The sequence below is a fragment of the Lepisma saccharinum genome, chromosome 3 (assembly GCF_977018435.1).
Source record: "Lepisma saccharinum chromosome 3, izLepSacc3.1, whole genome shotgun sequence".
Classification (NCBI taxonomy): domain Eukaryota; kingdom Metazoa; phylum Arthropoda; class Insecta; order Zygentoma; family Lepismatidae; genus Lepisma; species Lepisma saccharinum.
Window position 1 is genome coordinate 33170862 of NC_139231.1, and position 130647 is coordinate 33301508.

The 130647-nt window shown below is 37.3% G+C and overlaps 1 protein-coding gene across 2 annotated transcripts; it reads right to left on the bottom strand.

Annotated features, from left to right (window-relative positions):
- Positions 1 to 13263: 13263 nt before the first annotated feature.
- LOC145984962 (DNA mismatch repair protein Msh3-like) lies at positions 13264 to 120928 on the bottom strand. Of its 2 annotated transcripts, none has more exons than XM_083118406.1 (20): positions 120848 to 120928; positions 119378 to 119604; positions 115800 to 116167; positions 105722 to 105890; positions 104078 to 104186; positions 100311 to 100438; positions 97458 to 97583; positions 96819 to 96973; positions 92740 to 92952; positions 72441 to 72587; positions 70364 to 70538; positions 67119 to 67306; positions 61574 to 61807; positions 51073 to 51297; positions 45270 to 45384; positions 35348 to 35505; positions 33736 to 33922; positions 29582 to 29693; positions 15871 to 16045; positions 13264 to 13578 (listed from the first exon to the last, which is right to left on the bottom strand). In XM_083118406.1, the coding sequence occupies exons 2-20, from the start codon at positions 119534 to 119536 to the stop codon at positions 13497 to 13499; spliced, it is 3225 nt and encodes a 1074-aa protein (XP_082974532.1). In that variant the 5' UTR covers positions 119537 to 119604; positions 120848 to 120928; the 3' UTR covers positions 13264 to 13496. The 2 variants fall into 2 exon arrangements, with proteins under 2 accessions (XP_082974532.1, XP_082974531.1); XM_083118405.1 differs by having other exon boundaries at positions 13264 to 13602.
- Positions 120929 to 130647: the final 9719 nt, after the last annotated feature.

Consider the following 130647-nt stretch of genomic DNA (forward strand, 5'->3'; position numbering starts at 1 on the left):
AAGGACGAACCTTGAAGGTAATAGGAAAGAAATAATGAAAAGTTAAAAGCATTTTGTAACTGCAATGTTGTGGGCCAATATAGCAACTTAATTGTGAAACAAGCAGCCTGTTTTTATTATTAGTTTAGATGAAAATTTGTATCCCAAATATCATCAGACAATTCAAAATCATTGTCTCTTTTACAGAGATTCTTGATGTTTTCCATTATATTAAATTTTAAACATAGTGGCCTACCCCACTTGTGAAAAAGAAAACTCCATAGTGGGTCTATATTGCCATTCTCATTATTTAATTTCTTCCAGTGTTATTCTGCAAAGAACGAAGCTTCCCAGACATTCAAATCTATGTTTTCCATCACTTTTTTAATATGTTTCTCCTTGGATAATGTGAGCTGAGAAATCCGTTCCTTGGTTTAAATTTATAATGTCCAAATTGTGTTCGTGTCATCTTACTGCCATTTTTCTTGATGTTTGTCCTACATAATCCTTTGAACACGAACAACTTATATTATATATTCCTGTGATTTCCACATCTGGTATAGATTTTCTCATATTTGGGATTTATAACTTAAAAATGTGATACAAATTATCATCTAAGGTAATAATAAGAACAGACTGCTTGTTTCACAGTTAAGTTGCTATGTTACAATGTAACAATGGCAAGGTCCATTGTATAACTGATTTTTTTTTGTTAAAATTTTTTTAGCCATTGTTATAACTGTATCTTTTAATCAAACTAAAAATAAATATCTGATGAAGGGAGCATGTGTTCTGCTGAAACATCACAACAAAAAACTGTGTTTTTATGCTTGTAACAACTGTAGACTACAAGAAAAATAATTCTACAATGCAAGCAATGCGTACATACAAGAAAAAACTTTACATATAAGTTGAAACTACATTTTCCTGCATTGTGTTTATTAAACTTCAGGTTCCTGAAAAACATATCCTAATCAAGGATCCACTACATATTAACAAAAGACTCTGCTCTCTCAAATGTCTCCTATAAATTTTAACTTTATGTACATTGTAATTCTCTCTCTCAGATCAAAACTACAAAGTTAAACCTGGCGATACACAGAAAAAGTCTGCAAATGGTTAATGCTCTCACTTTTGGAATAGACAGATTCCTAAATTTCATTGTTAACCCAACACCAGTGGCGTGGCGTGGGATTTTTAAAACTGTTACCGGTTATCAGTAGGACATTTAAGGAAGGAGCCGTAAGACTTGGGCGCCTCCCCACCTCATGCCCCCCCCATCTCTTCCAAGTAGTTCGTAAAATATTATTCTGGTACGATTGCAATTCAATACTAGATTTTGATAAAGTTATTAATCAGGGGAAAAAAATGTTGGCATAAGCACTAAAGTGAAATCACAAACATTGGTTGTTGACACAATAAACATTAACCTAATAAAGAAATACGTAATTTGATACTTACAGAAACATCAAAGACTACTTATAGAGTAGATCAATCCGACGACTCTTCTTTGAAAATAGTTCTATGATGCTGTCATAAAATGAAGTTTTCTTCTTGAGATCTCGAAGCAGGTTTTTTTCTATTGCCATCCATGATAGACCCGGCAATCTATTCTGTCCTTGGGTGCTTCTCTGATAGGTGTGTATACGCCGCAAAGCGGAAAAGGATCGTTCTGCTGAATCACTTGTAGCAGGAATAGTTAAAATCAAACAACACAATTTGGTTACTTCAGGTAACGCCTCAGTGAGTCCAATGGTATGCAAGTGCATGTTTATGTCATGAACTGATTTGCTTCTAAATTCAGGAGAAGCATATATGTATGCAAGTTCATTCTTGAGGCGTATCATGTTAAAAAACTGTCCAAAGTTTCTCAAAAGCATGCGAAGCGCTTTTTCTGGGAAGTGTTTTGAATAAGTTATGAATCCATCACAATCAAGCAAGGCCAAGAATTCCAATTTATCAATATCTGCAAATTTTGTTATAAATTGACCTTTCAACGTATCGGTGATTTCGTAGAAGAGCCTCCGACAGATGTCTTTCTTACTGATAGAAACTCCACTAACTTTTAGTCTCTTTGACTGTTGCACACTCACACTTTCATTCAGATTTTCCATTTTCGACCACAAAACGTCAAAATTGTCACGCATTCTTGTAAGGCTGTCAACAAAATCACTGATTTTCTTTTTGCAATACCCAACATCATGTATTTTCTTTTGCAGAACACTGAACAAAATATCGGCTTTTGGAAATATAGCATGAAAAACTTTTAACATAAAGTTAAAATCAAAGTTTTGAAGGGTTCAAAAGTATCCTGCTGCACAAGCTCTAGTTTCGCCATCCCATTCATCCGTGTCTTCCATCATGGACTTAAACAAACTTGTCAATTCATTTTTACAATTGAAAACCACCTCAATTATTCTATTCCTGTAATTCCACCTTGTGTTAGAAACTGACGGCAATCGCCTTTTAACTTCACGGTCTAGAGCTTCTGTTCTTTTCGATGATTTTGAGAAAAAGAAGATAAACCTGAGATTGTTTCAAAGAACACCTTACATTCTTTTATGAATTTAACGGATTTTTTCCAAAACTAGATTAAGTCTATGTGCATAACAGTGCACGAATATTACCTATAAATATTTCTGCTTAACAAGAGTTTGTAGTCCGCCAATTTCACCGGCCATGACTAGAGCCCCATCATAAGTTTGTGCGACGAGTTTTGTACCACAATTGTAGTCATCCACATAGCGACACAGAACTTGAAATAACCGAGCAGATGTTCTGTCAGAGCTTACGTCTAAGAAACCTACAAATCTTTCTTGTACGTTTCCTTTCGAAGTGACATAACGGAAAATGGTCGAAAGCTGAGATTTGTTAGAAACATCCGTCGTTTCATCCATTATTACAGCAACAAACGCACTCTCCTTAACTTCTTTCTTTATTTCATTCATCATGCGAGACGAAATGCACTCAATAATATCATTTTGGATGTCGTTTGATGTTCCTGAGAAAACTGTAGAGGTTCGCAGGTGATGATTCAGTTTATCGTCAGTTTCGGCCATTAAATGAAGCAGTTCCACATAGTTTCCTCGATTCAAGGAATCGTTGGTTTCGTCGCTTCCTCTGAAGGGTAATTCTTGTGTAGCTAAGTAGCAAGTGGCACGAATTAGACATTCTAAAATATATCTATTTCTTTTAATGTTGTCATTGTACCACTTCGGATACTTACTGTGTTCATAACACCTTCCCCATGGATTGCAACAAGTCTCAATCAATGTCACTAGGTCTATTGAATCACAACGTGCACCTAATAGTTGGTGAGATTTGCAATCTGCATGTTCATTATTACAGTTTGTTACACTCACCATGTGAATAGGTTGGCAGCGCCAACTGCTCCAGGCAGTTACCTACACCACTCTGAACACAGCAAACAAATTGATTGATTTGCATTATTTTACTTCGCTTTTTATATATATATATATATATATATATATATATATATATATATATATATATATATATATATATATATATATATATATATATAATCTTCTGTAGTAGTAGTTGTGCGTTTGTGTTTTTTCTTGTGTGGTGGTTGTTATGTGTTTGTGTGTCTTGTGCAGTAGTTGTGCTGTGTAGTGTGTTTGGGTTTGTCTTGTGTAGTAGTTGTGGTGCCTAGTAGTCTAATGTGTTTCTGTTTGTCTTGTGTAGTATCGGTGGTGTGTATGTATGTGTCTTGTGTTGTAGTTGTGCTGTCTAGTATGTTTGTGTAGTAGTTGTGCTGTCTAGTATGTTTGTGTAGTAGTTGTGCTGTCTAGTATGTTTGTGTAGTAGTTGTGCTGTCTAGTATGTTTGTTTTGTCTTGCGTAATAGTTGTGCTGTCTAATTTGTTTGTGTTTGTCTTGTGTAGTAGTTGTGGTGTGTTTGTGTTTATATTTTGTTATAGTTGTGATGTGTTTGTGTGTGTCTTGTGTAGTAGTTGTGCTGTCTAATGTGTTTGTGTTCGTCTTGTGTAGTAATTGTGCTGTCTAATGTGTTTGTGTTTGTCTTGTGTAGTAGTTCCTCCATTCATATTGGGGGTTAGGCGTAGAGCTGACAACTCTGCACTGTAAAAATACATGTCAAGAAACAACAATATAAGGCCATGGATGTTCCCAAGGTAAAATATTCCGGAGGTAAAATAGTCCCCCGTTCGGATCTCCGGGTGGGGACTACTTTGGGAGGTCTCTGGACTAAGGATAAGATCTACATTAGGAATAAATATATTAAATTAGGCACCTGGAATGTTCTGAGCCTTTACCGGCCTGGGGCATTTCAGTGTACAGTTAATGAGATAGTTAAGTATAAATTAGATGTAGTAGCTGTCCAGGAAGTTAGGTGGCCAGGAGAAGGGAATTGTAAAACTAAAAATTATACCTTTTTCTATGGTGGTACTGAAAATCATAATTTTGGAACAGGCTTTTTTATAAATAATAGAATTATCTCGGCTCTTAAAACAGTAGAATTTATTAATGATAGGATATCATATGCAGTTTTACAGGGTAGGTGGTGTAAAATTATTTTAATAAACATACATGCACCAACGGAAGATAAAGATGATAATACTAAAGATGATTTTTATACAGAGTTAGAACAGGTCTTTGATAAATTTTCTCAGTATGATATGAAAATTCTGTTAGGTGACTGTAATGCACAGATTGGCAAAGAAGAGACATTTAAACCCACGATTGGTAAAGAAAGTCTTCATGAATTAAGTAATGATAATGGTATAAGATTGATTACTTTTGCAACCTCAAAGAATTTAATTGTGAAAAGTACCACTTTTAAACATAAAGATATCCATAAATATACCTGGTGTTCTCCAGATGGTAAAACTCATAATCAGATAGATCATATTCTCATTGATAAGAGAAGGCATACTAGTATAATTGACGTTCGTACACATAGAGGTCTGACTGTGCCAGTGACCATTATTTAGTAATTGCTAAATTAAGAGAAAGACTCTCAGTGATAAATCATAAGCAACAAAATCTAAAAGTTATAAAATTTGATACAGGAAAGTTTACTGATGAAAGAATTAAGAAAGATTACCAAATTAAATTGTCAAATAGATTTGATGTGTTGCAGGATTTAAATGATGATGAAAATATAAATGAAACAGACGTAAATAAGAATTGGGAGCACATACGTAATGCAATAGAATCAGCAGCTAAAGAAAGTATAGGATACCATAAACCGAGAAAAAGTAAGCCATGGTTTGATAATGAATGTCATAATCTAATAGAAATAAGAAATCAGGCTAGACTTAGGTGGTTAAATAACTCTGATGATACAAATCTAAACAATTATAATAGAATAAAGCGAGAAGTTAACTGCACGTTTAGAAGTAAAAAAAGAGATTACTTGAAAAGCAAAATTAACGAAATTGAAACAAACAGCAAAAATAAAAATATCAGAGATTTATATAAAGGTGTAAATGAGTTTAGAAAGGGGTGGCAACCTAAAGTAAACTTGATAAAAGATAAAGACGGTGATTTTCTAGCTGACCCAAGTGATATTCTAAATAGATGGAAGAACTACTTTAATGACCTTTTAAATGTCCATGTAGGAGATAAATCAGAAGTGAATGAAGTACACACAGCAGAACCTTTAGTTCCAGAACCTAACTTGACTGAAGTTAAAGATGCTATTAAAAGGCTAAAGAATAACAAAGCACCTGGCATTGATTTAATACCAGCTGAGTTAATTAAATATGGTGGAAATTCATTAATATGTCAAATTCATAAATTAATTTGTTTAATATGGAAAAAAGAAGAAATCCCTCAACAGTGGAAAGAATCCATAATTGTTCCTGTGTTTAAAAAAGGTGATAAAATGAACTGCAATAATTACCGTGGAATTTCTCTACTCTCAACAACATATAAAATATTATCTAACATTCTTTTAACAAGACTAACCCCATATGCTAATGAAATTATAGGTGATTATCAATGTGGATTTAAACGTAACAGATCAACTACAGATCAAATTTTTCACATCAGACAGACACTTGAAAAAAAGTGGGAATATAATCAAAATGTCCATCAGCTATTCATTGATTTCAAAAAAGCATATGATTCGGTCAAACGAGATAAACTATATAATATATTAGTAGAGTTTGGAATACCTAAGAAGCTTGTTAGTATGATAAAAGTATGCACCAGTGAAACAGAAAGTAAAATTTGTGTGGGTATTAATATGTCTGACAAATTTACAATTCATGATGGGTTAAAACAAGGAGATGCATTATCTCCATTGCTCTTTAATTTTGCCTTAGAATATGCTGTTAGGAAGGTAAAAGAAACTAAAGAAGGACTAAAATTAAATGGTGTGACTCAGTTGTTAGCATATGCAGATGATGTAGACTTACTGGGGGATGAAGTGAATACAATTAAGAATAATGCTAAAATATTTTTCAAAACTGCTAAAGAGATAGGTTTGGAAGTTAACAAAGAGAAAACTAAATATATGCTTACAGGCCGAAACCAAGTGTTAGGTAATAATCAAAATCTAATTATTGATAACAACTCGTTTGAAACAGTTTCCAAATTCAAATACTTAGGAGTAATATTAACAAATGAAAATTATATTAAAGAGGAAATAAAAAGTAGGCTTAATTCAGGAAATGCATGTTACTTCTCTCTTCATAAACTTTTGTTTTCTCGTTTAATATCTAAGAAACTAAAAGTTAAAATATACAAAACAGTAATTTTGCCTGTAGTATTATATGGATGTGAAGCTTGGTCCCTTACATTGAAAGAGGAACATAACTTGAGAGTATTTGAAAATAAGATCCTTAGGAAAATATTTGGACCTAAAAGGGATGAGGAGACAGGTGAGTGGAGAAGGTTACATAATTTAGAACTACATAATTTGTATTCAAGTCCAGATATTATTAGAATGATTAAATCAAGAAGACTTAGGTGGGCAGGCCATGTGGCACGAATGGGAGAGGAAAGAGGAGTTTACAGGATTCTTGTTGGGAAACCTGATGGTAAGAGACCTGTAGGAAGGCCAAGACGAAGATGGAGGGACAACGTTGAGATGGACCTAAGGGAAATCGGTAGGGATGGAAAAGAGTATATAGATCTTGCTCAAGATAGGGAAACATGGAAGGCCTGTGTTGCTGCAGCCATGAACCTTCGGGTTTAAGAAGGCTAGAGAGTTAGTTAGTTAGTTAGTTAGTTGTCATTGTACTTATCCACAGATCTCTTAAAAGCTTCGATCAAAGAAAAATCAATCCTTGTTTTACCAAATGAAGCTAGGGAACACATTGATGCAATATGTTGCTTCGAGATCTCGTGCCGTCCCCTGATGGTTCTGAAGTTTTCCATGTTATCCACACCTGAATTCCACACTTTTTTTCACCCGAAAATAGAGTACATGGCCAACAAAACAGTTTCGACAACTGCACACATCCACATAACCACGGATAGTCGTTATACCACGAAACATTGAAATGTCAGTCATATCCAGCAGACGACTTGGTTTTCAAATCGTTCAAAATCGGCGTTGGCCTTCCTTTCGTCACAATTTCGCTTTTTTCTGCAAAAGAATGCGAACCGAAAGATTTCTTCAAAATATCTTCTATCGCACAATTACACACACTGTTCAGATAGGACGAACCCGACACCTCGGAACTCGGAGCAAGCTCCATTTTGCTTGTTAATTAATTTATAATGCCCGAAAAGAACACAAAGACGAAAGACACCACTCACAAAAATCGCACTGCACAGTCCCTCCCGCCAACCATTGTTTACTTTTGTAACACGTGAAGCACCCTGTCTCCCTTGACCACCCTCTCCTCTCAGCATCGGCGCTTCCCCAATAGCCAATATTTCCTTCGGAACCTTACACTGCAATAAATCTATTTCTACTACTGTTGCCATCTTAGTTATTTTGAAACCAGATTTGCCTAAATCTTGAAACTTTTCATTTCAAATAAGACGTATGTAGAGTAGGTGTCTTCATTTGTTTCCTAACTACTCCCATTCCCATGTTTCGCTAAATCCACAGAAATCTTATCTCTGACACCACTACTATTTGGTATATTTTACGTTCCTTGCTACCTTTAAGGCTTTCGCTTTATAGGATAATTGTAATCGTGACGATGAGGATGCATGGTGAGTTATTGAATTAAAATTATTATTATTTTGTGTATGTAATTATTAATTTTTATAATTATGTAAGTAAAAGAATAACAACAAACATTGAAATACCCATTTCTTACTGAGGATTCGAACCTGCGACACCTGATACTTTAGAGCGTGCTAAGATAACAATCGGGAAATTATGCTTGTAAGTATTGTTTTCACCCAAAAACAGTTCTACCACCTCAAAAACATTGCTTCAATCCGAAATTATCGCATTCCTGCGTCAATCTCAATCGGCCCTTTCAAAAATTATCAAAAATTCCTGTAACCGAAATAATATTATATGTGTGAAATATAGAATTTTAGGTTGACATTTTTAGAAGGACAGCGGACCCCTTGACCATCCCCATCCCTCTTCTCTCCTCTCCTTCTCGCCCATGATTCGAAGGTGGACAAAGAGGACTTTCGTAATCGCTGATATTTAGTGTAAATACAAAAGATCACTTAGTAGTTTGCTTTTCACCAGTTTGTTCTTTATTTTGTTTTCATTTGTTTTTTATTTTGATTTAGCATTTTAAATTCCACTTTATGCATAGTAAGGATAATTGGGACTGGACCTACAGTTTAAAGTAGGATCCGAACCACTTGCGCTTCCGCCGGGTATCGAAACCGGGACCCCTTGATTACAAGGCAGCGACGCTACCACTGCACCATCGTTCCCCAGTGTGACTGGACACCTTCAGAGTACGATAGAGTCGATTAGGCAACTTAGCTCCTTTCTGTCAATTGAATATGGCAACAATGATCTGTATCCAGTAAGGATCACCGGCAACTGCGGCGGCTACACAGGCATGCCAAAAACCCACCTCCCCTTCTTGCGGTCAGTCTTTGCTGCTACGCGAAGTCTTCCTTGCGGTGGCTCAGGGCCCTTTCCTCATGTTGCCTGTGGAGGAAAGAAAATAATGTATACTGGATAAGATCCGACAAGGAAAACAAAATGGTAGTGATAGGCAAGAACGAATATGAAAGAAAAATGGAAGAATGTTTCTGTTGTAAGACTTTGAAATGGTTAAGGATAACCCAACTAATAAAATCAAAAGTGAAATTGAAAAAGGGGTCGAAACAAGCATAACCTTGGCCAGATCTGGAAAAAAATAAATTAATTGAAAGTAGCAAGATAGGTAGCATCCCAATTGTTTTTGGGATTCCAAAAACTCACAAGGAAAGAACTCCCTTAAGGCCCATCATACCAATGTATATGCCCCTGGGATTCATCTTAGCTAAAACTTTAGTTAAACGAATCAGGGAAGTGGGGGAAAAAACCGAACACACTTTGAATTCAAGGGAGGTGAAAAAAGAAATAGAAAAATTGGAAATAACATCCCATGATAGAATTATGAGTTTTGACATTGTAAACCTATATCCCAGTGTTCCTAGAGATAAGGCAGCCGATTGTCTACAAAGGTGGCTTATGGAAAAAGGGGTGGACGTACTAGTAGCGTGGGAATATGTAAGATGGTTCCAATTGGTTACAGGATATAACTATTTCCGCTTTAATAACAACATTTATCTACAGAAGGAAGGTTTAGCTATGGGAAACCCGCTTTCTGGAATTATCTCCAGCATTTTCTTGCACTACATTGAAAATGTAGCCTTAGAGCAAGTAAAAGGTGAGGTCAAATTTTTTGGAAAATATGTCGATAACATACTGATAATCTGGGAGGATAAAGGCCTAAATAGAGCATTTAACATTCTGGGAGAGCAAGAGGATCGCATCAGGTATACCAGGGAGGAAACGAAAAAATGGTGAAAGTAACTTTTTAGACCTCAGAATTGTTAGCAACAAAGGAAAAGTTAGGACGGGAGTATTTCATAAAGAACTAGCAGGAGACATATACATTAAGAAAGAATCAGAACGAAAAACAATGTATTTTTGAATTTTTATATTATGGCAAATAGACAGTACAATCAAAAGGAGGAACTGTTAAAAGAGGAGAAATGTATTATGAGAATATGAAGTAGGAATGGGTATAGGGAGAATGAAATGAGAAGGATAAGAAGAAGTGCTTATAAAATTTGTGAAAGGGAAAAAAGAGAAACCCATAGCAAAAAGGAGAGTGAAATGAGAACTAATAATGAAGATGAAGAAGAAAAAAGAAAATACAAGTTCAAGGGAATCCCATACTTTAAGAGTGTCTCAGAAAAAATTGAAAAAACATTAAGGCAAGGAGGGACAATTTCCGATAGGTCTTTCTCGCTGGGGCAGCTGCTGATCACTGTTGCCAACTTCACTCTTTTGGAGCCAGATCTGGCTCTTTCGTGCACTCATTTGACTGTGAACTGTGGCACCTGCCCTCTGCCCCACTATGATGCCACCACTGGCTCCGGTCCATAAATACCAACTTTTACCATGAGTATACATTTTGCGCGTGACGTGATATTCGTATAGCTATAGGCTGCGTCATCCACCTCCTCTTTCCTCCCCATGTATTTTTATATATAGCGCTGTGGCTAAGATGAAAATTTTGTTATCCGGGAACCCTTTATTTTCGATTTTATATTAACATCATTGGATTATTGAGATGGGTGATGCCGCCAAATCTACGCGGTGAACACTAAGAATAAATTGCCATCACTTTAAAGCTAACGGTAATAGCAGCACCCCCACCCCTTTGACAACTAAAATTACCCTAGTAGGCACTTTATGCAGCCTTCGTTAATCTAGCTCTTTGAAAGTCCTCTTTAGCTATATTAATGGTGAAATTTAGCTCTATTATGCACATCAGGTTTGGCAACACTGCCAGGATGGCCGTAGGAGGCAAGGAGAAATGCACTAGGCTTATGGGACCATTATTTTATTCGTTCTCTCGGGAATATCAAACATCTGATGACGTAGAAAAGTACATGGACGGAAAAAGGACACGTTGAACTATGTCATAGTAGTAGGAAAAGTTGAAACTCCCATTTGATGAGCCGTAACTTGAAGTTGAAGTTGATGTCCCATAAGGAATACATGGGCGGTAAATACTAATTCATCATATTTTTCAAAAATCGTATAAGGCTTAATAATCAACTTAGGAAACCGCTTCCACTTGCCACATGGGGAGAAATTCATACTCTTCATTTCTGGCGGAGATCTTTTTTAGTAGCATTGCTCATTCCGACGATATTGGAATAAATACATGCCTGGTGCGTAATTGTCCCCTCTTCGCCTTAAAAGAATATAATATTAAATGCGGGATGCAAGTCCCTCATAACATTGAGAAACACTTTACCGAGTATAAAAGGGCAGGAATAGAATGAGTTAAGGAAGAAGAAGAGAAAGGAGTGTATAACATTAGGTGTAGTTGCGATAAAGAATACATTGACTAAACGGGAAGAAGTATGAAAGTGAGGTGGAAGGAGCATGATAAAGACATTAGCGAAGCAAGACCTAGAACGGGCTTATCCGAGCACATCATAGAAAATTCACACAAAATTAAGAAAAGAGAGGTTATTAAAAGGGAAAATAAAGCCATTAATAGGAACGTATATGAGTCAGCCAACATTTGCAAAGATAGAAAAAGAAAACTAAATAGGGAGGATGGAAACCTCGATGAAATTTGGATTAATATGTTCAAAAGGTGGGAAAACGGCAAAAAGAGAAACAAAATAGGTTTCCAGGTTACTCCAGAGGTAGTCCGTGTGGCTCGGGAAATACGAGAGTTCGACCCGGAAGTGACGTAGGTGGAGAGGGGAAGCAGTTAGGTGGGAAGGAAATAGCCTGTGCCAGTTTCCTGCATTTCATAAGGAATCAAGAGCTGGTAACCACATGGAGGTCAGGGGAATTGGGATTTTATAGTTTTAACCATTTTTAATTTGTATACATGGATTTTAGTGAACAATGATAATGGGTATGGATTTTACTTTCAAACAGGGACAAGTTTTATCTACAGGGTGATTATAAAGTTTCGATCCATTTCTGTGAAAAACAGATATTAGAATCAAACCAATAATGAGAATGGAAAACCTAACACTTAGTAACACATAAACTATCAAAACTTCTACAGATAATGTAAACCCAACCTCAGAGTAACACATAATCCATCACAGGTTGCACTGAGCATTTATTCCAAATGACAAACTCCCAGGGAGTTTTGTGTGGACGTGCAGGGTGGTTATTTGGAATAATGCTCAGTGCAACCTGTGATGGATTATGTGTTACTCTGAGGTTGGGTTTACATTATCTGTAGAAGTTTTGATAGATTATGTGTTACTAAGTGTTAGGTTTTCCATTCTCATTATTGGTTTGATTCTACTACCGTTTTTTCACAGAAATGGATCAAAACTTTATAATCACACTGTAATTATCTTTCACCATTTCATACCCGAAACCATTTCCTTGACTGATAAACTTGACACGGCATGCCTAGAAGTGCCTGAAGAAGGGGGCAGTTGAACCCCCGAAATGTAGCATATATCGACGAAGGAGACTGAAGTTGGCGTAAGTAATTGACCTTTACCTTATATTTTTATTTATTTATATAATAAAAATATTTTTTTTTAATATTTGGTAGAGCAATCTGGATTTTGAGTCCTAGATGACCCTGCATTTTTCATGAAATTTTTTACAGAAATTCCAATTGTTTTCGATAAGACTGTAACAGCAGCAACTTTTTCCTGACTGTACAAAGTTTTCTCTAATACATTTTCTTTAGCAATACAATAACTAAGGATAATGCTAATATTGTTAATGAAACAAACTGTGCATAATACATTACTTTATTCCTACAAAAATGTGCCTATTGACTACAATAAGAAATTCATTATACAATCCTAAAGTATACTTTCCACAGTCTTCACAAAAAAAATCACAGCTATTATGCTACATGTAAAAGTGTCAGAATGTACATTAACATGTAAAATACAGTGCATCACAAACTGCAAGGAATATAAGCCCCGCGACAGGTTAAGTTTGCAGCAGGTTTTATGTATCAATCCACTCTAGAGCGGCACTCAGCATCCCCGTGCAAATCTTACCTTAACCGCTGAGCTGTTCATATCACAGACAGTGAGAAAATTCGCAGTATTGCAGCGGAACTATTTTCTCCGCGCACATTTGGGTCTATATATGCGAAAAGTTGCTGCAAGGTTAACCTGTCGCGGGGCTTAGTAACACCACATTTCATGGAAAAGGGTGTGCACACATATATGTAAAAACATATCAATCCGGTCTCACTATGTCCCATTTCTCTCCCAGCCTCTAAGTTGTTGTTTAAGTTCATATTTTTGCTGTACCTACAGCTTCCAAACATTCCATATGATATAGTTAATTATTTCATTCTGTTGCAGTTATCTTTTCTATACTTTCTCTCATTGACAATTCTTTCAGTGTTCCCTTTCCTCACATCAACAATCCAGTGTTTTCACACACTCCAGGAGTTCACTAGTTTGGCAATTCCAAACACGTTGGAAGTTGTTCTGCAAGGTTCTGGAAAACATGGAATGTTGTTTTCTTTAAAAAAAATGTTCTGTAGTTATCAAAATCAACATCTATTTACTTCATACTCTACTGAAACGGATTTCTATAACACAACCGGAGCATGCAAAAGTTTCCAAATTTTCAATTGTAAGCACACGTCCAAAGCAGCAGAAAGTTTCCAGGATATTTCAGGTATAAGGAAAGTTGCAGAGACATAACTTGCATTAAATGTGTTTAAAACAAGCACTGCTGTGAAAGTTTTTGGAAAACACGGTGGAAATTTTGGGGAAATTGTAAAGGATCTGTTGGGAAGGTTGAACATGCAATAAATATGGTGCTCTTCAACACATCTACAATATCTTATTCACTTATCACAGTAAGTACATGTTGTGTGTTAATATACAACAGCAAATGGTGAGTTAATATTATTACAAAAAACATGCAAAAAACACAATGTGGTGCAATGATACCAAGAAGGTGATTACTTTATTAAAACTACTTGTGCCATGCTAAAATATCACTAAGAAGAAAGAAAAATTGTGCTTATTATGTTTGTATACTGCATTTTTCTGAACATAGTATAAACATGCACTTTAAATATGGTAAATGATCTGTTTCTGGGACCTCAAGTAGCAGATTATAGCGAAAAGTTTGTGGAAAATCATTCAAGACTTGAGGTAAGAATGTCCCAAGAAATTAGATAAGACATTCTGGTGTTGTCAATTCAAGCAAATATAGATTCGTTGTTCAACATACATTTTGATCATCTAAAGGTCTCTGTTTCAAGGAATGAAAAATGCAGTAATGCATTAATATACTCAAAAGAAACATTACTTATTACCTTATCTGCAAAACTAATTATAAATGGTTCAATTCACTTCAGTGATCACTGCCTCTCTAAAACTTGTTTACTACTAGACATGCTTCCAGTTTGTGTTGTGTTGGCTGTGAGCAGCTAGTTGCAATGCCATAGTCTGTCTCTGGTGTTAGTCTTCAACCACTAGGTACTAGCTGTTGTGAGCAGCAATGGAACACAGTGGTTACAGACAACACAAACTGACACCAGTCAAGCAATAAAGCAACATGCTCCTGAGTGAACATGGCAGTGGCTACCAAAATTAATCACACCACCAACAGTTTCACAAATAAAGAAAGTACCTGTTTCAAGTTCAGTAAGGGCTTACAAAATTCCAATACTTTAACATTTACAACAACACAATCAAGTCGCATGTACAAACTTCATGTAAGAATTTTACACTAAATGGACATTGCACACAATTAGCTAAGCAGAATCCCACATAGGTGGAAATGTGAACAGGCAAAAATCCTGAATGTGAAATAAAGAATCTTCACATGACAAGTGAAGCAGGTATACGTAACATCAATGAGTGAAAGCATCATGCAATTTCCAGTGCATTCAATTACAAAGCATTCTCCTTATGTTTATAATTGCAAGTAATAAATATCAACTATTAGCATATGCAGATGATGTAAATACAATTAAGAATAATGTTAAAATATTTTTCAAATCAGCTAAAAAGATAGGTTTGGAAGTTAGCAAAGAGAAAACTAAATATATGCTTACAGGCCAAAACCAAGTGTTAGGTAATAATCAAAATCTAATTATTGATAACAACTCTTTGGACCAGTTTCCAAATTCAAGTAATTAGGAGTAATACTAACAAATGAAAATGATATTAAAGAGGAAATAAAAAGCAGGCTTAATTCAGGAAATGCATGTTACTTTTCTCTTCATAAACTTTTGTCTTCTCGTTTAATATCTAAGAAAGTAAAAGTTAAAATATACAACAGTAATTTTACCTGTAATATTATATGGATGTGAAACTTGGTCCCTTACATTGAAAGAGGAACATAAATTGAGAGTATTTGAAAATAAGATCCTTAGGAAAATATTTGGACCTAAAAGGGAAGAGGAGACAGGTGAGTGGAGGCTACATAATTTAGAAGTACGTATTTATATTTTTGTCCAGATATTATTAGAATGATTAAATCAAGAAGACTTAGGTGGGCAGGCCATGTGGCATGAATGGGAGAGGAAAGAAGAGTTTACAGGATTCTTGTTGGGAAACCTGATGGTAAGAGACCAGTAGGAAGACCAAGACGAAGATGGAGGGATAATGTTGAGATGGACCTAAAGGAAATTGGTAGGGATGGAAAAGAGTATATAGATCTTGCTCAGGATAGGGACAGATGGAAGCCCTGTGTTGCTGCAGCCATGAACCTTCGGGTTCGAGAAGGCTAGAATGTTAGTTAGTTAGTTAAATATGAACTACTACTTACCTTTTATGCACCATTTCCCTCTCTGCTACCTTGGACATCTCAGCACCAGCCTTCAATATGGATGCTGGCAGGTTTGCAAGGCGAGCAACATTTAGGCCATAGCTCCTGTCTGCCCCTCCTTCTTGTACTTCATAGAGAAAAGTCAGGCTTTCAGATGCCTCATCTGTTGTCTCATCTGCAATCAAGAATCATGGTATTAGGAAAACATGAAGCTGAAGTGAAAGAGTATTCTATGTAACATGGGTAAGAAAAGAAAGAAATTAAAACCAGTCAATATAATTTTTATCCATCATCAATGTTGATGCTTGTGCATTTTATCTAAATTTAATCTGCATAGTAGGGATGAACTGACAAGAAATTGTTGCCAATATCGAAAGAAAATTTACCAACATCTATAAATGACCTGATGTAAAACTATATAAACGTTTCATAAAGAAAAAGAATGTATCATTCACATTATAACATATAAGCAGATGAGTGCAATAGTTTTGCCTCTGAAAGAGAAAATGTGTATTTCGACATATACTTTACAAAACCAGAGCAATTGAATTACACTTTTGTATTAATTTAAAAATAACAAAATTGAAGAATTTCGAAGTAAATTTACACAATTATCTGTGAAGGCCAACCTAGAGAATAAAATATGGAAGAAAAATTGATTAGAAAATGTGCAGAAAATTCTTCATTTCAAAAAGAAGGTGTTGGTCTTCAAAATACCACATGCCCCTATCCCATTTTGGCAACTTAACATAGTTTTATGGAGGGAGTCCACCAAGGATCATGGTCCACCAAGCGACATAGTTTTCAGCATAAAATTCTTCCAGGAATGGAGAATTTTGGGGCCAATAGAATTAATCTCTTTAGAACAACCGGTCCAGCACCATGTCATACCATTTATCATCCCATATCGTTTATTCATTAATATGCATATGATTTTATGACATACTCCAATAACAAAACATATAAAAAATGCTTTTTATAAAAGCTTTATTTTAAACAAATGGTCTGCAATGTGTAATGATCGGATTGATCAATACTGGTATTTTGGTATTATGTTAATTAATTGCTGGCCAGCTACAAGGTAAAGAGTTAATTAATATGTTTCCATGTGTGTATTTTTATATGTTATTGCACAGAGTAACCTTCCACCAAACCACCTCTCATACAATTTAAAAAATACTGACTTTAACAAACTATACAACAAACTATCGGTCGTTAACTGGGATACACTAAAACTCTGTGATAACGTAAACGAAATGACAGATATTTTTTACAACATAATATACGAAGCATTTGACGCCTGCATCCCCTTAAGATGCATAACCCCTCCTAAATATCCATGCTGGTTTACCGCCAATATAATTAAAAAAAATAAAAGCAAAGGCTCGCCACCAAAAAAATTGAAAAAAAAAAACGTAGGTTCACCATGCCAACAAATTTAAAGAACTCAGAAAAACAATCAAAAAATAAATATCAGCCACCCATAATAATTACTTGTTCGACATCGAAAGCAATATTCAAAGTGACCCGTCACTTTTCTGGTCGTACATAAATCGCAACAGGCAAAATAAACAGTTTCCAGTTTCTTCAAAGAATGAACCCATACTAAACCTGAATACCGTTGTTGATGAATTTGTGAAATACTTTCAATCTGTGTACGCAAACAATACGGCAAAGTACAACATCGTGATCATGGCGGGGCACACAGTGCAAAACGTTAGATTCGCTCAACATTCAGATGATCAGCATATCTGAAATTGAAGCAGCTGTAAAAAAATTAAAGCCAAAGATGTAGGCGGGGCCAGACAAAATCCCACCCTACATCTTCAAAGGATGTGTAGACATTTTTAAAAATCCACTCTTTATTATCTACAATGCGATATTATCTTCTATGCAGTTTCCCGAATGGTGGAAAGTTAATGCTGTATGTCCAGTACCGAAATCTTTGGACAACAGAAACATACAAAACCATCGACCTATAGCTCTTTTATCTGCCCCTGCTAAAATATTTGAGCAAATCTTATATTGCCACATATATAACCATGTCAAAGAAACTTTTTCTGAATACCAGCATGACTTTCTGCCCAACTGCTCAATAGAAACAACCTTTGGCGAGAAACTCCATTATATAAGCACGGTGTTAGATGATGGGGGACAGGTGGATGTAATATACACGGATTTTTCCAAAGCCTTTGACACTGTAAATCATGATGTACTACTAAGTAAATTGGGCACTTTCAACTTTTCCCTTCCCCTCAGGAAACTTATGGTGTCATATTTAATGAATACAAAACAATATGTTTCGTATAAAGGTCACACATCCAGCAAATCTCTAGTACGTTCCGGAGTACCTCAAGGGTCCAACATAGGACCTCTTCTCTTTCTTCTATTAATCAACGACTTACCAGAACATTTGATTAGTTCTAGGAAACTGTTATTTGCAGAAGATCTGAAATTATTTCAAAGAATAAAAAATATTGAAGACTGTGTGTGTCTACAACAAGACATAAATAGGTTGACTGCGTGGTGCTTGTGCAACGGTCTTTCTCTTAATGCAGCAAAATGCTATTCCGTTCCTTATTCTAAACAAAGTATGATCTTAAATTTTCAATATAAACTTAATAATACCAATCTAAAAAAATCTGAAACAGCAAAGGACTTAGGAATATATTTTGACTCTAACAAGGGAGGTTATCTAAGTGTCCCCCTCCGATTTCCATGAAACTTGGCAGATGTATAGAGGGGCCCAAAGGAAGAAATGTGTTTTTTTGTTTCGGCTAAAAAACGGTTTTAGGGGGCAAAACCTCCCCTCTAATGTCAAGCTGAGGACAAATTGAAGTGGGGATCTGACCCCTGTGTCCCCCTCCGATTTCCATGAAATTTGGAAGGTGTATAGAGGGACCCAAAGGAAGAAATACATATTTTTTTGTTTCGGCAAAAGAACGGTTTTAGGGGACAAAACCCTCCCTCAAATGTCATGATTGAAGTGGGGATCTGACCCCGGTGTCCAACTCAGATTTCCATGAAACTTAGCAGATGTATAGAGGGGGCCCAGAGGAGGAAATATGTGTTTTTTTTGTTTCGGCTAAAAAGCGGTTTTAGGGGGCAAAACCCGCCCTCTAATGTCAAGATGAGGACAAAGTGAAGTGCGGATCTGACCCCAGTATCCCCCTCCGATTTCCATGAAACGTGGCACATGTATAGAGGGAGCCAAAGGAAGAAATACCTGTTTTTTTGTTTTGGCTAAAAAAAGGTTTGAGGGAGCAAAACCCCCCTCAAATGTCAAGATGAGGACAAATTGCAATGGAGATCTGACCCGTGTGTCCCCCTCAGATATCCATGACACTTGGAAGGTGTATAGAGGGGCCCAAAGCAAGAAATACCTGTTTTGTTTCGGCTAAAAAAATAATTTAGGGGTTAAAAACTGCCCTCAACTGTCAAGATGAAGACAGATTGTAGTGGGGATCTGACTCCGAAACCACGTAAATCTGGCATAGGAACAACATGCTCATATAATTATAATTGGAACACACACAGCACAGAACTGTAGGATTGTCGGTACCAAACGCAGTGCAATTGTAGAGATATGCTGAATTCATAGACACCGTTGTTCCCGGATAGCCATGGGCATAACAATAGACAGATTAAAGCAGGGCAACGGAGCATCAAAATAGCCACACACGGGAACCATAACCCTATCAAGCATGACCTAGATATCATATAGGTGATATCCATAGCCAAGGACACAAGAGGATAGTTCCATACATGAATACACAGCATGTATAAAACATTTATTACCACCAGGAAGTAACACGAAACAACGTTATGGTAACCGATCTGCCAACACAAAGTAAAGACAAGCACCCATGCATCACATTGAAAATCGCCCCTATTGTTGCTTCCACGGTGTCAATGTACATACTCGTCACAGTAATGGTACTCCTCAAAAAATTATTTAAACATAATGTTCGGTTACACCATGCACATCTGATTGCTGCCACTGCACCACAAACATCACATATCGGATTACTGTCACCACCAAAACAGAATGCCACCGGAATCTCAATTGGAGGTGGCCTTTCTGGAAGATGCCCACTCTTATACCATGCGTATTGGAAAACGTGTCGAAACCTGGGTGAGGACAACTGGTTATGTGTGAGTGATTGTAGTTTGATAATGTTATTGCGTAGGTGGAGATTAATGTCACTGTGTAGTAACAGGACAAGATCGGAAAACCGTCGCACAAAATTTTTCCAAATCCTACATCCATACAAATCTAATGGTTGGAGAGTGCCAGTCAATCCTTTAGGTAATGTCAACAGAGTAATGTTTTTGTCCCGTGGTCTCACCTCTCACATAACAATATCACTATGTCCACTCCACGAATCCAAAGCAGAGCATGGAAATCTGAGGGGGACACAGGGGTCAGATCCCCACATCAATTTGTTCTCATCAGAGGCCTGCACAAGACCTGGAGCAGACCCGTTCGCGAGACATCGCTCCTGAAATGCCATGCAACCTGTGCAACACCCTCGCTTGAGCAGCTTGTATGCCCACCTGCCCAGATCGTTCCTGGCAGGCATTGTAGACCCGCCGGGTACCCGCAGTCTTATAATACCTAGTAGGTCTCAGTTCGTTCTTTCCATCAACTGCAGACCCCTCCCTCTGCATGACGTAGTTGCTTCGAGTAGAAACTGCACCGGGCCCACACCGTTCTGCAGTGTTGCCAACTGCAATAGATTTGCACTACTTAAAAAGGGAACTCGAAGCTTCGTAAGCCACATCATCAATGAAATGAGATTTACGAATGTTGCTACCCCCCCCCCCCCACACACACACATTGAAATAGGTTTTCCGTGGCACAGGATCCATAAGTATATGTCGTAAATAACCAATATACGTATATATAGTGATATAGGGCAGGACTGAAACATGTCACGTTCGACGCTGAGGTCGCGAGTCGAACAACACACTGTTCTACTGCGAACACCAGGGCCATAGCCAGCCAGGGGCCAGGGGCATTGCCGTTACCCTCGTTTGGGGGGGGAAGGGCAAGTACTTGGATAAACGTAACAACAACAACAATCACAGTAATAAAGTAGCATGAAAGGCATTATTATCCTCATAAATCACGCAAAAAGGGGGTAGAAGTCGGTTCTCACGTATTTGTGTTGAAACAGAGGATTAGAAATATTTTTTTTCAACACGTCAATTTCACATTAGCTAATAATGGAAAACAAGCACACAAACTATTTTTGAAAGAAAGAAAGTGCATGATAAATGCATTCCGAATGTACATACATATGGCATGTAAAATTTCCATCTACAATATTTTCTTTTCACATGGAGCGACGTATTACATAATTAATTCATCCAACTCGTAACAAACCAACATTAATAGCAAATAATATCATGGGCCGCCATAGCATTCTCTGTTTTAAAACTTTTCTCACTTAGATCGTTCGGCGCTCAGGGCCGACTCCCGCTACCCCTTTGCTACGGCATTGAACTTGATGAGACTTGTACTTTAATGTTTGACCCCCACCCTGACCCCTCCGCTAGACAATTTCCGTCCAAGGTTGTGAGCAATGCACCCTGCCCCCTCTGGTTGCGCCACTGGGTGCCTGGTTAAGGCACCATGCAATGAAAAACAATTAGTTTTCAGTGAGGAGATTTTTGTTTGCTCGATCATTCATTTAGATAAATGAAACTGTAATATTGCGTGCATTTCCTGGCAATAAGATAAAAACTGCTTACGCTGAACTGAAATCGCTAAGTATATAAATTCTCCTTGGAGAAGAAGCTCCTCCTAGGACTTCGTAGGATTTAGTAGCTACGTAAGTAGGCAACACTGGCTGCAGCCGTCCACGTGGTGATGAAACACCTGGAGCGACACGCTGCCGGAGGGCTGTTTCCTTCCAGCAGGTTTTGCAGGCGCCCGGGTCTTGTTGAATGCCCAGGTACCTTGTAAGCGCAGAGCGCCTTGAAGAACAAGATCCCGGGTAGAGACGCAAGTCGACTCGTTGCCGTGGGCAGGCGAGCAGGTAAACCTGTTATCGCGTGCAAGCGGGCAGTGGGTAGGTAAAAGGCAGACTATGCTGGCCTCTAGTTCTCATCTTGACACTTGAGGGGAGGTTTTGCCCCCTAATACAGTTTTTAGCCGAAACAAAAAATATGCATTTCTTCCATTGGCCCCTTCTATACACCTGCCAAGTTTCATGGAAATCGGAGGGGGACACAGGGGTCAGATCCACACTGTAATTTGTCCTCATCTTGACATTTGAGGGGTTTTTGCACCTAAAACCGTTTTTTAGCCGAAACAAAAAAACACTTATTTCTTCCTTTGGGCCCCTCTATATAGATGCCAAATTTCATGGAAATTGGAGGGGGACACAGGGGTCAGATCCCCACTTCAATTTGTTCTCATCTTGACATTTGAGGGGAGGTTTTGCCCCCTAATACAGTTTTTAGCCGAAACAAAAAATATGCATTTCTTCCATTGGCCCCTTCTATACACCTGCCAAGTTTCATGGAAATCGGAGGGGGACACAGGGGTCAGATCCCCCACTGTAATTTGTCCTCATCTTGACATCTGAGGGGAGGTTTTGCCCCCTTAAACAGTTTTTTTTAGCCGAAACAAAAAAAAACAACATGTATTTCTTCCCTTGGGCCCCTCTATACACCTGCCAAGTTTCATGGAAATCGGAGGGGGACACTTAGATAACCTCCCTTGTAAGCTAACTTTCACTCACCATATTGTAGAGATATGGTGATTAAAAATACGAGAAAACCTCGTCAAGAGATTATTTTATGCTTGTTTATTCACTGGAATATGCTCCAGCGAGCAATCTCAAGAATGCGCAAACTCCGTAACTTCCTTGAAGCATTGACTGAGAGGCAAATACGTGGATCTAACATGATCCAGCATGTTCAAAAGTTGTAATAACCTTTCGAAGCAAAAGATTATTAAAGCAAGCTCAGCTTGGAGCTGGCTGTCATTACTCTTATATTACTAGTACACATTACAACAAACTAAACTACGACGACGGTGTACGAAGTTTACGGCTGCATAAGCATGCAGCCATTCGCGCGGGATTGCTCGGAATAGTGAGTCAAGGGTCACAGTATCGAACCTTGACATCAGTCACAATTTGGTTTGCAAGAAGCATATGGACAATAACATCATTCGCCTACCAGGTATGAACAAGTGTAAATAATCTTAAATTCAATCTTCCATATCTCATTCCTCTTAGTCGGAGCAGGTTCAACTCACAAGTATATTTAAGCTCTACCTAAATGTGTTATTGAAGCATCCCTGTGACCTCAGATCCCTGGTAAGACGGGATTACAACAATATTAACGAAGTAATAGGCAACGCTTACAACATTATTAGAATGGGCAGAGACTTTCGAGACACCCAAACACTTAAGAGTGGCCTGGAGGTTGGCATGAAGGTAGTTTCCTGGCCCGATGTGATACAGAGACACCTAGCGACATATCACAGGACTAGGAATTCTTTTCGGCTGTCCTAAACCAGAGGCCAGTGAACCTTCCTCCCTTCACCACCCCCTCCCCTCCTCCGTGACTCCCGCAGTGAGGTTTCCAGGAAAAGGGCACCCACCTGTTTCTTTTCATTCTGGTTTCGGAGGCTAAAACTTCTTCACTGGCAAAGCAATTCGCATTTCACTGCTTGCTGGCTGACTCTTGCATGGAACGAGAAGAGTTGCAGGCTCCCGAGACAGAACCTTCATCGCTGAAGTTTTGATTGAATAAATTTGGTTGATTACAGTGGCTACTGTAATTATGTTGAATTTTCTTGTTGAGGTTGGAATTATCAATTGAGAGTAAAGAAGGAGGTAGGGAATATCAGTTTAAAGAATGTAATTTTTTTGTAGTGGGTGTTTTTTTTATACAACATCGATATATAATAATAATAAGGCAAAAATTAGTAACAGTTATTATTTAAACTATTAACGAATGAAAAAAGGTAAAGGTAAAGTGCTCCCCTGTGCATAGCACCACGCCATGAAGGCGTATAGGGGGTGTGGGGGTAACGCCCCACACTTTCTTGATCCGGTCGTGAGTGGGGGTGATGTGATCAGCACCACGCCCCTGACCACCTTTACCCCCCAGGGTTTCCCCCAGGTACCCATGTTATTCGACGCTGGGTGGGCGCCGGGGCCGCTTCCAACGTTAGAAAAGTTCCCGGATTTGAACCGGCCGGGGATCGAACCCGGGAACTTGAGCATGGTAGTCAGACGCGTTACCGACTGAGCCACCGCGGCCACACTATTAACGAATGGAGTCCCTATAATAATTAGAGATGGGCAGGAGCGAAACTATCTGGAATTTAAAAAGAGGAAACGTGGACATGCGTAATAACATATGGAAAAACTGAAAAGGACAAAGACGGACAAAACAATGTAACAAAATGTACAGTAGTAACAAAGATGTCAGGAAACAATAGTTTAATATTGAACTTACACTTTGATGAAGTAGTTTTCCTTGTTATGATCTGAACTAAGTCCCTTTGCACAGTTCTCATCGTTGGAGTTCATAGCAGCTTTAATTGGCCAAGGTTGATTGATTTTTATTTATTTTACTTTGCCTTTCTGCCACTCTTGGTTAATGATGATATGATGAAACTGATGCAGAGATGCTCACAAAGGACAAGTATGCCCAGACCGGATTCGAACCCGGGACCACTGCCATCATTGCATCATTGAGATAACCACTCCACCACGTGGGCCGGCTAATCGGCCAAGGATGGGGACAAACTCTCAGTGGTGATGTGGATGTGGAAACATATGACCAGTTGCACTAAACAAGATCCTGCATCACATTAGTTGCTCTCTCCTATTGTGATTTTTCCCAAGTGAAATTTCAGTCCAACTAATTATAGTATGGTCTTCAAGATCAGCAGAATTTCGAGGCCCAGCCTCTGTAGACCCGTGGTACTACAGCCCCTGAGGGCCAGGGCCCACCTACCGACTGCCGGCCTCACTTCCAGTCCAACCAGTTACGTGCAGTCAGCACAACGAACCTCTAGTCTTTGTTGTAGGTTTCCGTGACTCATTCATAGCTTCCCAATCTCAATCCTGCGCGCATCCCGTAGACTGACCTCAAAGCATGATGCATCGGACCGTACAGTCACGATGCAGAACAGCAGGCCCGTAGCCAGAATTTTATTTCGGGGGGAAGGCTCATCCCTTATCAGCAGCTGCCATCTAAGAGCAAAAAAGTGGGGAATAGAACCCCTGAAGATGAATTTCTCAGTATATTACAAGTTATTGTACAAGATGTTTAATGTAAGTAAAATTAATCACCACTATACCCTATTTTAATTACAAATTTGTAGGATTTCGGAATGGTCTTCAGCCTCCCCCCGGCCACGTGCATGTGGAACAAAATATACGTAAGTGCTGATCCCTTATTCTGATTGGCGTTTTAAGAATAGAATTCCCTTCAGAGCATCTCTAAGACATGGTCTTTTAAAAATCAGTTCTAGAGAAGAAACCTTGTCCAATTCACGTTTACAACTTGTTTCCTTGTGTAGTTTTTAAAGAAGAGAAAAGTTATCACAATTGGTAATCTGGTGAACAAGATCGACGTCGAGTATGTAATTGAAACCAAAATTTTAATGTACGTACCACGATGTTTTTACTGACTGAAAAGTTTTTGTTTCCTAATTTTGATTGAGCAGAGGTGGCTCTCTCACTGCACCAGCCGCTGCCAACCCTATGCTAATCGTTTGAGTATCTTGAGTTTGAGTTTCTGTTACTTTATATACAGATAGACTAATCAGAACTGGATCTACATTTATAGTGGAGTTGAACTAACTATTAGGTGTCCACCGGATACCAAACTTGAGACATTTTGAATTACAAGGGTCACCTTTACCATTATGCTATAGGGGATGCAAAATATATCTGAAACTAAGACGAAATTTTGAATGGAATGTAGAACGTAAGAGGCACCATTCATACTGAAGGGGAAGAAGCCAGGAAATTCTCCCTCCCCTTTCCTAACCTGTAAATATCTAATTTGATTCTCAGCGAAGGCAAGAATTTTATCCAATATTTTATATCGCTTTTGTTATTGTTAATGAAGAATTCGAAGTAATAATTTGTCTTTAAATCTCAAGTTAGCAAGTCAGCCAAAATTATGTTTTTATACTAAATTTTACATTAATTGAAGATTTGCAAAGAAACAGTAAACCTTTTCGTTGGTTGGTTGATTTAGTGTTTTAAGTCCACTTTATGCACAGTAAGGCTAATCAGGACTTGACCTACAGTTTAAAGTTGAATCCGAGCCACTATGTGCCTCCACCGGGTATCGAACCCGGGATCCCTTGATTACAAGGCAATGACGTTACCACTGCACCATCGGGGAGGCCAGTGTAAACCTTTTCGTGATCGTTCCACTCCAAAAACAGATGTTTCTGTAAGAGCCACATCAAGTTTATGCTTAGAAGTAGTGATGTTCTATGACACACACACACACACACACATGTATATGTAAGCAACGACAATGTTATAACTTGGAGAGGATGTGATTTGCGAGCGGAACAAGCATACGAATTTAACGAAGTTTCCTTGCGAATCATCAAATATGTATGCATGTGTGTATATACATGTATTTCCTGACTACAGCGTTGACTCAAAAAATAATACATATCAGGTAAAAACTGTCGAAATGTAAAAAGAGGAAGTGCTACTCCCCCCCTCCTCGCCGCCTTTTCTACATTTTCTTCAAATCGAACGTGGTAGGCAGGCACGTATGTAGTATATATTTTGGAGGGAGGTCCTCAACTAATATCTGAAAATAATAATAATGTTAAATTAAAATAAGTACGGTTACATTAAATTAATTAAAGTAGTATTAATTGACATATTCAAATTAATTAATATATTTTTATTATATGAATAGGTAAAAAGGCGGTATAACAATGTTGATATAACATCATGTATTCATTATCTAGCTTACGTGTAATTAAGGTCTGCAAAATTTGTAATAAAAATAAATAAACGAACTGTCCTGGCAAGGAAATTAATGTGAAGTATATAAAGAATTGAATATTTATTGAATATCAAAAAAGGATGTTAGATTCAATTGACAAAAAGTAAAATTCCTGGTATATTTTATGCATATTATTATACGTAGTAATAAATCTTCTTTGGTACTATCATTCAAAGTCGTATGATCCCAATATAATCCTTGAATTACCTTCCAATAAGTTCTGCGGAAATAAGTAACCATCTATTAAATAAGTAAATTTTCATTATTTCATTGTAGTTATTATATTATTTAGTTATTTTCATTATTTTGAACTTACTAAATCTTTCAAAATACGTCCTCTGCGGTAGGGTTTGATATGAAGTGTCTCCGTTTCCAATTCACGGTAAATATGCTCTGCTTCTCTACACCTAAACATACACAAACGGATGGTCTTCCTGCTTTCTTGGTTTCTTGCCTGGGGAAGAGGCAATAATTCAAGCAGTGACAGCTAAGAGACCTTTGCCGACGAGGGGACGGAAACAGCTGTGCAGAGGATTCAAACACCCTCACGAACTAGCCCTCCTATTCAGCCTGGGGCAATTTTGAAACAGAGGCATCTAATGGCCAAGTGGTGAACCGCTTACGATTTCAGAACATGCTGGCGGCCGTATCTTTCACCGTTGATAATACATGACTTTTTTAAACAATCATTTTTGGCTGTGCAAGTATCTTTTGAAAGAAAAGCCCTTTCTAGATTGGTCATAAAAGAATTGAGCATTACATAAGTATGCATCATAATGGCCATTTTCGTTTGTGCTACCCGCAAATCGCAAAACCATTCTGTGCTTGTTTACATATTTTCTTATGGGAAATTGAAAAAAAATAATGCAATTTGTGCACATTTACCAAATTGAAATTGCATAAATGTGTCATGTCCTCGAAGTTTCATAAAGTAAGTTCACATCTACTTCGTGTTTTCTGGCAAATTTTTGCCTTAAAACATTATATGCAACAAAATGTAAAAAAGCCCATGTTAAATTTAAGCACTTTCCACGGTGACCTTCGCCAAACTCCACCACCCTCTTAAGGTACTATATTACTAATTAGTACGTTTAAAACTTGAATTCGGGTCTGTTGTATGGAACACTGACAGTATAGTACAGACTACAAAAATAGAGCGAGTACAATCGAAATGTTACGTTATATGAAGTATAAACTTGCAGGTACTTATCCCAGATTTGATTCGTACAGTAATCTAATAGAGGAGCTACGAATGCACAGGCTTGACAATCGAAGGACAGTCCGCCACCTGCTGCTGCTCTAGGAAATATATAATGGAAAACTTCGCTCTCCGCTTTGGATCTCCCAATTTAAATTACGCGTTCCTAACAATAAGACACGACCCAATCAACAAACCTTTTTTCTGAATAGAGCACGAACAAATATTGTCAAGAAATCCCCTATCTGGAGAATGAGTGTTCTCTACAATGCCTTAGAAAAGCGTAACAAAAATATTGATGTGTTCTCTATGCCATATATACAATTCAAAAACAGTGTAATGAAAACAATATCAAATAACGGTCACTGAAGCATGTATGAAAACCTGTATCTCTGAACTCTCTAACTGGGCACCAGCCTGTTGAGTTCATTAATGTAAATAAATAAATAAATAAATAAATAAATAAATAAATATATGTGCTTCTTTGAAAAACAGTTTCTTACCACTTTCACGATGACAAGGAACCTTTCCTCTAGAGTTTATTTCACTTATGGTGGGTAGACTGATGATGGATTACTAAATGTGGCACTTGACAAAGGAACCTTCTTCGAGAGTTTAGTCCAACTTATGGTGGCCAGATTGATGATGGATTACTAAATGTAACACTTGGAAAAGGAACCTTCTTTGAGAGTTTAGTCACTTATGGTGGCTAGACTGATGACAGAAATTAATGTAACGTTTGGCTAAGGAACCTTTTTTGAAACTTTAGTCCATATATGGTGCCTAGAGTGATGATGGAAATTATATGTAGCATTTTGTAAAGCCAACCCCTGTTTTAAATCCCCAAGTTTCCCAATTACTAAAGATTTGCATTTGTAAGATATTGCAGAGTCGCATTATAATGCCTAGCGGGTTGAAGAAGGATGCTGCGTAAGGAAACGCAAACCCGCCGGAATATCAATAAGTGGAGGTAGGCCACAGAGATAGTTAGGCTAACTCTGTGTTAGTGAAAGTACCAATGGTTAGGCCATAGGTATGCCTTTGTTGAATTAAGGAATTAGTTGATTTGGTCAATGCACATATGGAAACGCTATGTAAATTTGTATATAAAAACAGCATATAAGAAACCCATGTTAAACACGATCCGAATCACTTACAACAGTTGATCGAACAGTCATTCCAGAATTTAGATATGAATCATCAGTTATGTTCTGCCATCATGGTCTTCATCTCACTTTGTAAAGAAATGTACAATAAATGTTTAGGAGCCTGTTGTTCTTTGTTAATTTTTTTAGGGAAAGCTACCTTTATCGCACCCTATATAATTTTTCATTCATTCCAGCTTTCTGTGTTGGTCATCATGACCTTCCAAATATTTTTTTTCAGTCAGATAGTAAGGTAGTAAGAAGTACCTTGTTTATTTTTTGAAAATTTAACATTTAATGACACTAAATGACAAAAGACAGAAATATGAATGAAAATGTGAATACCTACCATTGTCATTAACGATGAAAGCCATGTGGTAGTTCTTTGCAAGTCCAGGATATTGTTGCTCTATTTCCATTACAACAGGATAATGAGTTACAAAGAGAGAGAGACACTTCACCTGTGAACAATAAAGCAAACACAATTACTCATTGACTGATTCGAAATTTTTGGGTGCTTCGGCATGTATGGTCATTTATACCCTTCTAAGTATAGGAGAAAAAAATCCCCTTGTCTAAAATCTTAGCTTAAAGTTTAAAAAGGGGTGCAAAGAGCTCTTGACAAAGGTTAAAAGTGCAAGTTGTAAAAATGATTTGCAAAAGACAAACACAACACTAAAAAAGGCAAGGATAGTCTAAAAACTTCCTCAGAAACAGTGTAAAAGGCCTGTACTTCTCAAAAAGCTAAAAGCATTTGCTAAAACGCTGTAATCATGTTAAAATACTGTCATCACCTCAAAACATGAATGAGAAAACTCTCTCTGGGGAAAGTAGAATATGCTAAACACTTAAAACAAAGTTGAATACATGACACATTGAAGAGCCCAACCCTTGCAGCAAATGACCATGGGTGAGACGGCTGTGTCCAAGTTAAAATGACCTTTTCTTGATGGGAGGAAGGGGAACACCATTACTGTATCACTTTGTAATTCAATATGAAACGTATATACAAGGCTCATTCAGTATATAACCGAAACTATGTTGCAAACAAATATTTATTACAAGCACCAAAAGAACTGCAGTGCTCTGTTTTAACATAGTCCCCCCATAGTTCAACGTACCTATGCCAGCACTTAATAAGGGCACCGATTTCACAGGAAAAAAAAAATCCTTTGGACGCTTGCGTAACCACTCGTGCACTGCTGACCGAATTTCGTCGTCATTCTAGAACCTCGATCCACTTAGTGCAAGGCCAAGGGTATGGAAATCGGAAGGTGCGAGATCAAGCAAATATGGAGGGTGGGGAAGAACTCAAACTTCAGGTCGTCGATGGTGACATTGGCACTGTGTGGTCTCGCATTGTCATGGAACAAGAGCACATTAGTGGACAACAGACCGCGTTGTCTCTGCAGAATGGCTGGTTTCAGTTTCTCGCGCAAAGGTTGATATGGTGAACTGATCCTACACTTATTTCCATCTGGGAAGCAATTTCACTGACAGTAATACACAGTCTCCCGTTTCAAGTCCTCCACTTGAGCAATGTTGCTTTCCGTGATTGCAGTGACACAGGAACCTGGACGCGGAGAATCTTCAACACTGGTTATGACCTGTTTGAACTCCTCAGCCCACTCGCACACTTGTGATCGACTCATACAGTTGTCACCATACTGAACTGTCATGTGCGATGAATTTCTATCGGTTTCACTCAATAAAAGTCTCATGATACTTCGCTGCTCCAGCTTGGAGCACTCCTGTAAGGGTGCCACCATCTTGTGTAACTGTTTCCCAGCATCCTGTGCACGAGACAGGCGTGCCAATCCCAGCTCTGAAAAGCTTACATACGCCTTCACAAATTAACAAACAAATAACAATCACGGTCGTATTTTAGATTTTATATACTACTTTTCCGGTTATTTATTGAATGCACCTTATATGTATGTTGATGCAGATTATTAAAAGGGTTATCTAGTGTTTCTAGTTTGAATTGATAATATGTACTATTATTGGATTAAAAATTATGGATACTCGAGATTGGACTCCAATTAAAAATTAACCAGAAGTTCTACATAAAAACAAGTTGCATCAAAATTTAGCTTATTCAATTCTGCATCATGCTGATCTGAGTTTTGCAAATGATCGCTCTCTTTGAAATTCTATAAATAAAAAATGGGTGATCCAATCGTGATGAAATTTTAATATGGTGCAGGCAGAAAGGTTTTAAATACTATTATTAATTTTCAGATTTTTAAAATTTGTCCATAAACCATTCTTATCAATTTTGTGAAACAACTTTTCCTTAGTATCGGTTAGTCCTATAAATAAAATATTGGTCTTGTTTTGAAGCACTTTACACATGTTTTTAAAATCCATTATCATTGTCAATTCACATTGCGAAACCGATTTTATACAGAATTTTATTGAATGGAGTAAAGATGCATGTGGAGCGTGGCAACACTGCACACAGCGATGTCTGTTGAACCGTGGAAACTGCAAGCTGTCATTGCGAGTCCATGCGAATTTATTTTACTTCACTTTTCTGCCACTTTTGGCTAATCATGAAGATGAAGTTGAATGGTGATAAGATGAAATGGATGAAAGAACAATCATAATCATCAACACACAGAAGTTCCACGGAAGATTACACTGGCTGAAAGTCCAGATGCCAGAGACTCCTTAATCTGCAAAATGCAGTCTAAGGTGAAAGAGAGGTTGACATTTGGGATGTACTATACTGAACAATGGGATCTGCAATAGCAGAATATTTATATAAACCTACCTAAAACTAAAGGTATTTAAGGTCAATGTACTTTGGCTAACATTAATTTTTTAAAAAAAATTACATTTTAGTAAGAGGTTATACGAGGGCTGCTGGAAAAGTTTCTGCAATCAATATGAAAATAGACATGTGAAATTCTGGAAATGGCTTTATTGTTTTTCAAAGTAATCACCCTTAAGGTCGATACACTTTTGCATACACTCAAACCCATTTTGAAAGCATTTTTTTCACTCCGAAGCTGATGCCTCAGAAACCGCTGTTCGGAATGCATCAACAGCTACTTCATGCGACACAAATCACTCACCACACATCATATTTTTCATGTGTGGGAACAAAAAAAAAGTCATTAGGTAATAAATCAGGTGAGTATGGACAATGAGTCATTACCTAGGTAATTCGACTGGTTAAAAAAATCAACAGTTTGGTGTGCTGAGTGGGAACTGGCGTTGTCGTGGTGAAGAATAATGTGATGATTTGGATTTGATTTACGCAATTTATTGATGACCTCTGGCAAACAAATTGTTGTATACCACTCAGCATTTACAGTCCTTGGATCTTCTAAAGCTATTGTTGCCACATGTCCGGTATATAACCAAAGAAACAAGCAATCATTTGCTTGGCAGCACTCCTCGAACGAACAACTTTTGTTGGTTTTGGCTCACTTTGAAACATCCAAACAGTGGATTGCTGTTTAGTTTCGGGTTCGTATGAATAGATCCAAGTTTCGTCCCCTGTAACGATGTAGTACACCAAATTTGACTTGCCTCAGTTGAATTTTTTGAGCATTTCCTTGCACCAATGTCTTTGAGCTTCGGTCAAGTTGTGTTGGATCCAACAGCTTGAAAGTTTCTGTATGTTCAGATAACCATGCAAAATCGTATGTATTGCTTTCATGTCAATGTTCAAGGATACCTGAATCTCATGGTATGTCACATGCTGATCTCTCTCAATCATTTCACGCACAACATCAACATTACTGGCAACAACAGACGTGGATGGATGACCTTCATGAAATTCATCACTGAGAAATGTGCAACCATGTTGGAATTCGGAAAACCAATTGTACACAGTCCTATTGGATGGTTCTTCATCCCCTAAAGCCAAATGAAGTCGCTCGATGCATTGTTTCGGTGTTAAACTACACTTGAAATCATAAAAAATCATTGCCTGTAAGTGTTCACGAGAAATTTCCATTTCTCACACGAAACTACTTCTTCAAACTGCTGTGAAAAATAAACGAATAGGCTTTAACAAACAATCAAAGATAATTTAAGCACAAAAAAAGGTATATTCTTCAGATTTTTATAATAGCTGAACACTAGCACCACTGTTCGTGGAAGTTTGCAGGAAATTTTCCAGCAGCCCTCATATAACATCATTTTTTTTTTAAATTCAACGCAACATATTTTACTCTATTTTCATGGTGAGGGTAAAATTTATCAAAACACATGAATATACAACACGTGTGTCATGGCTAGAAATATTTTAAAATAAATAACATTTCATGTGCAGGGTTATAGGAGGATCATAATGCATTTTTTTACCTTATATGTTTTCAAATTTTGCATAATAATAATAATTAACAGAAATAAATTGGACCCATTTTTGAATCTCACTAGCACTCAGCCACAAAGGTTACAAAACTGGACTTTAAAAATAACATTACATACGGATAACCAACAATTTGCTCTAACTTACGCTGAAGTACAATTCTTTTGCAAGTATACCTCTTTTAGAATGCTGACTAGTGTGGCAGTAGCAATTGCAGCCCCATCATAGGAGCCTGTACCTCTGCCCAGCTCATCCAGAACAGCTAATGATCGAGGGGTAGCTTGGTTTAAAATTGCTGAAGCTTCTTGTAGCTCTACCATGAGAGTGCTACGGCCTTGAAACAGCTCATCTCTTGCTCCCATTCTAAAAAAAAACATGACAATAAGTACAAGTATATTGAACTTCATATTCACAAAAATCTACTTTAATTTAAAATAATTGAAAAACTCAATATGCTGACCAAGGCAGAAATTTATTTTATTATAAAACATAAACTAAACGTAACATTTAAAATAATTTTTCATATTACGGAATAACTGCCATGCTTAGAACTCGATTCCTGAACTCACCTTCTGAGAAGTAACATTTTAAAGAATGTAATGTATTGAATATTAAGATGGCTATAAATAACTAGATGGAAATTAGGCTGATCTGATACCACTTTGAACCGACTCTTACAGATCCCAACCAATATCAATACTGATGCATAAAAACTGTAACAATTAATAAATCAAAAATATTGCTTAATAAAATTGTGTATTCCACTAATTATATGCATCAATTTACCAGTTTTGCTTTAAAATATTAAAGAATTATATCAGAGAAGTTAGTATACTACAAAATGTAGATACTTAATGGTACTTACGATAGTGAGTATTGATTTTAACGAAAACTACGTTTCAGGATTCCACTGATCCCTTCATCAGGTTACCAAACTAGGACAGAGTAACTACACCTTAGCCACATCAGATAAGACAAGGACTCAGGAATTTATGGTGAGGCTGGGTAGAAAGGAATAAAAAGGAACATTTGGTCATCTGACCCCACGTACGTAAAACTGCCATGTTCCAAATTTTAAAACACTGATCAAAAAGGCCGTGTGAACACGGGGCTTGACTCACAAACACGTTAAAGTCCGACTTAGACACGCACGTTGGTGCGTTGTGCAACAAACTCTAACCTGATGAAGGGATCAGTGGAATCCTGAAACGCAGTTTTCATTAAAATCAATACTCACTATCATAAGTACCATTAAGTATCTACATTTTATTGTATACTAACTTATTCAATGTGAGTAAGTCACATGAGCACTAAATATGAATTATATCAGGAATATTAAAATACCTCTTATGTAGGAATTGTAGCTTTACTGGCGACAAAATCCCCCCCCCCCACAATACTGGTGAAATATAATTTAATGTGAAATTGTGAACATTTTTAAGCAAATTTCTGGTAGATTGCTATGGTACAATTTCAATGAAAAACTTGAATATTAATATTCATAAATATTCTGAAATCTGAACAACTTTGAATTGTTTCAATTTACAGGTATTGGCATCAGTATCTGTGGGAATCTGTAAAGAGTATCAGGGCCAGTATTGGTATACAATAAGTTAAAACTGAAAAACAATAACAAAATGACAGAGTAATGCACTCCATTACGAGCTACTTATACAATTAGCACCAATTTTACTGATAAATTGATAAGCTTATACTGCTCAATTAATCTGTTCCAATACTTATAATAATTACAGAAAGTTTGAGTTTCTATCAACTTGGTGCACATACCTGGTATAGATTGCATCCAGCAAACTCAAAGTAGCACTCTCGGCAGGAACATATGACCCAATCTGAGCCATTATGGCAATCAGAGCTACCTGACGAATGTAGCAAGACTTGCCTCCCATGTTGGGCCCTGTTAGGATCATACAGCATTTGCCATTGCCCTATGGGAAGAAACAACTACATCAAGACAAAAACAGAGCATTTTTTTTCTTCTCTAAGATAAAGTAGTCAAACATTTTGAGACCATAACAATACTAACAGAAATTCAAATTACTAATTTCCTGAAAGTAGAGATCAGATATTACATTGAAAACACTCTGCTAAATATTAGGCTGGGTGGATGCAGAAACACGGTTTAGAAGGCTATGAAGTGGCTGTAGTGTGACCACAGTGGATGGTCAAAATATAGGCCCTTTCCCAGCACTTGCTTATAGAGGTATTGGTGGATAATCACTACCTGAAAGCAGTCATTGAAAGTGGTTTTACGGCTATTGGTATGGGCAGAAATATTTTTTTAAGATTGACGTTACCTTTTGTTAAACTTCTACAACTTTAACTAAATAAAAATACTTCCGCATATTTTAAATCTGGTAATAATTACAATTAGTTATATTTTTAGAGCTCAAAAATTTATCTTTGTCTGCAGACTTTTCAATTTTATTTGACGGTTATGCACAAATAGACTAATTTGAACTAAATCTACAGTGGTATCCAACCTAAAATGTACCTCCACTGGATATTGATTGATTGATTTGGTGTCTTAAGTCCATTTTATGCACAGTAAGGCTAATCGGGACTGGACCTACAATTTACAATGGGATCCAAACCACTAGGTGCCTCCACCAGGTATTGAACCCGGGGCCCCTTGATTACAAGGCAACGACACTACCACTGCACCATCGGGGAGGCCCACTGAATATTGAACTCGGCGACCTCTTGTTCAGAAGGCAACTACGTGGAAATATTGAAGTCTAGGTTTTCGGTGGAAGAGTGGTGGTTTTTGACTCTCAGGTGAAGGTTTCATCCAGCTAAAAACCACCCCGAATATTCCAGGTGAGGATATAGAAGGAGTTTTAAGATGCAACAGACCATTGTGGTGAAGGTAAAGTCTCCCAACAACTGTGCAAATCTGTAGATATGGATGAAATAAGTTTTAAACTCAATTCTGAAAATAATATTGTAACCTGTATATTGTTCAATGTTTTAACCAACATTGGTCTTCTTCAGAAAGCAGCAAAAAATTCTTCAGGTAAAAATCACATAGCATTAACAATGATTACTTACGTGAAATTTAAAAGATTTCGTAATTCCGCGTTGCACAATTTAATGGTTCAATCCTATTAATTTCGAAGATCCACTGTCTTCATTCACAAAAGGGTACCACCATGAATTAACAATGATGTTCTTAAAAAGGTAAAATAGAAAATATGTAATACTACACTGCAGATATGTGGATGATATTCTAATAGTTACTAAAAATTAAATAACCATGGAAGAAATTACTTACGTGAAATTTAGAAATTTCGTATTTCCGCGTTGCACAAATTAATAGTCAAATCCTATTAATTTCGAAGATCCTCTGTCTTCATTCACTAAGGCTATTGCATCTGGAGCAGAGATGGTACTGCGTCACTGCTCTGTTTGTTCCCGGGTGGCTGTGATGCGGTACCATCTCCGCTCCAGACGCCGTACACTTAGTGAATGAAGACAGAGGATCTTCGAAATTAATAGGATTTGACTATTAAATTGTGCAACGCGGAAATACTAAATTTCTAAATTTCACGTAAGTAATTTTAAACCGCGTTTACCGCATCCATCATGCATAGAAGAAATATTTGAAGAAATAAAAACTACCATGATAAATCATGTTATAGAACTTTACATGCAGTACGATATAAATATACTTACATAGCAGCGTAAGAGTTAGATTAATTTCAGGTGACCTCTGTTACCATTCTCATCAGAACTTATAGTTATCAGTTAAAATTAAATTCATTAAGAAAAATACTAAAGATGGTAGGAAAAAATATTTCGACCTTGACAAACATTGACAAGAGAAACATCACTATTAATGTGTAGAAAAAAATACATCTGGTGATAAATACATACAATAGATCAGATCACAGCCACAACAAAATGAGGGCCTGGCGAGCCTTCATTTGAAAGAGACCTAAACCTTTCATCCAAAACTAGCCTTGAAAGGGTAAAAAATTTAATTCAAAGTATTGTTATGATACATGGATACAGCTATAATAGATAAAATGTGGAACATAATCATGAACAAATGTAGAACAAAAACTGAAGGACACTGTAATAAAGAATTTCCGACAAAAGAAGTAAAAGCACTGTGTGTGTTTTGTTCCCACACAAAAAAGGAATATCTGAGAATAAATAGAGAAGGAAGTACAGGAGACTGGCATAATTACACCATTCAAGGTGGGGAATAAGATTGAAAAAAGACTTTAACCAACACAAAAAAAACAACATATAGGCACGAATATCTTGAAGTTGCAGCTGTATACCAGATCCAGTGCAAAATATATGATAAAGTGAATTAGATGAAACTGAAGGACTGAACACATTTTAAATGGAAAAAGGATAGTCGCGAAAAAGTTAAAGGCCTTAAAAAAAGTCACACAACCCAAGATATGTAAGACATGCCAGACATACGTATACTGAAAAATGACAAAATAAAGTCACCCATAACAGTGGAAACATTAGCTTGAGATGGCTAGATGTTTTAAAGAAATAACATGAACGGTACGTCAACAGTCAGATGACATTTCTGGCATAACTACATTCCGTTCACTCCAAATGATGCTGATGTACCATTTTATCCTTTGTAACAATTATTAACCTTTTAATACCATGTGATTTTGCATGAAGAATTTTCTACTGCTTCCCGAAGAAGACCAATGTATGCATATGTATATTTCAAATGTGGTAACATGGATGATTGTGAGGGATCCATGTTTTACACCTCACACAAGCACAGGAGAAGAATAGTAGTTGTAGAATGAATTATATTTTGGACCAAAATACTCCTGAGGTTCAGGGCAACGAAGGGATCATTTGATAATCTGGGTTGGTTTAGCAAGATGTTCCTGGGAGCCAGGATTACGTTGGAGAATGAGGACAAGAAAATGAGAAAATGCTCACAACAAAATATACCCTCCCCTAAACTTGGTGCAAAACCAACTTTAGAAATCCAAATTCTTCCAAATACATTTCCATATCATTCTATAATGTTTTAGCATACTTAACTCTGATTACAGTATAGGGTCATTCCACGTGAAATTACCCAATTGAAAGACAAAAATTGCATCATAATCATGGATTTGATTCCATTTTTTTTATAAAACATTAAAATACTGACCAAGGCAAAATTTTATAGTATAAAAAATAAAAAAAATATATAAACTTCACAATCGTCTGAAGAAGACCCTGTTAGAGGATGGAAACATTACGTTTTTAGTGTATATATCTTTTATACTATAAAATTTTGCCTTGGTCAGTATTTTAATGTTTTATTAACATGGAGACAAGGCTTAACGGTGTTTTTTTTTACTGGTAAGATACTTCGTCCAATATGACAAATATATAATATTAGACTTGTCCAACAAATATGTTGAAGCTACAAATTTTTGAAAATTTGAAGATTTTCAGAAAATGGGTGGACGAACGAATGTGCCAAGTGACACAAAATATGTCATATCTCAGAAATTATGTCGAGTATTGTGATGATTTCGGTATTGTTGGAGGAGAAGGACAGTCTAACAGAAAATAACTGTGTTACCACTGCCTTACACACATTTTCATTCATAATAGTTACTAATGGACTTACTATGCCATTTGCATGACGTAATTAATAAATACAAGAATTTTCATTCCATGGTAGTTCAGTAAAGGTAAATACTTGTTTGTAACAAATAACATAAATTTACCTTTTCTGCCCAAATTCCTCGTAATCAATGGAATATAAATCTCGAATTTTTTTCTACAAGTACTTCCCAAAGTACACTTTTTCGCTGGAAATATCAAATGTCTATTAGGTCTCCCGCCAGAGATACAGGGGCTCGAATTTTGAAAGAAATGAAAAACTAACATTTTCAAAAAGCTTTAACTGAAAGAGGAAACCAGTAGCAGAGCTAAATTATTTGCTGCCAAAACTTTCTGATATTATATTACTTCCCTACTAAAAAAATACTAAATGCTGATTTTTGTTTAAAATGAATATCAATTTTGGCTTTAAATTTCAGCTATTTTCATTAGAGATGGTGAAAAAGGCACAGAACATAAAATAATGCTTGAAATGTACTGAAAACAATGTTGTTTGCCACAGCTTTCTATTATTTTTCTTAGCTGAGTTATCATAATTATCGCAACTGTCTGCAAAGGTCAAAAATACCCGAAGTAATGAAACAAAAAATGGCCACCATTTTCAAAGTCAAATTTTAGAAAAATAATGCCTGCTTTGAACTAATCCTGCATAGGGGTTAGAACAACAAAAAATATTGAAAATTTTAAAAATAGTCAAGCAATAGTGGTTAACTGAAAGAGGAAACCAGTAGCAGAGCTAAATTATTTGCTGCCAAAACTTTCTGATATTATATTACTTCCCTACTAAAAAAATACTAAATGCTGATTTTTGTTTAAAATGAATATCAATTTTGGCTTTAAATTTCAGCTATTTTCATTAGAGATGGACCATTCAATATGGACTTACCCATATGCATTCTGGACAAAAATTCTGGTCTTAGTACAATCTCTGTGAACTAAAAGTGGATAAACATCACAGTAATGCTTCTCTCACTTATTCAGCATTTCTAACAATATTATGTGTACTCATATTAGTGGTATTTACCGATTTCAATAAGCACTCCACCATGAATCACGATAACAAATATATAATAATAATAATGACAAATTATTGGGTGAGCTCAAGCCCATATAATTTGGCACCCGTGGTCTATTACATTTCCATCCCTTCTTTTTCCAATCATTCCCCCTCTCGTTTTTCACTTCAATTTTTATTTTTTCTCTTTCAACTAATTTTCTTCCCTTCCCATTATTTTTTTTCTTTCTTCATAATCTTGTGTAGTAGTAGTTGTACGTTTGTTTTTTCCTTGTGTAGTGGTTGTTATGTGTTTGTGTGTCTTGTGCAGTAGTTGTGCTGTGTAATGTGTGTTTGTCTTGTGTAGTAGCTGTGGTGTCTAGTGTGTTTGTGTTTGTCTTGTGTAGTAGTTGTGGTGTGCTTGTATGTGCGTTTGTCTTGTGTAGTAGGTGTGCTGTCTAGTGTGGTTGGGATTGTCTTGTGTAGTAGTTGTGCTGTCTAGTGTGTTTGTGTTTATCTTATGTAGTAGTTATGCTGTCTAATGTATTTCTGTTTGTCTTGTGTAGTATCGGTGATGTGTATGTATGTGTCTTGTGTTGTAGTTGTGCTGTCTAGTATGTTTGTTTTGTCTTGTGTAGTAGTTGTGGTGTGTAGTTTGTTTATGTTTATATTGTGTAGTAGTTGTGGTGTGTTGGTGTTTATATTGTTATAGTTGTGATGTGTTTATGTGTGTCTTGTGTAGTAGTTGTGCTGTCTAATGTGTTTGTGTTCGTCTTGTGTAGTAATTGTGCTGTCTAATGTGTTTGTGTTTGTCTTGTGTAGTAGTTCCTCCATTCATATTGGGGGTTAGGCGTAGAGCTGACAACTCTGCACTGTAAAAATACATGTCAAGAAACAACAATATAAGGCCATGGATGTTCCCAAGGTAAAATATTCCGGAGGTAAAATAGTCCCCCGTTCGGATCTCCGGGTGGGGACTACTTTGGGAGGTCTCTGGACTAAGGATAAGATCTACATTAGGAATAAATATATTAAATTAGGCACCTGGAATGTTCTGAGCCTTTACCGGCCTGGGGCATTTCAGTGTACAGTTAATGAGATAGTTAAGTATAAATTAGATGTAGTAGCTGTCCAGGAAGTTAGGTGGCCAGGAGAAGGGAATTGTAAAACTAAAAATTATACTTTTTTCTATGGTGGTACTGAAAATCATAATTTTGGAACAGGCTTTTTCATAAATAATAAAATTATATCGGCTCTTAAAACAGTAGAATTTATTAATGATAGGATATCATATGCAGTTTTACAGGGTAGGTGGTGTAAAATTATTTTAATAAACATACATGCACCAACGGAAGATGAAGATGATAATACTAAAGATGATTTTTATACAGAGTTAGAACAGGTCTTTGATAAATTTTCTCAGTATGATATGAAAATTCTGTTAGGTGACTGTAATGCACAGATTGGCAAAGAAGAGACATTTAAACCCACGATTGGTAAAGAAAGTCTTCATGAATTAAGTAATGATAATGGTATAAGATTGATTACTTTTGCAACCTCAAAGAATTTAATTGTGAAAAGTACCACTTTTAAACATAAAGATATCCATAAATATACCTGGTCTTCTCCAGATGGTAAAACTCATAATCAGATAGATCATATTCTCATTGATAAGAGAAGGCATACTAGTATAATTGACGTTCGTACACATAGAGGTGCTGACTGTGCCAGTGACCATTATTTAGTCATTGCTAAATTAAGAGAAAGACTCTCAGTGATAAATCATAAGCAACAAAATCTAAAAGTTATAAAATTTGATACAGGAAAGTTTACTGATGAAAGAATTAAGAAAGATTACCAAATTAAACTGTCAAATAGATTTGATGTTTTGCAGGATTTAAATGATGATGAAAATATAAATGAAACAGACGTAAATAAGAATTGGGAGCACATACGTAATGCAATAGAATACCATAAACCGAGAAAAAGTAAGCCATGGTTTGATAATGAATGTCATAATCTAATAGAAATAAGAAATCAGGCTAGACTTAGGTGGTTAAATAACTCTGATGATACAAATCTAAACAATTATAATAGAATAAAGCGAGAAGTTAACCGCACGTTTAGAATTAAAAAAAGAAATTACTTGAAAAGCAAAATTAACGAAATTGAAACAAACAGCAAAAATAAAAATATCAGAGATTTATATAAAGGTGTAAATGAGTTTAGAAAGGGGTGGCAACCTAAAGTAAACTTGATAAAAGATAAAGATGGTGATTTTCTAGCTGACCCAAGCGATATTCTAAATAGATGGAAGAACTACTTTAATGACCTTTTAAATGTTCATGTAGGAGATAAATCAGAAGTAAATGAAGTCCACACAGCAGAACCTTTAGTTCCAGAACCTAACTTGACTGAAGTCAAAGATGCTATTAAAAGGCTAAAGAATAACAAAGCACCTGGCATTGATTTAATACCAGCTGAGTTAATTAAATATGGTGGAAATTCATTAATATGTCAAATTCATAAATTAATTTGTTTAATATGGAATAAAGAAGAAATCCCTCAACAGTGGAAAGAATCCATAATTGTTCCTGTGTTTAAAAAAGGTGATAAAATGAACTGCAATAATTACCGTGGAATTTCTCTACTCTCAACAACATATAAAATATTATCTAACATTCTTTTAACAAGACTAACCCCATATGCTAATGAAATTATAGGTGATTATCAATGTGGATTTAAACGTAACAGATCAACTACAGATCAAATTTTTCACATCAGACAGACACTTGAAAAAAAGTGGGAATATAATCAAAATGTCCATCAGCTATTCATTGATTTCAAAAAAGCATATGATTCGGTCAAAAGAGATAAATTATATAATATATTAGTACAGTTTGGAATACCTAAGAAGCTTGTTAGGATGATAAAAATATGCACCAGTGAAACAGAAAGTAAAATTCGTGTGGGTATTAATATGTCTGACAAATTTACAATTCATGATGGGTTAAAACAAGGAGATGCATTATCTCCATTGCTCTTTAATTTTGCCTTAGAATATGCTGTTAGGAAGGTAAAAGAAACTAAAGAAGGACTAAAATTAAATGGTATGACTCAGTTGTTAGCATATGCAGATGATGTAGACTTACTAGGGGATGATGTGAATACAATTAAGAATAATGCTAAAATATTTTTCAAAACTGCTAGAGAGATAGGTTTGGAAGTTAACAAAGAGAAAACTAAATATATTCTTACAGGCTGAAACCAAGTGTTACGTAATAATCAAAATCTAATTATTGATAACAACTCGTTTGAACCAGTTTCCAAATTCAAATACTTAGGAGTAATATTAACAAATGAAAATTATATTAAAGAGGAAATAAAAAGTAGGCTTAATTCAGGAAATGCATGTTACTTCTCTCTTCATAAACTTTTGTCTTCTCGTTTAATATCTAAGAAACTAAAAGTTAAAATATACAAAACAGTAATTTTGCCTGTAGTATTATATGGATGTGAAACTTGGTCCCTTACATTGAAAGAGGAACATAAATTGAGAGTATTTGAAAATAAGATCCTTAGGAAAATCTTTGGACCTAAAAGGGACGAGGAGACAGGTGAGTGGAGAAGGTTACATAATTTAGAACTACATAATTTGTATTCATGTCCAGATATTATTAGAATAATTAAATCAAGAAGACTTAGGTGGGCAGGCCATGTGGCACGAATGGGAGAGGAAAGAGGAGTTTACAGGATTCTTGTTGGGAAACCTGATGGTAAGAGACCTGTAGGAAGGCCAAGACGAAGATGGAGGGACAATGTTGAGATGGACCTAAGGGAAATCGGTAGGGATGGAAAAGAGTATATAGAACTTGCTCAAGATAGGGAAAGATGGAAGGCCTGTGTTGCTGCAGCCATGAACCTTCGGGTTTAAGAAGGCTAGGGAGTTAGTTAGTTAGTCATATTAGTGGTAATTTGTGAGTGTTTTAGGGTGATATGTCAAAATTATAGCTGTATGCCAGTGGAAACATTGGTTCATCCACCCAATACTGAAACCTGTGATACTTTTACTGTGAAAAATATTACCTTTCTGCTCTTTTAATATTATGTTTGACATGCAGTGATTATCCTGTGTAACAATTTTCATTGTGCTAAAACCTGGGATTCCCTATGAAACAATTACCCAAAGTTGAGCATATTTTTCATCACAACAAATTACTTTCTTTAAAGATTTTTCTACTTTATGAGCAGGTAAGAGTGGTAACAGTTATTTTCTGTTAGGACTGTCCTTCTCCTTTCCAACAATATCTAAATCATCACAATACTCCACAAAGTTTCTGAGATATGACATGATTTGTGATATATGGTGCGTTCGTTCATCCATCCAATTTTTGAAAATCTTCAAATTTTCAAAAATTTGTAACTTTCAACATATTTGTTGGACAAGTCTATTATGACACATTTGTCATATTGGGCCAAGTATCTACCAGTAAAAAAAAATTGGAAGCAAATCCATGACAATGAAGCAACCTGCTCTGGGTGAATTTCACGTGGAATGACCCTACATTATTTGAGTGGAAATGATGATGGTAACTTGTTTACTTGGAAGAAACATGTCATTTTATTGTATCATTTACAGTTTACAAATATTGTGAAAAATTAATACTCGCTACAGATACAACAACCACATTTAATATTCTCTTATTTTTCCAGGTTTTTGAAAGTTTTTATGAAATTCCTTGACTTTTCCAGGTTTTCCTAGACTTCCAATTTAATGGGAACACTCAGAAGAAAAACAAATTCTGCAGTAATTTTATGAAAGTAATCTTACATGATTGTTTTTTTTTTCAGTTGCATACATTTTTTGTCTATTTTAAGTTTTTAAGGTTAATTCATAAAATTAACATTAAATAATCAATTACTTGTTGTACTTCTCATTATCCTTTTTTTTTAGCATAAAGTTTTCTTCAGTTCAACTGTCATCAGTAATAACTTTTTAGTGATGGTTGACCTAATGAAAATTTAACATGTTTTACTTTGTAACAACAAAATATAAGTAAAATTAAAACTACATCCATTATAAATATTTACCTCTAACAATGTATCATTGGCAACAAATTGATCTTGAGAATTGAACAACAATGGAACCACAGGATGTCTTCCTTTCTTAATATCAATTACTGGTTCATCGTCAGTCAATATGGGTCTACAAAAATAAATATATGAAAGAAAAAAAAATTAGTGCAAGTATTGAAAAGTAATAAGTAGAAAATTGGGTCTTGACCATGGTTCGAACTCACAACATCAAACCAAGTAAACTACCAGCTTCAACACTGTTAACTATTCTATATTTCATCCACTGAGGATGCAAATATTTTACACCCGATTTGCTAGTTTTGAAAGGAGTGGCCTTTAATTTGAAATATAATATTTACAGCTGCCAAATTTTGGAGGTAAACTAAACATACCCTGAAAATATCAATATTGGTTGCATGCAGTGGTCGGAAGTAGCCTGCTACTTATAGCGTCGCTACTGTAGCTAGCTACAAAATTTGTAGAGGTAGCTGTAGTGAAGCTACAAAATTCCTGTAGTTGTAGGGAAAATTTCGCTGCAGTTACATTTCTTCTCTGCATTTTGAGGAACATTTTGAATATGACCACAGAGTCAAAGAAAAATTCGACAATAATACTTACTTTTGCAGGAGGTTTCATAACGACAAAGTCTATTACATGGAAATACGTATAATCTAGATTATAAATATCTTGATATCGCAGATTACAGATATATGCGTAATTTATTTCATTAGTATAGAATAAATCTAATATCCAGATAACTAAACTGAACTGGCATAAATGAATATATTCTGGCTAACAGCTACGTTTCTTGAGCTGCATTGCTATTTTGGGGAGAAGCATGCCTTGTTTGCTGCACCCCTGGGGCAAAAAACTCGTTTGCACAACCCCAGTAACAAATCCTCTGGATATCCAAGGTGTAAGAGAGAGGTAAATGTCATTAATTACTGTGTAAAACACATCTTGTAGAGCAAAAACGAGCGATCAATGGATGGACAATGACAAAGCAATAGCATTCAATGGCTCAGTACAACAGCATTGATCATTGTTAGTACATAGGATATCACTAGCAAGAAATAATTGTTACAAGAATAATAGACATACACTTTCTGGAATTACAATTATTTTCGTCATAATATTTGTTCACAAATGTAAAAATTGCAATATGTATAGAACACTCGGGTTTACACATCAGTTTCCTCAATATATTTTATGATATTGTTAAAAGTACAGTCAACTCTCGATTCTACGACCCTGGGTATAACGACCCTCTCAAAGTAACGACCCTTTTTCCGGGAACCGTGAAAAATTTAGGAAAAGGTTGAAAAATTGAAGGAAATCGGTCGAAAAATGCATTTTTTTTTCACTCATTCCCTTCACGAGCGCTCTACCACTCACAATTGTGTCTGAACTAAAAATAGACACCACCACACCATGCATGATAATATCCAATAGCACTTGACCTCTGGTCTCCCCTCCCTCAAGTGCACCAATGTTACCCTGCACCCGATGGATGCTACCCAACCCACCAGGCTTGTTTTGCCACGCTTGCTCTTGGATATGTGAGAAGAGAAGATCGAATGTGCTTGGATGTTATTTTAAATTGACCTTGACTTGTTTCCTTGTCCTAAGAGCTGCTGAAAATTCGCAGGAGAGGGGGGGGGGGAGCAGCCCGAAATGACTGCTGGACTTGCAGTCTTTGCCAATGTGTATGGCAGGTCAACCTCTTTCATCGATAAATACAACACCTTGAGAGATAATATCGCAGGAATGTTCCAAAATACAGATGAGTGGCACCTGGAAGTCTGGCCCATCTGTCCAGTTCCGACCTAGAGTTCAGCAGGTTCCCGTGAGTGAGCAACTCTCGGCCTTGTAGCCGACAACTTCCGGTAACCGCTTTAATTCAAAACATGTTCTTTGATCCCTGCAACACTTCATAAAAAAGCGAAGTTGTTAAGATAATCAAAACCACATAGACGAACTAAAGATCGTCAACCCACGTTGTCATCCAGGTTTACACAAAAGTTTACTTCGATCTTACGTGCAACATAACTCCCGTTTCCCACTTCATCCATTTTCCTAATTGTGTCGATGTCGTAATATCTGCCAAATAAGTGTTCCATTGGCTGACTGACTTCTCCCTCTTTTCTGTCAGCAAACGTGGGGGGGAGGGGCGAAGCCGATTGTTTCAGCCACAATTTTCTTGCTCCTGTGTGCACTCGGGCTGATTACAGGCGAAGGTGGAAGTGGACCCACCCCTCTTCCTTTCCTTTGACGTCTAAAATGGGATAACCAGTTCTGGATAAATTCTTGAAAACGAACAAATGACAAGGGTCATTTCTTTCTTCTTTACACTGCTGTTTAAAGTTCCGCCTTCAACAGTTGTATTATCTTTAAAATGCTGGGATTTTTCTCTTCCGCCACCTGTTGCTCGAACTTCCAGCCGGTGTCCTTGTTTTGCGATGCAGCTCGCGCCAGTGTTTTGTCTAGCATCTGCAAAGCTCTTGCTTGCCGATAACAGCAATGACTCATCCAGCATGAAGGAAAAAGTTATTGTTTTGAATCTCGCAAAGCTGTTTTGATTTGATGATAACGAAATTTGATCTCCAGAAAGGAAAACAAGAGTTAAAATAACTTCATGTTCTGCGCCTTCTGATAAGCAAATCTGCAAATTTAATTTGCATCCGCTTTTCTTCAGAACCATTCATTTGAAGAAAAAAAAAGTGTTCAATGTAGGAATGGTCGCTAGACCGATTAAAGAGACATTATTCAAGGGGAAAACTTTTGGAGGAGTGGTGTTTGACATCGAGAATACTCCTAAATCCAACATTAAATTGTCGATTAATGTGAGAGTAAATAACGATCTACCATTTTGATATGTGAAAATGCGCAGTTTCATAAAGCTTGTTTTCAGTTCATTTTATGCTGATGGACTAATCGGGACTAAATACGCAGTTTAAAGTGAAATTCAATTCCAAACCCGAATGATTATCGACTGCGACTGTTTAATGACGTGTCCTAGAATACGAATTGGGTGAAAACAGATCGCAAGTTGTGCGTTTCCTTTTTCACGCTGGATTACAATGCAAGTCAAAGAAGGAGTTTGGGGGGGAGCAGGGTGAATGAAGTTGGTTGAAGCAAAGAAAACATGACTTTTTTTACAATGTATTTTACACGGCCGAACCAGAATGAAAATTACAGCCCTGCATTTTTTTTCTGGTGCCTAGAAAGGTTGTGTTGTTTCTCCCGAGAGATCTAATCTTACCAGTTAATCTTGAAACAGACAATGCTCCAGTAGACGCATATAATTATCTCCCGACTTTTGCTGGCGCCAGTCTGACTGGTGTTAAGATTCTTCAAGTTTCGCTTGCAATAAGCGAGAGATTACTTTCCTTTCCATAAGTCTCAGTGCAAACGGGTTTTTCATGAACTACAATTGTAAGAATTTCCTGGAAAAGCAATGACTGTGCACAATTGAAAGAAAGTAACATTATTTTAAATTCTTTTTTGTGAAAACTTTTTCATGTTCTATTTTCCTTCTCACAACACGCATCCTGTGCATAACAGGTTGTATAACTACCAGGATAAATGGTGTTACCATCTCCTAGGCATCTTTGTGTCCACTTGAGCTCCGTTTAAGCTGAAAATTGGTGCAAATTCCAAATACAACCCCTTCGAAATAACGACCTTTTTCCCGGGAACTGTGAAAGGTCGTTGAATCGAGAGTTGACTGTATGTACGAGTTATTGACCTTTCTGCAGAAACGATAATTTTCTTTTGTTAATATACAGTTTCCAAATGTATATATTTCTTCTACTTTTACACCGTTTTTCTGTATTTTTTGCTAATCATGACAATGAGGATGGATGGTTTATTTTCTTATTCTGTTATCTAGAGTCCGCTTTGTGTGAATGAGGAAGAATGATGAATGATGATGATGAGTAGTGTGGGGAATGGAGGAACAGGAGGATCCCATCCTCCCAACTAGGCATCTTTCCTAGTTTTTGTTTTGAGTCCACTTTATGCACAGATAAACTAATCGAGATTGGATCCGAATCACTAGTGCCTCTGCCAAGTATCGAACCTGGGGCCTTTGATTACAAGGTGACAAAATTCCCACTGTGTCTTCAGGGAAGCATTCCCAACAGAAAACTTATGTAAAGCATCGCTCCACCTGATGCTCATTTAGCTATATGAAAGCTATCCACAATGTTAGAGCAAACATCTAATGAAATACAGGAATTATGATACTCCCTCTGTCCCATAATTATAGTCCGGTATGCCAAAATGGTGGCTTTTTATTTATGTTCTTTTGGATACTTGATCGGCAAATTTGTACTGATCCTTGAGTAATAACGTTGTATGGTTCAATCCCATGTTTAATTTTCTTCTTCTGTATACACCAATGTCACAGTTTGCCTATCGGACAATTATTATGGGACAACAAACAGAAGTGTACCGGACAATAATTATGGGACAGAGGGAGTAATAAATAACAAACTGTTTTCCAGTAAGTACAACTATCATACTAGAGGCTTCTTTTGAATATCCATGTGGTTGATTCAAGGTTTTCTTTTTTGCAGAAGTAGCGCAAAAGTAGCAAGTAGCATAGATGAGTAGTGTAGCGAGCTACTTTTTGGTGAATGTAAGCTATAGCGAAGCTACAATTCTGGATGAGTAGCGGCAGCTGTAGCAAAGCTACTTTTAAAATGTAGCATTCTGATCACTGTTTGCATGTAAGTATCAGATGATAGCATAGATATATGAAGATGCATAGTAAATGCAGCATAGAAAAAAAAATACAATTTGGAGATAGAACATTTGCATTCTCAGTGGACAACTTTCCCTACAAGTATATTGTAAGACTTGGTGCCATTCACATGGGTCTGCTTACACCAAAAGTAACAGCATTTACTTATGAGCAAACCATCCATCTATGTACCATGAGTGAAATATTTTTCATTTATTTTTTTACCCAATACTATACTTCATATCATGGCATATTACTTAATATCATCATACTCTCATTTAACAAAACCAAATTCTCTGATTTACATTTATAGCACAAACATGGCTGATTTCTCTTCTTAAAAAAATGTGACAAATCATTATATACATATTAAATATTCATTTTTGGAAAATAAATAAATGGTAGCAAATTGTTATACTGAAATAAAGTAATTTTCTGTGAAACTGGTTTTTAAGATCTATTAATTTTGGTGGTCACTGCTACTATTCTCTTGGGAATTATGACAGTAGCCACCAAAATTAATAGAACTTCTTACTTCATTTCAGTATAATAATATATTATACAAGGAATTTCTATGTACAGTGGAACCTCGATATTACGTTTTTCAGGGGACCAAGATGAAAAACTTAAAATGCAGGAAAACATAAAATTCTGGAGAGCTTAATAGCATTTTGTCTATTGGGACTACAAAGCTTGGATGTATAGAGTGGAAAAATGTAAAATCCAGGAACATAAAAATCATGGTTGCACTGTATTTGTGTAAGACAAATTCTCTTACTCATCCAGTTTTCTTTGTACTTCTAAGTAACTTTACAGACCATTCTATAATAATTTAACATACTAATAAATAAGTGCTGTGCCTTCAACTTAGCATGTTCATCAAATTAATCAAGTTTATACAACATTGCTGAAAATAAATAGAGTAAATAAAAAGAACATTTTTATATAAAATATACTCAAAAAACAAACCAGTCAGAAGGAAAAAGTAATATGTATTTTCAGTTTCTAATCTTGGCAAGCAAAAAGCATTTCATTTATTTGTTAAAATACCAAAATATGGTTACAACTTACCTACAATAACCTTCCTGTTTTGCAACCTTAGTGAGAGAAAACAGCACATCCAAGATGGCTATATTATGAACAGCTTTCTTGTGTCTGTAGTAATATTCTGAAAATTGTTGCAGAGTCTTTACCCATGCTTTCTGGCATTCCGCTTCAAGTCTTTCCCTCAGCTGGCATAATCTATTGGACAACTGTTCCACTTTTGGACTTCGAAATCTGCTACATTGTTTTGTCCTATAAAATAATCGCCATAGTCAGTTACAGCAATACTAGCAATAACAAATAAAATAAGAGAAATGAGTTTTAAAAATTAACTCTGTGGTTAATGTAACAATTCAGTTCAGATAGGAGTAGAAGGGGAAAAAATCCAACAATTCCATGCTGAATTCCACGCCGAATGTGCATAAATTATATATCGTCTGAATCTGTGATTCATTCTGCGTACAACGGTATATCGTTCATATCTCCAAGGCAAATAGTCTCTGAGCTAAATTCATTTCAAGGTACCGCTGCATTTTGAAGCTTGAATCAGTGACCATTCCTTTTGGGGGTACAACTCAAGTTACATTGGTCATATGATAATAATGCAAATATTTTTGTGTTCCTTACATGTCAGCGATCATTTCCATGTGCATGTCGACACTGTCATGTATTTTTTTCTTGAGGGGAGGGTGGGGGAACCAAATTTTTTTCCCGAAATTTTGGAATTTTGAGAGTTAGCCCCTCCCGCCGCCACATATACGACGGATTTGCTTAAATTTTATATAGTCAATCTCTGGTTCATTCCGTGTACAACGGTATATCACTCATCTCTCTAGGTCAATTAGCCTCCGATCTACACTCATTTAATTGAAACTCTGCATTTTGCTCAAAATCGGCTTGGGCATCAAGGGAGTTACATGTGAAAATGGCCTTGGGCACCAAAAGGTTAAGTGATACTTCTCAGAGAAGACATTTTTTATCAAAATTTCAGGTTTAGTCAAACTATATTTATTTTAGAGAGGACAGTCAAACTCTGAAATTATAGGGACCAGTACCAAACATTTTACAGACTTTATGAAGAAATAATTTCTCATGCGAGTCTGTTGTGTTGATTGTAATGAAAGAACTCTCTCAACATTTGAATTATGACCTGTAATGGCAAACAAATATTCAGCAATTACCATAATTTAAAATGGTTACAGAAGTTTCATCGTGGGTAGTTTTTAGTTCAATAACAGGGTGTCTACCAAAATAACACATCCAGAATTCTTGACTTTTCTAGACCTTTCTTTCCATTTTTCTTAACTTTTATTTATTCAACCCTACTTAGGTAAAGTTGGAAATTAGTAATTAAGATAATAAATATTTATTTAATGAAAACCCTTACCAAGGTCAGTTAATATAAAAGCTGATGCTGAATTTAAGAAGAGAATTAGATCTGCTTTCTCGTATTAATGTATCCTGAACTGTGTTTGGCAGAAAAACGAGGCTTTGGAGTATGGACTCGCAGCCAGTATAATCTTATATGGGGCTTGTGTCAGTTGTCCCTATATGTTTGTGATTATCCCTCTATCCATCTTATCGTAAAACCATTAATCCTCATCTTCACGATTAGCCAAAAGGACAGAAAAAAGTGAAGTACAATAAACTAAATCAACCAATCAGTCATTATGGTAGCAAGAATAATTTGTTGCCTTTTTATTGACTTTCTTGACCTACTTGTTGATTTCTTTACTTTTTCTTGACTTCCATGACTTTCTTGACTGGCAGACACCCTGAATAACTTTGTTCTCTATACCCCTGCTTTACAATCAAATTATATTGAATATTGAATAAGAATGGGCAACACCTTGTTACATCAGTATAAACTCTAATGCAAGAAATTCTGCTCAGGCATTGAACAGTGATGTTATCAGAAAGTGGTCCCAAAACTTTGTTCATTAATTGCTTCCATTTTCCTGTTTGTTTAATAGCAGGACAAACTTTTTCTTTCTTTTTGGGCAATGACTGAATCAAAATAAATTTCACTATTGAGTTTGGAAGTGCAGTCCACAGACTTGTACCTTGCATGATTTTTTTCTGTTACGTATTTTCCTAATTAATATTATGTGACGCTCAAAATGTAGGACATTTATGACATTTTTCAAATCCCTCCTGGATGCTGGATATAAGGCTAAAATGTAGGGCATGTCCGGGAAAAACCAGACGTCTGGTAACCCTACACCAACCCAACTCAAAATTTTAAGATGGGAAGGGGGTTGGTTAGTAATGTGATATACCGGGTGGTCCAAAAGACCCGGAACGGTCACATATCGTGAGAAATACACATCGAATCGGAAAACAAAAAAATACATGTTGTATAAGTGAAAGAAAGCTATTCAATGATATCACACATGATTCCCCAACCCTGCCCCCTCCGGGTGGGGTGGGGGGCAACTGTGAAATTTTAAATGGAAACCCCCATTTTGTATTATAGAATCGGAAAGAGGACTTCATTCAGAGTCCAACGAGCTATCAACCATCCTCCTAGCTCAATTATGTACGGGGATATGATGATTTTAGATTTTCGCAAGAAAAAAAAGGGGGGGGGGATTGAAAAGTTCATAAAAACCAAAAAATTTTCAAAGGGACATACATACGTATCTCTGCCCCTAATTGAGCTGGTGTGAAAGCGATTGCAGATTTGGAATCTGGTATTGACGTGCAGATTCCGAATCTGCAATTGCTTTCACTCTAGCTCAATTAGGGGCAGACATACTATACGTCCCTTTGATTATTTTTTTTTTTGGGGGGGGGGCGAAAATTTAAAATCGCCATATCTCCATTCCTAATTGAGCTAGGAGGATAGTTGATAGCTCGTTGGACTCTGAATGAAGTCCTCTTTCCGATTCTACAATACAAAATGGGTGTTTCCATTTAACATTTCAGTTGCCCCCACCCCACCCCCAGGGGGCAGGGGTGGGGAATCAAGTGTGATATCATTGAATAGCTTTCTTTTATTTATTCAACACATATTTTTTAGTTTTCCGATTTGATGTATTTCTCACGATAATTGACCGTTCCGGGACTTTTGGACCACCCAGTATATAGTACACTGTTTTCTCACACCTGGAAAAATATTAGGTACATTTGTTACAATCACGCAGTCGTAACTTTTCCTGATTAAAGATTGGTTGAAGGAACCTTTACCCTGGCATTTCTCGTGAAATTCTAGCCTGATTTGATTCTACCAGGTGTGCTGGTTAATAATTCTTAATTTCGTCACTGGATGGCACTGGAAGCAAGGGTTGGTGCACAGTCACAACTGTTACGTCAGTGTGTTGCCAGGACAGTACCTGTCAAAATGCTGTGGATGTGCAACCGAGTGATCATGATATTGGGTTTGTGTGGGGAACATGTTGACCTTCAAACCAAATAAGGAGCATGTGCTTCAACAGAAAAACTGAGTGAAAGCCATCGTATCCTTGTGGAAACGTGCGGTGACAATGTCCTAACTCAAGACGCGTGTGTGCATTGGTTTCGACAATTCAAAAGTGATGATTTCGACTTGAAAGACAAAGATCGCCGTGGCCAGCCGAAAAAATTCCAAGACACCGAATTGCAAGCACTGTTGGACGAAGACGATACGCAAACGCAACAACAACTGGCAGAGAAGTTAAATGTTGGTTGCCAAAACCATATCTGATCGTCTTCATGCCATGGGAAAGATCCAGAAGGCAGGAAAATGGGTACCACATCATCTGAACGACAAACAAATGGAAAAGCGAAAAATGGTGTGTGAAGTGTTGTTTTCTCAGCATGAAAGAAAGTCTTTCTTGCATCGGGTAGTGACTGGGGACGAAAAATGAATCTACTTTGAGAACCCAAAACACAAAAAGTCATGGGTTGACCCAGGACAATCTTCAAAATCTACCGCAAAATTGAATCACTTCGGAAGGAAGACAATGCTGTGCATTTGGTGGGATCAGAAGGGTGTGGTGCACCATGAGCTTCTGAAACCAGTTGAAATAGTGAATGCGGTTCGCTACCGTCAACAACTCATCAATTTGAACCATGCATTGATCGAAAAGCACCCAGAATGGGCGACAAGACATGCAGAAGTGATTTTGCAGCACAACAACGGCTCATCACACATAGCGAAAGGCGTCACACACACCATTTCTGCACTTGGCTGGGAATTCTTACCCCACCCGCCGTACTCACTAGACTTAGCCCCTTCGGACTACCACTTGTTTTCATCGATGTCTCACTCACTTTTCCAGCAACACTTCAGCAATTACGAAGATGTCGAACAATGGCTTGCTGACTGGATAACCTCAAAATATGAACGATTTTTCTGGAAAGGCATCCACAATTTGACGGACAGATGGGCACAATGTATAGCTAGCGATGGTGCATACTTTGAATAAAGCATTTGTTACCTTTCACCCCAGATACACTTGTTTTCTTTCGGATCAATTAAGAATTATTACCCAGCACACCTGGTAGTCTGACTGCCACGCTAGAAATCTGGGGTGGGTGATCTAAGGTCGGAATTTCTCTGGCTTTGTCCCTGCATAAAGCGGCTCTAAAGCTCACCCAGCCTCAAATAAAATGGTATCTGGGGGGGTAAAGGTGGTTGCAGCATGGTGCTGATCACATCAGCTCCAAGATGGCAGACATCAAAAATATGTGGGGCCCTACCCCAACCCCCCCCATTCCCTAAACGTGCCTTCATGGCAGGGTGCTATATGCATATATATGCTGTATATATTATATTCGCTTCTGTACCCGAGTAACGATGTTTATTTTTTTCTATGTCAATGGTTGAGGCCCCCCTAAAGGCTCACTTGTCTCTGGGCCCCCCGCACTGCGGGGTTTTGCGGCTTGTAGATCCGGCACTGGGGTCATTACAACACAGAAGTGTCTGTGACTGTACAATTAGTTGGTAATGATGGTAATTATTAAATAATGGTATAATTAATAAATAACTGCATATATATAATCAGCAAAGGAAACAGTGATTCAATAATAAAATGGTTTCTTGAATTTTAGTGATAAAAAAAGTGTGAGCCTGAGAGCCATCCCCCTGTATGTAAGTTTTTTGTACGGCATAGGTAAGCTTGAGGCGTGCAGTCCTGATGATCACATCTGATCATGAAATGGACTTAAAACAACCTTTTACATGTTTGTGTCTCAATTTAAATGTTGATGTCATAAAATATGAAACAAATGTTAATATCAAAATATTCGATGTTTCGGAACAATTATTAATCTTTCATAATTGGGAAAAGAGATGCGGTAAATACGAAGAAACTAGTACTCACTTCATCCGCAAAACTGTTTTTTCGTCTTTTTTTCTATTAATTTCAGTGGCCATTGCCACCATCCTCGTTGGATCTTGCTGTACTGTTGCTTGATGTGCGTGTTTTGTTTGTAGTTCTCCGGCTGCAGCTAGGTGCACCCTTGTTAACTGTATGTTGGTCGTCTGCTATTTCAAGGTGTTAACTGTTGCAGTAGGGGAATCCAAGTGTGGTGTGCCTGTCCGCTATTGATGTTTAGCTCGTGCAGGAAGTGCATTATGGCATGTGTTTCCTTGATTTTGGTGTCTACGAGTGTGTTGGCAGTGCATTTGACTTGTACCTTTTGAATTTTATGGCTATGGTATTTGATGTGTTTGGCAAGACCAATAGTGGGTTGGGATTTTTTTTGCATCTGTTAGGTGCTGTTGGATTCTTTTATTGACAGATCTGATGGATCTGCCAATGTAATGTGCCTTGTACCCGCACTCTGCATCGTATACACCTAGGTTATCAAGGGGGGGGGGAGAGGAAGTACCATTTGTGTTTGCTTAGTTTATCAGCTATTTTGGGATTGGGTTTGTGCGCTACTTTGACGCCATATGGGAGAAGGGCTTTGGATATGCTGTTGGATGGTAGGGGAAGGCAAACCATTTATATTGGTTGTTGGAGGTTGATTGTGGCTGGTTAGGGTACCTGACCTGTATTTCCGCTTTACAGCACCAAGTGGAAAGTTGTGCTTCTATGTAGCCATGTTTTAGGGCTATTTCAGTGATTGTAGCTATCTCATCTCGTAGATCCTCTTCTCTGCAACAGTAGAAGAAGGCTCTTCGATAAAAGTTCAGCCACATGTTAGCTTTTTGCTTGGGAGGATGGCTAGAGAGAGCGTGTATGTACTGGTTGCCTGCATTTGGTTTTCTGTGGACAGTGGTTATGAATTTGTTAAGTGCACAGCTGATTGTGATGTACAGGAAGTTGATCTTACCATGTTCCTCTTGTTCTACGGTGGAGTTGAGCCTGGGGTGGATGCTATTTAGCTTGTTCACTAGAAGGTCGAGTTCTTCTGCCTTTTTGTATATGACTATTGTGTTGTCCGCGTACCTTGTTAGTCATGCACATGGCTGAAAAAGAGATACTTCACACTCCAGAACTGCAATACATCCGATATGGAAGAAAAATCAGTTTCGCAGATAAAGTGAGTACTAGTTTCTCTGTATTTATAAATCTTTGATGTTCACAACACATATGCATAAGTATATGTGTTACATGAATGTAACTGAGCTTTCTGACGGAAGTGACATTAGAAGTAAATGCAACCTTTCGAACCGAAGAAACATAAGATGCAAGTGTTGCTTGTCACTTAGCCTGTACAGTTTTCTCCGGGAATTTCAGACCGAAGCAACAAGTGACATGTATAAGGAGATCCTCAGTAATCCATTCAACCTCTTCACCCGAAGTGCGACAGAGCTAAACATGTCACGTGCATGTTGCTCAGACTATACTGTTTTCTCAATATCGTGCCGCTTTGGTCTGATGTTCTCGTATGCATGGTGAATGTTTTGCTTTATACTGAATGAGACTATGTTGCTTGTCATCTGTGAGTTTAGTCTGAAAGCTCCTTCAATAGCGCACATAATGTCATCTCGGTCTTGTTTGTGCATGCATGGTGGATGCTTGCTTAGACTGAAGGAGCCCTTGTCACTTCATTATGACACCCCCCACTGTCATGTGTTGCTTCGGTCTGAATGTTGTCTATACTTAACAAGATTGTTAGCTACTTCATCAGAGATTAAGATTTAATTTAGTCTGTAAATCACAGAGAACAAATTGCAAGTACTGTTGTTGGAAAAAGGCTGGCTTTTTGATAGAAGGTTCCTTTCATAGTCATGAATGGTCCTCTGGAGTGGAATAAAGTAATCCTGTTGCCTTGTAATAAGAAGGAGTTTGAGGTTCAATCCTCAGTTGAGGCAAAGTGCTTCAGATCGCATTTCAAACTGTAGGTCCAGTCCAGATTTTTTAAATAGAATTTTTTGCCATTTGCGGCTCGTCTTATTTGCTTCTCCGACAGTTGTAGTGCCAGCATTTTTTAACCGCCAGGCTGCAAAAGGTCCGTTGCATCTAGGAGTTGACGAGTAATTTAAATCTAATTTTATATTTGACAGCAAGTCTATACACAATTGAACTATGATTGTGACATAGTTTATATACAGTATTAATATTAAATAAGGGTGTATATTAATTTCCATATAAACTTTAAAGATCAGAAATGTATTTATGAGTATTTATGGGTTCAGGGCATAGACTCGTAAAAAATAAATTTACTGGGTTGGGGTCTCACAAAGGTTAAGTAGCCAAAATACACCACTAGTTGCTCCGTGACCAGGTTTAGCGACTGTTTAACCAAATTAAACATGATATACTGGAAAGCCAGAATACAAATATACAGGGAGTGCATAAAGTCCTGCAAAAAACTAAAACTCTATAACTTTTTAACTGTTGCGTTTAACAATACACATTTTTTTGGGTGAGAAGGGTGGAAGTTTAAAGTTTTGTTCTGGCCACACTGCTCAGTGACGCTTGCACTGGTAATCACGTGATCATGTGACTTAAGATGGCGTCCATCCAGAAAAAGGCACAGTGTGTTCTGTGGTTTGCAGAGTTAAAAATCTTGTGTTTCAGTGCAGAGAAAGTTCCAGACAACATATGGGAAACCACTCCCAGCAAATTCAAGTATGAAGAGATAGTATGAAAAGTTCAAGGCAACGGGAAGTGTGTCAGATTTGCCACGCAGTGGAAGGCCAGGATCGAGTGACGATGTGATTCAGTCAGTGCAGGACAGCGTGCATCGGAGTCCAATGAAATCGCTGAAACAAAGATCACTGGAACTGGGAATACCGAAGTCAACATTACACAAGATCGTACGCAAGAAGGTGAAGGCCCGGCCCTACAAGTTAAAATTTGTACACGATCTGAAAGACGAAGACTGTGACATGAGAATGTTGTTTTGTGGGTTAATGCTTACACCTTTACAAGGTGATGGTGACCTTCTGTCTCGGATTCTGTTCTCAGATGAGGCCACATTTCACGTGTCGGGAAAAGTGAACAGGCACAATTGCCAAATTTGGGGGGTTGAAAATCCACACGAGTTTGAAGTGCAAACTCGGGGTAGTCCCAAAGTGAATGTGCGATGTGCGATTTCAATGGACCACATCATTGGTCCATTTTTCTTCGAGGAAGACACGGTAAATGGCAACAACTATCTGAACATGCTACAGACATTCCTTGTGCCAGAACTTAATAGGTTAGGCATGATCAATGACATCCACATGCAACAAGATGGGGCGCCGCCGCATTTTGCCCTTGAAATTCGGCAGTTTCTTAACGAACAATTTCAAGGTAGATGAATTGGCCGAAGAGGGCCCACACCTTGGCGTGCAAGATCACCAGACTTGACACCTTGCGATTATTGGTTGTGGGGACATGTAAAGACCGAGGTGTATTCACAGAAACCAGCTAATCTGGATGACCTAAAAGAAAAAATAAGAGATGTGATTCTGAATATCCCAGGAGAGCACAATCAGCACGCAATTCTCGGTTTCACAAAAAGACTGCAACAGTGTTTGGACGTGAATGGTGCACAATTGGAGGTTTGGCGATAAACCTAACAAGCAGGAAATAAACTTTGAACCTTGCTGTAAGTACACACAAAATATTTTGTTAATAAACTTAATAGTTTTCAAGTTATAGAGTTTTAGTTTTTTGCAGGACTTTATGGACTCCCTGTATTTTACTGAACACAAAATGTAATGTAGAGAGATTTGATACTAGATTTTCAAAAGGTAGAGCAGAGTTTTCTTTTTTGCTTCATGTGCAAGTTCGTATAACAAATTCAAACATTGAAAATCATATCATACAATTAGATTCTATTAAAAACACATACAAAACTACTCTACTGTAGATTAGGCAAGGCAAAGCTGCTCGGTAGCTCAGTGGTTAGAGCAATTGCACGGTATGCCAGAGACCCTGGTTCGAGTCCTGGTCGAGCCTGCATTTCTAGTTGAAAATTTATACATAAAACTACTTTAGTTATGTGAATATGTTTGTACTATATAGATATATTTAATAAGCCTACCGAAATATGAAGGTAACACTTGGAAAGAATAGCCCATTCACAAAAGCCACATTTTTATAAAACACTGCTTATATATAGCTACGAAATTAATATTGTAAATTGTATTTTATATTTAGAAATAAGTGTCTATTTTCCAGTAGGGAGATAAATGAAAACCAAGGAACAGCAAAGATACTGCCAACTCCTGTATTTTCATTGATTTGAGACACTTTTGTGAAAAAAGCCCCACAAAAAAAAGCCGTTAAAAAAACAGTTTCTTTCCCCCCAAAAAAAACATTTTTTTCTGACCACTTCCAACTCTACTCATAGATCAGTTATGCTTTTTGCCAAAATACTCATACATAGAAGCATGCATATTTCGTTTTTGCCAAAAAACAAAATAACACATTGTAATGTTATATTTTCATGTTTCTGCAAGGTGTGAGGTATATTTTCCTACCCTGTTTTGTCACGAAATAATGCAAAATGCGAAATTGACTCTCAAACCAGAAATTTAGAGTTTATTTACCGATGCGACACTATCTGAAGTCAGAATTATCTTGTGCATTATGCAATTCACGGAAAATTGATTAATTCTGCTGTAAATATTTGAGATGCAAATATGGACCCCTTTATACATGAATAAACTTAATATTCTGGTGCCGACTCCATGGCAAAGTGGTTAGCACATCGCGCTACAATGCCAGGGGTCCCGGGTTTGAATGCTGGCCTGTCATAGATGTTTCAGTGTCCATTCATCGATTTCATCATATAATCACTCATCCTCATCTTGGCAAATTAGCCAAAAAGTGGCACAAGAAGCAATGTACAATAAAGCAATTCAATCAATCAATTAATATTCTGGTAACGACATAAATGTGCTATTAGAAGGGATATGTTTATTTTGTGTAGTAAGTGCAGTTTTTTAATCAAATTTGAGATTTTTATTAACATTTTTTAACACCAAAATGTCATTTTATATACTGCTTTTTCACCGCTGTAACATCAAAATTTTATTTTATTTACCGCTTTTGTACCTGAAATTGTCTGTTTTTGTACCGAAATTTTGCTTTCTTATTTACCAAAAATATGTGCCTCTACTCATACATTATTTTTAAGTCCCAACTTATAAACTTACATGCTAATTTTTCTCCAATCAGAAGGGACTGCTTTAAGGCGATTATTCTTTACTTCAATCAAATACTCTTGTCCTGAAACAGTTACATAGCCGAATCCTGGCAAACCTAGTGTTCTGCAGATCTCTGGCCGTAAATCTTTCAGCTGCTGGGTAACACTATCTATCTCCTCCAGACATTCCATAACCTCTGAGAAACTTGAGAAATCATGCAATATTTTTGCTTTATCACCAGACCTACATAAAAAAAGGATAACTTACAAGATGCTTTCCTATATAGTGCAGACAGGGTGGCCCAAAAGTTCCTCAGACATGTATTGGTCTAAGGCAGTGGTTCTCAAGCTTTTTCAGTACGGGACCCACCTTGAAGAATATTAGACTTCATGGGGACCGGCAGAATTACTTGTAGGGGTGTGCACCCAGTTTTTTATCATATTTTTGCTAACATTGAGTACTTTAATAAGTCCTCTTTTATGTTTGCTTAAACAAATTACACATACTTCATTCTAGTAAAGTAAATATGTGATTTGAAAGACTAATTAACTCTAGTCCAACATCAAATTAAACACACTTGTAGAAATTGAAAAGAAAGAATGTTTTACTCACCGAACTTATGTGACTAATGTGCATAGAGCGTGAATAACAGAAATGTAGAGTTTAGACTATGCACCACATGGGTTGAATTTAAATTGTTAAAACAACATATATTAGTAATTTAAATGTAATAGGTTTTTAAGACAAAGAAAAAAAATTTTGAGCCCGACTTCGTGACCCACCAAACACCCCCTCGGGAACCAGCAGGTTGAGAAACGATGGTCCAAAGGGATCAGAGGAATGGGCCCGATCACCCGACTCAAAGCTACTGGAATTTGCAGAATACATGAAATTCAAAGTGTACATGGTGAAGATCAGCGACATGCATCATTTGTCTAAGGGAGAATTCACACCAAAGAGACAAGCAACACACTGCAAGGGACGCATGTCACTTGCAAGCAAACACTCAGTAATCAATTTAACCTTTTAAACCAAAGTGACACGGCAAGCTGCACATGTCTCATGTCGCTTGCGTGTCACTCTGACTGTGCAGTTTTCTCAATACCGTGCATTGTTTCGCCTGTTTGTTGTTTGCATATGCACAGTGAATGCTTCACTCCAACAAGCTATATTTAGACTCTAGAAGAGAGCCCTTACAACATGTTTGAAGCTCTAATTGGTTGATATAATAAAGTATCGATATGTACAATGTTTTAAGATTTAAACACAACTTTCTTCTTGCTTTATCAAGTTTTTTGTGTAGTTGTTGGCTGTAATTTGCCTTCAACATCGTGCAGTGTGTCTGCTTTTATTTTCAAAAGCCAGCACATGGAGGCACTTTAGTCCAAAATTGATCAGTCAACATGGTAAAGTAATTTAGTGCATTGTTTCTCAACCGCCGGGCCCTTGTATCAACTATACTGAGGTGTGAAAGGTTCTGCTGAAAATGGTTGACAAATAACACAATCCCAATATCACATTTGAGTTGTGAGTTTTCGTTTGTTAAGTTCATTTTATGCAGAAATAGACTAATCAGAACTGGACCTATCCACTGCCTCCACCAGGTATCGAACCCGGGATCACTAAATTACAAGGATACAACGTTGCCACTTTGTCATCCATATATTTATATTTGTCAACAATTCTACACATAATCAAACGATTATTACTCTTTATGATTATGCTAGAATTTAATTATCAATATTTAATTTCATGGGTATACCGGTATGTTAATTCATGCATAAAATTATAAATACTGGGAAGGTATTTACGAGGAAAATTCTTGGGCTAAGGGCATTGACTTAACAAAAAAAAAAAAAAAATACCGAGACATAGTTTCACAAAGGTTTAGAACCATTTCTCTAGTGTTTATCCAGGTTGGAAAGTCTATTATATACAATTTGAGGTCAGTGAATATGATTTATCCGTTTCTCATGCACAGCATGCTTCTCCCGAGTTTCAAAAACTTGCACAAATTTCACAACGCGATTTACATGTAACAATGTCGCTCATTACATTTTTTTCTTTTTTGGGTGACTAATAAACTGATTAATGCCATTATATTGGTAACATCAATGGGAACTTAGCAAAGAAATAAGTGTCGCTTGCCACATGTCGTGTGTGCATCTTGTCTCTTTGGTGTGAATTCTCCCTAAGCAAATTAATAAAGACTGTTGGACATGGTGTCCTGCATTCTGTGGAACATGGATACATGCCTGCAGTTATGATTTGACATTAGTGGAGCTCACACTGAAAATATATTGTAATAATATTGTAATTTCCCTATCAATACAGAACTTTTGGGTCACCTTGTATATTCAATACATCATAAAATTTCAAACAATACAATTAATGGAAAATATTGGAAATGGCCGAAATTTTTAAAAATCCAGTAAAGTACCAATATAAAATTTACCAACACTCATATCTGGAATTCTGGCAATTTAGTATTAAATTACAAGCAACAAATAAACATTCTGATTGGTTCATTCACATCCTATTAATGTATGCAATCAGGCGAGTGCAATGAATTTTGTCTTAGAAAACAGAAACTGTCTATTTACACACTTCTTCCCATATTCCATATTCATAAAAACAATAACAACATTGAGAATTTTGCGCTGAATTATGGTCTATTTGTGGAAATAATGAATCTGTACAATTATTGATAATTTTATCAATAAACCAATACAATGGTATGCATACATTAGCTGATAAAAGCACACCAATTAATTTGTTGCATATCAACGAAAAATACAATTACGGACTGGGACATAATTCTATAACTACAATAGGGATATGATGAATCCAATTTATGGCATATAAGTCTCAGTTGAAAATGTCATATCCCACTCTGTACTGGATACTGAAATTTAAAAAATCAGACTGATTCTGACATTCAATCATTTGAGGAATATAGAGGGCAAACAACCGACCCTGAAGGAAATGTAAGAAGATTTATTGAGAGAGATACAGGACACTGTTTTCCACTAGGAACAGTGCCATAGAAATTTCATTGCATACTATGTGGTGAAAGCATCACTTTGGTGTCATCACAAAATGGAGGTGAAATAGGGGGTGCTATTCTGGTTTCCCACACTACATGGAAGTGTTTCTTGTAGCTTCTGCTATGTGATTCAAGCTGCAGGTCATGTAAAAGCATAGGAGTTTATTGCTCCATAGAGGCAATTATAATTCTTCGGAAGCCTTGTTTACAACACATATTTCTCTTCCATTGATTTTCTGCCTCCTCAAGTTAACCCTGGCAATAGAAATGGATGGCCACTGAATAAATCCAGGATAAATTCAACACACAAACACCCATGTTTGCTGCTGTCTAACTGCAACAATTAAGATGAATGATCATTAGAAACAAAACATGGTAGATGAAATAATGAATGCAGACTTATTTCCAAAACCTGATAATAGGGAGACACATGGATATAGTTTTGGCAAATTTTATGCAGTAAAATGTACTGATCTGGAATGCAGAAAAACCAAAGAAAGGTGGTTTTGAATACTTGTTTTCTTGTACAATTCAAATCTCATAACTTTATTCCCTCTATTAAACAAGAATATTTATAATACACATAAAAAATTACATTATCCTATTAAATAATATTGCATATTGCGCTCCACAATTTTTTTTCAGTTTTGTCACATCACTAGGTAACTACAATGAAATACTACATACATACGAGGGCAAATCGAAAAGTCTTTGCATCTAATTTTTTTTCTAGCTTGTTATAAGTGTTATCACAAAAGCGAGATACATATGAATGATCCAGTAGGCTTTTCTTGGAATGGTCCTATTGTACATTCCAATTTCATCCATGACACGGTGCTGTTATCAGTTGGCAAAGATGGCTGGAGTGATCAGGAAGTCCCCGCCATATGAGCAGCAAAGTGTTATTAGTTTTTTATGGTGCAAAGAACGAACAGCCACAGATATCCACAGGGAAATGGAACCAGTGTATGGGGACAAGTGTTTATCAGTGTGTATGAGTGTGAAGTGTGCAGTGGTGGTGCAAGGAGTTTGAGCGATCGGGCCGACCTCGTTCCTCGCTGACACAGGACACACCACACCATGCTGTGCTGTTTTGACTTGGGAGTGTAATGCAGTATCCACATTTCATCGCCAGTGACAATGAGGTCCAGGAAACTGTCACCCTCATTGACATAACGCTGCAAATGGTTCAGTGAGATGACCATTCGCTTGCCCTTGTGGACATCATCAAGAAGCTTAGGAACCCACCGACACAACACCTTGCAGTATCCCAACGAATCGTGAACAATGTCGTAAACTACCATAGGAAATGCCAAGTTCAGTGGCAATGTCCTGTTTGTGGCTGTTTGTCCTTTGCACCATAAAAAACGAATAACACTTCGCTGCTCATATTGTGTGGACTTCCTGAGCACTCTGGCCATCTTTTGCCAACTGATAACAGCGCCGTGCCATGGAAGAAATCGGAAGTTACAATAGGGTCGTTCCAAGAAAAGCCTACTGCATCGCTCGTATATCATGCTTTTGTAATAACACTTATAACAAGCTAGAAAAAAATAGGTGCAAAGACTTTTCGATTTGCCCTCGTATATAAAAACTTAGTGTTGCTTATAGATCTGGCATATATTTATCACTTTCCTGAATGGCTGCATACCCACCATTCCACAAAAAGAAAGATACAAAAGTATGTATGTGTTCCATCATGTGAATTGTGAATGTGTAGTTGTGTGATAAATGCACCCAATGCCAACTATTGGCATTTTAATGTAATGACAGAAATAAACTGAGTGGATTCAGGCAAGTTAGCAGAGACAAGACAGTCTCTGTGAAAGATTGTTGTTCACTATTTTGTATAATTTAATGTTCTACTAACATTCATCTAATGTTTGCATTTAATATATCGATGTTTCATCATTATACATGTGTTTTTTTTTACCATAATATTAGTGGTGAAGGATGCACAACAGTCTGAAGCTGCAAAAGTGGTTTTAGTTCTGAAATTTTGAACTTTCAGCCCTGTTCAGTTTTCCTCAGCTTCTCCCAAGAAAAGTAAAAACTGTCAAAATTCATGTGTTGGAAGATCGGAAGCAAACTGAAGTAGCATTTAACTTTCTATTCTACCCTTTTTAAACATTTTGCCTTACAACCCATTGGGTGAGTCTATTTTTATATTTTAAACCGATGGGAAAACATGGCAAAGGACCTTGGAAAAGGGGAGAAATGTCAAAATTTCAAAACAAGAAACAGTTGTACACAATACTTCAACTGTATCTAAGAGTAATAATAATAGTAAATGTATTAAAACATTTTCAGGACTGGTGGGTTCAAACCCTTGCAATGATAGAATACTTATTAATATATCCCATCCCATCTGTACTACAATATATTTTGAAGAACAAAAAAAATACCTTTTGGAATATATGACACAGAAAGTGTTTAGTGTGTTCTAAACTCCCAAACTCACATTAATGGACGGTAGTTAAGAGACAATTACATTATAATTAAACTTACTTTGAAGCCTCCTCATTAATATTGTGGAGGAAACCATCTATGTTGCTGAGGCTCTCAAGAACTTCCAACAGCAATTTTTTCAGGGCCTTGCACTGTATTTCCTCTTCAATTCGGTTCTGGAGTCCATGAATGACTGAGTACAGAGTACTAAGAGCTTGCACCACAGTGTAAAAGTCTAATGTGCTGCACTTAACAAAAGCAAATCATCAATTATGTTCCGAGCAAAAGTCAACTTGCGAAGAGCAATGAAAACAAAGTGTAGCTACACTTTTCAGGGAGATTTTGCACCAAAGTAGCAAGTAACACACATCATATGATGTCACCTGGGAATGAACCAATCAATAACAACATTTAACACTGCAGTGGCATGACACACTGCACAAGCATGAATTTGTGACACCTGTCGCTTGTCACTTTGGTGTGCAATCTCAGTTGTAAAAATAAACACTAAATCCATATTACTAGAGGCATGCACATTTCATTTTTGACGAAAACACGAAATGTGAAGAACAGATTCTTTCAGGCTATCGACCAGGTGAGTTGTGGAAATGATTCCAAGCTTTTGAGAACTAACATTATTCTCATCTTCAGGGTAGAAGCGTCGATAGCCCGAGAGAATCTGTTCATCATTCGTCGCCAGGAAAGCTTCAAGTGAGTGATTTAGTTTATTTTACTTCGCGTTTTGTGCCTCTTGGCTAATTTGCGAAGATGGGGATGAGTGATTAAAATGATGAATGGACATTCACAAACAACCAAGCCCGACCAAGATTCGAACCCGGGACCCTTGGCATCGCAACGCGATGTGCTAACCACTCGGCCACAGGGTCGGGCAGGAAAGCTTCAAGTGTTACTTTACAAAATGTGAAGTAACACATTGTAATTTTAATTTTTTATGTTTCTAAAGATGTGAGGTGCATTTTCCAACCCCTGTTTTGTCACGAAATAATGCAAAATGAACTTTAAATTTAGAGTTTATTTACTGACGTGACACTTTCTGAAGTCAGAATTATCCCGAGAGTTATGCAATTCATGGAAAATTGATTAATCCGGCTTTAAATATTTGAGAAGCAAAAATGGATCCCTTCATACTGGAATTAACTTAATATTCTGGTAACTACATAAATGTGCTATTAGAAAGGATATATTAATTTTGTGTATTAAGTGCAGTTTTAAATCAAATTTACGATTATATTCACATTTTTAAAACCAAAACGTCATTTTATATACCGCTTTTTCACCGCTATAACAGCAAAATTTTATTTTATTTAACACTTTTGAACCCGAAATTGACACTGTTTTTGTACCGAAATTTTGCTTTTTTATTTACCAAAAATATGTGCCTCTACATATTATGTGAAAAAAAGTTATTTTTATTCAGCTAAGCTATGAATGACTCAATAACATTATTCACAAGGAGCTTCAAATTAACGTTTACCTTGTTTAAACTGTGAATTGAAGGAATAGTTAATCCATGATTTCATTATGTTTCAAATTAACTTCTATGCATAAAATAGCAAGACTTCCCATGTAGTTGAATGGTTAGCACTCTCACCTTTTGTACACCTGATCCTAGATTTTATCTGCAGTGGGAATTCCAAAAATTTTGCCATCAATTGAGGAGCTACTTCAGACCTGGCCAACCCACCATGTCTGTGAAAGAATACTTGTGTATGCACGTGAGTGCAGAGTGAGCAGCATTACTGTAACATTGCTAAGAAAGATGATAGTGAGTGAGGCAGGAGGCTTTGTTGATCACATTCGTACAGTAGGATACCTATCATTATCTGATTTGTGAGTAGCAGTGGAGTGTGGCATTGTAATCATGGCAGAGGTGGATCCATGAAAATAAGGATGCTTTCCCCCACAGTACTTTTATCCTTTCCAAAGGACGTGGCTAATTGGCCTGGCCGACAGGAAGCACCCTTCACAACTGCATACGAGTTGCTCAAGCCTGAGCTACTTGAAAAGAAGTGGTGTGCTCCAGGTTAGAAGGTGAAATACAAGTGGTAATGGGACTCGATGTGCTATCTCTGCATTGGCCCAACATAAGGACACTTTGTAGACATTCACCGTCAATAGGCTGTTGTGAAACAGTAGTGTTTTTTCCTTGTTATTACATCCCAATGTAAAATAGCTATGTGCTCTACTTGGAATTTTGTTAAATAAATAAATAAAATTAATAAATAACAATTCAGACTATAACAAAGGTTCCAAGATACAAAGACATTTCAAGATAGATATGGAGAAATTAAAGCAATAAATTTAAACTTGACTATGCCTCAAACCAAGTCTTTGGCACACTGTGCCATTGCTCTACAAAATGAGTAGTCTCCTGGTTAAACCTGCACATTTCTTGCTTAAATTTCTACCATTACATTCCCTGTGTGTGCCAAAACATCTATTAAATCCACATACATTATCATGAATCATTATCATCTTTATGCATGCTGGTTATTATATTGTATGCTTTTTAATGAAGAATAGAATCCATAATGTTTGATCCAAACAATCCTTAGTGCACGAAAGTTTTACTTCACTATCTGACAGAAAACAAAAATAGATTGAATACTAACACGAATTCGTGGTTGCAAAAAAATGTTATTTTTTCAAATGCTTGTACTGTCAAAAGAAGGTCTCTGAACAAGATGTTCAAATAGGACGTAAGCGAGTTACTAAAGATATATCTGCGAAACTTACTTGTAAATGTTCTATTAATTTCGGTGGCCTCTGCCACCATCCAAGTGCAGTTTCCAAGTGGATGGTGGCAGAGGCCACCTAAATTAATAGAATATTTACAAGTAAGTTTCACAGATATATCTTTAGTAACTCGCTTACATCTTATATTATCAATCGCGTTGTATATTCCCCTCAACATGAAAAGATGTTCATCTTGGTGTTCTCAACAAACACTGAAAGTTTGTAAGAAAAATCTTTCAAGGACAAAGTGGAAAAAAAAGGAGGTTGAGCCACATATCTGAACTATTTACTTTTATAGCTTTAATTATTTTTTTTGTCCCTTTAGGTATTTGTTACATGCAACTGCATACGTTAACATCACATGATTGCCACATTTTAAAATAATTGGCAACTGTGTTTAAAATAAATGCTAAATTAAATTTTAAAATCAAGAAAAAAAATCAAAATTAAGTGAACTAAATGTGAAATTTTAAATGCTAAAACAATGCATCTACAAATGTACACTTCACTATGCATGTATGAATCTAAATATTGAACCACAAACAAACCTTTTGATGAAGAATAGTTGTAAGTCCCCTTTCAATATCTGGTAGCCTGTACAGCATGTTCCTCAAGCGGCTAATAGCACTAGACTCAGAAAACAGTAATTCTGTCAAGATCTCCTGCCTCTCCTCCAGCTGACTTATATCCCTCAATGGCTGAGAAAGCCAACGGGCCAACAATCTGAATCAGACAAGGAATAACATCTATAGAGAGAGCTGTGTTCATTAAAATCAAGACTTATTGCAATGAGCAACCACATTACATACGGTATCAATTGACATATTATAATTTCAGCAATATATGTACTTTACCAATAACATAACTGCCAAATTTCGCTGCAATACAATCTTAGACATAATTACAAGAATGGCACTTTTGCTGTAATTTTCTTTAGCTTGATTTTACTGCTTTTTCTATGCATACCTCAACAGTCATCATACATTTGTTGTTACTTTAGTGCATATTTGAACTTCTTGCTCATTTTATCATCTCATTGCTGCAGGGCAAACTTTGTGTCATTACACACATTTACGGATGCAGAAAAATTGGATTATAAGACGCCACTAAACTCAGCTCTCCACTTATAATTACATTTGTTCCAGATCAAAATGTGAATGTGAATGTAGCAAAGTCCTTGTACATATCATGACAATAATGTGCTTCCATTGATTGATTGATTGATTGATTTAGTTTATTTTACTTCGCATTTTGTGCCTCTTGGCTAATTTGCGAAGATGGGGATGAGTGATGAAATGATGAAATGGATGAAAATGGACATTCACAAACAACCATACCCGACCGGGATTCGAACCCGGGACCCTTGGCGTCGCAGCGCGATATGCTAACCACTCGGCCACAGGGTCGGGCTAATGTGCTTCCATGTAAAAGTCTTTAAATTGATGTGTAATTCATACTATGGGAATGGGAGACGCGGTAATAGATAATTAAGGTACTCACGTTTTCCGCGAAGCTGTTTTACCTTATTTTCTATTATTAATTTCCGTAGCCACTGCCACCATCCCTGTTGGAATTCGTTGCATTATTTTCTATTAATTTTGGTAGCCACTGCCACCATCCTCATTGGAATTCGTTCACATTATTTTCTATTAATTTTGGTAGCCACTGCCACCATCCTCATTGGAATTCGTTCACATTATTTTCTATTAATTTCGGTAGCCATTGCCACCATCCTCGTTGGAATTCGTTCATATTATTTTCTATTAATTTCGGTAGCCACTGCCACCATCCTCGTTGGAATTCGTTGTCATTATTTTCTATTAATTTCGGTAGCCACTGCCACCATTCTCGTTGGAATTCGTTGTCATTATTTTCTATTAATTTCGGTAGCCACTGCCACCATCCTCGTTCCAATGTAAAACAGCTTCATGGAAAACGTGAGTACCTTAATTGATGTGTAAACTACACAATTTTGTAAAATTAAATAACATAATCCTTACTGTATTGTGGTAAATTCTGTCAATCTGCTATGTTTATGATGATTACAACAATCTTTTTGCAATGGAGATTCAGTTTGACTTGAATAAACTTACAAATCCTGTTATACAAAGTGCGAAGAATTTTTTCATTCCAACTGTGCCATAATGCTGGTCAATGGAAACACTGAAATTTCCATGATTTATTCAGGTAAATTTTATAAAGAGACTACTGTACATAAATTTGTGCATATTACAAATCCATCTTCCAGTTTTCACAAATTATAACATAGAAGGAGGAGGCAGCATTACAGGCACCAATGTGACCATCCATACTTATTTACATGGTGTTGTTTATTCTGCCATGTATGCCAGCGTAAGAGTTGGCAAAAACAGGATCCAATTTGACCATAGCCTTACATGGCCTGATAAAAGTGCTGTGCGAGAATCGATTTGTGCAGCAAGCAGTGTACACCATCAAGAAGAAATATTGTTGTGTATCCAGAAGAAAAATATGTTTCTTCCTATCCATCCTTCTATCATTATTTTTAGCAAATATCCTGAGAAATATCCAGAAAATAAGCAAGGCAATAATCAGTGTGAAAATATCCTTACTTAAGAGCTACAGTAGCAATATGGAATAATTTACCTTGCACCAAACTTTGTCCGAGTATGATTCAAAGTCCAGAATAAACTTCCTTTGATGGTACCTTCAGTGTTTTGGAATATTTCAAGATTCCTGAGAGCCGAGGAATTCAGCTGGAGGTATTTGGATTTAGATGTGAAAGGCTTCAGGCTACAAAACAAAAAAGAAAACTGCTGCATAAACACAATACTTCTTAATTTGCATTTTTTAAAAAAAAATCTTAATTTGCTTTTCTGCTTCCTTAGACTAATTCAACATTGTTTAAATGACATTCAAGAAGACAAAAATGCAAAGGAACGCTGGGACTTGAACCAGGAATCTTCAAACACCAATTAATGCTTACTCTCCCTCTCACACATAAAAAAAAAAAAGTAAAAAGGTAAAGTGCTCCCCTGTGCATAGCACCACGCCATGAAGGCGTATAGGGGGTGTAGGGGTAACGCCCCACACTTTCTTGATCCGGTCGTGAGTGGGGGTGATGTGATCAGCATCACGCCCCTGACCGCCTTTACCCCCCAGGGTTTCCCCCAGGTACCCATGTTATTCGACGCTGGGTGGGCGCCGGGGCCGCTTCCATCGTTAGAAAAGTTCCCGGATTTGAACCGGCCGGGGATCGAACCCGGGACCTTGAGCATGGTAGTCAGACGCGTTACCGACTGAGCCACCGCGGCCACCCATAATGATAAATATTGTATACACTCCATTTGTGCCAACCTCCATAGCTGAGTGATTATAACAGTGAGCTACAATGCCAGAGGTTCCAGGTTCTAATCCTGGCCTGGGCATGGGTGTCTTTGTGAGTGTCGCATCACCAATTTCATTATAATCACTGATCCTCATCTTCGCGATTAGTCAAAAGTGGCAGAAAAGAGAAGTAAAATACACAAAAATCAACCAATCACTCCATTTTGTAGTTATTAATACATATTCATATATCTAGAACTTCCTGTTAACTTTCAGAGCCTTCCAAACAATGTCTAAGGAGAAGTGTGAAAAGCATAGACTGCAATTGTTACACAAATGTAAACACTCTACACCTCAACTATGCACCTATCATGCTGCAGGCTTCCCCAAATGTTATTTTAAGTTGCATCCGTGCCACTTTTGGCTGATCACAACAATGAGGATGAGTGATCATTAGATAAAATTGATGATGGAATACTCACAAAGAACACCCACTTCATGGTCGAGACTCGATGCCGGAAACTTTAATGGTGAGGTAAAAAGTCGACCACTAAACTCACTCTGTGAAATCCACACACATTAATTCTCGGGAAGAATTCTGAATCACCTAGTTGATGACCAGACTTCCTCTTTATTTATTTATCCATTATACTAGGACTACGCTGACACTGATACCAATACATCAGCATCAGAAAATATCAGATAGAATTTGACCACCAATACTGGCTGATACTTTCTCCAAGTGTTTAATCTACATATCCTGACCTATAAATATCCTTCAAATTATCCAAAATGCATGATTTTCTTTATTTTTGCAATAGTGTTGTGGGAAGAAATATATTTTGTGATTAAATGATTATCTTATGTGAAATTATGAATATTTTAAAATAAAACTCTGGTAGATTGTTGTGATGTAGTTCCAATGGAAAATTTATACATTAAAATTTATAAAGTTTATAAACTAAAAAAGTGAAAGAGTCTCATAGAATTAAGTTTATACTCTTGAAGCAAATGCACCAAAATATATTATTCTAATAATAATTAGAACTTTGCCATATAATGAAGGAACTAAAAAATGAACTCACTATTCACAAAATTTTTAACATATTTTTCAAAACGAATTGAAATCGTACAACTTACAGGGGCTTAGAAAGGAGCTATTTGTTCCAAATTTCTCAGTCAAGATCTTACTGAAGGGAATAGTGTAGATAGGTTTACACTTTCGAGGGAATAGTGTAGATAGGTTACCTTGTGCTATCCCAGCCATTATTGCACTGGTAAGGAAAATAATTCAATTTTTTTAAAAAGGTGGCACACAGTGCTGCCGCATGAGTTACGGAGGGTTAAAATGGAATCTGAAATACTGTGCAATGTGCCTTCAGAATTTGTTGTAAATTGCTCAAAAGTCCAAATATCTGTACAGCAGAAGCCATTTTAAACCAGAAAGAAACAACAGTAAACCAGTACACTAGTGTTAAAATGAACACACGAAACAAGATAAAATAAAATAAACAAAATATAAATATAAACATAAACAAGTCAAGACAGTACCAAGGTAAACAGATGAGTTCCACAAAAGCATTACTTATATACAATTTTTTCTATGTTGGTGATAAAAGATGGATATGAACTGAATATATCGATTTGATTTGAGATCAGTGGCGAAGCATTCTATGAGGCCAGGAGGCCGGACCTACCCACGCCATTACTCTTTTAAAGGTGTCAAAACATATGTAATGCAATGGAAAAGTTTGTAATTTTCATTTATGATAATTACAAAAAAATTCTAACCCTGTCCAGTATATGAACTTTGCACGGAGTGAGGCACATTTGCTTTGGTCTCTTCTTTTCACATTCTGTCGTACGGTCGTATATGCGGGAAGCCTAATCTTACGAGTACTGTACGTATGCTTATAACGTGCTCGTGAGGCCAGCCTTGCGGTGTTACCCACTAGGACGAACAGAATATCAGCAAGACTGCATTTCCGCCAGGGTTGGAAATTTGTGGTGTACCAGCATTTTTTATAAACATTAGCCTGTGTTCGTGCAGATATATTTCTATTTCAATGTACATTCTCCATATTTTGTACGAAACTTAAGTTTTCCTTTCTTTCATCGGCAAGTGTAAGTGAAATTGAAAATTACGGAGTATTGCAGTTCTGACTTCCTTTTCTGGTCAGAGTGCTGATGGTCTTGTCGATTCACCCAACACTGTAGCGTAACAGAAAGTCTCAACAACTTATATTTGTAAAGTAAGTCTTCGTACCAAATTATGTAAATTAAAATGCTAGTTACGCCTTATATTTACAAAGTAGTTTTACTTTCACTGGAAATAGAATAATTTATTTTTATCGTGAACGGGGATTCCCTCGTTTGTTTCCTGTCTGTGAAAACTTGCCTCCTGCTCAGGACACTAGAAGAAGTTCGTGGCGGTAGAGCTTTGTTTTGTGATTCGTGTCATGTGCAGCGATCAGATTTATGCAAGAAGTGCTGGACTGAAATGCAAGAGCAACAAGAACAATCGAGTTCTTAATTGAGTGAAGATGTAATCATCGGTAAGGTAGGACCCACTTTTGGTCTTTCATGTTTCCTTCTTATAACAATCATTTATAAAATGTTTTCAACTATATTTTTCTTTGCAAGTACCAGTGGCAAGTGACAGCAAAATATTAAAAAAAAAAAATAAAAGCTGTTGAAACGTTATCTAATGCGTTAACACTGTCGTCGAATAGATATTACAAGCAGACATTTTTTTATGCAGCCGACACAAGCGAAGAGGTAGGCAGTTTCGTTTACCCTGAAGGGATAACAAGAGAAGAGGGCGGTCAATGAGAGTACAATGCAAGGGAAGACTTTTTTGGGTTTAGGACAAAGAGTGTTATGGGATTATTGCGCAGGCCATGTCTGTTTCAGGTCTGGTGGAACAGGCCAGTGTTGTCACTTTGGATTGTCAGAAAAGAGCTAAATTGCACCTAAAAATTGGGATTCTATTCTCTCAAGCAACTACATTTATTATAACCTGTTTATATGTTACATAGTAACCTGTCGTGTTGCCATGCCCCAAACAAGGATCCTATGTTCTATTACCACATATAGGTGTCTACTAACACAAGGGGTAGAACAAACTAGGATGCGAAGTATACACACTGAATGAGAGAGGTCACCGTTACTTATGTTTTTTCTTGAAAGCCCCGTAGTGGTCATCCTAACACGTTATGAAGCCAGGTGACCTAATTGTGGTCATGGCAATGTTTCCTGATCATCTTTAATTCATTCTCCATACATTCTCATCATCACGATTAGCATAGATCAGAACAAATGAGACAAAAATATTCAAAATTTAAATTATGTTTACTTGCACGTACAGGTGTCAGAAATTCATTTATCTAGAAAGCCAAGACTGGAATTAACTACAACCATTCATTTAGTTAGACAACAGATAACAATGGTGTTTTCCTCGGTGCGATGAAGTCTTGCTAAAAAAAAAACTAAGTTGGCAGCAGTAGAACGTACCAAACTGAGTCGCTGAAAGTGCGGAATTCTGTCATCTGCTCACGGCACAAACGTCAGACTGACCCGAAAATTATGGCATTCTTCTAGCCCTTTTCACCTCAATTGCAAAATAAACAAATAAATTTAGAAAAAGTGGTGAAGAATTGACAACAGGGCTCGAGCACTATTCGTTGGATTTTCGCAATGTCTCATGATTGGTAGTTCTTTCTGGAGGTGTGTGCATAAATCAGGGGTTGAAAAAAATACAAACAAATAAAAAACCCGAAATGAACAAAAATCTAGATCAATGACATCTGGTGGGCGGGAGGAGAACGTCTAAGATATAATTATCGAACTGATGGCCGGTAACAACACTTTTGAAAACGTCACGCCACTGTCAAGTAAAGAAGCGGCCTGGAGAGACATTGAACCATTCTCCATGACATAGCCCCCCTCCATTTTTTTCTTTTTTTTCCAGATACAATCAACTAATGGAAATTATCGCACTTTTGTGCCTAACCTGCTAGGAACTCTACGCTTCGCCACTGTTTGAGATGACATTGAACTGATTTGGTAGCCTATGAAATAGTGAACGTTGAATGAGTGAGAGTCTGGGAGTTGCAGTGTGGAAAGTTTCCTTGCTCCGTGTTTTGTGTCTAGGCACTCTGAGGGAGAGTTCGTGGAGTGGGATGTTGCATCTTAGGTTTCCATTAATGATCTTATGTAGTAATTTCATATCTGCAACGTATCTACGTGATTCTGGAGTATTTATGTTTAAGTTTACAAGCAGATCTCTCTTAGGTAGGTGTCTCAGGGCCGCACTCTATATCAAATGATGGAGAGGAAAAAGCTGAGAACATGTCGATCTTGGAGGTATGAGAAGGGGCAGCCATTTTCCAGATGGGTGAACAGTATTCTAGAATGGGGGAAACAAATGTTTTTAAGTAAATGGAAAGTTCTTTCGGGTTATGGATTTTGGTGAATCTGTAAAGTAAGCCTAGCATACGCATTGCCTTTTTTGTGATGGTTGATACGTAATAATCGAAAGTTAGTTTAGAATCTATGAGGATACCTAGATCTCGGTGTTGTGCTTCTTTTGCTAGAGGGATGTCGGTGAGTGTATAATTACCTTCAAGAATGTTTTGCTTCAATGAAATTGTTATATAAGAGCATTTTGAAGGGTTTGTGGACAGTTTCCATCGCTTACACCATTCAGAGAATCTATTTATTTCATTTTGGAGAAGTTGCATGTCTGATGGCTGTTTTATTTCTCTCATAATCTTGCAATCATCAGCAAACATTAGAAATGTACTTGAAATGGGGGAATTAGAGAGGTCTGCGAGATCATCCAGATATAAAACAAATAATAGAGGGCCAAGAATGCTTCCTTGTGGTACACCAGATATAACAGGATGCCAGTTAGAATGAGTTCCACGAAGTATAATACGTTGTTGTCTATTTCTTACATAGTCTTTCATTATTTTTAACGTGTCTCCAGTTATATTAAATCTGTTAGCTAATTTATGCAGTAAATTGTGGTGATCCACTGAATCAAAAGCTTTGGACAGATCAAAGTACACAACATCCAACTGATTATGATTAGTAATTGCATTTATGGAATAGGATTGCATAGAAGACAGATTGGTAAGGCATGAAGAATTTGGACGAAAGCCGTGTTGTGCTGGGTTAACGTAAGTGGATGTGAATTTCAGAAGTCTATTTTTTAGAATCTTTTCACAGACAATAGCAAGTGTGGAAAGGATAGAAATGGGCTTGTAACATGTAGTATCGTTTGCATTGCCAGATTTAAAAATAGGAATGATATTTGCTTTCTTCCATTGAGTGGGAAAACAGCCTTCAGAGAAGCACCAATTGTATAACATTGTAAGAGGAGTAGCTAGTGGGTCAGCTGTTTTTTGAAGGAAAATAGTAGGAATATTGTCTGGTTCAGATGCTCGGTGAGAAGAAAGGGAGGTAAGGAAGTGCAATACTTCACCTGGCTCTGTAAAGATGGTAGAAAGAGAGAGAGAGAGCAGATAGATTTGATAGGCGGGTGATCTAAAACATCATTTGAAACAAAATTATTTTGAAATGTTTGATTGAATAGTTCAGCTCTATCATTACCAACAGCTGAAATGCCATTGTGTGTTGCTTCCAAAGGGATGCATTTGGTTTGTCTCCGCGAATTTATCAATGTACAGAATCTCTTCGGATTAGTAAGGAGTTCGTTTGTGACTGTGTTTACATATTCTGTGTATTTCTGTTTCATAAGGTATTTACTATGCTTACGGAGTGCTTTGAAAGTGTTGTGTGTGTGGGGAGATTGGGAAAACTTTTCCATAGCTGCCATGCTCTCTTTTTGTTGTGCAACTCCTTATCGAACCTTGGGGAAACTTTTTACTTTTCATTGTTTTATGTGGCACATAGTCCAGAATTAAGGCATGAATCACGTCCGTAAACAGTTCGACAGCCTCCGTCATGGTCCCTTCGGAAAGCAGGTTCCAGTTGAAAAGGTCACAGGTTTCAAACGAGGACAATATGAAGTCAAGGTTTTTATCTTTTCTCGTGTTGTACATGTTGTGTTGAAGAAGACTAGTCCATGAATAAAATTGTCTATGAACCAGTCTTAGTCTCCAGTTGTTGGTATGCCATTTACAGGATTATTCCACTTTATGTGCATATTAAAATCCCCACACAAAATAACTTCGTGGCTGGACAGAGCTGCCAAAGTGGAATCATATCAGTTCTTTGGGACTCTGCCTATCAGGCCGATAGAAACAACCTACGAGGGCAGATCGGAAAGTAACGCACAATATTTTTTTCTCCCCAGGTATTGCAGCTGGAATGCTGAAATTTCACGACGAGAGAGTTTGAAGTTTGCACCACAGAGGGTATTTTTTTTCCTGTGCAGTTCTAGCGAGAGAAGCCTGAACTACGAAACAAGCATGGCGCACATGTTACTGTCGTCCACGTGTGAAGAGCAGCGAAGTGTGGTTCGAATTTTGTGGGCCAAAGGGCATACACCGAGTGAAATTCACAGGGACATGCATGGCGTGTATGGGGACGACTATCTGGACCGTAGCAACGTCTCCAGGGCCGTGTGAACCTTAGTGATTCGCCACGCTCCAGGCAGCCGGTAACAGCTTCAACTCCGCAGAATATCCACGCCATTGAGGCAGCAATTCTGAACGACCGGCGTGTGCACCTGCGAACCTTATCGCATACCTTCAACATTTCCTATGGTGTGGTATACGACATTGTTCATGACACGTTGAAATTCCGTAACGTTAGTGCTCGCTGGGTGCCTAAGAACCTGACAGACCACCACAAGGGCCAGCGAATGATGACAAGCATGGATCACTTAATGCGTTACGCCGCAGAAGAGCATGACTTTCTGAAAGGAATCGTCACTGGTGATAAGTCGTGGGCGTACCACTACATACCCGAAACCAAGCAGGCCTCTATGGATTGGAAACATTCTGGTTCCCCAGTACGAAAAAAAATCAAAGTGACTCAATCTGCTAGGAAAGTGCTTGTGACAGTGTTCTGGGACATGTTTGGTGTGTTATTGGTGGACTTTGCTGAACACGGGACCACTGTGAATGCTGCAGGCTACATTAAAACTTTGGTTAAATTGCGTCGTGGCCTTCGTGACAAACGCCGCAACATTCATGCTGATGGTGTCAAACTTCTTCATGACAATGCCCGTCCCCATGTTGCTGCTCCTGTTCGTGAGAAACTCACCGAATTTGGGTGGGAGGTGCTCCAGCATCCACCATACAATCTGGACCTGGCACCGTCGGACTTTGATCTGTTTGATCCCATGAAGAAATTCCTGGCCGGCCAACATTTTGCTACAGATGTGGAAGTGAAATCAGCAGTCCGCAGATGGCTATACTCCAACCAAATGGACTTCTACGAACAGGGCATATTGAAACTGGTACCACGATGGGAGAAATGTGTTGAGAAACTTGTTGACTATGTAGAAAAGTAGGTCAAAGATGTCAGTTCATTTGTGATTTGTTTGGTTTTTGTTACATATTAAACTTTTTGCGCAAAAAATTATTGTGCGTTACTTTCCGATCTGCCCTTGTACGTATAAGTATTTTTCTACGGTGGTTAGTACTTACTTCTATACAGAGTAATTCGCAGTCTCGTTGTAAATTCAATAGTATCTTGCTGTGCCACTTCTTGTTCACACACACCATAACACCAACACCACTACTCATTTCACGATCTTTACGGTAAACATCGAACTGCTCATAGAGGGGAATTTCAACACACGAGATATAAGAATTTAGCCAAGACTCACTAAAGCACACACAGTCGTATTCGAAGAACTCATCATCATTAATTCACAGTCCAAAAAATTATTATTTAGACTCTGCACGTTTTGATAATATAGGTGAAAGGCACCGTCACTTGTTATCCCCGTAGACGTCCCTGGTTTAGGCTGAAGTTCGATGTCTCCGTGCAGCAAAAGCAGGAGGAAGAGGTGCTGGAGCACGCACTTCCTGTTGGAGGTCCCAGGCAAGGCTTTCTTCGAAGCGTCCTTGTATGCACTCGCCCCTCGAAGAGCACAAAGCGTTGGAAAAGCACTCAGTTTTTTCAAGTATCTGTCATAGAACTGATCTGCAAACATATTCCCATTGTTTACTGCAATTTCACAAGGCAGACAACACTTTTTCACTATGCAAATTCGCACTAGTACTAGCACAAAACAGATAAAGAGCGGAGCTACACATTTCGCACAACCTGCACTGGGCGCCATCTTGTTCATGGAAAACGTGAGTACCTGAATTATCTATTATTGCATCTCTCATTCCCATAGTATGGAAAATAATAATGTTACAATAAAAATAAATTTGTATATATGATGACATATACAATGACCATTAGAGTAAATGACAACTGGCAACTCCATCTGCCTCCTCCCTCTCTTTTTGACATCTACAAAGATGATCTCTCCTTAACCTTCTATACCCAAAAATTACACAATCCTTAACCTTCTACAGCCAAAATTAAACAATCACCTCATCCCTCACCTCATCTGACCCATCTAAAATTAACAAAAAATAGACAATGTAAGAGTTAGACAATTGTTCTCTCCCCCTCGAAATCTAGAATTAACCAATTACCTGTCAGACATCCTAGTAATAGGGAAGAGTAAATAGGGATAAAAACAGAATACAGAATAGAAATCCCATCCTCTTTTTGTCATATAAAATGATCCCCTCCTCCCTCATTACATCTCAAAGTAATATGTAATTGGCTCGGAAGTTGATGAAAAAAATAATTCTGAGGCTTCATAACAATGCTAAACCTGATATCAGTTAGAACCAGAAATCATTGTTTTAATTTTGCCTTCTTCATTTTTGAGGTTTCCCTTGTTGTGTCCTGAATTTTAAATGCATTTGCTAGAACAATTAATGTACTTAAATTTCCTGACATGGTATTTTCAGTAAGTTCACCATTAAGCCTCGGCTGGATGTTTCTCTCAACAGCTGAAAACTGCCTCTCCTTCTAGTGACAAAATCTCCTGTAATATGCTTCCAATTTCGGTGATACTCTGCAAGGCTTTTCTAGTAGGATACACGAAGTGATGTAGATTCTAAGAAAACAATTTGGGGTTCTAGTTTGGTGTACAAAAAATAGTAAAGCAGCATTAATGAGATCTGAAAAGTAGCTTTAAATGGGGCATTTGAAGAGTTTTAAAATTCTATACCATTTAGGTTCAATATTATGGATGTTAGTGTCGTGAATTTATATAGATAATTCAAAGCGTTTGCACAATATTTTCACTAAAAATTATATAATTTTATACAGGTATTTAGTTCCCACGCCTTCTGAAAGTTCGAGGATTTTCCACCTGTAGCGCTGCTGTCGTTTTTAAACACGCAACCCTCCTCTTGCGGTTCTCGCTTCTGCAGGACGTGCCCCTCGGAGCGTGGGGAGAGGGGGGAGGTTTCACCCGCCAGTTCATAAGCTTATCTTTTCTTGCCATCTGGGTTTGTGTTGTTCAGGCAGAGACAGACCTTTATGAAATCAGGGAACTGCATTACTTCAGAGGCTCCTTTCAAAAAACAAGACAGACAGTTTTGGAAGTCGAAGCAGTGAATCGTCAAGATTATTAGTCACACAAATGACGGCAGTTTATGAGTCTGATCCGAAGGAAGAATGCAAGTTACGTCGTTCAATTATTCTGTGATTAAAACTCTTCACTTTTGTTTCTATATATTCACTTTAAGCACAATAATGAGAATAAATATACGCAGTAATCGAATTGAATAAAATTTAGAAAAGAAGGGACAGAGATTCCTATTATGACATTTTTTTTTTACTTCATATAGTTAGAAATACTTCGAAAGTCCAGAACTCACAGAATCTTTTCAGGCGGGAAGGTTTCAAACATTCGTATCGATTTATATGAATTTATTGAAACTCAAAGTAAAGAATAAAATATTCTCTTCCTTGTATAAAACGTTCTATTTTTAGTTCGAAGACAATCAACGCATGTGTGTGTGTGTGTGTGTGTGTGTGCGCGCGCGTGCACGCACGCACGCACGCACGCACGCGCACACGCACACACACACACACACACACACACACACACACACACACCTAGTCCTGCGTTCATCCCAGCAAAAAATTTACCTGCGGTTTTAAGGCTGCAATGGTTTCAAGTATGAACGTGGTGAGGAGCAGGGAAATTAATCTTTGAACACCATGAATTCCAAACAACATTTATTATAAAAATTAGCAATTTAAATTGACGTATTAACGTGACGTGTAACGTGCAACTGCCCCCTTATTCAATCTCTGGCGTCGCGTCATTGTTTCACATTTACAGTGTCTCTCGCTGGCCAATAATAAGTGAGGGTCGAGCACAGTGCTGTCACACAGAACATAAAATCCGCTTTGTATGGGAAATTGTTCTTGTGGATTATTTTTTAGATTAATATAGAAGATTTCATTCCTTGTTTTAATGTTAACAACTGAACAGGTGCATGACCAAAATTGTGTAAAAATGCATTTATTGCTGCATGCAAAACTGCCTGTTGAGATAAATCAATGCAAATGCAAATGCACAAGTTTTCAAAAGTGTAGAGAAATAAGCGTTGGATAGAAAACAGTAACAGTATGTCATTATTTGATCAGTATTTTCACCTCCTCCATTCATAATGTTTGCAAATTTATCACCCAGTCCAGCATGTCTCCAATTAATGTTATCATTGCTGTGAATCATATGAAATAGCGACAGAAAACCAAGATGGTTCAGTTGCGCCCATCCCTTCCCCGCAAAGACCGTGGACGGAGTCCCCCAAATCGTTCATGTTAATTAATAATATAAATTGATGTTTCGATGCATATGTAGTAATTGATCAGTCAGACCCGTAGCAGAGGGATAGGCTAAGGAGGGGGGGATGAAAACTGGGACACCAATCAAAGCCTCCACCGGGTACCGACACCGGGACCCCTGGATTACAAGGTGACGACGCTACCAATTCGCCATCGGGGAGGCCCTGCAAACTGCGAATATAAATACAACCTATATTATTTTAATGGGTTTTTCTTTGTTTCCTTATTTCATAAAGTGAAGGAAGCGTAATAAGAAAATGTCGAAGGACGCAAATAAAATGTACGTCATTGGTAATGCACGAGTAGGGTACAAGGGAGTGGTGGGCAAACCACAATCCTGCCTAGGGCGCCAAAATACACAGCTACGGGGCTGTAATTGATTAATATTGTAATGCAATTAGCTCGTTAAGTGATCGATAATTTTTCCACATCTTATTAATACAGAATTCTAGCACATTGATTGTTCGTGTGACCGATTAAATTATTATTTCATGTTCCTACAGATCCATATCTAGAGATTTTTAGTCCAAGGCGAGAATACAGTTTGCTGCCTCCTGCAACGAATTCGCCTCCTCTGTTTCGGATTAATATTATTTTAAAGAAATCCACAGAATAAATGACATGTATTTTTATCTCCAGCGCAAAATAGGTGACTACAGTACATTATTCCGGCTACAAGGTGTTAGAAATAAGCGTTCTATGTTATTCACTTTTCTGTTTTGTCGGGACATTTACAAGTTGTTACTAATGCAATGTACTTGGCACAATCGTTAAAAGAAATCGACAATACGTCCCAGGTTTGATACCATGGAGGCACATAGAAGTGCGGCGGAAATAAATAAGCAATTATTACACAATAAATGCTACATAAGTATATTTTGATTATTTAATTGTAATACTTGGCAAGTCTTTCAGGGGGGGGGGGGGCGGAGGCACATAAATTCTTAGAGCAGGAGACTATAATTAGCAAACTGGCATGAAATTCGAAAATGCAATTGGGAAGTCGTGTACTATCATTTAATTTGGATTATTCACAAAGAAGGTGGAGAAGGTTGGCGTTAGCCTATAACTATGGTTGATATAGGTTCCGGATTTTCCGGGACAGTTTCGGAATCGGGTGGGAAAGTAGAAAGGATTACGAGTAGTATTTTCTTTAACATTATTTCTGCTTAAATGCGTGGACATAATTTTAAAATGAACAATCCAACTATCCAATCAATAACATAAGAGTGGAAATCAGGCGCCTTACCGACAAGACCACCGTATCTCCTAATGTATTACGTAAGGTATAGCCAGCCCTCGTGGCGGAGTGGTTTTCTCATCGTGCTACGATGCCAGGAGTGCCGGGTTTGAATCCCGACCTGGGCGTCGGTGTTTCGGAGTGGCCAATCATCAATGTCATCATATCATCACTCATCCCCATCTTTGCGATTAGCCAAAAGTGTCAGAAAAGCGAAGTAAAATAAACCAAATCAATAAACAATAAGCACCCCACCCCTCCCCCAGGTTTCTGGTCAGCGGCGTCCCTGATTTTCACTTATGAAATGTAGCAACCTAGTTGTAACTATTCGCCTTTGTTTCATCTCTCGAAAAACAAACCAAATTTTAATAGAAATTCCTTGGTACTCGTACATTTGTCGAGATTTTATTCTAATGAAGCTGAGGCTTGGTTGATGACAGGAAACTGAGGAACGGACACTCACGAAGAACACCCGGCGCCACCAAATAAGTCCTTGGGCAGACACAGATTCCAGGTAGTTGAGGGCTTTGGGTGAACAAGAATTTTCGGATCCAGGTTACCCGATTCCGGAGATATCCATTCTCAGAGGTTCTGGATCCCAGAAATTCTGGATATCAGTTGTGTAGGGATGTTGTTTGAAAGGCACGAGGCTCGTATATGCCTGCCCAGCTATTCATTTCAAGAAAGAAGTTTAGGATGGTATCATGCAATGGTGATTGGACATTGCCCATGGTCAATTTTTTTTTAATATTTTATTTTTTATACATATTCTAGTAGTAGTATCGAGAGAGCACCTCATCTTACGTATTACGTGTTTGGATAACCACATTTTTATTTTTCCTGTGCTTGAGATCGAACATATGATAGGCCTGTGATTTACTATAACCCAGTGCATTCAGTGGCATGCCCAAGGTGGAGGTTGGTGGGGGTCATAGACCTTCCCTGTGGCCCAGTATTCCCAAAATAAAAACGCAAAAGGCAGGAGAAGATGGTAAAGTGAGGGCTGACTACTTAAAAATATATGTAACCCTCCCCTTTCGAAAATCCTAGACACGCCACTGAGTGCACTAACAAATAGGGATGAACGATATCGGAAATTTGATATCGCGATATGTCGTCAAGGACGATACGATATTTTTTCACGTCGTGATATCGGCTAAATATCGTCTCCACGATGTATATCGCCAAATATCGTGACGATATATCGTCTATTTGATATTGCCTGGACGATATTTTTTCAATATCGCGATATATCGTCTGGACGTTATATCGCCCAACACTACTAACAAACTACTCTACGATGCACACCGGTTTTGTAGTAAAGCTTAGGTTCGTGGACCTCCCCACTGGCTCAGTTACAGTGTTGTCGCCTTGTAATTGATGGGTCACAGGTTGAATTCCAAGTGGACGCAAGTAGTGAATCGAATCTCACTTTAAACTGTAGGTCCAGTTCCGATTAGCATATCTGTGCATAAAGTGGACATAAAACATCAACTCAAACAATCATAGCATAGGTCCGTGTCTTCTCCTCTCACCAAATGGCCCATAGGCGTATTGTATCAGATTTCCCACTTGAGTAAAATTTCCGGCGAGAAGGGAATTCCTGTTTTGCCGAATATTTTGAAGGGAGGGAATTTTCCCTCCGTTGGGATATTCAGGTGTTCGCGGCCAAAGCATACCTAAATGTATTTAAGGGCATACGATACAGTCTCCGCTCGGCTCTTTCATAATATTGTTATTAGGGAATCCTTATTTTCGATTTCGTACGACCATGAGATGGGTGATACGTGCCGCCAGATCTAAATGGTGAAAACTAAGAATAAATTGTCATCAATTTAGAGTTAACGGTAATAGCAGCACCCCACCCCTTTGACAACTAACATTACTCTAGAAAGCACTTCGTAAATGTAGCTCCTTGAAAGTCAGTTTTAACTCCATTTAAGGTGAAATTTAGCTCTTTTATGCGAACCAGGTTTGGCAACACTGCCAGGAGGCAAGGAGAAATGCATTGCGCATATGGGAGTATTTTTTTATTTTTTATCTTGTCAATATCAAACTTTCGATGGAATAGAAAATGATATCAACAGGAAGAGGGCAGTTTGAAGAAGTGATTGTCCAGCAGAAAAGTCTAAACTCCCATTTTATTAGCTGTAACTTGATGTTGAAGTTGATTCCCCATAAGGAATACATGGGATTCAGAAAATTCTTATTCGTCATATTTTTTACATACATATTTTACATTTTTTACATATTTTTTCTAGCTTAATAATCAAATTTGAAAACTCTTCGGCCTGCCACATGTGGAGAAATTCATGCTCTCTTGTACCCCAACGTTTTCTTTAGTAGCATTACCCATCCCGGCGATATTCAAATAAATGCACGCATGGTGCGTAACTGTATCTCCTCGCCTTAAAAAGTTAAAAGGCGAAAGATTCCTTGAAGAAAGAAAGTACTATTTATAGTATTTGTGAATCTGAAGAAAGCATTTGATAGAGTGAATTGAATGAAACGTTCATAGAGATACTGAATAACATCGGTGCAGGTTTCGGAAGAGTGGAAATTCATAATCATAAGCAATCTGTTCCATGAAAGAATAAATTAAACTGAGAGAAGAAGAAATGACAGAGGGAAGTGTACCACAAGGATACTGTCTATCACCAGGCACGTATCTAGAAATATGTTTAGGGGCGGGGGGGTTGCCGATCCAAGTGTCTCAGATATAATAATAATAATAATGATAATGTTTAAATTAAAATAATTATTGTTGTGCGATCGAAAACACATATATTAACAAGATTAACTGAATTTATTAAGGAACTCACGAAACAACGTAACACTTTACATTATAACGAAACTACGTTCTCCATTCCATGTTCTGTTTGCCCAGACTCTCGTCTAGCAACAGTAGCTTGCTTCTTCTTCCTCTAGGAGGCAGCACTACATTCACATTAAATAAAATTAATACTAAATACAATACATAAATTAATACATTATATTATTATTATTACACGAATAGGTAAAATGACTGTATAAGAATAGATATATAACAGCGCATATTCATTATGTAGCTTACCTGTAGTTAAGGTCGGAATATTTTACATAAAGACAAGTGCCCTGACAATGAAATTATTGTCAAATTGATGAATAATTGAAAATTTATCGAATAACAAAAATGATCTTACACGTAGTTGGAGAAAAGTAAGTTTCTGATTAATATTTTATGCATAGTGAGTAGTAGTGTACATAAATCTTCTTTGTAATGTCATTCAAAGCCGTATGATCCCAATATAATCCTTGCCTTCTATCAAGTTCAAAGGAAATTAAAAACCCTCGATTATGCAACAAATACTAATATTTTCATTACTTAATTTTAGTAGAGTAGAACGTCGTTTATCTGCATTAATTGGGACCGAAGGTTATGCGGATAACGATTTCTGTGGATAATCAAACGTGTTTATTTAACAAAGGAAAGCACGTACAATACAGGTTTATTTTATACATACAGTACACAATACTACATACGTATACAGTACAAGAAAACCAAAGACATGAGAAAACACTCCTTGAATCTTGTTTTTTTAGTGTGCGGATAATTGGCGTGCAGATAAACGACGTTCTACTGTACTTCGTATCTTTGGGGGGGGGGGTGTCTGCACCCCTGGATCCCCCTAAATACGTCCTTCCTGTCCTTCAAAGCCGTATGATCCCAATATAATTTTTGTCTTCCAATAAGTTCATAGGAAATTACACAACAAAGGCTTGATAAATCTTTCGGGAGGGGGTCCGGACTACCTGGACTGAATAAGAACTGAATGTATAAGATTTGCAAATAACATGACTTTGTTAGAAGAAGACGTGAGAATGGTGAAAACGTAAGTGCCCACTGTAAGCATTTGGGATGAAAATAAATGTGAATAAGACAAAGGCCATGGTTAATGGGAAAGAAAACTAAGAAAATTAACGTGAGACTTCAAGGTCAAAGTATAGAGCATCTTAAATGTCTAATTTGCTGTTACATTTGACTAGAGGGAGGAGGTAATGCAACCATCATCCACTGCTTCCAAATAGTGTCGCAAGTTAATGAATTGAGATAGTTATTTTTGCCATAGTTAATTGTATATTGAGTTTTTCAAACAATTTTTCAGGCATTTTTACTTACCCTTAGACTGTAAAATTCGATACTGTTTGGCATTAATACTTACAAAGCAGAGCTTTCCTGTAACCGTTTTCTACGTCTTATCAATTCAGAAAATATCCTGCGTGTTGTGGATATTTTTACTAGTAACTCGAAGGTGTTGCTTTTCGAACATTTACTTCGAGTGTACTGTCTCACTCGATCTCCAACTAACTAACTCTCTAGCTTTCTTAAACCCGAAGGTTCATGGCTGCAGCAACACAGGCCTTCCATCTTTCCCTATCTTGAGCAAGTTCTATATAATCTTTTCCATCCCTACCGATTTCTTTTAGGTCCATCTCAACGTTGTCCCTCCATCTTCATCTTGGCCTTCCTACAGGTCTCTTACCATTAGGTTTCCCAACAAGAATCCTGTAAACTCTTCTTTCCTCTCCCATTCGTGCCACATGGCCTGCCCACCTAAGTCTTCTTGATTTAATTATTCTAATAATACCTAGACATGAATACAAATTATGTAGTTCTAAATTATGTAACTTTCTCCACTCACCAGTCTCCTCATCCCTTTTAGGTCCAAAGATTTTCCTAAGGATCTTATTTTCAAATACTCTCAATTTATGTTCCTCTTTCAATGTAAGGGACCAAGTTTCACATCCATATAATACTACAGGCAAAATTACTGTTTTGTATATTTTAACTTTTAGTTTCTTAGATATTAAATGAGAAGACAAAAGTTTATGAAGAGAGAAGTAACATTCATTTCCTGAATTAGGCCTACTTTTTATTTCCTCTTTAATATAATTTTCATTTGTTAATATTACTCCTAAGTATTTGAATTTGGAAACTGGTTCAAACTAGTTGTTATCAATAATTAGATTTTAATTATTACCTAACACTTGGTTTCAGCCTGTAAGCATATATTTAGTTTTCTCTTTGTTAACTTCCAAACCTATCTCTCTAGCAGTTTTGAAAAATATTTTAGCATTATTCTTAATTGTATTCACATCATCCCCCAGTAAGTCTACATCATCTGCATATGCTAACAACTGAGTCACACCATTTAATTTTAGTCCTTTAGTTTCTTTTACCTTCCTAACAGCATATTCTAAGGCAAAATTAAAGAGCAATGGAGATAATGCATCTCCTTGTTTGAACCCATCATGAATTGTAAATTTGTCAGACATATTAATACCCACACGAATTTTACTTTCTGTTTCACTGGTGCATATTTTTATCATACTAACAAGCTTCTTAGGCATTCCAAACTCTACTGATATATTATATAATTTATCTCTTTTGACCGAATCATATGCTTTTTTGAAATCAATGAATAGCTGATGGACATTTTGATTATATTCCCACTTTTTTTCAAGTGTCTGTCTGATGTGAAAAATTTGATCTGTAGTTGATCTGTTACGTTTAAATCCACATTGATAATCACCTATAATTTCATTAGCATATGGGGTTAGTCTTGTTAAAAGAATGTTAGACAATATTTTGTATGTTGTTGAGAGTAGAGAAATTCCACGGTAATTATTGCAGTTCATTTTATCACCTTTTTTAAACACAGGAACAATTATGGATTATTTCCACTGTTGAGGGATTTCTTCATTATTCCATATTAAACAAATTAATTTATGAATTTGACATACTAATGAATTTCCACCATATTTAATTAACTCGGCTGGTATTAAATCAATGCCAGGTGCTTTGTTATTCTTTAGCCTTTTAATAGCATCTTTAACTTCAGTCAAGTTAGGTTCTTCATCTCAAACGAGTATGCTACTTTATGTGAACATAATTGTACAATGAGTTTCTGACTTCGTTTAAATTATCTTTCACTCAAGTCCCGGAAATTTCCAAGCAAAGGGAAAATTCTCTCCATTTAAAATAATGATTGATTGATTTTCTTCATTTTACTTCGCTTCTTGTGCCACTTTTGGCTAATTTGCGTAGATGGGGATGGGTGATGACATGATGAAATTGATGAATGGACACTCACAAACATCTATACCCAGGCCAGGATTCGAACCCGAGACACCTGTGACCTTCAAACCTAAAACAGGAGACTTCACAACGCAAAGGGGCTGCTGATCTCAAACTCAAAGCAAGTTGGAAAACCTTTGTGGAGACTATGGTTCAGTTGAAAGAAAACATGCTTCAAGCACATCTGGCAGTGACCACGAGCATTCCCTCCTCACAGCCCTCCCCCCCCTCTTTTGTCCCTTCCCTTAATTACCAGTTCGTAAAACCCGCGCGGTACAGTTTGCCGAAAGGGTATGGTTTATCGCACCAAATTCGAACACCATCTTGGTCACGCACCGTATTTATCTTCTGACGTAAGCGTGGAATGCTTTCGTGGTTAGGGAGGCTTGTTAGTTTAAATTTTCAGCATATGTACACTATAACAACGAAAACATTTAACCTGGCCTGGCCTCAGAAAACGAAATGCAGAGCTAGGCCAAGAAGGGGTTTGAATTTGGTGCAATAAGTGAGACCAGTTGCAAAAAATCGGCAGCGAAGATGGAAGTCGTCTGATAGGGACGGAGGGAAATTTGTAGACAGCGATGCCAACGCCTCCCTCGCACTTCTTCGTACTATTGTTAGGAAAGGGACTAAAGACACTCTCGAAATTGCGATTCCTTTCAACATCCAGCCGAGGCTTAATCGAAAATATTGTTAATGGAAATGTAAAATATTATTTTTAACTGAAATGTTTAGCAATGGATGAAATAATTAATTGTGGTTCATTTATATTTCTTCCAGCACTTAAAATACTTTGTGTGGAAACTACTTTAAGGTTCCCTTGCTGGCCACTATAATCACTTTAATCTGTGGGTCTAGTCATAATGTAAAAAAAATATAATCTGATATACATGAAACACAACTGTATTTTCAGATGCTGGCCGACTACTGTATCATGCAAGGCCTACTCTGAAAGAAGGAGAATGACTTATACAGAAAAACCTTGAAGTAAAAATAAAGAAAACTACATTAGCACTTAAATGCTTTTTCCCCCTTTGCTTTGGCAGTTCAAACTACGAAGCAATGGGGATTGCCTAATTATTCAACTACTCTTTTGTAATATATGAAAAAAATCAAGCTTTCATTTTATGGGGAAAAATTATCTCTTGCTCATTTTTCTAATAATCTTAAGGTCATTCTATAGGTCATTTTTTGACATTTTTGGGTCATAAACTCTAGTAATAATGCAAACCGTCAATGAATTCAGAGGGCAGCAGCTACAAAACAGAAGAAAAAAATGCATTTTGAATTAAACATAGTCATTTTTAACATTTGTGAAGAAAATTCACACATTTCCAGAATTCAAGGAATTCCCAGTTGGTATACATACTAAAATTAAATGAATTGATTAAATTCAGAACTGCACTTACCACTGCAAATTGAGAACATTTTGTAACCCAAATTCCTTCAAATGTTCTTTAAGTGCAGATAGACAACTTATCACCAATGGCGGAAGATCTCCTAGTTTCTGCACCTCAAATCCCTGCGATGCTCCACTAGAGAAACATACCTCAGTACTTAGCTTTACTAACGCTGATGTAAAGTCGAATTTGTCATCTGGTAATTTCTCCAATCGTATATGGCTGCAATTAAAAATTCAATTTACCATCAAAATATCTACGTAACTTGTACGATATTTCTATAACAGCTTCTGACCCGGGAAGAGGATGAAATAACTCATGGTGCAAAAGCACTAGAGGGCCAGGGTTTACTCCTACCCAACCAATTATAGGGTGACGTGTGGTCAGCATGACGAACCCCCAATCAATATTGTAATTTTTCCATGACCAGGTTACACTACTCATTCGTAGCTCCCCTATTTCCTCACACTGGTGGGTGGCCACCAGCCCCATACATTGGCTAAAATCACAGGAGAAAAGATGTCACGCTTCCCCCAGGAGACTCGAACCTGCATGTGTCCCATAGCCAGAATTCAAAGCCTAATGCTTTAGACTGTAATCAAATCCTCAGGGATGTCTGTATATTTTTTCACTCTTAACGGTAATATTTAAATAAAGTACCTTTTTTCTGCATATTTCACTTTCATGAAAAAGAATGTGCACATACATACACATGGTTTAACACTGAATTACTGTTCCATTATTTTCCACCTGACTGAAAGTGTCTTGCAAATGGTATTGGAGTCGCAGTAATTTAACAATAGAAATCTGTGGTGATATATGTCAAAATACCTAACAAAAAACGATGGTGGTTGGGTTTTATTAGGTTGAATTTAATTGTTGTTTTAAGTCCACTTTATGCACAGATGAGCTAATCGGGACTGAACCTTCAGTGTAACAAGGGATCTGAACCACTGTGCAGTATGTTTCCACTGGGTATCGAACCCAGGACACCTTGAAAAGACGATGTTACCATTACACCAGGGAGACCTGGTTTATATTAGGGTTGAGTACATATAACTTTCAACCAATACTGATCCTGATTCTCATCAATACTGATACCAATGGTCAAAAAACTGTAACAATTAAAAGTTGATCAAAACATTGATTAATATTAATATATAAGTATTGCACTCAAATTATATACATTAATTTGCTAGACGTGCTTTACAATATTGAAAAATTACATCAGCATATTAAATCACAAAAATCAGTTTTTCACACAATACTAGTGTTAACCTTTTGAGTCCCAAGGCCATTTTCACATGTAAGCCTCTCGGTCCCGAGCTGATTTTGAGCAAAATGCAGAGTTTCAATTAAATGAGTGTAGATCGGAGACTAATTGCCCTAGAGAGATGAGTGATATACCGTTGTACGTGGAATGAACCAGAGATTCAGACTATATGAAATTTATGCAAATTCGGCGTATATGTGGCAGGGGGAAGGGAGCTAACTCTCAAAATTCCAAAATTTTGGGAAAAAAAAAAAATTGGTTGCCCGACCCTCCCCTCAAGAAAAAAGTACATGACAGTGTCGACATGCACATGGAAATGATCGCTGACATGTAAGGAACACAAAAATGTTTGCATTATTATCATATGACCAATGTAACTTGAGTTGTACCCCCAAAAGGAATTATCGGCACGCCACTGATTCAAGCTTCAAAATGCAGCGGTACCTTGAAATGACTTTAGCTTTGAGACTATTTGCCCTGGAGATATGAACGATATACCGTTGTATGCAGAATGAATCACAGATTCAGACGATATATAATTTATGCACATTTGGCATACATATGGAGGGGGAAAGGGGGGAAATCCCCTGAAAATACTTTTTTAAAAAATGGGGTTTCTCCCCCCCCCCCCCCCCCCGAAAAAAAGGGTATGAAAAGTTCAAAATGCACATAGAAATTATCGCTGGCATGTAAGAAACAGAAAAATATTTGCATCATTGTCGTATGACCAATTTAACTTGAGTTGTACCTCCAAAAGGAATGGTCGGCACGCCACTGATTGAAGCTTCAAAATGCAGGGGTACCTTGAAATGACTATAGCTCAGAAACTAAATGGGCACAAAACGACACCTACGCACAACATTCACGGACGAAAAGCTAGAACGCAGTGAAAAATGAACGCTGATTCTTGCAGCTGCTTGACATTCTATTTTTAGACAATGCAGGGTAACCTATGTTCACCCTTGTGGAACACTTGTGCTCACAAACAAAGGTTTCCTTCAGCGCATTTCGAAATTCCATATTCACAATGCAAATTCAACAACCAGTCTTCCCCCTCTCCCACCCCCTCCCCTGCTTGCCCCCTCACGGAAAATTTTTTGACATCGGATACTGATAAACAAGCTTCCTTCGAATGCAGTTAACAGGAGGGAGTGAAAAGCATTGCTTTAGAACAACAAAGCCGGTCTTGTCGGCAAAAATTTGACCTTGAAAAGAGACGCAAAAGAGAAGTCCCTTTTCCCCTTCATTTTCATGAAGACAAAAAAAAATGCAAAAAAACATTTCTGTTAAATACATGTGTTAGGAACAATATAAAATAAAATCGAAATTCTAGCCAAAAATAGAAAAGTTATAACGTAAAAACTACGACTTTGACACAGGGTATCTCGATCGAGATACTTGGGACCGTGAGGCTTGCATTTGGTTATCTCGATCAAGATACTTGGGACTCAAAAGGTTAAATGAATGAAAATTATGAATTTTGAATAATTTCCAGAATAATTAGATGTTGTGAAAGTGTAACATGTTATTATTGCAGATCCTATGACATACCAAGACACCAGAAAAGTATCAGATGGTATTAGTGAATAAATTTCAACTGATACTTTCAGATACCAATACCAATGATATCAGCTCATACTGATACATACATCAGTGTTGTTACCAGCACAGCCCTGGAATTTTGAAATAAATAAATAATTAATTATTGAATCACTGTTGCCAATCAAAATTTTCATGGTACATGATTTGCACAGATTGGAGCCTCATAAGTCGTAATCTACACCTGTTTCAAGATACAGGGTTGCTACGATTTTTTGATTATGAAATTCCCCGACATTTCCAGGTTTTCCAGTCCAAAAATGAAAATTTTCCAGACATGTTTATCATCATGATTATTGCTTTGAACCTTGCGTTTTTCAATTAAATATATAGTCCGTTAATTATTATAAATATTCACTTTCACAACTTTGTTTTAGCAAATTTCATTTTACACACACAAGAACACGTGAAAATTCGAAGAGTAAAACGTAAAATTTTTGCACAAGACTGAAAATCATAAGACCAAAAGAAACAAGTTTCTAAACTGAATCTTTTTTGGGAGTGGAATCACAAGAACCGAATCCAGAAGTGGAAGTGAATTGCTTGTTTATTTGCAACTTTTTCTCTTGCAGACTCCAAAATGCAAGTAAATTCCAGACGATCTGCAAAATTCCCTGACATTTCCCTGTTTTCCAGGTTTTCCAGACGAGTAGCAATCCTGAAGATAACAATAATAATTAATTTCCATACTATGCACACCATACATCACTTCTAGGATTGGCAACACAGGTGAAAACAATGTGTTCCAGCAGCCCCTTTGCCTGTCCTAAAGCCAACAAGATTTTACCTGAGGGTTACTTATATGACAGTAGCACCACTCCTTCAAGGTGAATGGTAGAGAAATTTTGATGGATAAGTTCCTGAGGGCTGTTTCATGTACTTGTCCCTGCCAAAGTTGGTATAAAATTTAGAGGGAAGAGTTTGCCAGTTTGCTTTAAATCCACTTTATGCCTATAACTGACACTGGACCTACAGTTTAAAGTGGGATCCAAACCACCATGCAATATGCTCCCCAGCAGATCGAAATACAAGGAGTTTGGGTTGCCACTATGCCATTGGAGAGTCCCAAAATTTGCATGTAAAGATTCTCACCTGTTTAACAAAAACATCTTTTCATGGTTTTATATGAAGTATAACCTGCTCAATGACATTTGTTTAATGGCTGCAGTATTTTTTCTTGATGCCTAACTGATCAACATAAAAAGATAGTACATACCTATTTTGCAACAATCTTTCAGTGTCTTCACATGCAGAAACTGAGTAAAGAATTTCATCAGGAGCGATATGATCCAATCTCTTTTCCAATTCATCTCTTCCAGGACCATCTTGAAATGCATCAAAAACAGCTTGTCCTGTTGATGGGTCCAAGGCCTTAAGACAAGAATACAGACGTGAGAAATAGTGTTGTTTTGTTATATACATTACTTTGGCAGGAAATACATTTTTTAGATTCTAAACAACAGGTATACCATTGTAAAACAAATCAGTATTAGCTTATGCATATCGCATTGTCATCAGTCACACACACATGAACTCATACATTAATCATGATTGTGAACATATCCTTTCCCTTTTACAACTCAATTCACACTCTCTCTCAGCACAAACTTTAAATTCGTACAGCATGATCAAATATAAGTATAGGTTAATAAAAGATTTGTTATAGTGAAACCTTAATTTTTATGTTTTTTAGGGAGCCAAGTTAAAAAACTTAAAATGCAGGACAACTTTAAAATATTGAGTCCATGAATATTGAATGTATAATGGGAAAATGTAAAATCTGAGAACATCAAATTGGGGTTCCACTGTGCACAGATTTAGTCTAATGTTTTATGAAAAATACACAATTACTTACCACCAATCCAAATTCCATGTATCTCTCCTTTCTAGTGGCCACAGGTGACTCACATATGCACATAAGATAGGATGTATCACAATTTTCAGAGCTTGGGATGTCTTCTGGTAAACAGATTGAATCAACATGTGGGCTAATTAAGGAAATCTCAAACTAATCCATGTTGATCGTACATGCTTTACTTTTCTTTTACTAACATAAATACACAATCATTCAGCTCTGGACATCAGTGATGAATCAGGTGTATTGTGTCCTTTCCTGCTGACTTTGCAGGTAAAATATGCATGGCTATTAGTAAAAAGAGAGACTGGACAGATAAATTGCTCACAGTTTTACCCCAGTTTCATATTGTTTTTATGAATATACAGATATAACTCACATATCCTTGTTTTATAAAGTAAATTTTCAAATATGTAGTTTCTTTTCTCTAAGACAAATCTCACTTCTGATACCTGGTTATGCATATTAACTAAGGAAATGAATGAACTATGCAGGATCTTCATGGAATATTTACCACTTAATGGCACATTGGTAGAATATTGTTACATGTCAATCCATTCACGGTAAGAAAAATGACAGAGATAGAGGGAGAACTACAACTTGATGATGACACAATTTTAGACAAATTATAAAGTGTCATAAGAAAATATCAATCTATAAATCTAAATAAACTAGCATTTCAGTGCTACTGAAATAGTTTGAAGTCTCTATAAAGTTTCCATGTGGTTAGAATGAGGATGTGATTTTTTAAATAACTACTAAACCTGCTGAATCCCTCAGTGTGTCAATTGTTACTAAATTTCCCTTCCCAAAGCACACTTTCCTTTCTCCCTACTATCCTGAAGGTAAAAAAAAAATCTGTATGTACTAGAGATTGCAATTAGAATTATTTTTAATGATTGACTAATGCAGGGTTCCCACGCAAACTCCAAATCCATTTTCCCTGAGTTTTCCAGAATCCTCATATTTTTTCCAGAGTATTGAATGCACAATAAAATACTATAATTTTACAATGGCCTTCTCCATTTCCCCTCATAGCCATACCATCCTCACCTTCTTTATTACTGTTGTTTTCTGATGCAAATAACAAAACTAGTTCAATAATAAAATAAAATTACACTTCTTTGCATGTAATTAAAAACAAAGATTACCAGTTTTCTAGAACTTTAAACAACTCTGAAACAATTTATAACATATCTGATATAGAACACTGAAATATTTTCACACTTTTCATAGATGTTTATAAATAGATACAATATCAATTAATCTGTAATTTGTACAATAAAACATATAAAAATGAAGTGACAATTATTAGTATTGATGTAAAATGGAATAATAAGTTACTGAGACTGAAATATAAAACAAGAAATGTACTTAATGTCTGATACAGCAAATTAAGAAACTTTACTTCTCAGAAGCTTCAAGTTTTTTTAATTGTTCTGCAATAGCCTTTGCTTCTTCTTGCATCTTTTGTTGTTTGACTTCTAAAGCAAGGATCTCACTTGCTTTAAGTTTCATTTCTTTCCTTTTGTCTTCTTTGTGATCACATTTATTTCTCATCTTCTGCAATGATTCTTCGTATCTAATACGTGCACTTTTAACATTCTGGATCATATCTTTGCTTACTTCTACATTTGACACTCCTCCTAAAACTTTCACTGCATCATAAACTTGCCGAATAGCCACAACAGATTCTTCTTTGACTCTTCTTTCAAGTTTTCTATTAAAACCTGCTTATTTACAGAAAACCCACTTTCCACATACACATTGTCATGTGATAAAATCAAAACCAACTTAACAGTGCTCCATAACTCAGAGAAGTCAACCTTGCCCTTCATGACACCTGTAAAAAAAGAATCTAGTGCATTCGTTTTGATTGAAAAGTTACAAAACTTCTCTTTCAATTCCTTTTCACTACTGACATTGTGCAACAATGTCTTAAACTGGCGAATTACTTTATCACCAGTTACAGCTTTCATTCTCTTTCTCCTGAGAAGTACCTGTATCAGGTCTTCCATGCGCTGAGCACATCGCATATATTTTACGTCATGTAAATTTTAATTAAATTAAAAAAATTTAAATTAAATTTTAAAAAGTACAAAATTTATGAGGGTATACACTTGGTCACCAGCCCTGGAATCACATTTAAAAACAAGAAACAGACAAACAAATAGATATGAGTTCCTTGCTGAAAGAGAAATGCTACAACAGCTTGGATTATCCACAGACAGGAGCATATTATAATTCCTCAGTTTTGCTTCATTGGGAACCATTAATCAATTACAAAATTTTCCCTGAGATTTGTATTTTTTTTTTAAATTCCCTGAGATTTCCAGGTTTTCCAGGTGTGTGGGAACCCTGCTAATGTAATATCCATGAAATGAATAGAACAGGTTTCCTTAATTGCCCCTTGGAACAGTGGAGAGGGCACATACACACACACACACACACACACACACACACGAAGAAGGAGATGGAAGTCTCATTGCATGCCTGATACCTGATTACCCAAACTTTTATGATTTTCATTACAAGGAAACACACAAAATTTCCTCACTAACTTCTGAATCTATCAGTCTGGGTCAAACCAATACATTTTTCACATATTGAATGGCCATCCATCCTATTCACATAAAAATAATAATAATAAAAAAAAAGAAGACAAAGTGTAAACTACTTGCTATTTTCATGAAAGTACATCCCATCATTGTGCTAGATCATTAATTTCAGAATAATACAGTAATTAAGTGGTATCAGATTCAATCACTGGTGAAGGAAGATTGCAGTGGTTCTTTTAAAAAACTCAGACTAGCAACACTGCTGAGCATTTTTTTACCAGCATGGAAAAAGGATATCTTCACCAACCAAAGTAGCTCTTGTGTATATTCCTGAGAGTTCACGGACAAATAGAGAATTTTTGTTGTCACTTGTTGCCTTCAAAGCTGCTGTCTCTGTCTGCTTTACAACTCCAACTTTATATCCTGCAAGTAAACAAGAGAAAAAGGAACATGATATTTCGAAGTGAATTTACATACACTAATTACAAACACATTAAACACTACCTTACAACTAACAATGTAGGTCGAAAGTTTATTGAGGACCATGGCTTGCCAAGTGTCTATTCTTTGGGTGATATGATCAGTGAGTGCATTGAGTTACAATGCTATCGTTCTCTGGCTTTCTAGTAGCTCCTGCAAATGTAACCACAATGCTGGATGAACACAAAATATGAGTATGAAACCTGGTATCATTTGCACCAACTTATATGCAGGCAGAGTAACTACTTGTGCCACTGGTCATATTACATTACTTACACTAAAGGTTATGTGTAAAGCTGAGCTAATAAAATTCCAGTGGTATTAGTATCAGTTCAAATTTAATCACTGATATTAATACTAATTAATACTTTCCAGAATCCAGGTATCTTACAGGGTCTACTATCTGGAATCTAATTATCCTGCAAATTATGCGAAATGTGTAATTTTATTTAATTTTGTACCAACACTGCATGACAGGAGTGAATTTCAGTGTTAAATTATAGCTATTTTAATATTCCAATTATTTATTTGAAAGCAAAACTCAAGTAAATTGATATGATGTATTTGCAATGGAAAATATTCTGAACATAATTTCTAATTATTATAATGTTGAAGGGATCATCCATATTGGTGGGGTTTGGTACAACCTTGGTGACAATGAAGTTCGACCAGAAAGGAATACGTGATTAAATGCACAGAGGCATAGGCGGTGGAATGGGTGACTCGCAGAAGTGACGCATGTGTGTAAGAGGAGGCGTGTGAGCAGGCAAGAATCGTGATCCCAGCATGTTGAACCCAAGGTCACGTAAAGAACGAAAATGGGGAACTATACGCGTGACATTGAACTTCGACCAGGCACCAGACCCATACGGAAAAATTCCAGATAGTGGCGCATTTGACGGAAGCATGACGTCACGGACACGATAAGCGAGTCCGCCGTATGTAAGGTATATAAGCGCGTGCTGTGCACCAAGGAACCGCAATGCATCATCACCATGGCCAGGGGCAAACCTATTGACAACACCGTGAGGAGAAGAGTGGTGGAGTTGCAACGGGATGAACTCAGTGAACGGGAAATAGGGCGCCAACTGAACTTACCCAAGTCAACCGTCCACTGCATCATAAAACACCACCAAAATACGGGTACTACAGAGCCAGGTAAGGCCCCCGGTCGAAAACGCCTGCTGAGCGTGCGTGACCTACGGATATTTAGGTGCTATATCCAGACCAACAATCATGTTTCTGTGGCCGAATTACGACTGTGGACTCAAGAACGCTTTCACATTGAAGTGTCAACCAGAACCATTCGCCGTTACCTACAGCGATGTGGTTACCGAGTGTACAAGGCGAAACGTAAACCCTTCCTTTCCATGTTGAACAAAGGCAATCGACTACGGTGGGCACGAATGTACCGGGGATGGACATTTCGGCAGTGGAACAGGGTTTTGTGGACGGATGAATCCATTTTCAATGTTGTGTACGGGAAAATACGGAAAACAGTCATTTGTCGGAAGGAGGAACAGAATGAAGCAAAATGTTATGCACGTCGGGTACATAAACCTGCGTCAGTGATGGTATGGGGATGCATGACGGCATCTGGGGTTGGTCCACTATACGTCTGTGAGGGCATTGTGAATGCACACGCCTATACACGCATACTGGAGCGGCATCTTCCCACAGTGCGAAGGCACCTGTTCCAGAGGCGGCGTCTCATCTTTCAACACGACAATGCCAGGCCTCATACAGCGCAGCTGACAAGAGAATGATTGATTCGCCATCACGTGCGAACTCTGCCATGGCCACCATCGAGTCCCGACCTCTCGCCCATTGAGAATGTGTGGCATGTTCTTAAGCGAGGTGTGCAACAGAGGGGACCCACGACAATGGCTGCTCTTATCGCCTGCCTGCAGGACGAATGGCACCGCATCGATGTGGAATACCTTGAACGACTCGTCCGCAGCATGCCCAGATGCATTGCCACAGTTATTCGCTGACGGGGCGGCGTCACACCATGGTAAACAGGATCCCCTCTAACAGTGGTCGAACTTCAATGTCACGTGTAGATGGACGAAAATGTTTTATTTTGTGTGGACACCATACATTGCTGCGTTGCAGCGGAAATTTATGTTTTCCTTTGTTCCATGTAGCCTGCTGAATAAAATATGTTCAGCATATGCATGTGTTCTCCTTCTTTCACAACGCACTCCTATATTTGTGACTGGTCGAACTTCATTGTCACTAAGGTTGTAAGTGTTGAACAGTTCCGTATGATCAGTGGTTCACTTTATCTGCTCAGCCAGAATAATGCTTCAAAATAGTGTCAGAGTCATAAGTTCTAACCTATAGCAGACTGAATGTGGTCAACAGGTCATAGTTTGTGTAGCAGATTTATTATTAAAATTATGTATAAAGTGGTATCCAAAATGTTCGGGTCTGGCATTACCATCTGGTCAAAAACTCACCTTGGGCCTATTGGCCACCACTGCCCTTGAAATAGTACATGCCAGTCCCCGTGTTTCTGCCATTTTAAAAATGTATACTAAAAGACATGCTCTGCGAGGGTGTACAACACTGCCTGCATTTCTGCTTGAATTCATAATCCTGTCAAACCAATGACCCTTCAAATTGATCATCTGTTCGGGTAATAGAAAAAATTCACAGGAGATTGTCAGGTGGGTAGGGTGGGTGGGGGATGACAGTCATGTTACATTTGGTCAAAAAGTACCTGGTAAACAAGGAAGTGTGAGACGGTGCAGTAACATGATACAAAAGCCAGTTCTTTTGTAGCCAAAGTCTTTGTACATTTTCAAGCAGCCACCACAAAATGCCACAGTACTAAGTGGAATTGACTGTTTGACCTGCTAGGATGAATTCTTTGTGCACAAAGCGATGAGCATGCTGTTAACTTTGCACTTCACCTGTTCCTCTTCTTTTGGTCTTACAAGAGGACTTTTCCATAGAAAGGATTGTTTCTTTGTCTCACGGTAAACCCATCTCTCATCACCAGTGATAATCCTGAACATCTTCGTAGGCAACTTTACAAAGCTCCTTGCAGGCATCAACATGATGTTGCTTCTGATCAGCTGTCAGGATCCCCAGCACAAATTTAGTACTGACACAATGCATGACCAATTCAGCAGTCAGAATCTCTTGGCATGGTAGCTAGGTAATGAAAGGTTCAAGGTGGATACACATGAACAAGGTGTTGAACTTTGGCAACAATGCCATGTTTTGTGCAGCTGGGGAACCTCCCTGTGTGTTCCTCATCTTTAATGGATGTCCACCTAGCCCTGAACTGAGCATGCCATTCAAACACTCATGCTTTCTTCTCCAAACACATGTAATAATTGCCTGGGTCTCCCTCACACTTATCCCAATATTTGCACATTTCATGCAAACTTGCTGTTCCTTTCTCGGATCCATCACAGTCATCATGCACCACATGCATGACTCCAAATGAAAGGACATAAATGGCCAGAATGTTCACCCACCTGTGTGAAATTTTGTACACTGACTTTCATCATATGTTAGCACTACTATCTACCTACAGTTGCATCATGCTACTGCTTCAGTTCTGCATACCTTTCGTTACAAGCCTTCGAACATGCACATTAAGCCGATGTGTTGGAATACTGCATGTTAGGAAATTATGATCCACGTACGCTATTATGTTTAATTCCTTTGAAGCTATCTGAAATTAAAAGCAGTGCAATAATTAAAATGGCAATCTAAGTATTTTTATACTAACTAGTGCTATTATCACATCTGTAGATATTCCCAGCTACAACTGATGCTGTTAGTCAACTCATGATCTTGGAACCTTTTCACCTGGGTGTTTATTGCATGTCCCTCCCTCTTTTATCAATACCATCCAATCATTATTCATTCTTCTTGTATCCGGTTCAATGGCCCATTGTGTAAAGTGATTGACTTTCAATCTCATCACTAAAGTTCCTGGATTTGAGTCGATCCGTACGTGGGTGTCTTTGTGAGTGACCATCAATTTCATCTAATTGCCATTCATTATCATCATTGTGATTAGCCAAAAGAGGCAAATAACAAAAATACAATTATAAAATCATCATTTATCCTCATAGTTATGATTAGCCAAAGTGTTCGAATACACAGTGTCAAATAGCATATGAAGCTTTAGCAAGAAAATATTACAAATAGAAGGGGGAGGATGGATGGGTATATACAACGAAACCTCAATTAGAGGATGGATGGGTATATACAACGAAACCTCATTTTTTAAGTTTTTTCGCAAGACCAAAGCAGAAAAAGACTTAAGTGTGGGAAAATGTAAAATCAGGGTTAGATTGTATTAGACATAAACATATTTACTGATACTTTGGTTATAAAATATACCAGCTTATTAATCATTTTACCAACTGTAAAAGTTTTACTGTGTACACACAAATTTATTGCAAAAAAGATACATGAATTACATTTATAGCAGAATTGTGTGCATTTGTTACAGACTATGCTTAGCATGATGTAAATATGGTGAAAATATAGTGTGAAAAAGGTTTCATGTTTCCACATTGGTCTGCTAATTGCAGTTGTCATTATCCAGGAAAATAAAGGCAATGGACCTTTGAAATGAATTGGCCAATGAATAAGAACAACAGAGCACACCAATGAAGTTTTCCTTCCAACACTTCTGATTTCTTTTCAATCTTCATATTTAGGAATTTGCTTGTGTATTTGTACAGTAAGAAGAATGATTTCAACGGTGGCCAAGGCAACTTGAGCATCATAAGTACAATACACATCACTGTAGATTTCATTAATGTCCCATTTATCCCTGGATACATTTAAATAATCCTACTAGGCATTGTTTTAGACATACCCACATCTCTAAAACTAGAAACAGTGGTTAAATATTCACAAGTATGTGTAAAGTTCTTATATATATTTTTCAATATATCCCCTAAATCTCCACCCACTATTTTTAAAGTTACTTATTAGTAAGTTCCTAACATGTATGCCAATCAATTGTGAAATACATATTATTTTAATTGTTATCTAGTTACTTGAAGTTTTCAAAATGTTACACAATCTCACATAAAATATGCAGAAAGTTTTCTTTTTCCCTTAAGGCCTACTTGTGTCATCCTTAACTGTAAAACAAATAATTCTGAAAGTTAAATAGAATCATATTGTGATGCTTTCCTTGCAATGCAGCAGCCACATCTAACAATACACAATTACTGGCATACGTACCTCAGCATCTTCCCCAAAAAACCTGTATTTGTATCCACACTGTATAAATAAAATAATGTTAGGATACTGTTTCTTCAAGTGTACTACTTGCTGCTCAAGGGGTGTATATTTAATATTTGTATTAGATTTTTTCCTATGACATTCCTTGCTTCTCTTCATCACATTTTCCCTAGCAAAATAGAAAAAAATAATAATGGTCTAAGTAACATCTCACAGAATTATTATGATATGCAAACTCTTGAAATTGCATTTGTATGTTAAATATTTACTTGCGAACACAACACTACCCTTTCTTAATAATTTCTTGCTTGTTAAGGCCTTGTTTTGATGCTATCAGCCACTACTTTTCATCCTATATTCACTAGGAATCACACAAGAAACAGAACTGAAGCCATAACTCTGCAGAAATATATAATAGCAACAACTGGATTGCAATACTGTACAACATGGTTTATCAGCAACCTCAGGTGCAAATTTCAGATGGCAGTGAGGTAATGTTTTGTGATGCCATGTCACTGAGTCATAGGAAAATTGCAGATTCCTCAACCACTGGAAAAAGCATCCTATGAGTGCTTTTTGCAGGGGTGGTGCCAGAAATTTTCAGCCGTACTTTGATAAATTAGGATGGACAGGCATCAACATATGAGTTTATCCATGTCTTTCCTTGTTTTCCAATGTAGATCTAATTAAAAAGGTAGAAATACATTTGTGTGTAGCTTCAGGAAGAAGGTGAAGAGGAGGTGGTTATTTGTTAGTAAATTACATTATCATATTTAGTCTGGGATTTATGTACATGGAGACTCGGTGCTGACAACATCAAGGACCACCCCCTAAAACACTGTTCCAGTTCCACCTTTAGATCGAGTTATGTCAGATGGTTAGTATTATTATTATTTTTTTTCAACAACAATCCAAGCATTTATTTTCTATCTCAAAGCAATTTTTCCCACAGGGATCATACCCTCTAAGTCTGGGCCTGATCATTTCAAACATAATTTTGCACTTTCCTTTGCGATGACCTGGCTATTGGCAGCTTCAAATAACCGGTGTTCACTTGATCACAAGTAATTTTTTTCGCTTTCCAATGACAAAATTAAGGGAGTTCAAATAAAAGCTGAAATTAATTTCATTCACCAGGATATCTGCTCCAATTTTTGTAAACTTGCTGACTAAACGAATGTTTCACCAAAGGACAGCAAAGTTATTACGGGATGATAATTGTGAACATTTCTACAGTGTGTTCCAAAAGTTACACAACCCAAACTTTGAAAATTGATATCATGAAAACTGTAAGAGATAATTACACAGATTTCTCTGTATTATAAAGCCCCATCCATTGAGATATTTTTCAATACTTAACATTATAATTTTACTACATGCAGAAAATTAGATAAATTAATATCTGATGGAAGGCAGCATTAAATTGTTTCCAGAAATGCACTTTTGAGTGAGAAAAATATATAATAAATCATCAAAGGGTCATAATTAGATGTCTGATGCCATGTCAGTCTGTCATTTGTGACCAATATTGATCATGTGCAGCTCAGCATTTAATGAATTTATGACTGGCGATTACATGGGTTGTGAAAAAGTGTAATTTTTGGGACATATCTCCGTAGCTGGCAACACTAGCAGGTAGAAATTTTGTCAACAGATGCACGCAACATGTGCTTAAATATTCGCTGTACATTTGCATGAAAATCAAAATCATAATTTTGCACCAAAATTTGATTTTTAAGTGAAAATATTTATGCACCTGGAAACCCTGACATTTTGACCCAGCTGATAGAACTTTTACAAAATGGTAAGGGTGAGTCATAAATGTGGCTGCTGCACTTTTCGATTTCGTCGAGGCTTTATGTTCCTTTCAATACTCATGTCTACTTTCTTATTATTATTACAATTTGGATTTGCATGTTCCGATTAAATCACTAAACCAATCATGTAGGCTATCACTGCGATAATAAATTTATGTTATGATTTATCCAAATAAAAGAAATTTCGGTAAACTTTCCGTATCTGGAAAAGGCCTGAAACTCGCTATTTATGTCACTTTCCATATTCCTACTTACGTATTCTGCATTGAGAAACATTCCTGAAGGTGGCATTTTGCTTTTTTAACGAAAATAATCTATATTTTCGACGTATGAAGTAAGTTTTGGTTTCTTTTCCCCTTAGGTAACATGCTAAATGGTGGTCACAGTTTCACTACCATAGTCGGCAGGCAGTGTTTCCACCCCACTCCATCCAAAAATACCTACGTAGCCCCACAAACCATTGACACATAGCCCCACGAACCATTTCCGATAAGGTTAGGTTAGGTTAGGTTAGGTTGGGTCATGTTTAGGTTAGAATAGTTAAAAATTGGTTTAGAAAAAAAAATGCGTAGAACCACAGACCTTTCTCGCATAGCCTCCTGGACCATTGACACACAGCCTCACAAACCATTTGCGGAAACGTACCTTTTTTAGTTACAAAAAAACATGTTTGGAAACACTGACCGGGATTACGTCATCGCACACAGTGCATCGGTCACACATTTATTTTAAAAAAATACATGATTTACCAACACAATTCAATGAACGATGCGAGAAAACACTTCCCCGAACTTCCACAAGTCTAAAGAAACTGCATTCGGTAAGTAATTTCTCCTGTAAATTTTAAGAAATCCGTTTTCCAGATACGGAAAGTTTACTGAAATTCTATTATTTTATAAACATTGTTAATTTGCTGAAAACATCAGGGAATTGATTTTCAACAGTAAATACAAACTCTTAACAATTTGTGGGATCATTTGTTGTTGTTTGATATTGTTGATTGTTGTCAAGTCCGAAAACAGAAACGGTCTGACAACCATAGCAAACGTATCACGTTTACAGGAGATGCTCAAAGTGGGTGCCCTCTCATAGATACATGCTCGCACTCTTCTAAGCATGTTAGTTGAAACTTAGTGAAGTGTTTCCTTTTGAATGTTCAAAATTGCAGTTTCAATGTTTATCTATAACCCTGTTACATATGTGTACGTCATTGGAATGATTTTTTGCTGCCGCCCTCTTACAACTACGATGCCGGCGGTTGATTGATGAGTTCTGAAGCAGTGTTTAGAACTTGTTTTGGAACCTGGCAGGTACCGCCACCTCATCTTTGAAGTTAGATAGTATATATTATGAGAGGTTGCAGACATACTCCTGGTAAGTCCTCATTTATTATTATGAAAATAATTTATTTATGCAATATAATGTGTGTATATTCTAATTTCTATGTTTCCTAATATTCATATTTTTAGAATCTTTACATAGTTTTTGGTTTCATTGTTTCTGTTGTGTACTCACACAGTATTTGTTGACGTACACAATTGTGCATATCAGGTCTTTAGAGATGTCCTGTGTGCTTGTAAATAGAGTAAAGAAAAACTTGATTTGATCTTGTTTCTTATATTGCCATGTGCTAGTAAAACCTAGTAAGCAATAATTTGACTGGATTTTGTACTTCACATTTTTGATTCAAAGGAATATGGCCACATATACACAATACCAACCCACAAGAAGGGGTATATTATCAGATATTATTTTGTAAATTGGGATTCTTCACATGGTGGACATAAAAATGACTATTTCATTATCCTATTCTTACTGTGTGGGAGTCTCTATTACTCCTTTGCATATTGTCTAAAAATAAAAATATAAAATATAGGAAGATAAAAGTGCACGGAGAATATTCGTTTTATATTTCTCTACTCGTAAAGGTAAAATTCACCATGCTGAAGACACATTTAGAGGATGTGGATGTAGGGCACATCACATTCTCGATCTCGGCTATTTTGAAGGTTATGTGATCAGTACCATGCTCTGGCTGCCTTTATTCCCCAGGGTTCCCCTCAGGTACCCATTCATTTGAGGCTTGGTGAACCCCAAAGTCGCTTATGCAGGGACAAAGCCAGAAAAAAATCCAACCTCAGATCAACCACCTCGGGAATTGAACCCAGGTCTCCCATGTGGTAGACACCCTACTGACTACATCACCACATTTTTCAACTGGAGATAAAATAATTTATAAATAAAATACATTACATATACGTATTATTCGAATGCTAATGTGGGTTAAATTTTACTTTACTTTACTTATTTTACTCCAATTTGTTATGTAAGAATCAAGAGGACACCCTGCAGTAAACTTTAACCCTAATTTGCATCTAATACTGTGTAAGGAACAAAATAAGTAAATTACATATATTTTCTTACATTTCAGACCCTTCACACGACAAAAAACATTGTGCCTTCCCGATGACGAAGTGGAAGTGTCGTCACCTTGTAATTGAGGGGTCCAGGGTTTGATACCCGGTGGAGGCACATAGTAGTTCGGATTCCACTTTAAACTGTAGGTCCAGTCCCGATTACCCTTACTGTGCTTACTGGACTTTAAACACCAACTCAATCAATCAATCAAAAACAAAGACACATCGTGTTAAACCAAAAACCTTTCTGAAAGAGAAGGAAATTGAATGCCTCTTGAACTGTTTGGAAAATGGCAATTTATCAGATATGGATGAAGATCCTCTGTATAAAGCTATATTGAAAGACAGTGATTTGGGTAATTACGATGAAGTTGATCTGGATGGGGCACATAGTGATGGAGACTATTCACAAAAATATAAACTATATTCCATGGCTTATAATACATATAAAAACCAACTCTGAATACTACTACAAAGAATTACCATTGAGACCTGTTGTACACAAAAGTGCACGTCTTGTATTTCATGAAATATAATACTTTGAACAAAAATTTCATCATTTTGTGTTTCCTTACCCCAAAAAACAAGTTTTTTTTTATGAAACTGAAAAAATCAGGGCTGAAAGGGTTAATTCTTGTAGAATGGCTGGATGTGTGACGTAAACTATTCCTTTGAGGTAACCCCAAAGATAGCAATCTGGGGAGGATAAATCGGGCGATCTTGGGGGCCACAAATTTTTGGAAACAATCATTTCGTGAAGAAACTTGTGATAGCCGGCCCCCATGGCAGAGTGGTTAGCATAGCATGCTATGACATCAGGGGTCCCACATTAAAATCCCAACCTGGACATGGGTGTTTGCGAGTGTCCCTTCATCAATTTAATTCTATCATCACTCATCCTCATCTTCGCGATAAGCTAAAAGTGGCACAAAAGCGAAGTAAAATAAAACCAAATCAATCAATGAAGAAACTTGCAAAAAATGCCATAGTTTCATTGGAGGTATGGCAGGTACAGTCCGGCCAAGGGAAACTAAACTAGCTGGAAAGTACGATTCCAAACGCGAGAGGGGAAGCAGGTAGAAGAATCACCAAACTACCCTTGGCATTTTGCTTGCATGGGTTCGCTTCTTGTGTTTATTACTGCTTGCTTTGTTGTGTTTGTGATGTCTCTTACAATTCGTAACAAACCGTTTTGAAGTGGAACAAAGAAAACTGTGACGTTTTGGTCCCTGTTGCACATTCTACAAAACGCCCTCGATATAATACACAATGCCACAAACCATTCAGTTACTACATTTTCTTTATTATATTTATAATACTATGTATAGTAATACTATTATTAGTGAATACTATCCTGATTACTGCTGTGTACATTTGTGCTAATTATAAGATTTACTAAGGAGATCATTTTAATTGAATGATCCAAAATAAAGTTACTGGTTTACAAACAAGTTTATGTACTAATGTGATGTGATGAAGACTTTCCTGATATGATCTGTGTGCTTATATAGTATACGGATGGCTATTTTTTCATTCTGTACCCTTACATAATTCATAAACATCTCTACGTATTTTGGCGGAGATGTTACTACGTTTGAAACTTCATTGTTGTTTTCGCAGCAGATAATTTTCACAGAACTCGTTTCCTGACCAAAGTACTGTCACCTCTATTTTGCCAATGAACACGTCCAGTTGGCGCATGCGCACTTCCGTCCATGGTCTCAGCTAAGGCTGCCAGACAGTAGTGCCATCTTGCTGAAACCAGCAATCATGTTCATGCTCTTGAAGCAGGGAAATAAATTGAGTGATGATATCTCGGTATACACCACCATCCACTATTCACTCAAAGAAAATGGGACTCACAATATGTCGTCGGCATACAGCACCATACTCCAAGTTTTTGTGGATGGAGCGGTACCTCTTGGAATGCATGGGAAATTTCAGTGAACCATATTCTGCTATTTTGGCTGTCTACATAACCATTCAAATGCAACCAAGCTTCATCAGTGAAAAAAACGAAATCAAGAATTCTGATGCCATTTTCTTCAATGAGAGATCGAAACCACCTGCAGTACTTCGAGCGTTTATCCTTATCAAGGTTTCACAGTTCTTGGACAGCACGAACATGATATGGTTTCAGGGTAGTTTTCTTCACAGGCCTATGAGCACTGGAAAGTGACAAGTCCACTTGGGACGCAAGTTTCCTAAGGCTTTTGGTTGGAGATTGTTACAGACTTGTACGCACATCCCCCACTGCGGCAGGGGTTAAAACCAATGGGCGACCACTTCGTGTTTTGTCACATACACTTCCAGTTTCTCGAAATCGACGCACTAGTCATAAAACAGTTGCTTTGTGAGGTACAGGAGAAGCAGAGAATTTTTCTTGGAAAACCTCTTGCACATGAGTGTAAGAAAAGAGTAGTTAAATACTCTTCAACAATGCACACATCCTGCTCAGATGAATACGCCATGCGGAATGAATTAAAGAACCAGGCACAGTAGTGATGCAGCGCAAGTGAAGAGAAAATTCAGGGTAGCCAGGGGCAGCCTAGGATTCTCTCAAGAGTTTAATTTTGGTACAAAATCATGATTCATGATAATTCATTCAAGCATATGATGCGTGCGTCTATTGACAAAATTTTGACCTGCTAGTGTTGCCAGCTATGAAGATATGTCCCAAAAATTGCACATTTTCACTCAACCCATGTATCACCAGTCATAAATTCATCAAATGCTGCACATTATCAATATTGGTTGCAAATGACAGACAGACATAGCATCAGTCATCAGACATCTAATTATGACCCATCGATGATTTGTTATATATATTTTTCACTCAATAGTGAATTTCTGGAAAAAAAAATAATGCTGCCTTTCATCAGATATTAATTTATCTAATTTTCTGCATGGAGTAAAATTATAATGTTAAGTATTGAAAAATATATGAATGGATGAGGTTTTATAATACAGAAAAACCTGTGTAAATAACTCTCATAGTTTTCACGATATGAATTTCAAAGTTTGGGTTGCACGACTTTTGAAACACACTGTAGTATTGACAGTATTCAAGAGCAAAACATACATGAAATGAACACCAGAACATTCTTATTTAGTGAACCCCTTTACTTTATTCTAGTAAAGTAAAGTGTATATATGAGGGGGTGCTGATAAGTCCTTAACTTTGCCCCCTTCCCATTTTCCTATTTTAAGAATTATTTTTTTGTTTGAAAGCTACATGTTTCTATATGTTTGTTACCAACAATCAAATCAGTGGTACTAATGAAACTATTTCTTTTTCAGGTGAATAGTTGAGATGGCGGGGCAGTGAGACAAGTTCAGTGATGTTGAGAGTAGAGCAGTATTCAAGTTCCTCTTTCTCCAGGGAAAGTCTGCAAAAACCATATATGATAATGAGATGCTACAAACAATGGGGGACCAAGCCTCGTGCTATGCTACTGTTAAGAACTGGGTTGTCAAATTTATGACCGGGCATTTTGTCACTGAAAATGAACCCCACCGTGGGAGTCCCTCCATAGTGATTGTGCCCGAAACAATTGAACAGGTGCATGAAATGATTCTCGCAGATTGACGAATTTCTGCTAAAAAGATAGCAGAGGATCTAGGCATATCCCGTGAACGCGTTGGAGTCATAATTCGTCATCATCTTCACATGACAAAACTGTCGGCCAAGTGGGTGTCGAAATGTTTGAATGCCAACCAAAAGCATGCAAGGGTGCTTGCTTCCAGAGACGTTTTGAGCTATTTTGAGCAGGATGGCAATAATTTTGTGGAACGTTTGGTCACGGAGGATGAAACATGGATCTATTTGTATGATCCAGAGACAAAAGATTGGCATCACAGTGGTTCACTGAGACCAAAAAAGTATTGTGTTCAAAAATCAAGTGCAAAGGTTCTTAGCAGTATTTTTTTGGGATATTGATGGGGTAATCTTTGTTGATTATCTACAAAGGTCACACAATTACCGGGGCTTACTATGCTTCATTACTGGACAGGCTTCACTCAGAGCTGAAGAGAAAATGCAGTGGAAAGTTGTCTACCTTCACGACAACACATCCCCTCACAAGGTCAATGTTGCAATGCAAAAAATTGGCTATGTTAGGGTTTGAAACATTGGATCACCCACCCTATTAACCTGACATGGCCCCATTGGACTACTACCTATTACCAAATTTAAAGAAACACTTGAAGGGACAAAAATTTAGCAACATTTCTGATGCAATTGTAGCTGTAAATGCATGGTTTGACACCCAACCTAAATAATTTTTTGTAAATGGCCTAAACAAACTACAGGGCTGCAGCAAAAAATGCATTGAATTGGGAGAGTATGTTGAATAAATCCTTCATAAAACTTTAACTTTTTTTTTCTTAGGGGACTTATCAGCACCCCCTAGTATTTCAGGGTTGGTACGATTTTTTGATTATGAAATTCCCTGACATTTCCAGGTTTTCCAGTCCAAAAATGAAATTTTTACAGACACGTTTATCATCATGATTTTTTGCTTTTGAACCTTGCATTTTTCAATTAAATATGAGTGCTAGTAAAAAAAAAAGAATATTTTTTTATATATATCACACAGTGAACATGTAGCGATAAAATTACAAGCGCATATGCGCATGCATCTGGCAACACTGTGCAAACAAAACACAAATGGTCAGAAGTCTCATACGGAAAATAGAGTCTGTTCGTGAGGAGCAGTACGCGGCTTTGAAATTTTGCATCCGTCTGCAGAAATCTGTCACAGAAACGTATGAAATGTTGCAACAGGCACACGGCGAAGATGTCCCACAATCAACAGCATTTCGGTGGTTCAAACAGTTTAAGGAGGGCCGTGTTTCAACCACAAACCAGGGTGGTTCGGGCAATCCGGCCACCGCAGTGAACGAGATCATGGTTAACACAGCTGCCATCATTGTTCAGGTAGATCGCCGAATAACAATAAATGAACTGGCGGACGTGTTACACATTTCCCATGGTAGTGCGTTCACCATTCTGCACGATCACTTGCAAATGAGACACGTATGTGCAAGATGGGTGCCGAGATTGCTAACACCTGAACTATTTCCCCATTAACAAATCTCCACAGTATAAAAACAACAGAAAAATCCCATAAACAATACACAATTTTTCATTTTCTGATGGATTTATAATGTTGTAGAAAATGCTGCTTTTTTGCTTACATGTACACAGCATCTGGGGATTTTTTTTTTTTTTTTTTTTTTTTTTTCAAATAGGAATCCTATAGGAAATGCCAACAAGACTATGATCTATAAAAAAATATACGATAATCTCTTCTTCACCAACCTTTCCGATAATTATGATCATATTGTCAATGTACTTTACTTATCAATCAGATATCTGGACTGCAAGTTTTACTTTGATATTCTTTCTAATATTTAGTATTATAAAAGTGAAAATGTATTACAGAAATTCAAAGGAACCATAATTTTGCCAAGAATCATAAACAAAAGAAACAAGTTTCTAAACTGAATCTTTTCTGGGAGTGGAATCAGAAGAACCAAATCCAGAAGTGGGAGACTCCAAAATGCACGTAAATTACAGATGATTCGCAAAATTCCCTCACATTTCCTTGTTTTCCATACATGCAGCAACCCTGAATTTGTTTTGGGTGGGCAAATACCTTGGCAGAGGAATTTTTGGGCAGTCGGCTGCCCACACATGACCACCCCTGCTGCCATCCCTGGCTATTTGCATGGGCTACAATAATAAATTAGGTGTGATGAAAATAAGTACACATCAGTGTAAAAAGTTTATGCTCTCAAATATGAAAGACAACTTTCACATCTAAAAGATCACAACTTTACCTCTTATTTTTCTGGCACACTGCTTCATTCACACTATCTTCATTAACATTTTGATGCTCTGCTGGAAAAATTGTATCTCCATGCTGTTTAGCATCTAGATCTCTTTCACAGGGCTGTTGAACATTATTTATGGACTTTTGTTCCAGTGTTTCTAAATTCTTAACCTTTTTTGTATTCTTCTCAGTATGGCCTGATGAAAAGTTGCTCAATTTTGTTAAAGTACTAGAACAAAGCTGGGCAGAAGTTCTTTTCCGAACGTTTGGAAGCTGAGAAGTAGACGGAGTTGGCTCATTTAAGCATAGCTTCTTGGGAGTGCTTGCATCTCTTGAAGATTTCCCCTGTCTTTTTCTATTCTGTCTTCCAGTTTCCTGGAAAATAAAGTTATACTAAGTCTTATTACAAGTTACACATTAGGTATCAGTTGATATCTATTTTTAAAATATCAGAACATTAACAGCATTTTAAACCAAACTCTTGGATAACACTGGTATAAAAAAAAGTTTTTCAAGTATATCCATTCTAGGATTTAACACTATCACAATACAGAGTGTTTCAAAATGATTTGAACGATAAAAACATGTTCCATGAGCAATACAACATAATCACCAATCAAATATGCCCTGAAATACATTGAACACATCCTTAAGTTTTTTTTTGGAACGGTCCCAGTAGTTCTAAATTCTTCTGACACATGACAGTGTGACTTTATCTATCAGCTCGATGGTGCCCAATGCCACTTCCACCCTAATGTAAGGGAGTTTAATAATGAGAGATGGTTACATCACATCGATGGATTGGGCAGGCAGCTAACAACTACCGTATTGACGTGTGCAGAGTAACGAAAGGTGCTCACATTGAGCATTTATGAGATAACTTCACGATAACTATTGGCACTTAAACTTGGACAGTTACATGACATATGTGTGAAATTGCATCTTATTTTGACCATTTATGAATAAAATATAACAAGTTGCAAATCATTTTGAAAAATCTTCCTCTCATCTGACTCATAATGTGTATTTATCTTCATGCAGTGAATTATTGCAATGATTTGAGATGTGTCAGTATCAATCTGGACACACTGTATATTGAGAGCAAATAAATTTACATGAAGAGCAAGTAATTAGTATGACCTTACTTTCTTCAGATCATATTCCAATGGTGCGTTTTACTCACTATCAATTCAAATAAAAATATATAAATAACTTACGTGAGTGAGTAAGAATTCCATCTGAGTTTTTATGCCGTCACCGTAAGTTTTTTACCTTTTTTATCCTCAACCTGAATCCTTAAGTTACGATTTGACAACGCGGTACCATGTTCGGCACCTCAAGTTTTTTTATTTTATTACCTGATGAAGGGAGTAGTACAGACTTCCGAAATGTCGTTCTGAAACATTCTTACTCACTCACGTAAGTTATTTATATATTTTTATTTTTCTTCAGATGTAGGTTCATGTCATACTGCTCAAACTATGACATACTTTTAGGGTTAATGTTTGCTAAATCATGTCAATGAGATTCAATGTTAATTTTAAAAGGCACAATCTTTTACAAATTTGAGTGCTTCACACATCCACAAATAAAAGAAACGTAATGGTGCATGAAGAAGTGTTAATATTATTTACTCTTGATTTCTCACTATGTATCACATAGATATGTTCTTCTTAAAGGTTCGCTTAACAACTTTTTGTCGTCGTCGCCTTGTAATCAAGGGGTCCCGGGTTCGATACCCAGTGGAGGCACATAGTGGTTTGGATCCCACTTTAAACTGTAGGTCCAGTCCTGATTAGCCGTACTGTGCATAAAGTGGACTTAAAACACCAAATCAACAACAACAACTTTTTGTAAATGCAAAATAATCTAACACAGTTATTTTTAGTGGTTATATAGAGGAAAATGAAATAGAGAAAAGTGGCAGAGATAAAGCACATACACGGGTTGTAAATAAAGTAGTGGCAACACTGTCAGGAAAAGGTAATGACACAGTGCATGTGCTATCAGGCAGTGAGCAATGTCAGTTTGGGCCCATGTCGATGTGTGGAATGCCAAAAGTGGTTGGTACAGGAAATGCTATGGTGTATGTACGACGTTGAAATGAACACCATTTTCTGTACTGTTCTAAAACATGTTTACAAAGATAGAACATTGATTGTGGATCAAAATCCACGTTATCTGTGGAAAAAAATGCACGACAATATCAGCAAGACTTGCATGAAGCCTGTACCAACAATACCTGGCCGTATCTGATGGTTGCATAATATGTAAGTGCATTTCTTTAGGAGTGCGATGCGTCCATGAGAACAACCTTAACATGAGGAAAATTGCATCATGCTGGGTTCCCAATATTGTCACCATTGTGCAACCATCAAGTAAGGCTAGTTATTGTTGCTTCAAGCTTCATGCAAGTTTTGATCACATTCTTGTGCATTTTTGCCATGATCAAACCTAGATTTTGATCCACAATCACTGTTTTACCTTTGTAAACATGTTTTAGAACAGTCCAGAAAAAGGTGTTCATTTCAACATTGTACATACACCACAGCACTCACTGTACCAACCAGTTGTGGCACTCCACATATCGACATGGGCCCAAACTGACATTGCTCACTGCCTGATAGCACATGCACTGTGTCATTACCTTTTCCTGACAGTTGCCACTACTTTATTTACAACCCACATATGTATAAACAGGGGAGAGAAAATGAACAGAAACGAAGGGGAAATTGGAAAGAAATGGGGTAATTAATAAAAAGCATTTGGAAAGCAAGTTGATTAAGTTTCCGTAGCCACCTTGAATTTTCTGCATAAAACTGGAAGATTTCAACTTGCCAGATGAGTTAAAGGAGAAAGGGAAGGCCAGTGTCACCAGAAGAAGGAGGGGAGGGAAGACAAGAAAAGCAGGTTACAGGATGGAGGGGAGGGAGAGAAACAGCCAGCTATGACACCTGCAAGAAAAAACCAGTTTACTAGGAGGAAAGAAAGACAAGTTATTCATTCATTAGATGCACAGAGTGACTAGCCATATCAGGTTGTGTTGTTGTATGTATATTTTGGTGTAGCTTGAAAAAGTTCTGGGAAACCAGAACGAAATATTGCAGATAAAATATAAACCACTAAAAATAACTGTGTTAGATTATTTTTAGTGGCCGCGGTGGCTCAGTCGGTAACGCGTCTGACTACCATGCTCAAGGTCCCGGGTTCGATCCCCGGCCGGTTCAAATCCGGGAACTTTTCTAACGGTGAAAGCGGCCCCGGCACCCACCCAGCGTCGAATAACATGGGTACCTGGGGGAAACCCTGGGGGGTAAAGGCGGTTAGGGGCGTGATGCTGATCACATCACCCCCACTCACGACCGGATCAAGAAAGTGTGGGGCGTTACCCCCACACCCCCTATACGCCTTTATGGCGTGGTGCTATGCACAGGGGAACACTTTACCTTTTTTTTGTTAGATTATTTTGTTTCTCACAGAATTTGAGCAATAGAAATATTCCTAGACTTAAAAATGAATTCAATTATTTCTACAATTTTGTTTATGTTCATGATGCTATCTGTATAATTATTAGGTAGCAATTACCTTTGGCACAGCTCCTCCTTTGGATCCTTTACTGTTTCCACCACCGAAAAAACTGGATATTGTAGTCTGTTCACTTCGTTTTGGCTTTGACGTTTCTTCTAATTTCACATTCTCTTGCATTCCCCTGGCATTTAATTTTGATAAATTTGGTTTTGCCATTGAGGAAAACTTCTAGTTCCCAGCTAAAGGGAAATCAAATGATATGATGATGTTTATAATGCTGATATCTGGAAATTACAACACACAAAAAAAGCTAAATTAACTAAATACGTAATACTCAAGCCAAATTTCAAACAAGAAAATGAAAAATACATAAGGAACTCAAATGTAATGATGAACCTGCATAGTAGATTTTATGGATCAGACATATTAACAGGTACACTATGGTATCAGTTGATCAGTAAAATTGCCAATAAGTTACCAAATCAATATTTCTCCAAAACTGCAGTTTTTTTTAACATATCATGCAGTGTTCAGTTCTTTTTTTAACATATCTACTTGCTTTGAAGAGCTCTATTTCGAGCCAGATCAACATATCTCCAATTAGGTGTTTCTTTTCTTTTAATACAGCAGCTTAAAATTGAGCTTTTCAAAGCAAGTAGATACATTAAAAAACTGAACACTGTATTTTTTGGAGTTAAGTTGCTCTCGTTCTCACATGACGATTTTATATTGTATTGGTAGAATATTGGTAAAAGGGATGGTGGCTCAGTTGATAAGGTATCTGACTGCCATGTAGGAGGCCCAGGTTTGATTCCAGGAGTGGGAATTTTTCTGAAAATGTACTTGTAGGTAGTTCAACGGGGATAAAGGGTACCATTTGAATTTAAAATTTTGGGTGCCAGCCCCTTACCATAACAATAATATAACTGCAATGTTGCATAACTAAAATCTTAAAATATTCTGACTTAGGTTATTTGAATTTGAATTAAAAATTTTGGGTGCATCAGCACTTAGGCTATTTGCACTTGTAACACTATACGGGGCCCAGTCCCTTATCATGACAAAAATAAAGCAAGTTTCTGAGGATTAAAATATTCTTACCTTGGTTAAAAGGTGAGGCTGTAAATAGGCACTCAGCACATATAAAGACAAAACACACACAGTCTTACGAAGATTATACTGGACGTAGGTCCAGATGCCAGAGCCTCGTTAGTCTGCAAAATGCAGTTCACGGCAGTGGCGTCTCGTGGCCTCAAATTTGGCCGGGGCTTATTTTTTAAAGAATTTAAAATATAATGACAATTCACATGAATTACAAAAAATAGGTATTTTTTTCTTCTAGACTACAAAACTGGACTTACTTCTTTGAAAGAATTTAAAAAAGTAATGACAAATTACATGAATTACAAAAAAACGGGTATTCATCTTCTTCTAAACTACAAAACTGGACTTACTTTTTTAAAGAATTTAAAATATAATGACAATTCACATGATTACAAAAGAAACAGGTATTGTTGTGAAACATACCTTTCTACGAACGTTGTCTCCTATTCTTCTGCTCAGCAAATTTTGTTATTACTTTTCGTTCAAGCCCTCTATGTTTGAAATGTATTCTATCTCTATTGCAAGCAAGTGCCAAGGCATTTGGTCTGTCTTGTCCCATTGCATTTCTTAAGCAGGTTTTAATACGCTTCAATGTGCTGAAACATCGTTCAGATTCAGCTGTTGCCACTGGAGTTATTAAAACAATGTTTGTCATTTTTACTGTTTCTGAAAAGGTACCCTCTAAATAATTTTAAATAAAAAATGAATGCAATCTACTGATAGAGTTTATGCTTTTCAACTCTTCACTACAATAAAGAACACGAAGTTCCCTCTTAGTTTTCCCTCTTCTATGAAGGGATAATAAATCTGGGAAGATGCCTATGTTTAAAGATTGTTCTCTTTCATTATGTCCTCGTAGAGCAAGTTCATGTCGACAACAGAATTTTAAGCAATCGATAATTCTATTTAATATATGCCTATTTTTCCAGACAAATTCATTGTGTCTTGTAATTGACAGCCTATGTCCTTCATCAATTTGTGTTTGAACATCAACCCTGCCAAACTCACTCAAACATAGCGAATGAAAGCCACCAAAACACTACAGAACATCACGCGAAATCGAACGTGACGCAGCGGAATTAGCCCCGAATCAGCACTCAAATCCATTGCACTCTCCCCTCCTCTCTCTGCTAGCATGTGACCTTCACTGTAGCGTAGGTGGGTGTAGGCCACGCCTTCCTTTGCGACGTGCCCCGGAAAAAGATAATTGACATCAATGCCGCTAGGAGCGCTGTCGTATCCATTGCAACAGACGATGAATTTACGTGGGTAAAAATCGCCTTTTAAAAGACTGTGTGATAGTTATGCGTCATGGTGATTGATAATTACGTGAATACGTCCATTTTTCTTTAGGGGCTAAGCCCCGGAAGCCCCAAGGGACGAGACGCCACTGGTTCAGGGTGAACTATGTGGAAGTGGGGTTGACAATTGGGTGTACTACATGGAAGCATCACCCCTTACGAGGCTACCAGAGCAAGTTGCTGATCACATCATCTCCATCATGGCAAAGATCGAGATTACATGAACACCGTGAAAATGCTGTATAATTCACCAATATCTGGCTTATAAATAATACAAATTTCTGAATTATTGATGAGGCCACATTCCCCTTACCTCTACTTCTAATGCCCACCTTGAGAATGTGTATTTAACATATCTTGCATAATTAAAAAATGGAATTTGAATTCGAAAAGTAGCATGTACTTTCTGCGAAATTATATGTTATTAAATTTCAATAATACTTGATGCCTTTGTTCTAAAAACAAATTCTGCACAACACACACAAGCAAGTGTGTTTAACATTCATGACTTATAACCAACGATTTTGCATTTTTCTGTATTAGAACCACAAAATTGTTTTTGGTACATATTAATCATTATCATAAAGTCTCACCCCACCCTGGGTATTGTGAGAACGGCTGTAAATAGGAAGAAATGGCGAAAGACGTATTCCATGATGTTCAGGGGAAAATGTTTTGAGGCCAACAATTCCCTACCCCCCCCCCCCCCCACACACACACACAAGGTGGTAGGCTGGGGTCGACTCATTTTTTTCAAATAGCAAGGAGGGTCGAAGAATATGTCGTTTGAAAGGTCTTATCATAACAACAATAATACAGCAAATCCGGGGTCTAAACATAGCTCCAATTGACAATGGCGTGAAATCAAATGTGGAACATGACCAGCATTGGACAGGATTTCAACTCCTACAGTAGTAATCCTAGACAACAGTGGGAGCTGTAAAAATTTTCCTACACTGTAGCATGATTCGGAGATATCCTAGCAGTGTCTACAAATACGTACCCCCCCCCCCCCAAGAGATGGCAAAAGTCTGTACACAAAACCGCATATCATTGCACCCCCTGAGATTGCTACCAGGAGGACAACAACCAACATGCACAATCATAACTCAAGTCAAATGGTTGAGGAGGCACATAGTTACATGTACAATGTCAACTGAAGACAAATGAGGGGGATTACAAGATGTTACAACATGTACACCACTAAAAGTCAAATTGAACTTACCTACTATTTACAGATGTTCTAAATGAGCCCCATTCACTTGTTTGAAGGAGAATGCAGGCGGAGTATCAAACCAGACCAAGTAATCAGTGTTACTACCTCGATGAAGATTCGACAGGACTATTCTGCTTGTGTTCTCGTAAGCAAACAGACCGGACCGCAAAAGTTCGAAGTGACTTTGAAATACTGGACGTAGAAGAGTTGTAGTGTCGTACACACTGTGTTCTACTAATGTGTTTCCTGCATCTTCTGTTACCGTGGTTCTGTTTATGTGTGTGTATTGGTGGTTAAAGTGTTTGCAACAACGAGAAAAATGAATGGTGCCAGAAGGGTGCATTCTGGCGCAGACAAATTGGAAATTATCTTTCTTTTCGGTGAATGTGGCAGAAACTATCGTGCCACTGCTAGACGATTTAATGAATTGTATCCCCAACACCCTAATATTGACCATAAGTATGTTTCAGAACTTGTGAAAAAATTCCGTGAAACGCAAAGCGTCAATGACAGACGACATCCACGACAAACTCATATCGATGAGGCAACAGTGTTGGAAGTTATAGGATGCGTGACTGTAAACCCTGAAACCAGTGGCGTGCGGTGCTAAATCAGGCAGGGGAACAGGTGACATGCACTTGCCCCCTCCCCTCCCATACCTATCGTAATATAATACAGTATACCAAGTAAAATTCAACCATTGTTCAAATGAACCAAATAAACATACGAAACATATGCTAAAAAATTTCAGAAGTCACATACACGAAGCACGTTAAAATTATGAAAATACCAATGTTAAAGCAAATATGATATAATGCAAAGAAAACATTAAAAACAAAATTGTTGATACGCAACATAGGAAACATTAATAAAAGCAATTTATGAGTGATCAGAGAAAAAATGTTTTGTCGAAACCGGTTTCACCTCTCTATTTGTAGATTAAGTTGACATTTTTTTTTTATAGTTGAGCATTGTAATTCAAACGTCCTCAATGCAATAATGGCAATCAGATGGCCGAGTTTTTTTATGACGTCCACTCAGTCAACCAAAAATTATATATTTGTCACATATAATTTCATTTCAGCCACAATAATATGTGTTAATTATTTCATGAATATGATAAATTCAAATTTAAGCAATGTTTTTTTGAGGGTACAACACTATTATTGGGGAAAAGGTACCTTGCTTGTCCCCCCTGGAAAAAAATGCCTTCCTTTGCTTTCCCTGGAAAAAATCCTGCGGACGTCCATGCATCCACTACATTTGTAGAAATTGTGACAAAACCCGAACTGTTCCAAACTCCCTTCTCGGGAACAAACAAGGACAACAATAATTTGCCACTGGAAGAGTATACAGTTACAGAGTTGTAGTAACTTGTTTGAAAATGCCTTGTGTACGATTTAGTTTTAGTTTCTAATTCGGTTAGGATAGGTGTTGGTTTGCTGTCTTTTCTGTAAAGTTCAATGAACTAAAATCTTTCATCTTCAGCCGGTCAATCATACAACACTCGCAACATTCGCTTTGTCCTGCCGCTGCGTGCGTCTTGGGGCTGGTGGAACAGGTGGATGCGAGCTGTTCCCTCGGAAGCTATTTCGCTGCGGTTAGCCAAGGCATTTAGCAGATGCTTTGACTGTAGAAGATTTTTCCAGTTCGTTATGAATGACAGACGCAATATTTAATGAGATTAGGAAACTATAGACTTACTACACTCAAAACTATCACTACGACGCAATTAAACTTTAGCATATAGCAAAAACTCGAAGGAAAAAACAAATTCGCTATGTCTCTCGTAGGGAACAGCTAAAGAGTTCAGCTTCCACGGCACCATGAGGATCGTTTACCTTCGCGCGTGGTCGGAAATACTCGGCAACAGACAGCAGAGGGTGGGACGACGAGGGTAGGTGACGTAAACAAACGTCCAGTCACGGTGAAAGTTTTTCTTCGGCGTGTTGATTTCGGAAGAAAGAAGTGTTCTTATTATGTAATTATAGATAATTTAAATAGCTAAAAAGGGCGATAAGTAGAAGGGAACAGCCTGTTCCCTCTGTTCCATGGAGGGACCGCCACTGCCTGAAACTTCTCTCAGACAAATAGAAGAAGCAAGTAACATTTCACGGAGTTCTATCAGTAAGGTGTTAAAATTACACAAATTTCATCCTTACAAAATGCAGATTGAATTGAATTGAATTGACTTTATTGCTGGGCGAGGTTCAGCTGTTGCTGGTCTACCACCTAACCCCAAAAAGTACAGATTAAAATTAAAATAAAATAAAATTCAAGATTACAAAGAAAATGAACAAGAAAGTACAATAAAATACAAATGGAATAAAATCTCATACAATAGAACAGATAAAAACTAAAAATTAAAATGAAATTCAGATTACAAAGAAATTGATCAAGAAACTACAATAAAATACAATAGGAATAAAATCATATACATTGGAACAATATTGGCAGTGAATTAGATAATAAAGTAACTGAAGTCGAGAAAGTTTATAGTAAGAAAAAAATAAATTCTGGCAACTCACAGTATTTATCATTATTCATAAGTTGATTTACCCTGCTTCTGATCGTTGATCAGTGATTCACGGAGCATATCGCGAAAACGTCTGAAGTTTTGATTTTTGGTTAGATTTGGTAGTGCATTCCAGGCTTTGGGTGCTGCGTAGCTGAAAGAGGCCTGATAAGCTGAAGTTCTGCAAGGAGGTAAGCTGAAACTGGCAGCATTTCTGGTTGAATGCGAGTGAATTTTGCTTCTGAATTTTAATTTCGAAAAGAGGTAGTTTGGGCTCTTGCTATTAATTATGTTGTGCAGTGTTCAAAACAAGTGCAGTTTTCTCCGTCGTGCCATGGAAAGGATTCCGTGCTCATTAAGCACAGGGAGAATATGTTCACACTTTTTGGTTCTATATACATATCTAATGCATGCGTTTTGAACTTTCTGTATTTTTATTGCAAGCTTTTTTGTTATCCTTAGCCAGTAAACGACATCACAATAGTCAAATAGGGGGAAGATAAGAGACTGCACTAGGTTTAATTTGATCTTAGGAGAGAGAAAGTCTACCAGAAGATAGAGGCTTTTTAATATCGAATACGCTTTGCCACATTGTTGTATCACCTGCTCAGACCAATCGAGCCGCTGGTTCATGATCAGTCCTAGATTTTTTACTGTTTCAGAAAATTTAATACGCTGTGTGTGAAGAATTATTTCGCATTCATTGATGTTAATATGTTTCAAGAGACTGCCTGTTCCGATAATTGTAAATATTGATTTGTTTGAATTTATTACTAACCCATTTGAAGCGCACCAATCGCTTATGTTCTTTAAATCTTGGTTTAAAAGTGCAACCGCGTCCTGCAATTTTGATATGCGTGTGGATATATACAATTGAGTGTCGTCAGCATAACAGTGAACGTTGCATATTTTCACAGACTTGACTAAATCAGCGGCCGAGAGCATGAATAGCAGCAGACCAAGGATTGAGCCCTGAGGCACCCCAGCTCGTACCTGAAGTGGAAAAGATAGCTCCCCTGTCTTAACCCGCTGTTTTCTCCCGCTAAGATAAGTTTCGAACCATATAAGTGCAGTCGGCGAGAATTTATAATAATGAAGCTTGGCCAGAAGGAGCTTATGCGGTATAGTGTCAAAGGCCTTGCTAATGTCGAGCAACACCAGTAGCGTTACGTTAGATTGATCCATCGATTTAAAAATGTCGTCGGTTACTTTTAAGAGTGCCGTTTGTGTGCTATGGTGAGGGCGAAAACCGGATTGCTGCCGGGGAAGGATATGAAGTTTGTCAATATGCTTTCGAATTTGATCATTTGCAATTTTTTCGATGATTTTTGAAAGCACCGGCAGAATGCTGATGGGCCGCAAGTCATTCACAGAAACCGGGTTCTGTTTTTTAGGGATGGGAATTACTGTTGCCTCCTTCCAAGAATCAGGGAAACTGCCCGTGGAGAGTGAGTAGTTGATTATGTGCGTGAGCGGTGGGAGGATATGATGAAGAGAGAGCTTTAACATTTTTATTGATATGTCATCGGATCCAGATGCATTTGATTGGATTTCGTATATCACTTTCCTGACGTGAGAACCATCCACCTCGCAGAAACTGAACGCCTCTGCACCGTGGTTGAAACTGCTGGCGTAACATTTCTCACATTGCTGCGAGATTAGCTCTTCATTAATCTCCATTTTGGAGGATACGTTGACAAAATGGTTGTTCAGTGCGTTTGCGTCATTTAGTGCGGGTGGAAGGCTCTCCATTTTGTTTTTCCTGCCATATCCCAAGCTTCGCAGGTGTTGCCAAATGTGTTTCGAATCGTTGGATGAATTAATGATGTATTCAAAATATGCCTTTTTTTCTTGTCTTACGACTGAAGTAGCGAAGTTACGCAATCTCTTATATTCATTCCAATGGGCAGGATTATTTGTTCGTTTAAATTTTAACAGCATGTTGTCGCGTAACCTCATAATTAATTTAACATTATCTGTAATCCAGGGTACTTTTCGTTTTGTTGCACGAACTGTTTTCAGAGGGGCGTGTTTACCAAACACTTTAATCAGTTTCTCCGTAAAGAAACGCACCTTGTCGTCAATGTTTTCGTAGTGCATCAAAGGATTCCAGTCGATGCTCTCTAGATCTTCCTTCAGAGCATCCTTCACTATCGCACTGTAGTCCCTGTATGTGATCGTTTTGCCCTTACTTTGTGGTTTCCCGTAACGTAAAGAGAGATACGCTAAAGAGTGATCAGAATTACTGACTGGTACTGTAACACCAGAATTGATAATATCACTTACATTATTTACAAATATTGGATCAATGAGCGTTCTAGTAGTGGCGGTAATTCGCGTTGGTTCAGTTAAGATTTGAGTGAGGTTAAACTGATTAACAAGTGATTGAAGATAGGAAGTGTCGGGTTCGTTCGGTTTCAAGAAATCTACATTAAAGTCGCCTAATACCATTAGATGATGGACTTGATGGTTAATATCTGATATAATATCTTCTAGGATTGATAGCTTAGAATAGGGTATATCTCCGGGTCTGTAAATCCCACAGATCCCAACGGTTTCTTTCTTTAAACGAATTTTTACTATTATATGTTCAATATTTGTTTGTTCTTCCGAAATATATGAAATCTCTTCAGCTTGCAGTTCAGTGCGTACATATAATAAAAGCCCGCCTGCATTTTTGTGTTTTCTGTCTTTCCGCAAAACTGAAAACCCAGGGATATTTATGGTGTTGTCATCAATGTGTCCTTTGAGCCACGTTTCGGTAACTAAAAGGGCGTCCACATTCATTTCCTTTACGGTGTGACGTACTTCGTCCAGTTTGGGCATCAGGGAGCGAATGTTTACGTGTGCGATAGTGAAAGAGGAGGGAGGGCGGGGGGGAGGCAGCAGTGGTCGCGTTGGCCGGGGGCGATTTTCTTGGAAGAAAGCAAAGGTCTGTCCCCCCGTTTGCCACTGCAGCGGGGGTTGAGGGCGATGGAATGCACTGTTCCGTTAGAGGAGGTTCACCCAGGAGTGGCAACATTTGAAAGTTTAACATATACCCCGTGAATTCTGACGACCAGAAGCAAAATAAAATCTTTACCTGTGCACATATTTTCCACAAAATCTATAAAGTTGATTGCATTTAACAGAAAAATATCAACTGTGATATACATTTCATAAAGATTAAAAAAATAATGAAAAATAGTAGTAAAAAATAATAATATAAAATAAAACTTAAAAGAAGAATGAAATTAAATATATTAAATAAAATGAGGATACTTGTGTCCCAGGTAAGTATCACAAGCAAGCACTAGGAGATGATGATTTCGATAGATGAATTGAGTTTTGTGAAATTATGTGCGACAGGATTGCTAACAACGAGAACTTCTTACACATCTGTTTCAGTGATCAAAGTTCTTTTTTTCCTAAATGGCTGTGTTAATAAACAAAATGTTCGAGTATGGGCAGATGTTAATCCCCATGTTGTGAGGGAAGGCCATATGCAAAGACCTGAGAAGGTTAATGTGCGGGCAGGTATTTTAGGAAACCACATAATTGGACCCCTATTTCTTAATGGCAATTTAAACGGTAAACTGTACCTGCAAATTCTACGTGACACAGTAGATCCCTTGGTAACGGACCTTGTAGAAAACTCAGTCGATGTCAACGGTGTGCCTGAATTTGATGCAGACAATATAGTTTTTCAGCAAGATGGATGTCCTGCACACTACAGCCGGGACGTTTGTGAGTACTTGAACGAACATTATCCCAATAGGTGGATAGGTCATCATGGTACCATCGAATGGCCTGCAAGATAGCCTGATTTGTGTCCAAACGTATTTTTTTTTGGGGGGGGGGACACCTTAAATCTGTTGTGTACAAAACAGAACCTTGTAGTCTTGCTGATCTGCAACAAAGAATAATAGCAGCATGTAGAGACATTTCAGCAGACACGTTCAGCAAAGTGCGACGTGCATTTCATACTCGTCTGTTCTACTGCAAAGAAGTGAATGGGGCTCATTTCGAACATCTTCTGTAAATAGTAGGTAAGCTCAATTTGACTTTCAGTGGTGTTGTAACATCTTGTAACCCCCCTCATTTGCCTTCGGTTGACATGGTACATGTAACTATGTGCCTCCTCTACCATTTGACTTGAGTTGCGATTGTGCATGTCGGTCCTTGTAATCCTGGTAGCAATCTCAGGGGGTGCAATGATATGCGGTTTTGTGTACAGACTTTTGCCATCTCTTGGGGGGGGGGGGGTACATATTTGTAGACACTGCTAGGATATCTCCGAATCATGCTACAGTGTAGGAACATTTTTCCAGCTCCCACTGTTGTCTAGGATTACTACTGTAGGAGTTGAAATCCTGTCCAATGTTGGTCATGTTCCACATTTGATTTCACGCCATTGTCAATTGGAGCTATGTATAGACCCCGGATTTGCTGTAGTATTGTTGTTATGATAAGACCTTTCAAACGACATATTATTTGACGCCCCCTTGCTATTTGAAAAAATTGAGTCCACCCCAGCCTACCTCCTTGTGGGGGGGGGGGGGCAGGTAGGGAATGGTTGGCCTCAAAACGTTTCCCCCTGAACATCATGGAATACCTTTTTCGCTATTTTTTCCTATTTACAGCTGTTCTCACAATACCCAAGGTGGGGTGAGACTTTATGAACATCCTGTATAGAACCATCTAATTGAAATGTTGACCAGTGGCATACCTAGATGGGCTTGTTGAGGTAATAAAGAATCTCTCTCCCACTACGGACCTGACTTTATTTTTTAAAAAATTCAAAATATAGGACTGACTGCTTAAAGACATCAACAACACTCCCTTATAAAATTTCAAAGCATGCTACGTATTTATTGACAACTGTAGTCTTCTCCAGGTATTCCCCCCCCCCCCTCTCACCAGTAATGTTTTCTCTGTGATTGCATTTTTCAGCAGCAGAGCTGTATTTGTCCATGGGCAGGATGAATGAAAATCATGATTTTTATTTATAAAAAATAATTTTTGGTGATTTCTAAAGTTTAAATCGGATTTCTTTTTATTTAAATCAATTTCTGTTTATTTAAATTGATTTTTTTATATATATTTTTAAAAACAACGCTTATAATGGCTTGTATGGTTTTTGGCGATATAGATATGATTTTTATAGAAAGACTTTTTCTAGTAAATGGCCCTTTAAAATATTTGAACAGTT

Excerpts from the sequence above, each read along its gene's own strand:
- LOC145984962 (XM_083118405.1), bottom strand. The coding sequence starts at position 119,536 with ATGGCAAAACCAAATTTATCAAAATTAAATGCCAGGGGAATGCAAGAG. Across the intron at positions 92,953-96,818 it reads GAAAGATTGTTGCAAAATAG|CCATATACGATTGGAGAAAT; the intron begins GTATGTACTATC and ends TTTTAATTGCAG. Across the intron at positions 70,539-72,440 it reads CGGACAAAGTTTGGTGCAAG|ATTGTTGGCCCGTTGGCTTT; the intron begins GTAAATTATTCC and ends TGTCTGATTCAG.